We start from the raw sequence: 119,896 nt of genomic DNA, 5'->3' as shown, positions 1-119,896 counted from the left end.
TTAATTTTATCCTGACTGTAGGTTATTTTCCTGACATCTGGAATAAAGGACTCATAACCCCAATCTTTAAGAACAGAGACATATTTTACCCTAACAATTACAGACGCATTTGTGTGAACAATAATTTGAGGGAGGTTTTCTGTAGTATTACAAATGCAAGAGTTCTAAACTTCCTTAATAAGCACAATGTCAAGTAAAAGCCAAATTCGATTTCTACCAAAATATTACATGACCAATCATATTTACACCCGACACACCCTGATAGATAAACATGTCCACCAAAATAGCACCAAAATGTACGCTTGCTTTATCGACTTTCAAAATGCATTTAATTCTATTTTGCCTACAGGACTGTTTTAAAAGGTGGTGTAGGGGGTAAAACATGACATTATCAAAACTGGCCATATGCGCAGCATCTTAACTGGTAAGAAAAAACATAAGAATTATTTAACCAGAGACGGGGCCTTCGCCAGGTTTTCAATCTGAGCCCCACGCTCTTCAATATTTACATCAACAGTGGTATTCTAGAAAAAGCAGATGACCTGTGCCTGCTGTCACCCACAACACATGGCCTACAGCTGAGCCTGGACCTGCTAGAGCAGTACTGCCAGACTTGGGCCCTGGCAGTACACCCCAAAAATACAAAAATTATTCATTTTCCAGAGAAGATGCAGATCTCAGGGAATTAGACCAAAGTTCATAATTGGTACAAAATATAGAGTAGGGCACACACTACAATTACTTAGGTTTAAAAATCATATTTACAGGACACCTTCATGAGGCGGTGAATGAACAGAGAGAAAGCACACAGGGCATTCTAAAAAACTAAATCAAATCGAAATACCTCAAATTTGGCGAAAACAAATTGATTGTGTCATTGAACCAATTGCACTATATGGCAGCGAGGTGCGGGGTCCACTTGCAAAACAAGATTCCACCCAATGGGACAAACACCCCATTGAGACCCTGCATACAGAGTTTTGTAAGATTGTCCAGAGGAAAATTACAAACAATACATGCAAGGCAGAATTAGGCCAACATCCACTAATAATTAAAAATAATTTAAAAAGCAATTCTGTTTTGGAAACATCTAAAATACAGTGACCCCCTCTCATATCATTACCATGCCCTGCAATGCCAAGAGCTGAGCATAGAGTCCCCTCATTTAGCTGGTCCAGGTTCACAAACCTGTTTTACTAACACACTGAAGCCTCAGGACCAAACATCCAATGAATCAGAATAAACCAAATTACAACAGTCAAAACAATTATCCTATTGGGAAACACAAGCACAAAGCAGTGCTATCTGGCACCATGGCAAACTATTTGACCATGGTGACTAATCAAAACCTTAGAAAAACCTTGACAAAGAACATGCTCAATGAGCACAGCCTTGTCATTGAGAAGGGTAGACACAGGAAACCTGCTCCATTTAGAGGAAAGGCTGTGCAACCACTACACCACAGCATAACCTGAGACAGAGCTGCATTTCCTGACAAAATGTCCAAAATATAAAACAAATAGTGTAATTTCCTTATTCAAGGTTTCAAAGACCTCTCTGATGAGAATAGGCTACCCGTCCTGTTGGGGGAGGACGCAGAGCGCTGTGGGTTGGCAGAGCACTACATCGCTGCCATAAAATGAGGGACAGTGTCTTACAGACCAACCAACCTGCACATGCCCTTTATGTTATTGTCCATTGTATGGTTATTTTTACCCTTGATTATTGTTGTTACTTATTGTCTCATTGACAATGTTGATTATTATTATTTTAATTATGTTAATATTGTAAATGTATCACTTAATCACCAAAGTATGCTTTGGCAATAAATAAATTGTTACAGCATGCCAATAAAGCAAATTGAATTGAGAGAGGAGAGAGAGAGAGAGAGACTTCCCACAAAATGAGGTGGAAACTGAGCTGCACTTCCTAACCTCCTGCCAAATGTATGACCCTATTAGAGACACATTTCCCTCAGATTACACAGACCCACAAAGAATTCGAAAACAAATCCAATTTTGATAAACTCCCACTCCGCCAGGAAAATAACCTCTCCCTCAACAAAACGAAGGAGCTGATCATGGACTTCAGGAGACAGCAGAAGGAGCACACCCCTATCCATATCGACAGGATGTGCTGAAGAGGAGATCCCTTGCCATGTGTTCTCCAAACTCATTACACATTATAAGAGAAGACAGAGCTGTTATCTTGGCAAAGGGAGCTTGCGCAAAGTATTGAATGAAGGGTGCCAATAACTGTGGCACACATATATTTGAGAAAAATATGTGTTTTATGATAAAAACATATTTTTTCTTTCAATTATTTTAATTTAATAAAATGTTTGATTTTTGTGAATATTTTGAATGAAAGACCAAAAGGATATATTTACCAAGGGTGCCATTATTAGCAGAGGGCGCTGTACTACTGCACTGTTGGAGCTAGGAACAGAAGCATTTCGCTACACCCACAATAACATCTGCTAAATATGTATATGTGACCAATAACATTTTATTTTATTTGATGTATTGGGTGAAATACCAGTGTGTCATCACAGCAGCAAAATGTGACCTATTGCCACAAGAAAAGGGCAACCGGTGAAGAACAAACACCATTGTAAACACAACCCATATTTATGTTCATTCATTTTCTTTTTTCTACTTTAACTATTTGCACATCGTTACGACACTGTGTATAGACAGGCGTTGTCATGTGTGACCAGGTCCTCAACCTCTAGTATTGTATGGATAGAGGGCAGAAGAGACAACATCCGATCCTCGTTTGCTAAGTCAAACGGCACCGCTGGTTCTGCTCACACTGCCCTACCCTGTGCTCTGACCTCTTTCTCCCCTCTCTCTCCAGATGAAATCTTGCGTCTTGTAACGGCCGGCCGCCCAACAACCTGCCCGCTTGACCCTATCCCCTCCTCTCTTCTCCAGACCATTTCCGGAGACCTTCTCCCCTACCTCACCTCGCTCATCAACTCATCCCTGACCGCTGGCTACGTCCCTTCCGTCCTCAAGAGAGCGAGAGTTGCACCCCTTCTGAAAAAACCTACACTCAATCCCTCCGATGTCAACAACTACAGACCAGTATCCCTTCTTTCTTTTCTCTCCAAAACTCTTGAATGTGCCGTCCTTGGCCAGCTCTCCCGCTATCTCTCTCAGAATGACCTTCTTGATCCAAATCAGTCAGGTTTCAAGACTAGTCATTCAACTGAGACTGCTCTTCTCTGTATCACGGAGGCGCTCCGCACCGCTAAAGCTAACTCTCTCTCCTCTGCTCTCATCCTTCTAGACCTATCGGCTGCCTTCGATACTGTGAACCATCAGATCCTCCTCTCCACCCTCTCCGAGTTGGGCATCTCCGGCGCGGCCCACGCTTGGATTGCGTCCTACCTGACAGGTCGCTCCTACCAGGTGGCGTGGCGAGAATCTGTCTCCTCACCACGCGTTCTCACCACTGGTGTCCCCCAGGGCTCTGTTCTAGGCCCTCTCCTATTCTCGCTATACACCAAGTCACTTGGCTCTGTCATAACCTCACATGGTCTCTCCTATCATTGCTATGCAGACGACACACAATTAATCTTCTCCTTTCCCCCTTCTGATGACCAGGTGGCGAATCGCATCTCTGCATGTCTGGCAGACATATCAGTGTGGATGACGGATCACCACCTCAAGCTGAACCTCGGCAAGACGGAGCTGCTCTTCCTCCCGGGGAAGGACGGCCCGTTCCATGATCTCGTCATCACGGTTGACAACTCCATTGTGTCCTCCTCCCAGAGCGCTAAGAACCTTGGCGTGATCCTGGACAACACCCTGTCGTTCTCAACTAACATCAAGGCGGTGGCCCGTTCCTGTAGGTTCATGCTCTACAACATCCGCAGAGTACGACCCTGCCTCACACAGGAAGCGGCGCAGGTCCTAATCCAGGCACTTGTCATCTCCCGTCTGGACTACTGCAACTCGCTGTTGGCTGGGCTCCCTGCCTGTGCCATTAAACCCCTACAACTCATCCAGAACGCCGCAGCCCGTCTGGTGTTCAACCTTCCCAAGTTCTCTCACGTCACCCCGCTCCTCCGCTCTCTCCACTGGCTTCCAGTTGAAGCTCGCATCTGCTACAAGACCATGGTGCTTGCCTACGGAGCTGTGAGGGGAACGGCACCTCAGTACCTCCAGGCTCTGATCAGGCCCTACACCCAAACAAGGGCACTGCGTTCATCCACCTCTGGCCTGCTCGCCTCCCTACCACTGAGGAAGTACAGTTCCCGCTCAGCCCAGTCAAAACTGTTCGCTGCTCTGGCCCCCCAATGGTGGAACAAACTCCCTCACGACGCCAGGACAGCAGAGTCAATCACCACCTTCCGGAGACACCTGAAACCCCACCTCTTTAAGGAATACCTAGGATAGGATAAGTAATCCTTCTCACCCCCCCTTTAAGATTTAGATGCACTATTGTAAAGTGACTATTCTACTGGATGTCATAAGGTGAATGCACCAATTTGTAAGTCGCTCTGGATAAGAGCGTCTGCTAAATGACTTAAATGTAAATGTAAATGTAAGGTATAGATAATGGGAGGGGAAGAGAGAGAGCTTTATAAAAGGACAGAGGGATGGAGAAAGTGATAAATACCCTGAGTAGGTCCTCAGGCAGGTCACCTCCATCGTTGATTCCTCTATTCATGGCGCTGAATCTCTGGTGGGAGGGTTTGTCCTTCACATTGGGGTTATGGAGACTGGTGTTCAGCATGATCACAGCAAACGACAACACATAACACGTATCTGGAGCACAGAGAGGGACAGGAAGGTTTGTGTGTGTGTGTGTGTGTGTGTGTGTGTGTGTGTGTGTGTGTGTGTGTGTGTGTGTGTGTGTGTGTGTGTGTGTGTGTGTGTGTGTGTGTGTGTGTGTGTGTGTGTGTGTGTGTGTGTGTGTGTGTGTGTGTCTGAATGGTGGCCTTTCTATACCGCTGTGTTGGAAGACCCCAGGGTTACAGTGACAGTATCTCTGGGCAAACGCCTCCATCATCCTGTCGATCTTCTGAGCTTCGCCTGGCAACCGAAAACTCCAAAGGAACTGCCTGGGTGAGAGAACATGCAATCATAAGGGTGTGTGTGTGCGTGTGCGTGTGCGTGTGCGTGTGTGTGTGTGTGTGTGTGTTACCTGAGGGCCTGGACCAGGTTGAGGTCTGTGAATTCATGCAGCTCCACGAAGGCATGTAGAACCTCAAGATTGAAGTCATTTCTACAGAAAACACATACCAACAGACAGTATTCAAGTCTATGGCCATAAAACTGAATAGGGTCATGTTCAGTAGGGAATACTGTAATTATACGTTTTAAAAACAAAACTATGCATTTCCTCTTCATTCTGTTTCTCCTTTTTTCAAAATGTTGCTGTGAGATTTCTCAGAGAACAGCTCTGCAACCAGAAACATGAAAACTCAAATATAATCTATAATCTCCTAATACTGACCTCCTTCTGTGGCCAATGTGTGTGTGTGTGTCTGTCTGTCTAGGGAGGATAGGCCAAATCAATATCACTGAGTTGAGAATGCATTAACCCACTTAAGAGGTCACTTAAGAGGTCACTCAATACTGCTCACCCACCCACCCGTTTCTCACCTCTCCCCCAGATAGTCTCCGATGGCGGTCTTGTTAAGCCCCTCCCCTTTATAGAGAAACTGGGCGATGTCATTGCTGGTGTTCTTCAGCAGACCGCTGTCAATCAAAAACCGGATCCCCTGATTGATGGTACACAGCCAATCAAAACACAGAATCCCAACCACAGCACAGAGTGGAGGTTAGGGGCTGGTTTGCCATTGGGTTTCTCCCTCACCTTCTTGGGGTCCATGTTGAACTTCTTACGGCCCATGGACACCTGCTTGTTTCTCTGCATGCTTTTTCTACAGACAAAACACAGTTATGAAGTCTGTATAACACATTCATAGAGCCTACCTAAACACTACATAGGACCTTCAAAACACAATTCCAATTACCCTCATAACAGACAGAAATCTTTGTAAACCATTTAAACACACACGTCATACATGTTATTAACACCATCCCTCAATTAACAGCCCCATTAACTCATTTAGATGTCTGTAGCTTCGGGGCAACAACTGGCCCAGACCAATCACTCTTAAAGGAGACACACACAGACACCCGATCACTGAAATCATTACCAATCATTAAGGATGATTCTTCTCCCTCTCCCAACATTTTTTACATTTGAATAATTTAGCAGACACTCTTATCCAGAGCGACTTACAGTTAGTGCATTCATCTGAAGATAGCTAGGTAAGGCAGCCACACATATCACAGTAGTAGTAAGTAACTTTTTCCTCAATAAAAAGTTATCAGCAAAGTGCTAGTAGGAAAAGACAAGTGCAACTATTATTTATTTTTCAGGGGGCGGGCTTGGATGGCCCTAGAGACCACAGGTGGCAGAACAGAGTGCTAGGGTTGGGGTGAAGGGTTTGAGCATAGCCTGAAGGCAGGGAGGGGCAGAGCCATCACCACACAAAGGGTAGAACGCACACAGTACATACAGTACGCACAGGACAATCCTCAGTAGAGTGATACACAATCACAATAACAGACATAGAAACACACACAGATCATACCTCTCTTTGGTAATGCCCAGGTTGTCAATTTCATTCGTCACCTCTTCTATCTCATCCTTCAGCCTCTAGAGAGAGAGAGATAAGTGTATGGTACAGTGAGATCACATTACTCTGTCTGTCTCGTGATGTCTGACCATCCCTCAACCCCACAGAGCAGCTTTGATGCAGCCTCAGTTAATACTCATACCCATGGCACTAAAAGAGAGGGAGGGAGGAAGAGAGAGGAATGAAGGCGGGAGAAAGAAGAGTGAGAGAAGTTTGTTGTATATATGTAATTGGTGTATGGATGGAGTATGTTTACAAGACGTAAACCAGCTGAAATATCTGACTTTGAAAAAGGGGTTTCTGACAGGAGACATACTTTATATACTGTTTGGGAGGAGTTAAGTGGAGACAATCCTATGGGTTGTGTATGAGGAGGTAAGTGGAGACAGTTCTATGGGTTGTGTAGGATGTAAGTGGGTGAATCTTCTACAGATGATCCCACTGGGAACTGATGCACCTGCTGCTAGCTAGGGTCAAACCAGACAACCCTCCCCCCAACGGTCACTCATTTTGTGGCACGGAGTCAATGTGGATTACTCTACACACAGCCAGAGACAGTAGCCGCAGCGTCGCCCTTGCAAAAGAAACCTGCGACAGATTGGCTAGTGAAACGCACACTCGACCCTGTGATTGGACCAGAAAATTGTCAATCAACACAGGTCGGTGAGCTAGCGAACAGATTACGGATTTGCTGTAGCATTCAGCTATAGAATTGGGTGCAGTGCAAAGGTCAAATTGTAGGATGAGAGGATTGACATAATAAATAAATATGCAGCTCTAAACATTGTTTGGCTTATGAAGCCCCCTCCATCTGTGCAGAGAAGATAACCTCCTCCGAATCCCCAAAACACAACAGCCACAGGAGAACTTTGTTTGGACATCGTAAAGGACCATTCATCAACACTGAAAAGATATAGCTAGCTAACAACCTCCTTTTCTACGTAGAAAAGACGGTCAGAGACTTACCAGCTACGTTAGCCTCTCGAAAAAAAGCTTCTCCCAAGTACTCCGATTGCCTGCTGCACTGCTACTTGGATTCCACCTGGCGATCGGTACACCGTCTGCCCTGGCCTGTCTCCCCCTGTCTGGTATAGGCACCCCTGCCACACCCCCCCTCCCCCGAGCTTTCGCTAGTCTCCAGCACACATGCACTGTTGAGGCGAGTGACTCTGAACTTACAATGGCTAGCCCCAAGTTGTTATATTTTTCTCTTGTGCTTTATGCTATTTGTCTCATGACTCCTGCATGTTTAGTTGACTATGAACTTGCTTGTTTAGACCAACCGTGGGACAGACTGTTTGTTCCCACACTCGGGACTCTGACTCTCTATTGGTTACACGGACTCTTGGCCTCTCATCCTATTCTAACCACATCTCGCCGGCGTTGTATACAAGTTACCTGATGAAATTGCTGTACAATATGATCTTGTTGCCATCTAATGCACATTCCAATGTTATAAAATCAACACTGCAGAGCTCTCCCTGTCCTTTGCCTTGCCCTGATTGTATGAACTGATTGCATGAACACCCTGGCCATCTGCTGTTGCTAGCCCCAATTCTGATTTGTGCTCTGATATCTGCTTCAATTATTTCTGGTCTTGTAAAAGCCTGGGTTTTCTGCACGTTAACACTAGAATCTTATTACCTAAAATGGATCAATTGAAAGTGTGGGTTCACAGCTCCAATCCAGATGTGTTGGTCATTACAGAGACATGGTTAAGAAAGAGAGTTTTGAGCAATGTTAACCTTTCTCGTTATAATCTTTTTCGGCAAGACAGATCTTCCAAAGGTGATGGAGTGGCAATCTTTAACAAGGATCACCTTCAGTGCTCGGTTGTCTCCACCAAGTCTGTCCCCAAACAATTTGATTTGCTGATTTTACACATTAAACTTTGTTGACTGATACTGGGTGTTATCGGCCACCATCAGCACCGGCATGTGCCCTAAATGCCCTAACCTCTCTCCTGGCCCTTTACACCAAGTCTGAATTTGTCCTATTAGGTGACCTAAACAGGGACATGCTTAAACCACTAGACCAAGTCCTAAAGCAATGGGACTCAAATCAAATTGTATTACTTACGAGCCCCTAACCAACAATGCAGTTTTAAAAAATACAGATAAGAATAAGAAACAAAAGCAACAAGTCATTAAAGAGCAGCAGTAAAATAACAATAGCAAGACTAAATACAGGGGGGTACCAGTACGGGGTAATATGTACATGTAGGTAGAGTTATTAAAGTGACTATGCATAGATGATAACAGATAGTAGCAGCGGTGTAAAATAATGGGGGGGTGGGGGTGGGGGCAATGCAAAGTGTCTGGGTAGCCATTTGATTAGATGTTCATGAGTCTTATGACTTGGGAGTAGAAGCGGTTTAAAAGCCTTTTGGACCTAGACTTGGCATTCCAGTACTGTTTCCGTGCGGTAGCAGAGAAACCAGTCTATGACTAGAGTGGCTGGAGTCAACGACAATATTTAGGGCCTTCCTCTGACACCGCCTGGTATAGAGGTCCTGGATGGCCGGAAGCTTCGCACTACCCTCTGTAGTGCCTTGCGGTCAGAGGCCGAGCAGTTGCCATACCAGGCAGTGATGCAACCTGTCAGGATGCTGTCGATGATGCAGCTATAGAACCTTTTGAGGATCTGAGGACCCATGCCAAATATTTTCAGTCTCCGGAGGGGGAATAGGTGTTGTAGTGCCCTTTAAACGGTCTTCAATGATTGTGTTGGAGTTGTGCCTGGCCGTGCAGTCATGGGTGAACAGAGGGGACTGAGCACGCACCCCTGAGGGGCCCCTGTGTTGAGGATCAACCTGCCGTCTGCTGATTTCATGCTCGTATGACTGCTACAAGGTTCCTATTTTATACCATGTTGTGCTGCAACCATGTTGCGTTGCTATCATGTTGTCATGTTGTGTTGCTACCATGCTGTGTTTTCATGTGTTGCTGCCATGCTAATGTTGTTGTCTTAGGTCTCTCTTTATGTAGTGTTGTCTCTCATCGTGATGTGTTTTGCCCTATATTTGTATTTATTTTTAATTTTCAATCCCTTTTGCCTTCTGGTAGGCAGTCATTGTAAATAAGAATTTGTTCTTAACTGACTTGCCTAGCTAAATAAAATCAAGAATATTAACTGTTTACTTTGCTAGCTCACCAGCAACAATTACGAACATAGGCCGACTGATCTTTTGGTATGTAAAAATTGCTTGAAATGTATCATTTAGTTATGAAGCTTGTATTTGGAATTTGCTGTTAAAATGAATTATTACTGTGGCGAAAACACATCATATGCGAAGCTCTTCACTTGCGCTCTACAAACTCCTGCCTATGGAGGGCTTTTTTTCCTTGTTGAAATGTTTGCTGTTGCTTTCACACATGTAAATACATAGACCTATGTGGTAAATCTATATGACATCCAATACAACAATAATAATAGCTAGCGTTTCATCATTCCATCCCTATACTGTTCATTTCAACAGTCATTTCTGTTTCATAGGCCTATAATACATTTTCATTTAGCCAACCATTTCGTACACTGCTCTGAGTGGGCCCAATGTTTATAGTGCACATGAACGTTCGCAAGACTAATGAGGGAGAAGTTCTGTTTATTTCATTCATATTTCCTGTGTTATGTCGGAGTTCTGTGTGTCTGTGTCCTATTTTTTAAGATATGATTAGGCAAATCAGTTAATAACAATTCTTATTTACAATGACGGCCTACACCGGCCAAACCCAGACGATGCTGGGCCAATTGTGCGCCACCCTATGGGACTCCCAATCACGGCTGGTTGTGATACAGCCCTATGTCTCTGCCATTATGGTTGTGGGTAATAGGAGTGAACATGGTGCTCAGTGTAACAGAAATATGCTACATGGCCTGCGCTCCACGCTTTGGGGTCAAAACGTTCAATAAGAGAAAATGATTGTTCCATATATGCATGGTGTTTAAATATTAACAATCATTAAGTCTGATTAAGACAAATGTACCAATGTAACAATGGATGTGCAAAATGCTTTTTACATTGTAGAACCAGTTTATTGTCAATTGGGTAATTGTATGGTCCTGGGGGCCAAGTGCTTATAGGTCTCTACCTGTTTGAGCTCCTTTTAGACCGTTTCCATTTGGTTTCTCAAGTGGAGGCTGTACAGTCTTGCCCTCTACCTGTGTCCATTCAGATATGATAGGTTAAGCCTGGTACAGAGGCTATTTATTTTGGGCTATTGCATGTGTATATTTGGTAAATTTACTTGAACATTTTGTATGATATGGTGCTTTCACCATTGAACACCAAGAACTGTAAAAAAAATCTACACTGAGCACGTCAACCTGCCTTCTGCTGATTTCATGCTCTTATGACTGCTACAAGGTTCCTATTTTATAATTACATAGTCTAATCAAACTGTGTTGTAGACAAATGAGTAGACAAATGAATGAAAAGGGCTGCCTCAATATATACACAAAGAGTTGTAGTTGCATGTATAGATTCTATTTTTTTACTTGACTTGAGACTTGAAAACTTGTGACTTGAAAACTTGTGACTTGAAAACTTGTGACTCGACTTGCTCCTAAAATACCTTGGACTTAACTTGAGTCTTGACCTGTATTACTTGAGACTCGGATAATTGGTCCCACCACTCACACACAAACACAGTCCCTTTCAGGGTCAGGTTAAGGGGCAGGTCAAGATCTAAGCCCCTGGCTGGCTAATCAGAGCCACTGAGATCAAATACACAAAAACAGAGAGATGAAACAAAGAGAAAGGGGGGGGGGGGATATTGAAAACATTGTTTTGTGAATGTGGAGAGAGAGGGGGATAGAGACATTTGAGAGAGATAAATAAGATGGAGAGAGCAACAGAGAGGGAGGATGAAGGAATAAGAGAGTGAGATGAGACACATAGCGCTTTGAGAATCAAAAAATATATTTAACCTTTATTTAACCAGGAAGGGCTCATTGAGATTTGAAATATATTTTCAAGAGCATCCTGGCCAAGATAGGCCGTACCAAGTCATTACACAATTAAAGACAGACAACATGAAAAACTATAGGTAATCTAGTAAAAAAAATGAGAATTCAAAAAAATGAGTATAACAAAATCATATAACAGCAAATTAAAAACATTGACAGGTCAGGGAATCAAACTCAAAATCCTTCATCAATGATTTAAAAACACCAATCGGGACAAGTTCTTCCAGTTTAAAAGTATTTTGTAAGGTGTTCCAAGACGATGGCGCAGAGTATATAAAAGCCCTTGTACCAAATACAGTTCAGACCTTTGGAACAGTTAGCAGGATAAAGTCCTGCGAACGAAGAGAGTACCCACCACACTTCTGAACAATACAAATGCACAAATAAAAAAATGGTAGTAAACCCATAATGGCTTTGTAAATAAAAGTATACCAGTGACTGAGCCTACGAGTGACTAGAGAAGGCCAGCTAACCCTGGTATACAAAGTGCAGTGGTGCGTAAGGTTTTTGCAGTTTAAAATAAATCTCAAAGCTGCGTGGTAAAAGGTATCAATTGATCTCAAAAACTGAGAAGAAGCATTCATATATAAAATATCCCCATAGTCTAGTAAGGGCATAAATGTAGCTGATACTAGCCTCCTGGCTTCAAAAGAAAAACAGGCCATATTCCTAAAATAATAATCATTTATTATTATAGGGTGAGATGAAGAGACAGACGTTGCGTCCAAATGGCTTCCTACTCCCTACATAGTCAATTACTTTTGACCACTACCAGTGGACTTCATAGGGAATAGGGTGCCATTTGGACGCACACAGAGAGGGGGTTACAGACCGGTTTCTAACAGATTAGAGGGATAATCATCGGAGGACAATATGCATGAGAGAGTCTGCTGACTCTGATGTATCCTGCATCTGTGTTTGGGTTACCAGTTTGACACGTCGCCAGTCTCGGTAACAGGGACATTACACACTCTATTACCACTCCATCAGCCCCCCTGGGGTCCTACCATCCTTTACCAATAGACAACTTTAGCACAATACTAATATTAATGTTTGCACACACCCACAGGATAAGAGCGCCTGCTAAATTACTTTTTGTTTTTGGCTTTGGCTTTTAAAAATAAAAATGAGTAATTTAGCAGACACTCTTATCTAGAGCGATTTACAGGAGCAATTACGGTTAAGTACCTTGCTCAAGGGCACGTCAGCAGATTTTTCACCTAGTCGGCTTAGGGATTCAAACCAGTAACCTTTTGATTACTGGCGCAAAGCTCTAACCGCTCTGCTACCTGCGACTTCTGTGCTGCCAGTAATTTACAGTAACCTACTGGCTACCGTTCCAACTGCTCCAGTTTCAACTGTTCTGCCTTATTATTATTCGATCATGCTGGTCATTTATGAACATTTGAACATCTTGGCCATGTTCTGTTATAATCTCCACCCGGCACAGCCAGAAGAGGACTGGCCACCCCTCATATGCTCTCTCTAATTCTCTCTTTCTTTCTCTCTCTCGGAGGACCTGAGCCCTAGGAGCATGCCCCAGGACTACCTGACATGATGACTCCTTGCTGTCCCCAGTCCACCTGACCGTGCTGCTGCTCCAGTTTCAACTGTTCTGCCTTATTATTATTTCGACCATGCTGGTCATTTATGAACATTTGAACATCTTGGCCATGTTCTGTTATAATCTCCACCCGGCACAGCCAGAAGAGGACTGGCCACCCCACATAGCCTGGTTCCTCTCTAGGTTTCTTCCTAGGTTTTGGCCTTTCTAGGGAGTTTTTCCTAGCCACCGTGCTTCTACACCTGCATTGCTTGCTGTTTGGGGTTTTAGGCTGGGTTTCTGTACAGCACTTTGAGATATCAGCTGATGTACGAAGGGCTATATAAATACATTTGATTTGATCATTATCACATCAAATCTACTGAAACACCAATGCACAGCATATTACTGGAACACCTGTCTACAGCAACATGCTGCATTTCTAGAATCTACAGTGCATTACTGGAAACAGTGGTAAGTAAAACTGTTGCAGATTTACAGTGCAGGGAGCTAGTATCAACGACAGGCAGTATTTCTGCTCCATGTATTTGATATACAGTACAGTACAGTAGGTATTTCAATACCTATTTTGTCATTTGTATTTCACTGGCCTAAGCTACAATTCATGTAGCCCATTTTGTAACAGTTTAATAATGCATGCATGAATTTCCTAATACAAAAAAAGCCCGCTTAACTATAACAACATTGTCGGTAACGGTAACATAACCTTTATACTTGCCATGACTGTGCTATGTTCTTGCACTGACAGTGTCGCTGTGGATAAGTGTGTCTGCTAAATTACCAAAATTTAAAAATGAACACTTGCAAAGAACATGCTTGGGTATCAGCCCCTGAACTAGGCCTTAATTTGATCAAAATACAAGTAGTTTAAGGGTTGAACTCAGAATAATACCCAGCTGTGTGCTTTGCAAGTTAATTTTTACATTTCGGTCATTTAGCAAGTGCTCTTGTCCAGAGCGACTTAGTCAGTGCATTATACTAAGGTTGATAAGAAAACACATCATAGCAAGTACAACCTTTACTGAGAATTTTGTTGAAATTAAGGATACATTATCCTTCAAGGTATTTTGTATTTGTAACAAGTTACTTTGAAGGATCTTTGCCCATCTCTGGCTAGTGGAAAGTACGTTACTGTAAGTTAGACCAGTAGACCAGTTGAGAACAAGTTCTCATTTACAACTGCGACCTGGCCAAGATAAAGCAAAGCACTGCAACACAAACAACAACACAGAGTTACACATGGAATAAACAAACGTTCAGTCAATAACAATAGAAAAAGTCTATATACAGTGTGTGCAAATGGCATGAGGAGGTAAGGCAATAAATAGACCATAGTAGCGAAGTAAATTACAATTTAGCAAATTAACACTGGAGTGATAGATTAACACTGGAGTGCAGATGATGATGTGCAAGTAGAAATACTGGTGTGCAAAAAAGTCAAATAAAACAATATTGGGATGAGGTAGGTAGATTGGATGGGCCATTTATAGATGGGCTGTGCACAGCTGCAGCGATCGGTTAGCTGCTCAGATAGCTGATGCTTAAAGTTAGTGAGGGAGATATAAGTCTCCAACTTCAGCGATTTTTGCAATTAGTTCCAGTCATTGGCAGCAGAGAACTGGAAGGAAAGGCAGCCAAAGAGGTGTTGGCATTGGGGATGACCTGTGAGATATACCTGCTGGAGCGCATGACCAGTGAGCTGAGATAAGGCTGACCTTTACCTAGCAAAGACTTATAGATGACTTGGAACCAGTTGTCAGGCGACGAATATGTAGTGAGGGCCAGCCGACAAGAGCATACAGGTCGCAGTGGTGGAGTGCATCCAGTTTGCTGAGTAGAGTATTGGAAGCTATTTTGTAAATGACATCGCCGAAGTCGAAGATTGGTAGGATAGTCAGTTTTACGAGGGTATGTTCGGCAGCGTGAGTGAAGGAGGCTTTGTTGAGAAATAGGAAGCCGATTCTAGATTTAATTTTGAATTGGAGATGTTTAATATGAGTCTGGAAGGAGAGTTTACAGTCTAGCCAGACACCTAGGTATTTGTAGTTGTCCACATATTCTAAGTCAGAACCGTCCAGAGTAGTGATGCTAGTCGGGCGGGTAGCGATCGGTTGAAAAGCATGCGTTTAGTTTTACTAGCGTTTAAGAGCAGTTGGAGGCCACGGAGGAGTGTTGTATGGCATTGAAGCTCGTTTGGAGGTTTGTTAACAGTGTCCAAAGAAGGACCAGATGTGGTGTTGTCTGCGTAGAGGTGGATCAGGGAATCACCCACAGCAAGAGCGACATCATTGATATATGCAGAGAGAAAAGTCGGCCCGAGAATTAAACCCTGTGGTACCCAATAGAGACTGCCACAGGTTCGGACAACAGGCCCTCCAATTTGACATACTGAACTTTGTCTGAGAAGTAGTTGGTGAACCAGGCGAGGCGGTCATTTGAGAAACCAAGGCTGTTGAGTCTGCCGATAAGAATACGGTGATTGACAGAGTCGAAAGCCTTGGCCAGGTCGATGAAGACGGCTGGAGTACTGTCTTTTATCGATGGCGGTTATGATATCGTTTAGTACCTTGAGCGTGGCTGAGGTGCACCCGTGACCAGCTCGGAAACCAGATTGCACATCGGAGAAGGTACGGTGGGATTCGAAATGGTCAGTGATCTGTTTGTTAACTTGGCTATCGAAGACTTTAGAAAAGGCAGGGCAGGATGGATACAGGTCTATAACAGTTTGGGTCTAGAGAGTGTGTCCCTTTGAAGAGGGGGATGACCGTGGCAGCTTTCCAATCTTTAGGGATCTCGGACGATACGAAAGAGGTTGAACAGACTGGTAATAGCGGTTGCAACAATGGTGACGGATAATTTTAGAAAGAGAGGGTCCAGATTGTCTAGCCCAGCTGATTTGTACAGGTCCAGGAATAGAGCAAAGCACAGGCAAAGCCCTAGAGGAAAACCTGGTTCAAATTTGTTTTCCAACAGACAAATTCACCTGTCAGCAAGATAATAACCTAAAATGCGAGGCCAAATATACACTGAGTGTACAAAACATTAGGATCCTCTTACTTATATTGAGTTGCACCCCCTTTTGCCCTCAGAACAACCTCAATTCATTGGGGCATAGACTCAACAAGGTGTCGAAAGCGTCCACAGGGATGCTGGCCCATGTTGACTTCAATTCTTCCCACAGTTGTGTCAAGTTGGATGGATTTCCTTTGGGTGGTGGACCATTCTTGATACACACTGGAAACTGTTGAGCGTGAAAAACCCAGCAGTGTTGCAGTTCTTAGCACCCTGAAACCAGTGTGCCAGGCACCTACCACCATACCCCGTTCAAGGGCACTTAAATCTTTTGTCTTGCCCATTCACCCTCTGAATGGCACACACAATCCATGTCTCAAGGATAAAAAATTCCTTATTTAAATCTCTCTCCTCCACGTCATCTACATTGATTGAAGTGGATTTAACAGATGACATCAATAAGGGATCATAGCTTTCACCTGGATACACCTGGTCAGTCTGTCAGGGTATTCAACGCTCACCCTACGAGGTCCGGCACCTGCTGGTTTTCTGTTCTAGCTGATATTTAAATTGCACCCACCTGGTGTCCCACGTCTAAATCAGTCTGTGATTAGAGGGGAACAATTTAAAAAAGCAGTGGAACTGGCTTCAAGGTCCAGAATTGAATTGGAAGGATTTATGTAATGGAAAGAGCAGGTGTTCCTAATGTTTTGTACACTTCGTGTACACTGGAGTTGCTTACCAAGACGATATAAATTTTACAGAGTGGCCTAGTCACAGTTTTGACTTAAAATCAGGTCAGAAAAAATCTATGGCAAGACTTGAAAATGGCTGTCTAGCAATGATCAACAACCAACTTGACAGAGCTTAAAGAGTTTTTAAAAAAAATGTGCAAATACTGTACAATACAGGTGTGCAAAGCTCAGAGACTTACAGAAAGAACAGAAAGACTCACAGCTGTAATCGCTGCCAAAGATGATTCTAACATGTATTGACTCAGGGTTGTGAATACCTATGTGAATGTGTTATTTCTGTATTTCATTTTCAAAAATTAGCAAACATTTCTAAAAACATGTTTTCACTTTGTCATTATGGGGTATTGTGTTTTTTGTTATTATGGGATAATGTATGAGAAAATAGATGTAATCCATTTTGAATTCAGGCTGTAACACAAAATGTGGAAGTCAAGGGGTATGAATACTTCCTGAAGGCACTGTAGGTATTCAGATGTATACCCTGTTTTTTTTTTATTAAATTGAGGGTTCATATAAATTATCATAATAAAATATATTTGGTCATGGAATAACATTTGGGGAAATCGGTTCTAGACTTTATTTTCCTTATCCATTATTAAATAGCCTGCCTAAAAGATATCATGAGTCTTGTAAAACCAGGTAGAATTGCAGAAAATTATCTTAAGAAAAAAAAGCATCAGTCCCTCAAATTAAATTAAATAAAGCTGGTGTTGTATTTAATATAGACTCTCTCAATAAACAATACTACAAAAGTGAATAAGGGGGCTCTGGGGGAAATAGCTAGGAACCCCTGATCTAGAATGTAATGCTCTAGTGGACAAATGTGTTCCCTTTCCTTCTCCCTTCCCCTCTCCTTCTCTACCACTTTCATAATTGGCCAGTGAAGAGGGCATACCGTGCGAGTAGAAATCAAGCCCAGGATTGAGGAGGAGGTCCTAATTCTTAGGACATGCTCTTTCAGGTTTAACCAATTAAAACCACAAAGAGAGAAAATTGCCATTCAATAACAGAATCAGCTGCTTTGCATTTGGCAATAAAGGTTTGAAGGCTCCAGCAGTCCGCTACTGAAGTGTCTGTTACCTGTATGTCCCGCAGTAGTTCTTGTTTCCTGCGCCGTATGCTCTCCAACTCCTGTTTCTCCTTGGGACTCAGATCATGAGGCACTGAGAGAGGGAGAGAGAGAGCGAGTGTGTGAAGTAGAAAGTGAGGATAACAGTGCTCTGGGTCACCATGGCAACACAGAGCCTACATCCATCAAATTACACCCCAAACTCCAACCCTCTTCTAGCCAACTGCTGAGGTGACATACCCCCACATACACCTTACAAACCAGCCCCCCGCCACCCCCATGCCAATTAAGCACTCAAGCGCCACACCAAGTACTCAACTCACAAGACCAAACTAACCCTCCCAGACACACACCTGAACAATATCTGCACTACAAAAATAAGAGAAAGACAGAACACCACGTGTCCATCCGAGAGAGAAAGCTGGAAAAGGACACACATCACACCGTAGACCAACTAAACAGAGAAGCTGAAGCTGTAGACCAAAATATCAGTTCCCATTTTGAAACATGGAGATGAGAATAACATCTCCCTGGTGCGTGCACACCCACTACATGAGCCCCAAATTTCATCAGGGGAGGAGAACAGAATGGATTTACATATCAGCTTATGAAGTAATCAGGCCAGTGGTATAGTTTAGAGGTCAGTGTGTGTGACAGAACACACTGTCATAGCTCTACTGCCACTGGATGTGTGGTGGCTGCACCTTCAACAACAAAACACACACACTGTTGGCCTCTGCCTGTTTACTGTCCTTACACACACACAAGACAAATCCACAAAGTCATTTAGGCTACTAAACAACAGTTTAGATCTTCTACAAAATAAAGTTCTCAATTTTATCCATTGAAGACTGTTGTGATGTGTCTTTTGTACACGTAGGCCTAGTACTCAACTAAGACGTGTGTATACAGTGCATTCAGAAGAGACCCCTTCACTTTTTCCACATTTTATTACATTACAGCCTTATTCTAAGATCAATCTAAATGTAACGGATGTGAAACGGCTAGCTAGTCAGCGGTGGTGCGCGCTAAATAGCGTTTCAATCGGTGACGTCACTTGTTCCCCTTGCTCTGCAAGGGCCGTTGCTTTTGTGGAGCGATGGGTAACGATGCTTCGAGGGTGACTGTTGTTGATGTGTGCAGACGGTCCCTGGTTCGCGCCTGGGTATGGGCGAGGGGACGGTCTAAAATTATACTGTTACATACACACAATACCTCATAAAGTATTGTGAACATCACCGGGACCAAGCTTCCTGCCATCCAGGACCTCTATACCAGACGTGTCAGAGGAAGGCCCTAAAAATTGTCAAAAGACTCCAGCCACCCGAGTCTTAGACTGTTCTCTCTGCTGCCGCAAGGCAAGCGGTACCGGCGCGCTAAGTCTAGGTCCAAAAGACTTAACAGCTTCTACCCCCAAAACCATAAGACTCCAGAACAGCAAATCAAATGGCTACCCAGACTATTTGCATTGCACCCCACCCTCTTTCACACTGCTACTACTCTGCTTATTATCTATGCATAGTCATTTTAACTCTACCTGCATGTACATATTACCTCAATTACCTCGACTAACCAGTGTCGCCGTACAGGTACCCCCTGTATATAGCCTCGCTATTGTTATTTTACTGCTGCTCTTTAATTATTTGTTACTTTAATTTTTTTACTTTCTTAAAACTGCATTGTTGATTAAGGAGTTGTAAGTAAGCATTTCACTGTAAGGTGGTATTTGGCGCATGTGACAAATACAATTTGATAATGACAAAGCGAAAACAGTTTAACATTTTTGCAAATGTATAACATTAAAACATGTAATACCTTATTTACATAAGTATTCAGACCCTTTGCTATGAGACTCGAAATTGACGTCAGCTGCATCCTGTTTCCATTGATTATCCTTGAGATGTTTCTACAACTAGGTTAGAGTCCACCTGTGGTAAATTAAATTGATAGGTGTGTGTGTGCCTTTAAAAATCTTGTCCTGTCTATAGAAGGTCCCTCAGTTGACAGTATATGTCAAATCAAACACCAAGCAATGAGGTTGAAGGAATTGTCCGTAGAGAGCCAAGACAAGATTGTGTCGAGGCACAGATCTAAGGAAGGGTACCAAACAATTTCTGCAGCATTGAAGGCCCCCAAGAACACAGTGGCCTCCATCATCCTTAAATGGAAAACATTTGGAACCACCAAGACTCTTCCTAGAGCTGGCTGCCGGACCAAACTGAGCAATCAGGGGGAGAAGTGCCTTGGTCAGGGAGGTGACCAAGAACCCGATGGTCACTGACAGAGCTCCAGAGTTCCTCTGTGGAGAACCTTCCAGAAGGACAACCATCTCTGCAGCACTCCATCAATCAGGCTGTTATGGTAGAGTGGCCAGACGGAAGCCACTCCTCAGTCAAAAGAACGACAGCCCACTTGGAGTTGCCAAAAGGCACCTAAAAGACTCTCAGACCACGATCATCTGATCTGATGCAATCTAAATTGAAGTCTTTGGCCTGAATGCCAAGTGTCACGTCTGGAGGAAACCTGGCACCATCCCTATGTTGATGGCAGCATCATGCTGTGGTGATGTTTTTCAGAAGCAGGGACTGGGAGACTACTCAGGATCGAGGGGAGGATGAATGGAGCAAGGTACAGAGAGATCATTGATGAAAACCTGCTCCAGAGTGACCAGGACCTCCGACTGGGGTGAAGGATCACCTTCCAACAGGACAACGACCCTAAGCACACAGCCAATACAACGCATGAATGGCTTTGGGACAAGTCTCAATGTCCTTGAGTAGCCGAACCAGAGCTCGGACTTGAAACCGATCGAACATCTCTGGAGACCTGAAAATAGCTGTGCAGCGATGCTCCCCATCGAGCCTGAGGATCTGTGGAGAAGAATGGGAGAAACTCCCCAAATACAGGTCTGCCAAGCCTGTAGCGTCATACCAAAGACTCGAGTCTGTAATCGCCAAAAAAGGTGATTCAACAAAGTACTGAGTAAAGGGTCTGAATACTTATGTAAACGTGTTTTATTTATTAGCAAAAAATTCTAAAAACCTGTTTTTGCATTGTCATTATGTGGTATTGTGTGTAGATGGATGAGGATTTTTTTTTAAATCAATTTTAGAATAAGGTTGTAACCTAACAAATGTGGAAAAAGTCAAGGTGTCTGAATACTTTAACTAGGCAAGTCAGTTATGAACAAATTCTTATTTTCAATGACTGCCTAGGAACAGTGTTCACTGGCAGCACGACAGATTTGTACCTCATTAGGTCAGGGATTTGAACTTGCAACCTTTCGGTTACTAGTTCAACGCTCTAACCACTAGGCTACCCTGCCGTATCAATCAATAATTTATTTGTTCATGTCATCACACAGCATAGGAGTCATTCATGATTTGAAATGCAATCAAGCACTTTAGTTTTAAAATACCTAAGCGACCATTGAATAATTTGCATAAACAATAAATAGGCCTAAACCATTACATTTCGGAAATTGCATTCACAAATGAATGTGACTGTTTTTAGTGTTTGCTGTAATAAAGGCTTCAACAGACTATCTGGTACCTAGCCGAGCCGGAGCCCGGCTATTTAGTGTTGTTTACATTGCTCCAAATGGTCAGAAAACATATTGTAAACAAACAGTACCTGTTTGGCAGACATAATATGCATGCAGCGCTTGCTCCTTACCTTCTTTATCTTGATCTCCAGTATTTTCCACAACTAGTCAAATGTATTCCACATATCAGACTTCCCCTTTACTGCCTGAGCAACCAGTAAACATTCCATTTTCGAGTTTGTCACGTGCTCTGCATCCATTTTGCTGTCACGTGTTACGGTGTTCAGAGTTTGTTATAACCAATTTATTGGCGTGATTAGGATATGCTATATGCTATCGGTCAGGCCCTATTGCGATGCATACATGTGTCACGTAAAGAGAGCAAGGGTTGAAGGAACAAATTAGGGATTTCGGAAACAAAACTTCTCAGTCAGAAATGGCTGTAATTATGTTGCAGCTTCAGCAACACTGACAGAGCGATACACACTGTTGATGTCCTGTGGTGGTCGCTGCAGCGTGGAGGAGAGTTTTTTTTAACAGTGCAGCAAGTCTAAGCCAGATCCAGCTCGAGACGAAACGGTATGAAAATTTCATATCACGATTATAATGAACAAAATTAATCACCGTATTATCTCGGTATTGTTAACAATGTTATGTGCTGTAAATGTTCAAGTACTGATACACACAATTAAATAATTTCACAACGTTTTATGTTGAAAACCAACAAACAAATCAAATTAGCAGCACTATGCACTTTGTGTGCATAAACATTAAAATAATAACATTAAAGATGTGGCCATGAGAGGTAAAAGTTTCCCTAGTGCAGGTTTTAATGAATACTACCTTAAGTAAGCAAATTAAATGTGCATATAAAAGCAACACAAGTAAACAATGTGCATGTAAGAACAATACAACCATATATAAACAAATCCAATGTGCAGGTGTTGACATTAAAATAACACAAAATATGTAAACAAATCAAATGAACAGCACTGTCTGTCTGTTCTCTCCTTCATAAAGACATAAGGTGCTGCTGGCCTAACATCCTGTATGTATGTATCTTTGTTCACTTGAGATTGAAATGTAAAAATGTCAGGATATTTTCTTTGTCTGGTTTAAGTAGTGATCTGCGAGGGGAGACAATGTGCCCGCTGGCACTGAACACTCTCTCTGATGGCATGCTGGTTGCCGGGATGCACAAAAGCTTCCTGGCAACCCTGGCAAGGTGAGGCAGCTCTGATGCATGGCCCCTCCACCACACCAGTGGATCCTCTTCTGCTGGAATGGGTGGCAGAGACAGGTAGACCTTGATCTCTTCTTTCACTCTGTCTTCTGGGGTGGTTGGAATCTGACCCTCTTCACCTCTCTGCTGCCTTGTTGAGGTAATTTTTCTCAGCAACCCAGCCAGGCCTTTCCCCTCCGATGCCGCTGTGGGGGTGTTGGAGGTGCTGCTGGGGATTGTGGTTCTTCCCAAACTTGTGCAGCTGTCAGCTTCAAGACCTCCTGGACAACCTCTGTGTCAACTTTTGCAGCCTCGGGCTCATCTAAAAAGCTCATTTTGAAGCATGGGTCAATGAAACAAGCCATATGTGCATGACTCTCTTTGCCTTCTCTGTGGATCTGTTGTTAAGGTCTTCTCTCATTACCCTTTTCATCTCCTTGGTCAGGGATGGCTCCGTATCCTTTTCCACCAGAACATCACGGGTGATGTGGTCCAATCAGGCTTGATGGCTTGATCTGAGGCAAGTGCATCTGTAAACTTGCTCAGAGGTTCAAGGAGCTGGCACAGTTTCTCCATGACACTTATGTTGGCATCCTTGGGCATCACATGCCATGTTCCTCTTTCTCCAGCCAGTGTCACTGGCTGCTGTTGGCTGAGGAAACACTCAAGCATCTTGTGTGTAGTTCCCCATCGGGTCACCACATCATGGATCAGAGCTTTCTGTGGCATGTTGAGGGTAGCTTGCTTTTCACTCAGTTATCTCCTTCTCTCCCAGCTCTGAGAAGCCTTGGACCAGATGACAGCAGGCCTTGACTGCTATGTCAACTCTCTGAATTTTCAGAGCCTTTGAGATGGCCAGGTTCAAATTATGGCCAAAGCACCCAAGCCACAGATCTGGAAACTCTTCAAAAGCCTTGATCATGTTTGTTGCGTTGTCTGTGGTTATGCAGACCAGGTCTTTCTTGTTGATCCCCCACTCTTCCAGCATATTCTCAAAAAACTCTGATGTTGTGAGCCAAGTGATCTTCTGAGAAGAACTGTATTTCCAGGCAGTTTGATTCCAGTTACCAGTCTGGGGTGAGGTAATGGATAGTGAAGCTGATGTAGGGTTAACCACCCCTGCATTCATTGGTCCAGAGGTCAGTAGTTGCAGCAAACCATGTGCCTTGAGAAACTTTTTCCAACATCAGCTTTAGCCTGGTTGTACAGGTTTGAGATTTCAGTCTTGGAAAATAATGTTTGTGATGGAACTTTGTAGTGAGGCACGGCAACCTTCATCAGCCTCAGAAAGCCAGGCCTCAACAATTTGAAATGGCATCATGTCCTTTGCAATGTAAAATGAAAGGGCTGCAGTGAGGTCGAGCATTTTTTGATGTGTGTGCATAAGCAGCCTGCCTGTTAAATGCTTGAGTGCCTGTGTCACAACTGTAGATGAGGGACCAGTAGCACCACTGGGTTTGCCTGCTGCACGCCCACTCTGTGAACAAAGGAATAGCAAATGTATTATTATTATTGGTGTTGTTACATTATTAACACATCTATATTCTGTGTTGCATTTGAGTATATTCAATGACCCCATGCACAATTTACATAAATACAAATGAGTCTTAAGAAGACAGTGACAGTAATTGCAATGAGCCCAACAATTGACATAAATACAGGAGTCTTGTATAGGACTCTATAGTGTTTCTCCTGTTGGAACAGTTTTACAACCAAGTCGATGACTGCCGGATTTTAAATGAACAAAATATGTTGGTTGTGTGACTAAACTACATGATGTGTTACGATGTGCAGTGGGAGAATAGAGTCTGCAGACAATGCATACAGCAGCAGAACAACATGTAGTGTTTTTACAAGAGTAGGTAACACTAAAAGCTTCAAGTTAGACAGACAAACCATGACATTTTCCCCCATTCCGAAGTCCCCACATCATGCATTGAGCTAAAAGTGAACTGACCTTGCATTCGCTATAATGTAGTGGGTGGTGGTCACGAAGATGACTCAAGAGATGTGAAGTGTTGCCCCCTTTCGCAGCAATTTTTTTGTTGCATGTTCTGCAGACAGGGTGACCATCTTCAATTAAGTTTTCCTCAGTACTCTTGTAAAACCCTAAATACAACCACACTTCAGATTTGGTCCTCTTAGGAGGCTGAAAAATCTCCAGAGCACTGTCACTGCCTTCCGCCATGTTCTCACACAAAACAAACCCTAAGTTGCATGCTGCACCTGCGTCAGACTGTTGCTAACTTTGGTTGATGCTGAATGCTAAATGCTAATGATAATTAAAATTTTAAACTAATACTCACCTTCAGAAATGTTACCATGGTTCATCTTGAAACCAGTAACCGTTTCATCCCTATGTCCAGCACCATCAAATCAATTGCGGTCAGACTCCCCTTTAGTCAATTGTGTATTAATTATTTCATCAAAAAGTTTGCTTAAAGCATCAGACAAGCTCAGTGCATATAATTGATTTGATTAAAGCACATAGGATGCGTCTATATATGGAAAAACACACATTTAAATAATGTCGACCAATCGATTGGTCGAAAGAACAGACAGCTCTTGGTTGACCAATACTTTTTTGTTGTTGTTGTTGGGGACAGACCTAGTACACACATTTGACATTTAGCAGACGCTCTTATCCAGAGTGACTTACAGTAGTGAGTGCATACATTTCATACTTCTTTTTTTCCCCCCTCTCCATACCGTCCCCTAGTGGGAATTGAAACCAACAGCCCTGACGTTGCAAGCACCATTCTCTACCAACTGAGCCACACACACACACACTTTCTCCTCAGCTTATACTATAGTTTTCCTACCTGATTGAGTTTGTCTCTCCCAGTCCTCCCACTGTTCCCAGTATAACACCGGTCCAGAAGCAGCTGTCTCCTAGTAACCCTTTATTCTGTCTACCAGTATCCAGACCCCACTCTCTAGCCTGGTCTACTGTTCCAGTAGACGTGCAGTTCCAGTAGCAGAGCGTTGTGCCAGTCCAGCCCAGCTCAGTAAAGCTCACCAGTATTAGCGAGTCTCGCAGTTAAAGAGTTATGCCTGAGTCCAGTCCAGTCTAAATCCAGTCTAACCTAGTCCAGTTTAAATATAGTCCAGTCTTAGTCCTTGTCTAATCCAGTCACACACTCTATCAATAATATAGTCCAGACTTCTCTCCCAGTACAGCAGACGAGTATTATTAGTTCTTTCCCAGTATAACCCAATTGTGTCCCAGTCCAGTCCAGTAAAAGCTGTATAGCCGACTGTCCCAGTCACTCTGAGCCCTCCTGCACCCGTCTGGCCTTCCAATTCTGTGGTGCGATACTAAAATAACCAACACGACCCCCCTCTCTCCTCAGCAGCCGGGCAGATTGTCTTTAACTCTTAACCTGCCAGGCTCACCGACTGTCTGTCACACCACCACACTACAGGCTATCCAACACAAAGAGAAAGGAGGATGACAACGAACAAGGCACGAGGTTGGCTGCTCCACCACACCAGAGAGAGGGAGAGAGAGCAAGAGGAGTGTTCAGCTCAATCAATCACTTACCTTTTGTTGAAAGATCACTGACAGTACAGGGGGTGAAACCCTCCCTCCCGCCCTCTCAACTCCTCCCTCTTTCCCTCCAAATATCAGGCCTATACACAGTCTCCACCCTGTGGACACACACACACCCACACACAGGCCTAGATGAGATATATGTGTGTGTGTGGGTGTGTCTGATTCTTCTCTCCGCTCATGACTGTCAGATTGTACACCAATATCCTCCAGCTCTGAACATAATCTCTGACTTAAAAACAGAACCATCATGTAACAAGGGGTCCTCTATTCCACAAAATTGCATGAAAATGTATTTAAACCAAATTGAACATGTTTCATTATTTATTTGAGGCAAAATTTATTTTATTGATGTATTATATTAAGTTAAAATAAGTGTTCATTCAGTATTGTTGTAATTGTCATTATTACAAATAAATGTTAATTATTATTACTTGTTTTTTTTTAATCGGCCGATTAATCGGTATCGGCTTTTTTTGTACCTCCGATAAATCGGAATCAGTATTGGGGTTGAAAAATCATAAATCGGTCGACCTCTAGTAATCATTAGTCCAACAGTCGCAAATGAGCTTCTATTGGAGAAATTCAGGTATGTTTATCCCCATTTTGTTCCATTTAAGAAAAGTTTTTCAACAGAATCGGTGGAATGAATACACCCCTGATCACACACAAATCACTCCCATAGCAGTCACATAAAAACAGTATGATCACTTTGCTTGTTGTATATAACTCATGCAAGACATTTTATAGATAAAAGGATAAGTATGGTATCATTATTAAATGTGTGCATGCTTTTCTCCTTCGAGAAAACAACAGCCGATTCAAAGGGGGTGTGGAGGATTTAAAACACTTCTGCGGTAGTTGCTGGGAGGATACTCTTGTGCATCCTCTGCTGAAGTAGGCAGGGATTTTTCTGCCAAAGAAATCTTTGAGCAGTCCGCCTAAGCGTTTAAAAAAATAAAATGGTTAATACATTTTCGGGATAGAAAAACACTTTCAGTGTAAACTTAAAAGTGACTAAAAGCAGATATAAATGTATGCAGAAAAGATAAATTGACCTATTTATTTGTATAATATAATCTTTGAGAACTAACAATCACCAAAATAAAAGCTAGACAGTCAGGGCAATTGAAAATACCAAAAACAATTAATTTAACAGTATTGGTCTTGTTATTAAGATCGAGCAAAATAACACACCATTAGCATTGGCAATTGAAGGAAATTGTCTTTAAAACAGCATAATTTAAAATGTTCTCAGCCTCCCGGGTGGTGCAGTGGTCTGTGCCACTAGAGATCCTGGTTCGAGTCCAGGCTCTGTCGCAGCTGGCCATGGCTGGGAGACCCATGTGGTAGTGGGTAGCCTCTTGGTTAGTGCGTTGGACTAGTAACCGAAAGGTTTCAAGACCGAATCCCCGAGCTGACAAGGTAAAAATCTGTCGTTCTGCCCCTGAACAAGGCAGTTAACCCACTGTTCCTAAGCCGTCATTGAAAATAAGGATTTGTTCTTAAATAGTTATATAAAGGTAAAATAATAAATAAAATAGTGGCCCAGCGTCGTCTGGGTTAGGAGAGAGTTTGGCCGGCAAGGATGTTCTTGTCCCATTGCGCTCTAGCGACTCCTGTGGCAGGCTGGGCGCAATGCACGCTGACACCGTGTTTCCTCTGACACATTGGTGCAGCTGGCTTCCGGGTTAAGCAGGCATTGTGTCAAGAAGCAGTGCATCTCATCTGGGTTGTGTTTCAGAGGACACAAGGCTCTCGACCTCCGCATCTCCCGAGTCCGTACGGGAGTTGCAGCAATGGGATAAGCCTGTCCAATTGGATACTACAAAATTGGGGAGGAAAATAATAATCTTCTCTGAAATTCTTTCGACAACCATGTGCATTGCCACACCCATCACCCTTTTCGATCTAGAAAAAAAACACTGAGAAGGGAAGCATACACCTCGGTTCATCTACTATAGAATGACACTCTTCACCACTTATCGGTTTCCGGGGTCACGGAGGAGCAGAGGACAGACTTTTGCCCAATTAAGAATCTCCCAGAGTCATGAGAGGAGTGCAGAGTGTGAGATATCAGCATCCCTTTGATTCACCCATCATCTCTCCTTTCCCTCTCTTCTCTGTGACTATGACCCGGGGTCAGGGTTTAGAGGTCAGACTGGAGGGAGACCCAGAGAGACACGGGCCCAATCCCAAATTGAGCCCTAAACCCTATGCACTTGCAGAGGTCTGAGAGGATTTGACAGATGTAAGCAATATGGTAATAGCTCCATCTTGTCCTCTGATAGGTTAAGTGGAAGTTTCACCATATTGTTTATACCAATCAAATCCTCTCAGATCAAATCAAATGTTATTAGACACATGTGCCGTGACTATGTGCTGTGACCCGTTGCTCTGCAAGGGCCGCGGCTTTTGTGGAGAGATGGGTAACGATGCTTCGTGGGTGACTGTTGTTGATGTGTGCAGAGGGTCCCTGGTTCGCGCCCGAGTATGGGCGAGGGGACGGTCTAAAGTTATACTGTTACACCGAACACAACAGCATTTCACCTTACAGTGAAATGCTCACTTATGAGTCCCTAACCAACAATGCAGTTACATTTTTATAAATAAGAATAATTACCTGTTACTTTTATTTCTTAAAGAGCAGCAGTAAAATAACAATAGCGAGAATATATACAGGGGGGTACCGGTAGAGTCAATGTGCGGGGGCACCGGTTAGTTGTGGTAATATGTAAATGTAGGTAGAGTTATTAAAGTGTCTATGCATAGATAATAACAACAGAGAGTAGCAGCAGTGTAAAAAAGGAGAGGGGGGGGGCAATGCAAATAGTCTGGGTAGCCATTTGATTAGATGTTCAGGAGTCTTATGTCTTGGGGGTAGAAGCTGTTTAGAAGCCTCTTGGACCGCTTGCTGTGCGGTAGCAGAGAGAACAGTCTATGACTAGGGTGGTTGGAGTCTCTGACACCAGGCATAGGATGTAGAGCTACGGGTGGGGGCATTTTGGATTGGGACACTCACTGGGCAAAACAAATGTCAGGAGTTCTCAAATTCTGTCTGTCATTTGGGAAAATACATATTGAACCAGGCACACATACAGGACAAAGCAAACCACTCACCAGTGGCAATGTTGGGCACAACTCACACACACGTTGACAACTGTTTACCTACACAAATAAACAATTGATTGATTAAATTGACTTCTACCACCCCACACAACCTTTAACAGAAGAGCATCCCAACAACGCATGTGCGCGCACGCACACGCAGCCGTTAAATGTAGCCTCTTTATATCATATCCTTTTAACTGAATCAATGGACCCTTTCATCATATTTATAGACAGACTCATTATGAATTCAGTGTTACACAACGCACACATAGCTGCATGGCCTCAATTCAGTCAGCTAAATGAACCTATTGTTCTAAAGTCGTCTGGAAATTTGCATAAGAAGGAAACTATATTATAGACCTGTTGCGCTGCAGACTGGGTAAATTAAATTAATTTAGCCAGTCAACTTGAAAACGTACAGCTAAAACATTTGACTAAAGAATTTAGATGAAAGAGAAATAGCCTACAAGTATTAACTGTTTATAAAGCTAGGGCCTACATCAAATGGCCTCAGCTAGACAACGTTAGGCTAATTAGGTCGGTCGCTACTTACCCACTCCGTCTTCCGACTTCAGAACCATCGTGTAGCCTTTCTGTAAACTACGAATGATTTTAAAACAAATGACAGATTGCTACTTACTTAGCACCACTTTATTTAAGAGCTCAGATTATAAATATTTTTTTGATGATAACTTTTTGTATCTTCAAATGTCACAACTGTGAATTGACTCTGAACTGGGGCGTCCCATGCGGTAGAAATGAGGCGTGGTTTAGGAACACTTGCTACTGGGTAGCCAATCAGATGCTTTGCTAAAACCGAGAAATGGGAAGAGAGAGAGGTGAGAGTATACAAGGACAGAGAAAATGAGACGAGAGAGAGGAAGAAAGAGAGGAAGAAGGAGAAAATGGGATAATGGAGGGAGAGGGTTTTAAAGAGCATCTGTGTGCTTGAATCAGAGCTTCATTCACTAAGTTTGGCCACAAAGAGAGGAAAACAGGATATGCTGAGATAGGGAGAGAACCGGGGAGGAATATAGTCATAGGGAGCATTACATGATATGCCACTGATATCTGCAGAACCAAGGAGAAAAAGTTACTTAAAATAAGGTACACATCGGAATATATGAGTGACTTGCACTGAATTTCTTCACATTTTATTGTGTTATAAAGTGGGATTAAAATTGATTTAATTGTCATTTTTTTAGATAAACAAAAAAATGCATAACTAAAATATAGTCGTTGCATAAGTTTTCAGCCCCTTTGTTTAGGCAAGCCTAAATTAGTTCAGGAGTAAATTTTTGCTTAACAAATCACATAATAAATTACATGGACTCACTCTGTGAAATAATACGGGTTGACATAATTTTTTTTATGACTAACCCTTCCTCTGTCCGCCATACATCAAACAGTATTGAATTTGAATTCCAAGCACAGATTCAACTACAAAGACCAGGGAGGTTTTGAATGCCACATAAAGAAGGGCAGTGATTGGTAGATGGGTAACAATAACAAATCAGACATTGAATATCTCTTTAAGCATGGTCAAGTTAATAATTATGTTGTGGATTATATATTAAACCACACAGACACATAAAATATACCGTTGTCCTTCCGCACGGTGCTGCAAGACAGGAATGAAACTCCTCAGGGATGTTACCATGAGGCCATTAGTGATTTTAAAACCGCTACAATGTCTGTGAGGGTAGAAAACTGGTGATGGATTAACAACATTGTATGGACTCATCAATAATCACCTGAAGGACAGAGTGAGAATAATACAAATATACAAAATAATTTATATGAATCTTTAAAAAATATATATCATTTTTTCTTCCTCTTTGACCTCACCGAATATTTTGTGTAGATTGTTGACAAAAAAATGCCAATTAAATACATTTTTATCCCACTTTGTAACACAATCAATGTGAAGAAATTGGTTTGTAAGGCACTATATATATTATTGGAAGGAATATTTTTCAATAGCAAATCTGACCTTTCTGCTTAAGGAGTTTATCAGTAAAATTATTTAAACCATGGTGAATGGGGATTTTACCACAGTGGCAGGAGAGGGCAAGCGCTAAGAAAGAGAGAGGACTAAAAACACATTCAATGGACATTTTTATTGAGCAAGGTTTTAAGTACAGGAATAGGCACTAGATAGGCTTACTGTTCTTCAATCTCACTGTTAAGTTATATTTGGTGAGTTTGTTTTAAAACTGCTACATTTGTCTATGCATAAATGAGGCACACAGTGGAGAATGTCAGGTTCTATGGCTCTGGGTGGAGCAGGCAGAGTCAAGAATAAGCAAATTGGCATATGATGTACACACCAAAAACTGATGGTTCTAAATAGTACCAGATATGAGTTATTTGGCTTGTAACCAAATCAGAACCCTTTTTTTGTGCTACTGAATATAGAACCCTATTTTTAAAGTTACATAATGAACCATTCTCATGAGATTCTAAATGGAACCATTTCCCAAGGTTCTATAAATAACCATTAAAAAAGGTTCTATATAGCACCAAAAAAGGGTTCTGTTATTGTCACAACCCAATTTGGGGCTATATAGGGAAAAATGTATCAGAAGTTCTTTGTAGATCCTTTTGAAGAACCATACAGGGTTTTTTATTCTGGTCAGCCAATATTATATTGTTAATATTCCATCCATGTTACTTTTATGTTAATTGACAAGTTGAATCAGGTGAGCTACCTCTGGAACAGCTGGGGGTCCCTGAGAAGAGAATTGAAAACCACTGTCTGATTTAGTCAACCATTCTCATTTGACACAAGGCCATACCTAAGTCTTCCAAAAGACAGCTTAATTGTCTATAATCATATATAATGTGTAAAAGCATAACACAACACATTAGATAAGCTGGAATGACACAATCATGCACGGTTGTTCAAAAAGTGCTGTGAACAAACCACACCCCCAAATAATTGAATGAGCTGCCTCCCCTTATATTTAATTAGCATTAAAAGAGCAAAGAACCCTTTTGTGAACTGTTGTATTTGTCATATGCACCAAATACAAATACAGTGAAATGCTTACTTACAAGTCCTTAACCAACTATACAATTTTAAGAAAATAGAGTTAAGAAAATATTTACTCAAAAAACTCAAGTAAAAATAATTTTAAAAAATATATACAGTACCAGTCAAAAGTTTGGATACACCAAGAGTGTGCTAAGCTCTCATCAAGGCAAAGGGGGCTACTTTGAAGAATCTCAAATATAAAATAAATTTAGATTTGTTTAACTCTTTTTGGTTACTACATGATTCCATATGTGTTATTTCAAAGTTTTGATGTCTTCACTATTATTATACAATTTAGAAAATAGTACAAATAAAGAAAAATCCTTGAAAGAGTAGGTGTGTCCAAACGTTTTACTGGTACTGCATATCATTTAGTATAAAACACTTTAAAAAACTAAAAATATATAACGAAATGAAGATAAAAAAGAAAAAAAGAAAATAACACCATAAAAGAATAATAACGAGACTATATACCGGGGTACCGAGTCAATGTGCGGGGGTACAGGTTAGTCGAGGTAATTTGTACATGTAGGTAGTGGTAAGGTGACTAGGCATAGCTAATAAACAGTGAGTAGCAACAGTGTAAAAACAAGGGCAGAGGGGTCAATGCAAATAGTCTGGGTGACCATTTGATTAATTGTTCAGCAGTCTTATGGCTTGGGGGTTGAAGATGTTAAAAAGCCTTTTGGACCTAGACTTGGCACTCCGGTACCGCTTGCCATTCGGTAGCAGAGAGAACAGTCTATGACTTGGATGACTGGAGTCTTTGACAATTTTTGGGGCCTTCCTCTGACACCGCCTAGTGTATAGGTCCTTGATGGCAGGAAGCTTGGCCCCAGTGATGTACTGCACCGTATGCACTACCCTCTGTAGCGCCTTACAGTCGGTTGCCGAGCAGTTGCCAGACCAGGCGGTGATGCAACCAGGTTGCTCTCGATGGTGCAGCTGTAGAACTTTTTGAGGATCTGGGGACCCATGCCAAATCTTTTCAGTCTCCTAAGGGGGAAAAGGTATTGTTGTGCCCTCTTCACAACTTTCTTGGTGTGTTTGGACCATGATAGTTTGTTGGTGATGTGGACACCAAGGAACTTGATACTCCCGACCCGCTCCACAACAGCCGTGTCGATGTTAATGGGGGTGTGGTTCACCTTCCTTTTCCTGTAGTCCATGATCAGCTCCTTTATCCTTTTCACTTTGAGGGAGAGTTGTTGTCCTGGCACCACACTGCCAGGTCACTGACCTCCTCCCTATAGGACGTCTCATGGTCGTCGTTGATCAGGCCTGCCACCGTTGTGTCAACAGCAAACTTAATGATGGTGTTTGAGCCGTGATTGGCCATGCAGTCGTGGGTGAACAAGGAGTACAGGAGGAGACTAAGCACGCACCCCTGAGGGGCCCCCGTGTTGAGGATTAACGTGGCAGATTTGTTGTTGCCTACCCTTACCACCCGGGGGCAGCCTGTCAGGAAGTCCAGGATCCAGTTACCGAGGGAGGTCTTTAGATTAGTGATGAACTTTGTTGGCAATATGGTGTTGAATACTGAGCTGTAGTCAATGAACAGTATTCTCACATACAGTTAAAGTTGGAAGTTTACATACACCTTAGCCAAATACATTTAAACTCAGTTTTTCACAATTCCTGACATTTAATCCAAGTAAAAATTCCCTGTTTTAGGTCAGTTAGGATCACCACTTTATTTTAAGAATGTGAAATGTCAAAATAATAGTAGAGAGAATTATTTATTTCAGCTTTTATTTCTTTCATCACATTCCCAGTGGGTCAGAGGTTTACATACACTCAATTAGTATTTTGTAGCATTGCCTTTAAATTGTTTAACGTGGGTCAAACATTTCGGGTAGCCTTCCACAAGCTTCACACAATAAGTTGGGTGAATTTTGGCAGAGCTGGTGTAACTGTATCAGTTTTGTAGGCCTCCCTGTTTGCACACACTTTTTCAGTTCTGTCCACAAATTTCAATAGGATTGAGGTCAGGACATGATGATGGCCACTCCAATACCTTGACTTTGTTGTCCTTAAGCCATTTTGCCACAACTTTGGAAGTATGCTTGGGGTCATTGTCCATTTGGAAGACACATTTGCGACCAAGCTTTAACTTCCTGACTGATGTATTGAGATTCTGCTTCAATATATCCACACAATTTTCTTTCCTCATGGTGCCATATCTTTTGTGAAGTGCACCAGTCCCTCCTGCAACAAACCCCCGTGCTTCACGGTTGGGATGGTGTTCTTCGGCTTGCAAGCCTCCCCCTTTTTCCTCCAAACATAACGATGGTCATTATGGCCAAACAGTTCTATTTTTGTTTAATCAGACCAGAGGACATTTCTCTAAAAAGTACAATCTTTGTCCCCATGTGCAGTTGCAAATCGTAGTCTGGCTTTTTATGGTGGTTTTGGAGCTCCTTGCTAAGCGGCCTTTCAGGTTATGTGGATATAGGACTCATTTTACTGTGGATATAGTTATTTTGTACCTGTTTCCTCCAGCATCTTCACAAGGTCCTTTGCTGTTGTTCTGGGATTGATTTGTACTTTTCGCACCAAAGTACGTTCATCTCCAGAAGACAGAACGCGTCTCCTTCCTGAGGGGTATGATGGCTGCATGTTCCCCATGGTGTTTATACTTGTGCACTATTGTTTGTACAGATGAACGTGGTACCTTCAGGCATTTGGAAATTGCTCCCAAGGATGAACCAGACTTGTGGAGGTCTACTTTTTTTTCTGAGGTCTTGGCTGATTTCCTTTGATTTTCCCACGATATCAAGCAAAGAGGCACTGAGTTTGAAGGTAGGCTTTGAAATATATCCACAGGTACACCTCCAATTGACTCAAATGATATCAATTAGCGTATCAGAAGCTTCGAAAGTGAAATAATCTGTCTGTAAACAATTGTTGGGAATATTACTTGTGTCGTGCACAAAGTAGATGTCCTAACCGACTTGCCAAAACAATAGCTTGCTAACAAGAAATTTGTGGAGTGGTTGAAAAATAATTTTTATGACTCCAACCTAAGTGTATGTAAACTTCTGACTTCAACTATAGTTCTTCCTTTTGTCCAGGTAGGAAAGGACAGTGTGGAGTACGATTGAGATTTTGTCATCTGTGGATCTGTTGTATGTGAATTTGAGTGGGTCTAGGGTTTCTGGGATGATGGTGTTGATGTGAGCCATGACCAGCATTTCAAAGCTCATCATCGCTACCGACGTGTGTGCAATGCGGCGGTAGTCATTTAGGCAGGTTACCGTTGCTTTCTTGGGCGCACGGACCATGGTGGTCTGCTCGAAACATGTAGGTATTACAGACTTAGGGAGAGGTTGAAAATGTCAGTGAAGATACTTGCCAATTGGTCCGCGCATGCTCTGAGTACACGTACTGGTAATTCGTCTGTTCAACAGCCTTGTGAATGTTGACCTGTTTGAAGGTCTTGCTCACATCGGCTACGGAAAGTGTGATCACACAGTCGTCCAGAACAGCTGGCACTCTTATGCATGCTTCAGTGTTGCTTGCCTCGAAGCGAGCATAAAAGGCATATAGCTCGTCTGGTAGCCTCGCATCACTGGACAGCTCGCGGCTGGGTTTCCCTTGGTAGTCCGTAATACTTTGCAAGCCCTGCCACATTTGACGAGCGTCAGAGCCGGTGTAGTAGGATTCAATTATAGTCCTTTATTGACTCTTTGCCTGTTTGATGGTTTGTCTAAGGACATAGTGGGATTTCTTATAGGCGTCCGGATTAGTGTCTCGCTCCTTGAAAGCAGCAGCTCTAGCCTTTAGCTCAGTGCGGATGTTGCCTGTAATCCTTCTACACCTGCATTGTTTGCTGTTTGGGATTTTAGGCTGGGTTTCTGTACAGCGCTTTGAGATATCAGCTGATGTAAGAAGGCCTATATAAATACATTTGATTTTATTTGATCCATAGCTTCTGGTTGGGATGTGTGCTTACAGTCACTGTGGGGACGGTGTTGTCGATGCACTTATTGATGAAGCCGGTGACTGAGGTGTTATACTTCTCAATGCCATTGGATGAATATGGGGAACATATTCCTGTCAGTGCTAGCAAAACTGTCCTGTAGCTTAGCATCCACTTCCATATTGAGCGAGTCACCAGTACTTCCTGCTTTTGCTTGTAAGCAGGAATCAGAAGGATGTAATTATGGTCGGATTTGCCAAATGGAGGGCGAGGTAAAGCTTTGTACGTGTCTCTGTGTGTGGAGTAAAGGTAGTCTAGAGATTTTTTTCCTCTGGTTGCAGATGACACGCTGGTAGAAATTAGGTAAAACGCATTATAGTCCCCGGCCACTAGGAGCGCCGCTTCTGGATGAGCATTTTCTTGTTTGCTTAGGGCTTTTTACAGTTCGTTGAGTGTGGTCTTAGTGCCAGCATCGGTTTGTGGTGGTAAATAGACGGCTACAAAAAATATAGATGGTAGATTGTGTGGTCTACAGCTTATCATTAGGTAAGACTTCCTTAATATTAGACATCGCGCACCACCCCTCATTTTACCGGACGTAGAGATTCTGTCCTGCCAAAAGGCATTGAAAACCCAGCCAGGTGTATATTATCCGAATCGTCGTTCAGTCACCACTCAGTGAAACATAAGATTTTACAGTGTTTAAATGTCCCATTGGTAGGATGGTCTCGAACGGAGGTCACCAGTTTATTCTCCAGTGATTGCACATTGACCAATAGAACGCATGGTAGAGGCAGGTTACTCATTCGCCAAAGAATTCTCACAAGGTACTCGGATTTGCACCCCCTGTATCTCCATCTTTTCTTCATGCCAATAGTGGGGATTTGGGCCTGCAAAAGTATATCCTTCGCATCAGACTCATTAAAGAAAAAATCTTTGTCCAGTTAGTGGTGAGTAATCGCTGATATCCAGAAGCTCTTTTCGGTCATATTTGTTTTGTATTTTGTATTTATTTTATTTAACCTTTATTCAACTAGGCAAGTTAAGAACAAATTCTTATTTACAATGACGGCCTACCCCCCGGCCAAATCCGGATGACGCTGGGCCAATTGTGCGCTGCCCTATGGGACTCCCAATCACAGCCGGATGTGATACAGCCTGGATACAACCAGGGTCTGTAGTGACACCTCTTGCATTGAGATGCAGTGCCTTAGACTGCTGCGCCACATAAGAGACAGTATCAGCAACATTATATACAAAATAAGTTACAAACAATACAAAAAACCATACAAAATAGCACAATTGGTTAAGAGCCCTTAAAAGGGCAGCCAACCCCTCCGGCGCCATTATCTTTTTGAAGACCATTGAAGACCTTTGAGTCATTATGATTCCACATACTCTGAGTGTTCAAAACAATAAGAATGTCTTCCTATTATTGAGTTGTATCCCCCCTTTTGTCCTCAGAACAGCCCCAATAATCAGGGAAAGGACTCTACAAGGTGTCAAAAGCATTCCACAAAGATGTTGGCACCGTTTTGACTCCAATGCCCCCACAGTTATGTCAAATTGGCTGGATGTCCTTTCGGTGGTGGAACATTTTTGATACACACGGAAAACGTTGAGCGTGAAAAAACCAACAGCTTTGCAGTTCTTGACACAAACCGATACACCTGGAACCTACTACCATACCCCGTTCAAAGGCACTTAAATCCTTTGACTTGCCCATTTACCCTCTGAATGGCATACATACACAATCCATGTCTCAATTGTCTCAAGGCTTAAAAATCTTTCTTTAACCTGTCTCCTCACCTTCATCTACATTGATTGAAGCAGATTTAACAAGTGACATCAATAAGGGATCATAGCTTTCACCTGGGAGGTCAATTTCATGAAAAGAGCAGGTATTCTTAATGTTTTGTGAATTCAGTGTACACAACACATTAGATAACCTGGAAAGACACTCTCACGGTTGCACAAAAAGAATAGTGCACAAATCACGCACCAAAATAGTCTAATGAGCCACCTCCTCTACATTTAATTATCACTCAGAGAGAAAATAACCCTTTTGTGGAATGTACAGAACCATTTAAGAGCTCAAAGTTTTATTTGATTCATTATGGATTCACATAGAACCCTTGAAGAACCTTCATTTTTTGGTGTGTATATGACATTGTTTTGTTCAGTTTGGTTGAAAACACATATCACTGTACAGAACAAACAGAAGCCCCTGTTCCTATAAGCAGGAATATAGACCTGAAAGTATTATTATATATACACTGAACAAAAATATAAACACAACATGCAACGATTTTGAAGATTTTACTGAGATACAATTCATGTAAGGAAATCAGTCAATTTAAATAAATTCATTAGGCCCTAATCTATGGATTTCACATGACTGGGAATACAGATATACATCTGTTGGTCACAGATACCTTTAAAAAAAAGTAGGGGCGTGGATCAGAAAACCAGTCAGTATCTGGTGTGACCATCATTTGCCTCATGCAGCGTGACAGGCTGTTGATTGCATGGAGTTGATCAGGCTGTTGGTTGTGGCCAGTGGAACGTTGTCCCACTCCTCTCCAATGGCTGTGCGAAGTTGCTGGATATTGTTCGGAATTGGAACACACAGTCGTACATGTTGATCCAGACCATCCCAAACATGCTCAATGGGTGACATTTCTGGTGAGAATGCAGGCCATGGAAGAACTGAGAATTTTCAGCTTCCAGAAATTGTGTATAGATCCTTGAGACCTAACTCCGTGCATTATCATGCTGAGACATGGGCGGATTGCAGAGGGTGAATGGCACCACAATGGCCCTCAGGATCTCGTCATGGTATCTCTCAAATAATTTTGCACGCCCAATTTTTCAGTTTTTGATTTGTTAAAAAAGTTTGAAATATCCAATAAATGCCGTTCCACTTCATGATTGTGTCCCACTTGTTGTTGATTCTTCACAAAAAAATACTGTTTTATATCTTTATGTTTGAAGACTGAAATGTGGCAAAAGGTCACAAAGTTCAAGGGGGCCGAATACTTTCGCAAGGCACTGTAAGCACAGCAGGCATGCACAGGCTTTAAACTGTGGTCCTGTCTCCTCTTCAGTCATTCTCATATCAACTTAATATGTAGAAAGAAAAATACAGGATGTAAAATTAAAATAGCAGTGATAAAAGTGTTACACTAGTTTAGAATTACACATTGGTGTTTGGGTGTGACCCTTAAAGTAGTGAATCAATTATGGCGTGCTAGCCCCCTGTATATACTGTCCGCTACTGCTAGCCGATGGACTAGCTTAGCATGCTAGCCCATTGTATATACTGGTCTATTGTGTGCTACTATCCACAGCCTGCGGCCTGCTAGCCTATCGTGCTAGCTCACCACTGTCGCCTATGCTAGCCACCCAGTACCCTAGCCAATGGCTCTAAAGTGTGACCGAATTTTTGCCCCCATGACCAGTACTTTTGTTTTGGGAGCAACGTGCGGCTAAAGAAAATTGTCCAATAAAAAACATAACATAAGTCAAAAGCACATAAAGTGCGGGGACAAGTGCATTGGGGCAGGGGCTGGAGTACCTCTCCAAAACTCTAGGTTGCATTCTGCCTTTCCCTACAGTTTTCAGTGGTTAGTTTCTCCCACGACTCGCTCATGTGAACTACAATCCCGACACTGTGGTTTAACATTTAGAAAGGTCATCGCTTGCAATACGGCTTTCGAAACATATGGCCCTTAACTTTCATCAGGGATAAATAATTATTCAAATAAAAAAGACACACTTGCTGTAGCAGTTGTGCACAGATCCATACAGCTATGCGTGCCTCCAACCAATGAAACTTCACTTCCGATACACTTATACTTACACAGAATTGTTCGCAGCACGCTAGATAGCTAATTAGCACAGAAGGTTGCCTCTGACTTCCGTCTGTTTCCCGTAAAAAAAGTGCTGTAACATGGAGATATGTCTGTGGGGAACACTAACCTTAACCCTATAAAAGGTGTGTATTAATTTAACCTTTTTTTAACGTGTTAATATTCAACAACAAAACTCCATCACACAGAAGACGTCTTCTTCCAATGACTCTTATGTGTAATATAATAGCAATGAGAGGCATGATCAGTAGCCAAGGCTGGAGCAACATCAATATGTCTACTACCAGGTAGCCGTATTTGACAGGCAACAGGTGGCAGCCCAAGTCGGTCAACAGGCGGAGCTAACTGAGCTGGAGATTAAATTTAACACCGTTTATTGCATTGCCAAAGAGGCTGTAACCAAATTCAGACCCAAGTTACTCACCCAGAAACATAATGGATTATAAATCAACCCGACATACGGAAATTAGGTGTCCTTCGCAAACATTATTGGCACAATTGAGGACACTATCTGGGAAGAGGATTAGTGCCATCCGGGATCCTTGGGACATTCCTAACCCTAACCCTAAAAGCAAGTTGATTTATTAGCTAAATTCTAGATCAAAGAAATTGATTAGTTATTGTGAGAGGAGACTAAACATTTATTACATTATCCAAGTGTCAGTTAATAGTCAGCATGTTGCCTTGTTACAACATTAACACTATTAGTTACATGGTTTTTTATTATTATTTTTTTTTGTCGCCTAAACTTTATAAATATATTTGCTGTTGCACGTTTGAATACAATTAACGTTCAGTTTTGTATGTTACATTCTACATTAAGAAAGAATGATAGAACAGTCATTTGCAGTAAAAAAATATATAAATTATTGTGCTCCTAAATTTTGTCTGGTGCTCCTTACTTTTCAACGTTAGAAGCACCAGTGCTACCAAATAAAAAAGTTTATTTAGAGCCTTGACTCGAGCCAACTGTTAATTGATATACTGTATACTGTGCCAACACTGTTGGCCCAGCACTACTAATGCTACTTGTTGCCTATATTGTTTATATTGAGTGCTACGTTTAGTCTGCGAAACCTGTGATGCCATTATCCACAATGTAGGCCCTATGCCATACCTGTCTTTGTACTGCTTCCATTGCACTGCTAGCCTACATAGTATCTTGTTAGCATACATTGCTGTTGCCCTGATATTACACATTTAATACATGCTGTCTGGTGCTGTCGGGCACCAGATTTCTATATAATATGGTTAGCTTATAGATGTTATTAGAAATACCTATGCAGGCTTTGTAAGGCTTGGCAAGCATCTGCAATGTTATCGGGCAGGAACGCGGCCATTATGTAGAACAAACATGTTAAATACATATTTGTATTATTTTAATCTCTTTACTAGTACTTTAAAACAATGCTAGCCTTTTTCACTTTTGATGTGATCATTATTTTGGTTCCAGGCACCCTTTCATTTCTAAGAGTGTAAGAGTCGAGTGTGTTCTCTCCCTTTATTACCGTGCTATGATACAGTACATACAAAAGAAAGAGAGAAAATAGTTCCCAGTTGTTTTAAGTAACATATCACATTAAGTATATTTATATAGAGTAATGCTTACCTGCCATACTCGGTTGAAAATCTGAAAATATCTTGTGTAAGATCCTAGTCAGCGAAAGATTTACTGTAGAAAAAAATCCTTTCATTTTTACAGTAAATTACTGGCAGCACAGTAGGCAGTAGGTTACTGTACATTTAAAGTAAATTACTGGCAGCACAGAAGCCAGTAAATTACTGTAGATTTACAGGACCTTTACTGTAACACAAATTGCCAGCATATTCCTGGAACACCTGATTGCAGTAACATGCTGTATTTCTAGAATTTACAGTGCATTACTGGATGCACAGTGGTAAGTAAACTGTTGCAGATTTACAGTGCAGGTAGCTAGTGTCAACGACAGGCAATACAGTACATTAGGTATTTCAATACTTTCAATACCTATTTTGTAGTTTGTATTTCACTAGCCTGAACTACAATTCATGTAGCCTATTTTCTAACAGTTTAATTACAGTAGAATACATGTTTTTGGTCTTTTCTAATACAAATATATACCTGCAAGTAGCCTGCTTAACTACAACATTCACGGTAACAGTAACACAATCTTTTTACTTGCTATATTCTTGTTTACCTTAGTTTAATACACTGACTGTAAATCGCTCTGGATAACAGAGTCTGCTAAATGATCAAAATGTAAATGTAATAAAAATGTAATTACATATTCACTGTTAGCAATTGCTCACAGTAAATATGTAATGATATATTCTGTGTTTTAAATCACTTGCACTTGAGAAGAGAAACCGATAAACAGGATGGAAGTAGCGAGAGAGGGACTTGGCAGCTTTGTGCTTGAATTAGAACTTTATTTACAGTTTGGCTTTGAAGAAAGAAATGACAGAGCGGGAAAGAGAGAGAGGTAGTGGGAGAGAGAGGGGGGAAGAGCGAAACAAAAATAAAGATAAAGACTCATTTCACACTCAGACACACTTTCTCTCTCTCTCTTGAAATGTGTTGATTTATTTGACGATTTAAAAACACAATTCAACTACACATCTGAAAACAATGTATTTAAAATCATTGCGAATAACAGACGAAAGTTGATCAACTTATTTCCATTGTGGTCCTCTTGTTTTGGCTGGCAGGAAATAAGTTGTTCAGCTTTTCTGTGTTTTCCTTGATCATCAGAGGTGAGGGATGACTTACCTTGAGTTGCTGCAGGTCTTGCTGTTGGACAAAGAAAAGTCTGGAAGCTGGAGGCACACAGCTCACTAACCGTCCCCATCATAGCACTGTGTGTGTGTTTGTGTGGCCTGTGTGCGTTAAACTAGGTGTTGAAGCTCAGAGCCCCAATGTTCTTAGCGTCTCTCCTCTTTTTGCTGTCCTCTCTCTTCTTCTGTCTGTCCGTCCCTCCAGGCAGCCCCCCCTCCACGCATAAGTTTATGAATCACAAAAGTGAAGCATCCTCTCTAGGTTCAGGTTTCCAGACTCCAGTGCTCTCTCCCCTCCTCTGCCACACACTAACTGACTACAATTAGTACGTTCTCTTTTTCTCTCACTCCCCTCTCTCTCTCTTCTCTTCAATCTCATTCATTCACTTGACCTCTATATTTTTCAAGGTGCTGCTTACACACACTCTCTCCAGCACCCTCTCTCTCTAGCAGTTGCTGAGATATTCTTGGAGCTGATGACATATTAGACACACGCACACACACACACACACACACACACACACACACACACACACACACACACACACACACACACACACACACACACACACACACACACACACACACACACACACACACACACACACACACACACACACACACAGGCTATATACAGCACTTACAATCATACATGTACCAGTGCCGTTTAAGACGAGGGAGGACAACAAAAAAATCCCATGAGCATGGCCTTATTTCTATTACAGCATGTTGAATGACTCTCATTCATATTCCATGTGCTCAGTTCAATGTAACAGCAATAGGTTTAGGCTACTACATGATACTCAAATTTCCCAAATACTCATCACGAGGTTGCTACAACCTAGCCTATGAATGAAAGTTTACAATGTAGGTGCGCACAGGTCGAGAGACAAATTCGAGGTGACAGACAGTGATGGTTGTTAAGACACTAACAGCTTACAGAATGTAGGCAATTATGTTATGAAAACTTAGGACACTAAAGAGGCCTTTCTACTGGCTGAAAAACAGAAAATGAAAGATGCCCAGGGTCCCTGCTCATCTGCGTGAACGTGCCTTAGGCATGCTGCAAGGAGGCATGAGGACCGCAGATGTGGCCAGGGCAATAAATTGCAATGTCCGTACTGTGAAACGCCTAAGACAGAGCTTCAGGGAGACAGGACGGACAGCTGATCGTTCTCACAGTGGCAGACCACATGTAACAACACCTGCACAGGATCGGTACATTCGAACATCACACCTGCGGGACAGGTAAAGGAGAGCAATGACAACTGCCCGAGTTACACCAGGAATGCACAATCCCTCCATCAGTGCTCAGACTGTCCACAATAGGCTGAGAGAGGCTGGACTGAGGGCTTGTAGGCCTGTTTTAAAGCAGATCCTCACCAGACATCACCGGCAACAACGTCACCTATGGGCACAAACCCACCATCGCTGGACCAGACAGGACAGGCAAAAAGTGCTCTTCACTGACGAGTCATGGTTTTGTCTCACCAGGGGTGATGTTCGGATTTGTGTTTATCATAGAAGGAATTAACATTAACACAGAGGCCTGTACTCTGGAGAAGGATTGATTTGAAGGTGGAGGGTCCGTCATGGTCTGGGGCTGTGCGTTACAGGGAAGCCATCCTCCTCCCTCATGTGGTACCCTTCCTGCAGGCTCATCCTGACATGACCCTCCAGCATGACAATGCCACCAGCCATACTGCTTGTTCTGTGCGTGATTTCCTGCAAGACAGGAATGTTAGTGTTCTGCCATGGCCAGCGAAGAGCCCGGATCTCAATCCCATTGAGCACGTCTGGGACCTGTTGGATCGGAGGGTGAGGGCTAGGGCCATTCCCCCCAGAAATGTTCAGGAACTTGCAGGTACCTTGGTGGAAGAGTGGGGTAACATCTCACAGCAAGAACTGGCATATCTGGTGCAGTCCATGAGGAGGAGATGCACTGCAGTACTTAATGCAGCTGGTGGCCACACCAGATACTGACTGTTATTTTTGATTTTGACCCCCGCTTTGTTCAGGGACTCATTATTCCATTTCTGTTAGTCACGTGTCTGTGGAACTCGATCAGTTTATGTCTCAGTTGTTGAATCTTGTTATGTTCCTACAAATATTTACACATGTTAAGTTGGGGAAAATAAACGCAGTTGAAAGTGAAAGGACGTTTCTTCTTTTGCTCTGTTTAGTAATATCAAAAGCTTACCTTGACTTGAAAGAGTTCCAGTGTTGTGTTGGAAAGTCATAGCCAGCTAGCTAACTTAGCATCCCTCTGTTTGAGCAGGGTGTTTCAGTAAGCTAAAGTAGCGAGCTGCATTTGCTAGCAAAGTAAGAGAAACTGAAAGTGAAAAAACATTATGTAATAACTCTCTCTATTTCTGTCTTGCTTCTCTTTCATTTTGGAATAAATTAATTTGTTCAAAACTATTCAACTATTGTCTTTTTCTCTCTTTGAGTCAACTACATACCACATTTTATACACTGCAGTGCTAGCTTGCTGTAGCTTATGCCTTCAGTACTAGATTATCTGATCCTTTGATTGGGTGGACAAAATGTCAGTTCATGCTGAAAGAGCTCTGATAGGCTGGAGCATGTCCTCCAGAAGTTGTCATAATTACTGTGTAAGTGTCACGTTCTGACCTTTATTTCCTGTGTTTTGTATTTAGTTAGTATGGTCAGGGCGTGAGTTGGGTGGGCAGTCTGTTTGTTTTTCTATGTTTTGGTTATTTCTATGTTTCGGCCTAGTATGGTTCTCAATCAGAGGCAGGTGTCATTAGTTGTATCTGATTGAGAATCATACTTAGGTGGCCTGGGTTTCACTGTGTGTTTGTGGGTGATTGTTCCTGTCTCTGTGTGTGCACCAGATAGGACTGTTTTTGAGTTTTCACATTTCTTGTTTTTTGTTAGTTTGTTCATGTGTACCTTAATGTATTAAAAAGTACCATGGACAATTACCACGCCGCGTATTGGTCCTCTGATCCGTTTCGCCTCTCCTCTTCGGAAGAAGAGGAGGAAATTCATTACAGAATCACCCACCAAAATCGGACCAAGCGGCGTGGTAAAGGACAGCGACGACAGCAGCAGCAGCAGCAACAACAGCGGCCAGCATCACAGGAGGAATGGACATGGGGGGGATGTATTGGACGGCAAGGGTTGCTACACCTGGGAGGAGATCCTGGCGGGAAAGGATCGCCTTCCATGGGAACAGGTGGAGGCAGCTAGGAGAGCAGAGGCAGCCGGAGAGAGGAGCTGGCAATGTGAGGAGGCAGCACGGCAGCGTGACAGGTACGAGGGGCAGCCCCAAATTTTTTTTTGGGGGGGGCACACGAGGTGTGGTACTAAGCCAGGTAGCAGACCTGAGCTCACGCCTCGTGCTTATGATAAGCAGCACATTACTGGTCAGGCACCGTGTTATGCGGTTAAGCGCACGGTGTCGCCTGTGCGTGCCCATAGCCCGGTGCGCGATAGGGCAGCCCCCCGAAAGTGCCATGCGAGTGTGGGCATTGAGCCAGGGCGTATGGTGCCTGCTCAGCGGGTCTGGTCGCCAGTACGCAGTTTTGGTCCAGGTTATCCTGCGCCGGCTCTGCGTGCTGTGTCTCCGGGGCGCTGGGAGGGTGCAGTGCGTCCTCTGCCTGCGCTCCGCTCGAACCGGGCAACTGTGGGAGTGGAGCCTAGGGGAGAGGTGCGTGTAGTAAGCACTAGATCTCCCGTGCTTACCCACAGCCCGGTTCAACCTGTGCCTGCACTCTGGAGGGTCCGGGCTAGAGTAGTTGTCCAGCCTGGGGAAGTGGTGCCAAGGTTGCGCACCAGAGCTCCAGTGCTCCCCCACAGCCCGGTCTTTCAGGCTCCTCCTAACACCAAGCCTCCTGAAGGTCTCCCCAGCCTGGTGGTTCCTGTGGCAGCTCCACGCACCAGGCTGTCTCTCAGTCTCCTCCCTGCAGGTGCTCCCGCCTGTCCGGCGCCGCTGCCGGAGCGTCCCACCTGTCCGGCGCCGCTGCCGGAGCCTCCCGCCTGTCCGGCGCCGCTGCCGGAGCGTCCCGCCTGTCCGGCGCCACTGCCGGAGCCTCCCGCCTGTCCGGCGCCACTGCCGGAGCCTCCCGCCTGTCCGGCGCCGCTGCCGGAGCGTCCCGCCTGTCCGGCGCCACTGCCGGAGCCTCCCGCCTGTCCGGCGCCGCTGCCGGAGCCTCCCGCCTGTCCGGCGCCGCTGCCTCCTGTGGCAGCTCCACGCACCAGGCTGTCTCTCTGTCTCCTCCCTGCAGGTGCTCCCGACTGTCCGGCGCCGCTGCCGGAGCGTCCCGCCTGCCCGGCGCCGCTGCCGGAGCGTCCCGCCTGCCCGGCGCCGTTGCCGGAGCGTCCCGCCTGTCCTGCGCAGCTGCCGGAGCGTCCCGCCTGTCCGGCGCCGCTGCCGGAGCGTCCCGCCTGTCCGGCGCCGCTGCCGGAGCCCCTCAGCCCAGAGGCGCCAGAGCCCCTCAGCCCAGAGGCGCCAGAGCCCCTCAGCCCAGAGGCGCCAGAGCCCCTGCCCCTCTGTCCAGAGCTTCTGCCCCTCTGTCCCGAGCTGCCCCTCTGTCCAGTGGGGTCATTGAGAGGGGTTGCCATGGTGAGAAAGCCACGGAGGCGGACAATAAAGCGGACTAAGACAATGGTGAAGTGGGGTCCGCGTCCCGCGCCAGAACCGCCACCGCGGACAGACGCCCACCCAGACCCTCCCCTATAGGTCAAGGTTTTGCGGCCGGAGTCCGCACCTTTGGGGGGGGGTACTGTCACGTTCTGACCTTTATTTCCTGTGTTTTGTATTTAGTTAGTATGGTCAGGGCGTGAGTTGGGTGGGCAGTCTGTTTGTTTTTCTATGTTTTGGTTATTTCTATGTTTCGGCCTAGTATGGTTCTCAATCAGAGGCAGGTGTCATTAGTTGTCTCTGATTGAGAATCATACTTAGGTGGCCTGGGTTTCACTGTGTGTTTGTGGGTGATTGTTCCTGTCTCTGTGTGTGCACCAGATAGGACTGTTTTTGAGTTTTCACATTTCTTGTTTTTTGTTAGTTTGTTCATGTGTACCTTAATGTATTAAAAAGTACCATGGACAATTACCACGCCGCGTATTGGTCCTCTGATCCGTTTCGCCTCTCCTCTTCGGAAGAAGAGGAGGAAATTCATTACAGTACGTCTATGGAATGGGGTGAAAACCATGAGCCTCCTAGGTTTTGTATTGAAGTCAATGTACACAGAGGAGGATGGAAGATAGCTGTCCTCTGGCTACACCATGGTGCTACCCTACAGACTGCTGTTAAGGTTACTGTAGACCTTCTTTACAATATAGTGTTTTAATCAGTTATTTAGTGATATGGCTATATTTAGTATAGTTTTATCTAAAAAGGATAACCATTTTAATGAAATTCATTGAGGAGGATGGTCCTCCCCTTCTTCACCTGAAGAGCCTCCACTGACATGTATCATCAAGGATATGAGGCCAGAACAAACACACACTCACAATTCTCTCCTTCTCTCTGTCTGTATGCCCAACACCCTTCTTTCCTTCCTTTCTTTCCTTTTATCGCTCTCTTGCTATCTCCTAGTAGCATTCCCACCAACAACACCCTTTATAATGGGTTCACTTTTTATTGGTGTACTGTCTTCTGCCTCCCCTCCTCTTTTTTGTATCATTCACTCTTTCTTTTCCCTTTGCTCAATCTTCTTTTACATATTCTCTTCTCTCCTCCTCTTCTCTCTCTCCTCTCTGTTCTTCTTCTCTCCTTTCCCATTCAAATTATTTCTGAAATATCCAGTGTAGTTCCTCTGTGGCCGCCTTCAACCTGTCTCAACCACCTCCCTCCTCTACCCCAACCTTGACTGCCCCTGACCTCAAACAACTAGCACTCTCCTTGGCCCCTACAGGCCTAAGGCTCTAGGTTTCATCTCTAGAGTGCCAACTTCTGAAAATGAGTAGTTTGAGATAGAGGGAGAAAAGAAAGAGAAAGACACACACATACACACTTATGTATGGAGGACCTACTTGGAAAGGCCTCGATCTAATTTTCAAAGTAAATGTATTTTCTATCGCCAATCAAAAGCCTGAATTATTTTACTTTCAAGGACAAAGTGATGCTTCAACTAAGAACCAGTCATAATGTCTGAAGAATAGAGTCTGTAACTTTGTCTCCTTCCCAAGCCACACATACTGTATATACCACGCGCACACACGCAAAAACAAACAACCATAGAGTCAGGCCGGTATTCAATCCGATCATACTTTGTTGGCTATGCACCTTTAAAAGGCAATGCTCCCACATTTTCGGAGAACACTTTCACGGTGCTGCATATGTCGTCTCAATCAGAAATGTTCCTTTAAAGAAGTATTCCAGCAATGTTTCTTACTTTTACTGTTGAAAAGCGGAATCCCAAGTATAAATACAGGTAAGTACACACCAGAGGAGCCTGGTTGGAGGAGCTATAGGAGGACAGGCTCATTGTAATAACTGGAATAGAATCAATGGAAAGGAGTCCCACACACTTTTTCCATCTGTTAGGTGTGATTGGTACCATTCCTTTAATTCTATTCCAGCTATTACAATGAGCCGGTCCTCCTACAGCTCGGCCCACCAGCCTCCTCTAGAACACACACTAAAAGCTTAAAAAAATACATTTTGAGAAAAAAACTATTCCTCATTATGATTTTGAGCAAAATGCTCTTCCTCGCTGTGTGGTCACGTGGTTCGCGTAAGCCAGGCTAGATCTAAAGAGCCCTGGTGGGAAATTGAACAGAACATTTTTAACTGTGTCAAAAGAACAAAGCACAGTTACGACTGGCCTGGTCCTGGTCACCTGTTTCAATTAGGTATCTCATTATCAAAAATGAGATAGAGATGTTTCTACTATAAAATGCAGTATGTGGTCCAGGGAGTGAACACAACCTCTCTCTCTTCCTCCCTCTCTCTAGCTCACCATCCATCCACCCCAAACACTTCTCACAAATTAATCAAATATGGTTGTCATGCCAACCAACACAGCCAAAAGGGAGAGGTGAGAGGAAGACAAAATATAGAAAAGGCCAGGCACAATGTGTTGCGTTTTTCTGTTCTTTGTCTAAAACGAGAGAAAGGTCAAATGTTATCTCCTGCTAAAAGCAGTTGCACGCAGATGGTTGGGATTTGTGTACGTGTGTCAGGGCCGGCATTATGGGCGGGCATAGGGAGTCTGGCCCACCCTACCCGTACCTCTATGCCCCTCTAAATAAAAACAGCATCAGATGCATGGCCTAGATATAGTCAGACAGAGAGGCGCTGTTTCGCTCGCTAGTTCCAGCAGAGAGGAGGCGAAACGAGATGAGTCACTCTCGCCAAAATGTGTACTGAATAAGCCCAATGTGTTTCTATGGGCATAATATGCCTGCATTCCCACCTTTGGGACAACGACACACATTGTTAGGGCGGAGACATGAGCATCTCGTCATTATATACACTGTTCAGATTCTGTCTTCCCATAAAGTAAATTGATGTTTTGCCAAAATTATATTTACTATTGTAAAATACTATACCAGAGAGCATGACTTAGACACAGAGGATCATTAGCTTTTAAATATTTTTTTAAATAGCAGTGGATTGTTTCAAATCACAAGTGCATAGTCCTACGGTTCACGAGTGGCGCAGCAGTCTAAGGCACTGCTAGAGGCGGCACTACCTGCTGTGATTGGGAGCCCCATAGGGCGGCGCAAATTGGCCCAGGTTCGTCCTAGTTAGGGTTTGGCCGGGGTAGGCCATCATTGTAAATAATATTTTTTTTCTTAACTGACTTGCCTAATTAAATAAAGGTACAATAAAAATGCCTATTTGGGCAGCGTGCGTGGCAATAGGCCTAGATGGTTACTGAGTTGCGGCTGTCAGTGAAAAGCATCTATGTGTGAAGATAATGTGTCTTGAGTATATTTTAAAATGTTGAGACAAGAAGAAGGGGAGGGGTGTGTGGCAAATCTCCAGAATGTGCTCCGCTGTCTCCTGCCAACCCTTGTACACTCATTGTTTCATTGTGTGAATTGTTTGCCCTTTGACTGTTTTTTAAATTTTTATAAATTCCCCATATCAAAAATAACCAGTAGGCCTACTAAATATACCGTTAATTCCCATCATTTGGTTACATTCATTTCTGTTCATTCTTGTATTACAGTCCTTAACCATTGTCATTCTCGGAGTGGAAACGTTTTTTTGCAGAGTTCACAACCTGCTACACGTGTGAGAAACAACTTTGGTTTATTTCATAACCATCATTTGGGAGTTTTGTCAATGTTTTAATTGTCTTTTGTTTGGAGTGCTCCATGTGAACAGTGATCATGTGTGTGGTTTTTCTGTCCTGATAACTTTGATGGAGCATGCCGTCCAAACACACCAACCTGCTGAATTGATACAATGTTGTACTGTTTTTATTTGTCGGCTTTAGGTCTATGTGTTTTACTTAGTTAGTTGCATACACTGCATTGGCATTGCAAAAGTATTAATCCGCCTTGGCATTTTTCCTATTTTATTGCATTACAACCTGTAATTTAAATTCATTTTTATTTGGATTTCATGTAATGGACATCCACAAAATAGTCCAAATTGGTGAAGTGAAATTTAAAAAATAACTTGTTTAAAAAAATTCTTAAAACGTAAAAGTTGCGTGTGCATATGTATTCACCCCCTTTGCTATGAAGCCCCTAAATAAGATCTGGTGCAACCAATTACTTTCAGAAGTCACATAATTAGTTAGATTGCACACAGGTGGACTTTATTTAAGTGTCACAAGATTTGTCACATGATCTCAGTACATATACACCTGTTCTGAAAGGCCCCAGAGTCTGCAACACAAAATAAGCAAACACATTTTGTGTTTGCCAAAAGGCATGTGGGAGACTCCCAAAATATATTTAGGAAAGTACTCTGGTCAGATGAGACAAAAATGTATCTTTTTGGCCATCAAGGAAAACACTATGTCTGGCGCAAACCCAACACCTCTCATCACCCCGAGATTACCGAGATTACCAACATGATGCTGCCACCACCATGCTGTGGGGATCAGCAGGGACTAGGAAACTGATCAGAATTTAAGGAATGATGGATGTCACTAAATACTGGGAAATTCTTGAGGGAAACCTGTTTCAGTCTTCAAGAGATTCGAGACTGGGATAGAGGTTCACCTTCCAGCAGGACATTGACCCTAAGCATACTGCTAAAGCAACACTCAAGTGGTTTAAGGGGACATACTTAAATGTCTTGGAATGGCCTAGTCAAAGCCCAGACCTCAATCCCAGTTGAGAATCTTTGGTATGACTTAAAGATTGCTGTACACCAGCGGAACCCATCCAACTTGAAGGAGCTGGAGCAGTTTGGCCTTGAAGAATGGGCAAAAATCCCAGTGGCTAGATGTGCCAAGCTTATAAAGACATATCCCAATAGACTTGCAGCTGTAATTGCTGCAAAAGGTGGCTCTACAAAGTATTGGCTTTGGGGGGTGAATAGTTAATCATAACAGACACGCAGATAGGTGGAAATTGTAGGATAAATTGTAAGCTTCCCCAAATTTGAAACTCACAGGTCTTTATTATAATACCCATTAACAAAATGTGTGCATGTGCAAGCGTGTGCACACAGGAGGTCCCGTGAAAAAAACGGGTCCTCCTATAGAAATCAAATTCCCCACCAACTGAGAGGTGCCATCCTTTGTGTGTGTGCGTGTGTGTGTGTCTGTGATTACCTGTGCATGTTTAACCTGTGTGCATTGCAGATGTGTTGCTGTTCAAATCATACTATGGCTATACAGTTGGAAGTTGGAAGTTTACATACACTTAGGTTGGAGTCATTAAAACTAGTTTATTTTTTTCTCTTTTTTTTGTTGTTGAATTTTACCCCTTTTTCTCCCCAATTTTGTGGTATCCAATTGTTTAGTAGCTACTATCTTGTCTCATCGCTACAACTCCCATATGGGCTCAGGAGAGACGAAGGTTGAAAGTCATGCATCCTCCGATACACAACCCAACCAAGCCGCACTGCTTCTTAACACAGCGCCATCCAACCCGGAAGCCAGCCGCACCAATGTGTCGGAGGAAACACCGTGCACCTGGCAACCTTGGTTAGCGCACACTGCGCCTGGCCCGCCACAGGAGTCGCTGGTGCGCGATGAGACAAGGATTTCCCTACCGGACAAACCCTCTCTAACTCGGACGACGCTAGGCCAATTGTGCGTCCCCCCACGGACCTCCGGGTCGCGGCCGGTTACGACAGAGCCTGGGCGCGAACCCAGAGTCTCTGGTGGCACAGCTGGCGCTGCAGCACAGCACCCTTAACCACTGCACCACCCGGGAGGCTAAAACTCATTTTTCAACCACTCCGCAAATTTCTTGTTAACAAACCATAGTTTTGGCAAGTTGGTTAGGACATCAACTTTGTGCATGACACAAGTCATTTTTTCAATAATTTTTGCAGACAGATTTTTTCACTTATAATTCACTGTATCACATTTCCAGTGGGTCAGAATTTTACATACACTAAGTTGGCTGTGCCTTTAAACAGCTTGGAGAATTCCAGAAAATGTAATGGCTTTAGAAGCTTCTGATAGGCTAATTGACATAATTTGAGTTAATTGGAGGTGTACCTGTGGATGTATTTCAAGGCCTACCTTCAAACTCAGTGCCTCTTTGCTTGACGTCATGGGAAAATCAAAATAAATCAGCCAAGAATTGTAGACCTCCACCTGGTTCATCCTTGGGAGCAATTTCCAAACGCCTGAAGGTACCACGTTCATCTGTACAAACAATAGTACGCAAGTATAAACACCATGGGACCACGCAGACATCATACCGCTCAGGAAGGAGAAGATGTTCTGTCTCCTAGAGATGAACGTACTTTGGTGCGAAAAGTGCCAATCAATTCCAAAACAACAGCAAAGGACCTTGTGAAGTTGCTGGAGGAAACATACAAAATCCACAGTACAACGAGTCCTATATCGACATAACCTGAAAGGCCGCTCAGCAAGGAAGAAGCCACTGCTCCAAAACCGCAATAAAAAATCCAAACTAAGGTTTGCAATTGAACATGGGGAAAAATATTGTACTTTTTGGAGAAATGTCCTCTGGTCTGATTAAACAAAAATGAAACTGTTTGACCATAATGACCATCGTTATGTTCAGAGGGAAAAGGGGGAGGCTTGCAAGCCGAAGAACACCATCCCAACCGTGAAGCACGGGGGTGGCAGCATCATGTTGTGGGGGTGCTTTGCTGCAGGAGAGACTGGTGCACTTCACAAAAGAGATGGCATCATGAAAATGACGTGGATATATTGAAGCAACATCTCAAGACATCAGTCAGGAAGTTAAAGCTTGGTCGCAAATGGGTCTTCCAAATGGACAATGACCCCAAGCATACTTCCAAAGTTGTGGCAAAATGGTTTAAGGACAACAAAGTCAAGGTATTTGAGTGGCCATCACAAAGCCTTGACCTCAATCGTATAGAAAATTAGTGGGCAAAACTGAAAAAGTGTGTGCGAGCAAAGAGGCCTACAAACCTGACTCAGTTACACCAGCTCTGTCAGGAGGAATGGGCCAAAATTCACCCAACTTATTGTGGGAAGCTTGTGGTAGGCCACCCGAATTGTTTGACCTAAGTTAAACAATGTAGAGACAATGCTACCAAATACTAATTGATTGCATGTAAACTTCTGACCCACTGGGAATGTGATGAAAGAAATGAAAGCTGAAATAAATCATTTTCTCTACTATTATTCTAACATTTCGCATAATTAAAATAAAGTGGTGATCCTAACTGATCTCATACAGGGAATTTTTACTAGGTTTAAATGTCAGGAATACTGTTAAATGTTGTGAACAACTGAGTTTAAATTTATTTGGCTAAGGTGTATGTAAACTTCCAACTTCAACAGTCATAACCTTATTTCTCGAAGTCTTCATCTCTCTGGTGGATAACACGACTCTAAACCCAGAGGGTTTTATACACTGGCCTGAGGGGTATATTACAAAGTAGGATCAAGGACTTAACCAGCTAACAATCTAAATATTCAAATATAACTACTTTTCGTGATATCCAATTACTATCTTGTCTCGTCGCTGCAACTCCCCAATGGGCTCGGGAGAGGCGAAGGTGACCCACCTAAACGCACTTCTTAACAGCTTAACCCGGAAGCCAGCTGCAACATTGTATTGGAGGAAACAACATTCAACTGACTACTGAGGTCAGCCTGCAGGCACCCAGCATGACACAAGGAGTTGCTAGAGCCCAATAAGCCAAGTAAAGCCTCCCCCGGCCAAACCCTCCCCTAACCCAGATGATGCTGGGGCAATTGTGCGCCACCCTATGGGACTCCCGGTCACCCGGGTCTGCAGTGACGACTCAGTGCCTTATGCAGTGCCTTAGACTGCTATGCCACTCGAGAGGCTACAAATCAATAGTTATTTCTGGTTACTTTTTAAAGTCAGCTGTGTAACTCATTGAAATGGCTTTCTAGCCCTCTGGTTGCCAGGTCTTTTTTAGCCAAATTTTTTGCTCTCCGTCTTGTCTGCCACATGGTGGTGCTATTGCTTCAAGTGACAAAAGCTTTGTCCTCAACATTCATAAAGCAACCTTATTTACATTTACAATTCATACATTTCGGTAACTAAAGTGGTTGTAAAATCTCACCATGGACTGAGCAAAACAGCAATGGGAGGTTGCGTCTGTGTGTGATTACCTGTGTGTGTTTGAGAAGCTGTGTACGTGAGCAAATGCATGTGTATGTGTGTACCAGCTAAGCTGTAACTTTCACAATTGTCGTGCCCTGGTATTGCTACACATCTCTTCTGGGCACAGCTTCTGTATATTATCTGCATTTCCTCACCCCCTAACATCCTATCATCAGAAAGCAGAAGAGTTAGAAGTAGTGTTGCAGCCTCACGTGATGATGAGCCTTGCTTGAGACATGGAACATCCACTTTTGCTGTCAGACCGGAATCTAGCTTTGATTCACTCACTCGCATGCACACACACACACACATCTTATTATCATGACGGTTAATTGCCTGTGCTGATAGAGTTGGTGCTTACAAATGAACTATGATCACTGACTACTGAGCAGACATCTTGTTTTGGGGTCATTTCATAGTGAGATGAGAGCAGAAAGATGACTAAACCACCAGTTCTGGGCACACACTGCACATTCTCTGCATAGTTTCCCAGTTGAGTCGATTACCACAGCCATTAAAGTACATTTGTCCTCCCTGCTCTCTCTCTCTTTCTCACAAACACACACGCACAAACAAAGACATACATACACACACCCTGCACATCAGCGACACCAACAGAGGCATCCAGATAGTCAAGCCACTATATTGCATTGTTATACAGCAGCACTTTTTTAAATGTGTGTGTATGTGATTGTGTGCGTTTTTAAAAGGGGGAAAGATAAATAACCTTTTAACCCTGCAGAACTTGTCTGGATTGGGTTGACTCAGCCCTGTTGGGGTTTCCATGGTGACAGTGACACATATTTGTACTTCTGAACTGTCTGTCATACTATGTCTTGTGTGTCACTTCCAGAGGTGTCCCCATACATTCAACTGTTGTCATAGATGTACGTCAACATATTCTGTTTTAAACTGTCGGTCGTTAAATCCTAACTCTGGTGACCAACAGCCGCAGTGTCGAAAGCCTGATGTAAATCCTGACCTCTTGACCTCTATCTCTATCAGGTCAGGGGTCAGGGACAGCGCAGAGTGGGGTCAAAAGAAAACCCCTACTGTTCTGACCTTTCAGAGGGTCTCTCTCTCTCGTTCAATTCAAATTTGCCTTATTGGCATGGGAAACATACTGTATGTATACATTGCCAAAGCAAATAAACAATAAACAAAAACAACATCAACAAAAAACTATTAGAAATTAACAGTAAACAAGGTTTCAAAAAGATAAAAACATTTCAAGTGTTTTATACTGAAAAATAGAAACTCGACACGTAAAGTGTTGGTCCCATGTTTCACGAGCTGAAATAAAAGAACACAGAAATGTTCCATGCACGCAAAAGGCTTATTTCTCTCAAATTTAGTGCACAAATTGGTTTACATCCCAGTTAGTGAGCATTTCTCATTGGTGGGGTTATGGTATGGGCAGGCAAAAGCTATGGACAATGAAACAATTTTATCGATGGAAATTTGAATGCAGAGATACCCTGACGAGATCCTGGAGCCCATTGTCGTGCCATTCATCCACCACCATCACCTCATGTTTCAGCATGATAATGTATGGCCCCATTTCACAATGATCTGTACATAATTCCTGTAAGCTGAAGACGTCCCAGTTCTTCCATGGCCTGTATACTTCACCAGACATGTCACCCATTGAGCATGTTTGGGATGCTCTTGATCAATGTGTACGACAGCGTGTTCCAGTTTCCACCAATATCCAGGAACTTCGCAAAGCCATTGAAGAGGAGTGGGAGAACATTCCACAGGCCACAATCAACAGCCTGATCAGCTCTATGCGAAGGAGATGTGTCACAACACATTAGGCAAATGGTGGTCACACTAGATACTGACTGGTTTTCTGATCAACAACCCTACCTTTTTCTTAAGGTATCTGTGACCAACAGATGCATATCTGTATTCCATAGATTAGAGCCTAATGAATTTATTTCAATTGAGAAATGTCCTTATATGAACTGTAACTCATAAAATCTTTGAAATTGTTGCATGTTGTGTTTATATTTTTTTTCAGTGTATTATCAGCTATGTACAGTGTTTTACCAATGTACAAATAGTTATAGTACGAATAGTGGGGGAAGATACATTGCCTTTAGAAAGTATACACGCCCCTTGTTACAGCCGGAAAAATAATAATAATTAAAAACATCAAGCGCTATGATGAAACTGGATCTCATGAGGACCACCACAGGAAAGGAAGACCCTCTGCTGCAGAGGATAAGTTCATTAAAGCTACCAGCCTCAGAAATTGCAGCCCAAATAAATGCTTCACAGAGTTTAAGTAACAGACACATCTCAACATCAACTGTTCAGAGGAGACTGCGTGAATCAGGCCTTATGATTAACTTGAGATGGTGTGTCACTGGTCTACCTACACACAATACACCATAATGTCAGAGTGGAATTTGTTTTTAGAAATGTTTACAAATTAATAAAAAATGAAAAGCTTAAAAGTTTTGAGTCAATAAGTATTCTACCCCTTTGTTATGACAAGCCTAAATAAGTTAAGGAGTAAAACTTTGCTTAACAAGTCAAATAATAAGATGCATGGACTCACTCTGTGTGCAACATACAATTATCTGTAAGGTCCCTCAGTCGAGCAGTGAATTTCAAACACAGATTCAACAACAAAGACCAGGGAGGTTTTCCAATGCCTCACAATGACAGGCACCTATTTATAGACGGATAAAAATAAAAAACAGACATTGAATATCCCTTTGAGCATGGTGAAGTTATTAATTACACTTTGGATGGTGTATCAATACATCCAGTCACTACAAAGATACAGGCCTCTTTCCGAACTGAGTTGCTGGAGAGGAAGGGAACCGCTCGGGATTTTACCATGAGGCTAATGGTAACTTTTAAACAGTTACAGAGTTTAATGGCTGTGTTAGGAGAAAACTGAGGATGGATAAACAACATTGCAGTTGATCCACAATACTAACCTAAATTACAGAATGAAAAGAAGGAAGCCTGTACAGAATACAAATATTCCAAAACATGCATCCCGGTAGGCAATAAGGCACTAAAAAACTGCAAAATATGTGGCAAGGAAATTAACTTTATGTCCTGAAAACAAAGTGTTATGTTTGGGGCAAAATCAACAACACATCACTGAGTACCGCTCTTCATATTTTCAAGCATGGTGGTGGCTGCATCATGTTATGGGTATGCTTGTCATCGGCAAGGACTAGGGAGTTTTTTAGGTTAAAAAGAAATGGAATAGAGCTAAGCACACTCCCAGAGGAAATCCTGGTTCAGTCTGCTTTCCAACAGTAACTGGGAGACAAATTCACCTTTCAGCAGGACACTAACCTAAAGCACAAGGCCAAATATACACTGGAGTTGCTTACCAAGATGACATTGAATGTTCCTGAGTGGCCTAGTTACAGTTTGGACTAAAATTGGCTTGAAAATATATGGCAATACTTGAAAATGGCTGCCTAGCAATGAGCAACAACCAACTCGACAGAGTTTGAAGAATTGTAAAAAGAATAATGTGCAAATATTGTACAATCCAGGTGTCTAAAGCTCTTAGATGTACCCAGAAAGACTCAGCTGTAATCACTAGCAAAAATGATTCTGACATGTATTGACTCAGGGGTGAGAATACTTCTGTAAATTATAAATTAGATATTTATGTATTTCATTTTCAATAAATTTGCTAAAATGTAAAAAAAAAAGAAGACTTTGTGAGAGAGTATATATATCTCTGTGCTCCGTTTTGTCTGCCTTTTTAATTAGATTTTAATAATAGGGTGTTGTGGGTTGATGAGTGAGATAACAAAAATGTAATCAAAATGTGGAATAAGTCAAGGGGTCTGAATATGCTGATAACGTCAGCAGCAGCTACAGACGGAGAAGAGGGATGTGATTCAGAAGAGAGAATATGAGAAGAGGAAAACTTTGAACGTAGGGCTTCAGCGCCTACCACAGGACGAATCGTTACCGAGGGGGGAGGAGTCCAACATGCAGCAGCCTTTAAAAGTCATCTGATCCCGAAAGGAAGAGCAACAGACTCCAGTGAACAGTCGCACTGTTCGACAGTGCATCAGCGGTTCCTTCACGACGTTCTGAAGGTGGATTTTCGTTTCCTCCTGCGCAGAACTGCTAAACTGCGTGTGGGGACCCAGGACCTGCGGTCTTCTTCCGTTATTCTTGTCATTGGTCTCGGAGCAACACACTCATTGTAGTTGTACTCACACACAGATCGCCTACGCACACAGACAGCGCTCAACGGATTTCACTCTCAATAGGGACACTTTACCCCCCCCCCCGCATTTCAAAGGAAGGTAAACAACGCGGGAGAAAATGGCGTTGTCAATTAACGGCGTCCTCTGTACGCTGACCGTACTGATTTTGTGGCGGGCAGAGGAGCTAGTGGAAGCTTGCAGCTGTGCACCCGTGCATCCGCAACAGGCTTTCTGTAACGCGGACGTTGGTAAGTGATTGACAGGCTACGCCCTCACGTGTACCTTCTGTTGTTGCGTCATTACTATAGCCTCTGTCAAGAAGTCTGGTCCTTTAAAGGTGTGCTTGCCAGTTCTGTCTGTTTTCCCAAAGTCACTACACTGGTGGCAGAGTTGGTCACTTCTTCAGGGTCTTACTCATTATTAGAAAAAGTTTGTTCCAAATCGGATGTCAGGTACTATATTTATTGAATATGTTAAATCATTTAAATTAAAATTGCCAATTTGTGTCCAATCAATTAGCTTGATGTCTCATCAAATGATATTAAAACAAGCATAAGGAAACATTTTTGTGTTTAAAAAAAAAAAAAAAAAAAAAACTAATTTCATAACAATCTGAGATGGTTGGTGTCATGGTTTGCTGAAATGACATGGAACCACCCTTTTCCACACTGGCTGTTGACTGATGAGAATTGATTGACCAATTTCCAACCTCAAATGTAAGCAGGAGATGATTAGTAAACTTTGCTTGAGAGATTTGAAGGCTTGCATGGCAATTTTTCTACCTGAATTCTGCAGACATATTGGACAGGGTCTGATAGTAATGCAGAGGTGACACCGGCATGCCATTGTTTCCCCTAGATTGTATTATTATTATTATTATTATTATTATTTGTAGAACTGTGAGAAGCTAATTTCCTGAGTTTTTTTTTAATTTTTTTTTTTTTTTTTTTTTTTTTTTTTACTCCAGTGAATGAAAATGAATGATGCCAACACCAACTATCTATAATCCCGGCCCAAAAAATGAGCCCAATATTGGCAAAAAAAAAATGATTAAGGCTCTTAGCCTGTACATGGCACCATACAATATTATCAGGTATTATCAGGTAGGTGTGTTATTATATGTATGTATAATGTATATGAAATAAGCAAGGTTTTTTTTCTGGATCAAAGGGGCTACTTTCCTGCAATTCTACACATTTTGCCATGGCTAATTCTGGGTTCTTATGCTCAAACAAAATCAATTGGTTTCATTGCTTGAGCTTTTTCTGGGGTGATTTCAAGTTATCGAAGATTGAATGATTGACCTTATTTTTTTAATCATTTCTACAAACTTTGTCTGGTCTCTTAAGTGTACACTGAAAGTGTTTTTACATCCCAAAAAGTTATATTAAACAAATTATTTTTTTATTTATATATTAGTACCAGTCAAGTTTGGCCTCACCTACTCCATTCAATGATTTTTCTTTTATTTTTACTATCATTCTACAATGTGGAAAATAGTGAGTACATCAAAACTAGTAAATAACACATATGGAATCATGTAATAACCAAAAAAGTGTTAAACAAATCAAAATATATTTGAGACTCTTAAAAGTAGCCACACTTTGGCTTGATGACAGCTTTGCACCTGAGGCATTCTCTCAACCCGCTTCATGAGGTAGTCACCTGGAATGCATTTGAATTAACAGGTGCCTTGTTTAATTTGTGTAATTTCTTTCCTTAATGCATTTCATCCAATCAGTTTTTTTTGTTGTGACAAGGTAGGTGTGGTATACAGAAGATGGCCCTATTTGGTAGAAGACCGTCCATTATTATGGAACAGTTCAAATAAGCAAAGAGAAATTACAGTCCATCATTGCTTTGAGACATGAAGGTCAGTCTGGAGAAACTTTGAACATTTCTTCAAGGGCAGTTGCTAAAACCATCAAGCCCTATGATGAAACCGGCTCTCATGAGGACCGCGACAGGCAAGGATAACCCAGAGTTACTTCTGCTGCAGAGGAGAAGTTCATTAGTTACCAGCCTCAAGTTGCAGCCCAAATAAATGCTTCACAGAGTTCAAGGAACAGACACATGTCAACATTAACATTTCAGAAGAGACTGTGTGAATCAGGCCTTCATGGTCAATTTGCTGCAATAAAACCCCTGCTAAAGGACACAAATAAGAATACTTGCTTGTGCCAAGAAATATGAGCAATGGACATTAGACCGATGGAACTCTGTCCTTTGGTCTGATGAGGCCAAATTGATTTTTAATTTATTTTTTGGTTCCAACTGCCCTGTCTTTGAGACGCTAAGTAGGTGAACGGATGATCTCCCCATGTGTGGTTCCCACCATGACGCATGAAGGAGGTGTGATGGTTTGCGGTTTGCGCTTAGTGGGACTATCATTTGTTTTTCAACAGGCAATGACCCAACACACCTCCAGGTTGTGTAAGGGCTATTTCACCAAGGAGAGTGATGGAGTGCTGCATCAGATGACCTGGCCTCCACAATTACCTGACCTAAACCCAATTGAGATGGTTTGGGATGAGTTGGACTGCAGAGTGAAGGAAAAGCAGCCAACAAGTGCTCTGCATATGTGGGAACTCCTTCAAGACTGTTGGAAAAGCATTCCAGGTTGAGAGAATGCCAAGAGTGCAAAGCTGTCAAGGCAAAAGGTGGCTACTTTGAAGAAAAGCAAATAAAAATATATTTTGTTTGAACCGTTTTTATTTTTTTGGTTACTACATGATTCCATATGTGTTAGTTTTGATGTAGAAAATAGTCAAATTTAAAAACTCCTTGAAAGATTAGGTGTGTCAACTTTGACTCTGTGCGCACACATACATTCACACACTCATCTCAAGCTCTGCTAGAGCTTCCACTGTCAACTAAGTGCTGTTATTGTGAAGTGGAAACGTCTTACACAAGCTCACAGAACGAGACTGCCGAGTGCTGAAGCGCGTAAAAGTGTCTGTCCTCGGTTGTCACACTCACTACCGAGTTCCAAACTGCCTCTGGAAGCAATGTCAGCACAAGAACTGTTCATCGGGATCTTCATGAAATTTGCTCGCCGCCATTGGACTGGATCATTGACGGAACACTTAATGCAACAGCATACAATGACATTCTAGACTATTCTGTGCTTCCAACTTTGTGGCAACAGTTTGGGGAAGGCCTTTTCCTGTTTCAGCATGACAATGCACCCGTGCTCAAACCGAGGTCCATACAAATGGTTTGTCGAGATCGGTGTGGAAGAACTTGACTTGCCTGCACAGAAGCCATGACCTCAACCCCATTGAACACCTTTGGGATGAATTGGAACACCATATCGCCCAACATCAGTGCCTGACTTCACTAATGCTCTTGTGGCTGACTGGAAGCCAGTCCCTGCAGCAATGTTCCAACATCTAGTGGAAAACCTTCCTAGATGAGTGGAGGTTGTAATGGCAGCAAAAGGGGGGACAAATATCATATTAATGCCCATGATTTTTGGAATAAGATGTTTTTGCAGGTGTCCACATACTTTCTTTTTTTTTTTTTTTTGTGTGTGTGGCAGCAACAATTTAGCAGTGGTGGTGAGCTGCTGCTAAAATAATACAGGGGAAACACTGCACAGAGTCCCCTGTGAGTTTACAGTGCTTCAGCGTCTGCTGTGGGGCTTGGAGTATTGCCTGGTTTGTGGACGTGGCACAGCAGGATGAGAGGAAGACATAAAGAGCGAGCAAGGGAGGATAAGATGGATAAGTAGGTTAGTATAAATTCTGCTTTAGAGTCCCTCTAAGAACTACAGTCTCACACAAGTCCTCTCTCTCTCTTTCTATCCTCCTTTCTTCTTTCCCTCCTTCCTCTGAGGGGTGTAGCTGCGAGGAATGACAGGAATGTTCCTGGGGTTTTCCCGCTCCGCACCAGACTAATGCAGTGGGACAGCAACAGACCACTTCAAAGAGATTCTGCTGGGGAAAAACTGGTTGTCAACGTTGTTTCCACGTCACTTCAGCAACAAAAATAAATACAACGTTGAATCAACGTGAAAAAGATTGGAGTTTCAAGAAGTCATCAACATAAGGGAATTGCTTTTTTTTTTTTTTTGACATGGTGACATTTGTTGAATTCAAGTTAGTTGACAACTTAACCAAATGTACACTGATCAAAAATATGAAGTCAACATGCAACAATGCCAGAGATTTTTTTACGGAGTTACAGTTCATATAAATCAGTCAATTTTAAATGAGTTCATTAGGCCCTAATCTATGGATGTCACATGACTGGGAATAGATACCTTAAGGTAGAGGTGTGGATAAGAAAACAAGTCGGTATCTGGTGTGACCACAATTTGCCTCATGCAGCATGACACATCTCCTTCTTGATCAAGCTGTTGATTTTAGGCTGTGGAATGTTGTAGAACTCTTCAATGGCTGTGCGAAGTTGATGGATATTGGCGGGAACTGGAACACACTTGTACACGTTGATCCAAAGCATCCCAAACCTGCTCAATGAGTGATGTGTCTGGTAATTATGCAGGCCATGGAAGAACTGGGACATTTTTAGCTTCCAGGAATTGTCTATAGATCCTTGCGAAATGGGGCTGTGCATTATCATGCTGGAACTTGAGGTGACGGCAGCGGATGAATGGCAAACCAATGGGCCTCAGGATCTCGTCATGATATCTCTGCGCGTTCAAATTGCCATTGACTAAAATGCTATTGTGTTCATTGTCCGTCGCTTATACCTGCCCCTTACATAACCCCAGCGCCACCATGGTGCATTCTGTCCACCAATGTTGACATCGGCTAACCGCTAGCCCATATAATGCCATACATGTTGTCTTCCATATACCTGATGCAGGTAGTCTAGCGGTTAAGAGCGTTGGGCCAGTAACCGAAAGGTCGCTGTTTCCATGAGCCAACTAGGTCAAAAATCTGCACTTAATCATAATTGCTCTGGATAAGAGTGTCTGCTAAATGACTAAAATGTACATTTTTGAACTGTGATTCATCCATGAGGAGCATGCGTCGCCAGTGTGCCAATGGCCATCGAAGGTGAGCATTTGCCAAATGAAGCGACAGTCACTTACGACACCAAATTGCATTCAGGTCAAGACCCTGGTTAGGACAACAAGCAAGCAGATGCGCTTACCTGAGACAATTTCTGACAGTGCAGAAATTCTTCAGTTGTGCAAACCCACGGTTTCATCAGCCGTCTGGGTGACTGGGCTCCGACAATCCCGCAGGTGAAGAAGCTGGATGTGGAGGTCCTGGGCTGGCGTGGTTACAAGTGGTCTGCGGTTGTGAGGCCAGTTGGACGTACTGCTAAATTCTCTAAAACGACGTTGGAGGGGGCTTATGGAAGATTCAATTCTCTAGCAAACACTCTGGCGGACATTCCTGCAGTCAGCATGTCAATTACACAATCTCTCAACTTGTGGCATTGTGTTGTGGCAACTGCACATTTTTATAGTGACCCTTTCTTGTCCCCAGCACAAGGTGCACCTGTGTAAACATGCGGTTTAATCAACTTCTTGATATGCCACACCTGTCAGGTGGATGACTTATCTTGGTAAAGGAGAAATTCTAACTAACACGGATGTCATTTTATTGGTCACGTGTTAAGCAGATGATATTGCGGCGAAATGCTTGTTTTCTAGCTCCAACAGTGCAGTAATATCTAACAATTCCTTTACTTTGTGTGTATTAAGAATGTATAAATATTTGGCCAAGTAATGTCAGAGCTGCATAGACTAAGATACAGTATATACATATGAGATGAGTAATGCAAAATATATAAACATTATTAAAGTGGCCAGTAATTTCAAGTCTAGGCAGCAGCCTCTAATATGCTTGTGATGGCTATTTAACAGTCTGATGGCCTTGAGCTAGAAGCTGTTTTTCAGTCTCTCGGTCCCAGCTTTGATGCACCTGTACTGACCTCGCCTTCTGGATGATAGCGGGGGGGAACAGGCAGTGGCTCAGGTTGTTGTCCTTGAACTTTTTGGTCTTCTTGTGACATTGGTTGCTATAGGGCAGGTAGTTTGTCCCCAGTGACGCGTTGGGCAGACTGCACCATCCTCTGGAGAGCCCTGCGGTTGGGGGCGGTGCAGTTGCCTTACCAGGCGGTGATACAGCCCAAGAGGATGCTCTCAATTGTGTATCTGTAAAAGTTTTAGGTGCCAAGCCAAATTTCTTCAGCCTCCTGATTGTAATCAAATTTGTGGATAAAATCTCAGCGAAATAATCTTTTTATGCGTATGTAACCAACCCTTTACGTTGCGTTTAAAAAATATATATTTTTCAGTGTAAATCAAAACTAGTCATTGAAATTACGTCTCTGCCCAGTGAGATGGGTGCTGTGCACACACTACTGTACAGACATACAGTACACACACATTTCTTTGTAGTGTATGCATCTCTTTCTCTCTCTAATGCATTGATCTGGCAGATTATAACATCTGGCTGTCAGTTTTGGGTACACAAAAGAAAAAAACAAAGTTAAGGACTTCTCACATGCATGGTATCCATGGAAATGGCACAAACTTCCTCCCATCCTTCTGACCATTCCCTCTATGATCATCTTTCTCAGTGGTGCAGCGGTCTAAGGCACTGCATCTCAGTGCTAGAGGTGTCACTACAGACCTTTGTTCGATTCCAGGCTGTATCACAACCGGCTGTGATTGGAGCTACCATATGGCGGCGCACAATTGGCCCAGCGTTGTCCGGTTTGGCCGGGGTAGGCCGTCATTGTAAATAAGAATTTGTTCTTAACTGACTTGCCTCGTTGAATTTAAATAAAAACACACACTATTGACTTACAGGGTGGGATCCTCTGACTCTTCTTCAGAATCCCAGTGTCCTGGTCATTTTGAGCATACGTACATACCTCTTAGTGTAGCAGTCCCACCAAGCTCATCAAAATGAGTTAAACTGCAGTGGGAGGCCAAGAATATGCTTAAGCTATGCTCCCGTCCATATTCAGAGGAAATAAGAAAAGGGAGAGGATGGTATGATAGGATGTGTACTACGCCAGTTGACAGAACACTGAGTCTGTATCCTCTGCAGCCCACACACATTCAGAGTAGTGGCACTAACAGCTAAGTGATTAACATCTGTTCCTGGTGTCACACCTCCCTGCTTCCATGTCGAACTTTTAGGCAGATTTGATTTATTATGTTTATTTGGACCGGGACAATGTACAACAAAAGCATCACTCCGAAGTGAGAACTCACTGGACACATGCCTATTCTACCTTGGTTCAGTGTAATTGAATTGAAATTACACGGAAACAATGTTGAATCAACCAGGGGGAAGTGACTCATTGCACCAGATTTATTTTACATCTTTATTCCCTGGGAAAGACAGGGGACTTCCCAGCCTGCTCCAGCAGGGGCTGGGAAGGGAGAGGCCATGTCACCCCGTAGAACCACTGCTCTGATGGGGAGAGAGATGGGGTGTGGTGGAGGGAGGGTTGGGTGAACTCAGGATGGTTTTCATGGAAAGACATTGCTTAGTGCTGGGATGTATAAGTAATTCTGCATAGCTATGATTGTGTTTTTTTTTTTTTTTTTTAACCTCTTAGCTTTCTCTGCTACCCTAGAGTTTCTGCTGCACTCAACACGGTGCGCCTATGACCTAGTTAAGAAATCGCAAACGGGGGAAATGGTGCCTATTTAGGAAAACAACATATTTCCTGCAAAAGTCGTTAAACAGGCAGCAGTCCTGAATCACTTTTACATTTTAGCAGACGCTCTTATCCAGCGTGACTTACAGGAGGGTTGAGTGCCTTGCTCAAGGGCACATCGGCAGATTCTTCACCTAGTCAGCTCTGGGATTTGAACCTGCGTCCTTTCGGTTACTAGTCCAATGCTCTTAACTGCTATGCTACCTGCCGCCCCTACACTTTTACCCTGAGCTGAGCGTTCTCTCTAGGGCTGGGAATTGATAGGGACCTCATGATACGATATCACAATACTTAGGTGCCGATACAATATGTATTGCTATTCTCACGATTCTATATGTATTGCTACTCAATACTGTGACTGTATTGTGATTCCATAGTCCAAACAAATTGCTCACTGTATGTCTGCTGCAGAGGGACAAGAGCCACAAATGAGTTTGGATCAGTGATGGAAATGCATAAATACTGCAGCCAACTAGCGCAAAAATAATATTGCCACATTGTCAAAACGATATATCTTGTCAAATAATATCCCGATATGTGATTGTTTCCCCCAAAAATGTAGCACTAGTTCTCTCTACACAGTTGTATACCCAGGGTCCTTAATGCTCATTAGCCTCTGGACCTGAATGAGGTCAGGAAAACTCCCTGGAATGCAGGAGAGGGAGCCAGCCAGGTACACCACTGGCGTGTGTTTTGCATCAGCCTCAGTCAGCGCCATGTGTATGAACTTGAAGTGGTTACATGTGCAGAAAAGCATGCGAAAGAGAGCGGGGGGAGCAGTGAACCCCTCTGTATTTGTCTGTTCCATGCCATAAAGAGAACCCAAGGGTGTAGAGCAATGGCAGTCACCCCTGTGGAGTCTCTCTGGTGATTTTATGTTATTGCTCATATTTTCCATTCCCTTCCCATAGCTGAAGCATGATGTAGTCTGAGAGTTCTTTAACACACACACAGGAACTACAGCTCGTTCACACTTTCTGTCCTCTATCCTTCAGTGTCCCTATATTGTGTCCTCTGATTTCTTTCTCTTGCTGTCCCTGTCTCTCTTGCGTGCTCTCTCTCCTTGATAATGTGCCTCAATCACTCCCTTGTTTCAGTGAAGCACACATCCCTCCCTGCCAATATGTGCTAACAAATCGTGATGTGGAATGCTACTGGCAGCTAGTTCACAACCTGAAACAGTCAAAACAAAGTTGTTTTGACTCACTGTTGGGGTTTATTGATGTAGGAACTACAAGCTGCTGTTTAGGCTGCCTGGGCTCCATCTGCAGGTGGTTAATGAGCTGTACTGTTGAGGGAAGTATTCAAACAGAAGCTTTGTTTTGTGTGTATTCTTGATGTCCTCTGACCCCATATCTCTGTCTCCCTGCAGTGATCCGAGCGAAGGTGGTGGGGGAGAAGGAGGTGGATACTGGGAATGATATCTATGGGAACCCCATCAAGAGGATCCAGTATGAGGTCAAGCAGATCAAGGTGAGAATACATCCATGAACTTTAACCCCCCCCTGACCTGGGGTTGTTAGATCTAAGACCTGTGTTCATCTAACCCCTTACCTGTTATATTGTGTTGTAGATGTTTAAGGGTCCTGACCAGGACATTGAGGCGATCTTCACTTCACCGGTCTCTGCTGTGTGTGGTGTTACCTTGGATACTAGCGGCAAGAAGGAGTACCTAATATCCGGTAAGGCTAGTCATCTGACCTGACCAGACACTGATGACATGGCGTAATCTCCCTCCGCTGTGTGCTAGAAGTAGTCTGATCCCAGAGCTGTTTGTTTTCTTGTCTCTACTCCTAAGGTTATTGGTATTACAATGACCATAGGAATTGGCAAGACGGCACAAACAGATCTGGGATGAGGCTATGCTAGATGGTGCTGAGTGAGCACAACTGGAGTAGACATACAGAGGGGCATTAGATCATGCACGCTCTGGTTTCCCTACACACACACTCAGCTTAATTACAGGGAACACCAGAACAGGAACTGCTGAGGCTAGCGTTTTCCTCCTTCTGGATTCTTTAGGACTCCGGACGGACCTCAGTATGGTGAAAACCATTTTCTGTCCGACAAGCATTCCAACAACTCACCCCTCTTGTCCCTCACCACCTCTTCTCCATTTTCTTATCGCTGTCTGCCCCGATCTATGGGGGGGGGGGGCTTGTAAAAGAGAAGCTGCTGTCTGATTTCAGTGACTCAGTTATCACGTTTCAGAACCACATCTGTTGTTGCTGTTCTCCTTACCCCGTCCCCCCCACCCCCCCACCTCGCTCTCAACCTCCTTCTCTTTCTCCCTCTGTTGCTCCCTGTAGGCAAGGTGGAGGCAGGTGGGAAGATGCATGTGACCCTGTGTGACTACATAACGCCCTGGGAGTCCATGAGCCCCACTCAGAAGAAGAGTCTGACTCAGCGCTATCAGATGGGCTGTGACTGCAAGGTAGGGAGGTGGTGGGAAGCAAGGAGTAATGTGGAAGGGGTAGATGGCTAGGAAAACCAATCTTAAAGGCCTAGTGCAGTCAATTATGTTTCCCTGTGTTTTCTATCCTAGTTTCATCAGCTGTTGTACAACTTCTTTTTTTTATCAGTTATTTCCTGATTTTTGTATTTTCAACCAGCAACTATCTAGAGGTCATAAAATTTGATCTGATCTTCATCAAGGTCACAACAATAGACAGACTGCTTAAGCTAATAACACAAACAATTACACGTGTTCATGTCTTTATTGAACACAGTGTAAACATTCACAGTGCAGGATGGAAAAAGTATGTGAACCCTTGGATTTAATAACTGGTTGACCCTCCTTTGGCAGCAATAACCTCAACCAAATGTTTTCTGTAGTTGCGGATCAGACCTGCACAACAGTCAGGAGGAATTTGGGACCATTTCTCTTTACGAAACTGTTTCAGTTCAGAAATATTCTTATGATGTCTTGTGTGAACTGCTCTCTCGAGGTCATGCCACAGCATCTCAATCGGGTTGAGGTCAGCACTCTGACTGGGCCACCCCAGAGGGCGTATTTTCTTCTGTGGAAGCCATTCTGTTGTTGATCTACTTCTGTGTTTTGGGTTGTTGTCCTATTGCATCACCCAATTTCTGTTGAGCTTCAATTGGTGGACAGATGGCCTAACGTTCTCCTGCCAAATGTCTTGATAAACTTGGGAATAAATGTCTGTCTGATAGAAATCTGTTCTGAGGCAGAAAGCAGCCCCAAACCATGATGCTCCCATCCACCATACTTTACATTTGGGATGAGGTTTTGATGTTTGTGTGCTGTGCCTTTTTTCTCCACACATGGTGTTGTGTGTTCCTTCCAAACAACTCAACTTTTTCATCTGTCCACAGAATATTTTGCCAGTTGCGCTGTGGAACATCCAGGGGCACTTTTGCAAACTTCAGACTTGCAGCAATGTTTTTTTTGGACAGCAGTGGCTTCTTTTCCGTGGTGTCTTCCCATAAACACCATTCTTGTTTTACGTATCGTAGACTCGTCAGATGTTAGCATGTTCCAGAGATTTCTGTAAATCTTTAGCTGACACTCTAGGATTCTTCTCAACCTCATTAAGCATTCTGCGCTGTGCTCTTGCAGTTCTTTGCAGGATGGCCACTCCTAGGGAGAGTAGCAACAATGCTGAACTTACTCCATTTATAGACTATTTGTCTTTCTGTGGACTGATGAACAGCAAGGCTTTTAGAGATAATTTTGTAACCCTTTCCAGCTTTATGCAAGTCAACAGTTCTTAATCTTAGGTCTTCTGAGATCTCTTTTGTGCAAGACATGGTTCACATTAGCTATTCACAAGAAGCATTGTCTAACTTAAATTGTTTTTTTTTTTTATATGGCAAGGAAGCTCTAACCAACATCTTCAATCTTGTCTCATTGATTGAACTCCAGGTTAGCTGACTCCAATTAGCTTTTGGAGAAGTCATTAGCCTAGAGGTTCACATACTTTTTCCAACCTACACTGTGAATGTATTTTTCTTGTCTATATTGAATACACAATTTAAACAATTTTGTTTTTAGTTTAAGCACACTGTTTGTCTATTGTTGTGACTAAGATGAAGATCAGATCAAATGGACTAATTTATGCATAAATCCAGGTAATTCCAAAGGGTTTACATACTTTTTCTTTCCACTGTATTTTTGCCCATTTTAAATGGAGATCTATTACAGTAAGGTACTTGGTCCTTTTAACCTGTGTGTCTGTCTCGCTCTCTGTGTAGATTGTGCGCTGCCCCTCCCTGCCCTGTGCCATTTCTGCTCCAGAGGAGTGTCTGTGGACAGACCTGATGATAGAGAAGCAGGTGCACGGTCGCCAAGCTAACCACTACACCTGCGTCAAGAGGGCCGATGGCTCCTGTTCCTGGTATCGCGGTGTGACTCCACCCAAGAAGGAGTTCCTGGATATCGAGGACCCCTAGTCACTTTCTGCCCCTACCCCCTTCCAGCTGCCCACTGCACAACCTGATTAAAGAATAATGTTTCTAAACATTTCATGAAATATTAGGGGAGAAAATAAGTTCTGTGTGAGAGGACAACATTAATTTGATACACATATAAAATATAACGAGGAGAAGCTGAATGATTTAAGAGAGCTTGGTTAATAATGTACTGGTCCAAAAACAACTCCCAGCTACTACCCCTTGTGTTTGCAGATCTAAAGGGACTGGATATGTTGATAGTATGGTGATGACTCCACCTAGCCCCCTAAATGGTATTTGTCAAATTGCTTACACCCTTCCGGTTCCTTCAGGACTGCAAAACACAGAAGTTTTAGAGGCTAGGGGAAGGAGCTAGACAGGGGCTCAGGATGTTTGTGTAGCTATTTACTGCCACAAGACCTGTCTATACTGGTCGTGTGGTGGTGATGTCACATCCCCCTGAGGCTGGCGTCAGGAAGACAGATAATTTCTTGGTTATGGCAACAGAGCCCAGGTCAAAAGTAGTGCGCTCTCTACCCCTGTCAAACTACCCAGGTTAGAACGACTCCATATCTATTCAATGATGGCTCAACATTACTTATGTTTCCTCATTCTGTTTGATTTCAAAGCCATATTCCAAGATGCCTTTTTTCTTTTTAACTAGTCAAATGCTATTTGTTGCTTCTCATAACCATGCTGTTAGGACCAATCAGATTGATGGTGAGGCGGGACTTCCCAGCTTGTTCTAATAGACATTTGGTAAGAAAGGTGTTTAGTTTTTATAAATAGTTGCATTTCATTTTGTCTGAATAACCAAAGCAGACCAGTCAGACAAATATGGGAACAACAACATTTTAAAAGAACCTTCTAGAATGCATGTCTCTCCGGACCAGTCTATGGCATGTGATAGAGATGGATGCCTATGGTATCACATATTTACCCCCCTCTCTAGATTGCTGTACAGAACCTATGCATGTACTTTTTTCTGTTATTTGCATCATTAGATCTAGAACTAGATTTGCACTTTGAAGAGGAATTCCAGTAAAGACCAAACCATGTGATTCTCTAGTGTTTTTAATATCGTACTGCAGTCAGGCAGACTGTGTATTCCAAATGGCACCCTATTCCCATATAGTGCACTATATGGGCCCTGGTCAAAAGTAGCACTACAAGCCTCACGGGTGGCACAGTGGTCTAAGGCACTGCATCGCTGTGCCACCAGAGATCCTGGGTTCGAGCCCAGGCTCTGTCGTGACCGGAAGGTCTATGGGTCGGTGCACAATTGGCCCAGCGTTGTCCAGGTTAGGGAGGGTTTGGCCGGCAGGGATCTCCTTGTCTCCTCACGCACCAGTGACCCCTGTGGCGGGCCGGGCGCAGTGCACACTGACCAGGTGTACAGTGTTTCCTTCGACACATCGGTGCTTCTGGATTGGATGTGCATTGTGTCAAGAAGCAGTGCAGCTTGGTTTGGTTGTGTTTCTGAGGACCTTCGCCTCTCCCTAGTCCATACGAGAGTTGCAGAGATGAGACAAGACTGTAATTACTAATTGGAGAGAAAAGGGGGGGGGGATTAATAAGTAGCACTACAAAGGAAATGGGATGTCTTATGGGACTCAACCAGACAGCCAGGTCGTCTTAACTGCAGTCAGTTGCATTGCGCAGGTGATCACATCTCACAATGCCTGGAGAAGTGTAACTTCTCAGGAAACCACATCGACATGAAATGGCATCTTCTGAGGTCTGAGATGTATATACATCTGAGGTCTGAGGCACATACTCCTCAGATCTCAGTAGATTGCTATATTATATTAATTTGGTCATAAATTATGATAGAATAACAGAAGCGCAAATTAAAAGTGGAGTTTCCAATTTCAGTACATTTTTGTTTTCCAGTGTTAAATCTATAATTTTTTTTTGTTCCCATCAAGTCTGTCGTTCTCTTTAAAGTGGTGAAAGTCTTCTTGCGCTGGGAGCATGTGAGAGAAAGAATCTCACCAGTGGAGGCTACTGAGGACAGCTCATAACAATGGCTGGAACTGAGTCAATGGAATGACATCAAACACATGGAAACTGTTTGATGTATTTGATCTCATTCTGCCCCAGCCATTACCAAGAGCCCATCCTCTCCAGTTAAGGTGCCACCAACCTCCTGTGAATCTCACCCTTGTATAGATCTAAAGCAGATTGGATGTAATAAGCATGGTGCTCATTCTCTTTCAGAAGGCAATCCCTTGGTAATACCATATTTCTTCTACCTTATCCAATGCTTTGATGTACATGTGCTAAGTCTGTAGGGAAGAGTTGATGGGGTTTTGTGGGTGTAGAGGTGGAGTGTGAAGACAACCAGACTATGCATGTGTTTTGTGTGCTTTGTGTAAGTCCCTTGTGGACGTTCAGCCAATGTACAAAAATATACAACAGTATTATCAAATAAAACCAAACCTTTGAAATAATAACTTTCTTTGTGTGTTTCTGTGCTGTTGGTAGTTATCAGCCCTTGATTTAGTGTTTCCCATGTTGCACCACTAAAGGGTGCTGACTAAATGATTATCGCTGTTTTGGGTCTGAAAATAGAGCCTGCATCCCAAATTGCACGGAGTACTTAAATCACTTTTTCTGGTGAAAGAACTTGGGTGCTGTTTGTTATTCTTGCAGTGGTCAATAATGTGGCCTTATGTTGGAAATGCCATTCTAAATGTATCAGAAGGATTAAAAATGCTAACATAGATTAATACATTTCAATAAATGTTCTTTTTTCTGCTCAGGGAATTGACATTTTGGTGTGAATAAGTTATGTAAATGGTGACTAATCTTGTTGAAAGTGTATGGTGGCTAACATGGAGCTGTCGTCTCACTGGCCAGATTCTAGCCTGGTTCAAATACTACCTCACATTTTATTTTTGTGCATAAAACTCTCCGTTGTACCACAACCGCCAAATGCATCGGACTCAATCATTGCTATTCTCCCTTCTGGGTTGGCTACAAGGCCCTCCTCCACCGCCCTCCCTTTGACAAATCAGATCATGCCTCCATTCTGCTCCTCCCCACTTATAGGCAGAAACTTGGTCTGACAAATCAGAATCTATCCTTCAAGATTGTTTTGATCACATGGACTGGGAAATGTTCAGGGTCACCTCCTGAGAATAGTATCGACATGTACACTGACTTAGTGACTGGTTTAATCAGGAAGTGCTTAGCGAATGTTGTTCCCACTGTGGCAATTAGAACTTAACCAAACCAAAATTCATGGATAGATCAAGGGGCCAGGGTTCCGGTGTTCCGGTCTAGAACAGTTTTGACTGCTCCTACAGTTTTGCTTCGGTACTACAGTTTTAACTGAAAGACAATTTCAATAGACTGTCATATAGAGATGTCAGATTTGACATTTGTGCACTAAACATCGATTGAATTATTCAATTAGTTGTCACAGACAGAATATTTTTCTAGCACTTATAGCCTAAGATATTAGCATTTTATATTCATCCACATGTCTGCCATGTTTTTGGATAACGTGATGTCGTCGCTGATCCCTGTGCACACCAAATGTACATTTGATGTTAGTCCGTATAAACCGGATGCAACCCGGATATAGACAGTCCATGGATTGGTGTATGTGAAAATGAGTAGGTTACCTTGAAAACAACAGGCAGACAGTCTCCAGTATTTATTACACCTCAGTGGGATAGATGGCAGCATGGAGCTGCTAATCAGTCTCACTGTCCAGGTTATAGCCTGGTTCAAATATTACCAAGTTATTTTTGGCAAAAAACTCCTCACAACTGTCAAATGCGTTAAGTGTGAAAAACGTACGTGTGAACAGAGTTTGGCACCCTATATAGGGCTATCGTCAAAAGAAGTGCACTATATAGGTTCTGGAGAGCAGGCTGTTTTAGGGCTCTACTCAATCAGATCCACTTTAGCCGACATCCGCATTGCGGTTGTCCTGGCAGTGTCAGAGGTGGGACTGCATTAGATCTGTTAAAGCCACAAACACCTCCTGGCATTATACCTGAAGCGGACATAGCCTTTGGCAATGAGTCACATTAAGAGAAATCGCATGCAGCGAAGTTCAAACACTGGAATGTAAGATGAAATCTACAGCTCGATTAGGCTTTATTTATTATAAAAAAATGTACTTTACCCCCTTTTCTCCCCAATTTCGATCTTCTATCATCGCTGCAACTCCCCAACGGGCTTGGGAGGCGAAGGTCGAGTCATGCTTCCCCCGAAATATGACCCGCCAAACCACGCTTCTTAACACCCACCTGCTTAACCAGGACTAATGTGTTGGAGTAAACATTGTTCACCTCCTTTTGACAAATCAGATCATGCCTCCATTCTGCTCCTACCCACCTTTAGGCAGAAACTTGGTCTGACCAATCGGAATCTATGCTTTAAGATTGTTTTGATCACGCAGACTGGGACATGTTCTAGGTAACCCTGTGAGAATAGTATCAATACACTGACTCTGTAACTGGGTTAATCAGGAAGTGCATAGTGGATGTTGTTTCCACTGTGACGATTAGATCCAAACCAAAAACTGTGGATAGATGACAGCATTCGAGCAAAACTGAAAGCCGCATTTAACCATGGCAAGGTGACTGGGAACATAAACGTGTACAAACAGAACCAGCTATGACCTCCTTAATTAAGGCAATTGAAGATGAAAACTGACAGTACAGGGACAAAGTGGAGTCAATTCAACGGCTTAGACACGAGACCCAGAAAATCACAGACGCGGGCCCCCATCACTCATGAGAACTGTGTGCTCGGGTTCTCCATGGCTGGCGTGAGTAAGCCACTTTCTTTCATCATCCCATCCTATTCATGCTGCCAGCCCAGACGGCATCCCAAGCTGAGTCCTCAGAGCATGTGCAGAACAGCTGGTTGGAGTGTTTGTGGACATATTCTGTCTCTCCATATCCCAGTTTGTTGTCCCCACTTGCTTCAAGGTGTCCAGCATTGTTCCTGTACCCAAGAAAGTGAAGGTAACTGAATTAAATGACTAGCACTCACTTCTGTCATAATGAAGTGCTTTGCAAGGTTAGTTAAGGACCATATCCCTTCACCAACACTCTAGACCCACTACAATTCGTCCCCACAGATCCACGGACGACACAATCGCCATTGAACTGCACACTGCCCTATCCCACCTGGACAAGAGAAATACTGTACCTATGTAAGAATGCTGTTCATCCACTACAGCTCAGCCTTCAACACCATGGTTCCCTCCAAGCTCATCACTAAGCACAGAACCCTGGGTCTGAACCCCTCCCTGTGAATCTTGTCCTGGACTTCCTGACGGGCCGACCCAAAGTGGTGAAGGTAGGCAACAACACCTCCCCCTCGTTGATCCTCAACATGGGGGACCCCACAGGGGTGTCATGCTCAGCCCCCTCCTGTACTCCCTGTTCACCCATGACTGTGTGGCCACGCACATTTCCAACTCAACCATCAAGCTTGCTGATGACACAACAGTAGTAGGCCTGATTATCAACAACGACGGATCAGCCTACCGGGAGGAGATGCAATAGCCTATCCGTGACACAGATCCGACGAGTTGTGCGTTCCGAGATGCCGTTCTACACACCACTGTTGTACCATTATTTGTCTGTTTATGGTCAGCCAGTTGGTTTGCACAATTCTTGCCATTCTCCTTCAACCCCTCTCATCAACGAGCTGTTTCGTCCACAGGACTGCCGCTGACTATATGTTTTTTTTGTTTGTCGCACCATTCTCGGGAAACCCTACACCCTGTTTGTTGTGCGTTAAAAAAGCCCAGGTAGGCAGCTGTTTATGAGATACTGGATCATACCATGCTCAAAGTCGCTAAGGTCACTCTTTTTGCCCATTCTAACTTTCAATTGAATAGTAACTGAATCCTTTGACGCCTGTCTGCCTGTTTTATATAGCAAGCCATGTGACTCACTGTCTGTAGGAGCGCTCTATTTTTATAAACTGGGTGCTGTACCTAATAAACTGACCAGTGAATGTATGTGTACATTGTACTATCAGTTGGTGAGAGCCTCAAATACCACATTAATTTATACATATCCACTGTAATCCACCTACTGTAATCCACCTAATAAACTGACCAGTGAATGTATGTGTACATTGTACTATCAGTTGGTGAGAGCCTCAAATACCACATTAATTTATACATATCCACATTAATTTATAAATAGTTCCTGTTTTTGTCATGTCTTTGGTCACGTTCACGTGGGTCAAACAAAAACACCATAATGTGCTGCAGCGATGATGTCGTCCCCACAGTGACTGTATGTACATATTCCAACCAGAAGTCATGGATAACAAGCAACATCCGCACTGAGCTAAAGGGTAGAGCTGCTGCTTTCAAGGAGCGGGACTCTAACCCGGAAGCTTATAAGAAATCCCGCTATGCCCTCCGACGAACCATCAAAACAGGCAAAGTGTCAAAACAGGACTAAGATCGAATCGTACTTCACCGGCTCCGATGCTCGTCGGATGTGGCAGGGCTTGCGAACTATTACAGACTACAAAGGGAAGCACAGCCGAGCGCTGCCCAGTGACACGAGCCTACCAGACGAGCTGTATTACTTCTATGCTCACTTCAAGGCAAGTAACACTGAAACATGCATGACAGCATCAGCTGTTCTGGACGACTGTGTGATCACGCTCTCCACAGCCGATGTGAGTAAGACCTTTCAACAGGTCAACATTCACAAGGCCAGACAGATTACCAGGATGTGTACTCCGAGCATGAGCTGACCAACTGGCAAGTGTCTTCACTGACATGTTTTACCTCTCCCTTTCAGAGTCTGTAATACCAACATGTTTCAAGCAGACCACCATAGTCCCTGTGCCCAAGAACACTAAGGTAATCTGCCTAAATGACTACCGACCCATAACACTCACGTCTGGAGCCATAAAGTGCTTTGAAAGGTTGGTCATGGCTCACATCAACACCATTATCCCAGAAACTGTAGACCCACTCCAATTTGCATACAGCCCCAACATATCCACAGATGATGCAATCTCTATTGCACTCCACACTGCCCTTTCACACCTGGACAAAAGGAACACCTATGTGAGAATGCTATTCATTGACTACAGCTCAGTGTTCAACACCATAGTGCCCTCAAAGCTCATCACTAAGCTAAGGACCCTGGGACTAAACACCTCCATCTGCAACTGGATCTTGGACTTCCTGACGGGCCGCCCCCAGCTGGTAAGGTTAGGTAACAACACATCTGCCACAATGATCCTCAATACAGGGGCCTCTCAGGGATAAGTGCTCAGTCCCCTCCTATACTCCCTGTTCACTCATGACTGCATTGCCAGGCACGACTCCAACACCATCATTAAGTTTGCCAATGACACAACAGTGGTAGGCCTGATCACCAACAACAACAACGAGACAGCATATAGGGAGGTCAGAGACCTGGCCGTGTGGTGCCAGGACAACAACCTCTCCCTCAACGTGATCAAGACTAAGGAGATGGTTGTGACTATAGGAAAAGGAGGACCGAGCACGCCCCCATTCTCATCGACAGGGCTGTAGTGGAGCAGGTTGAGAGCTTCAAGTTCCTTGGTGTCCACATCACCAACAAACTAACATGGTCCAAACACACGAAGAAAGTCGTGACAAAACCTATTCCCTCTCAGGAGACTGAACTGATTTGGCATGGGGCCTCAGATCCTCGTAAGGCTCTACAGCTGCACCATCGAGAGCATCCTGACTGGTTGCATCACTGCCTTTTATGACAACTGCTTGGCACTACAGAGGGTAGTGCGTACGGTCCAGTACATCACTGGGGCCAAGCTTCTTGCCATCAAGGACCTCTATACCTGACGGTGTCAGAGGAAGGCCCTAAAAATGGTCAAAGACTACAGTCAACCTCATCATAGACTTTTCTCTCTGCTTCCGCACAGCAAACGGTACTGGGGTGCCAAGTCTAGGTTCAAGAGGCTTCTAAACAGCATCTACCCCCAAGCCATAAGACCACAGCTTTAACCCCCCTCTCACTCTTTTACACTGCTGCTACTCTCTGTTATTATCTATGCACAAGTCAATTTAATAACTGTACCTACATGTATATATTACCTCAACTAACCGGTGCCCCGCACATTCACTCTGTACCGGTACCCCCTTTATATAACCTCGCTATTGTTATTTTACTGCTGCTCTTTTTATTTATTATTTTTCTTTAGGTATTTTTCTTAAAACTGCATTGTTGGTTAAGGGCTTGTAATTAAGCATTTCACTGTAAAGTCTACACCTGCTGTAGATTTCACCTGCTGGATAAATCTGAAGCATCAGGTTGGAATTTCCCCTCCCCGCCAAATATGATGAGAATAGTAAACCCAGTAGCCGACCGTGGGAGTATGGAGCTGAGCCGAAATTATTTTATTCTAATTGAAGAAAAACCCGATCAATACAGTTATGTTCCAAAAACTAAAATCTGTTACGAAGAGAGTGCGCTAGGTTTTGTAAATGTGACCCTTTACCAAGGTTTCTCAAAATTACATCGTTTACAATGAGTGCAAGGGCAATTTGAATTAATACCCACGAGCATTTCAGACGGAAGGCGTTCCCTACCGAAAATATGCAAATAAATGTTAGAACGCGCCAATAGGATATCGCTAGCTTATGCTTGTTCTCCCCACCATTTTTAATATGCTCCCGTTGAAAACTGGGTTAGTTATAAAAATATTTGCTGCTGTGTAGCTGATCTGTCCATAAGGAAACATTGCCCCCTGGTGGTTCTTTTGTATCACCACAACATACCTCAGTATGTCGTGACTGTAGTAGAGAGGGAGGAACTAGACTCCTGTCACAGCACACACACCAAGGCAGCTTAGTCAATGAGAATCAATTCTACTTGTCAATAACAATCGGTTATCATTATTGACTTCTTCACAACTCAATTGCTTCACTTCTGAGCATGTGAACACATTTACATTTAAGTCATTTAGCAGACGCTCTTATCCAGAGCGACTTACAAATTGGTGCATTCACCTTATGACATCCAGTGGAACAGCCACTTTACAATAGTGCATCTAAATCTTTTAGGGGGGGGGGGTGAGAAGGATTACTTATCCTATCCTAGGTATTCCTTCTAGGCAAACCTTCTAGAACACTAAAAACTGTGGAACCATAGACTCAGAACACTGATGACCGAGGGCAAAGAGCCGAGGGCAAAACCTAAGAACATTCTATAGAACACCTGCATGAAGGCTTAAGTAATGATCTATTCCTGATATGGCATTACATTGTTTGAGTAATACACTACTCTTTATTTGCACCCAACACTGAGATGTGTACACACACACAGTTGGTCATATTTGAATCCATGGTCAAGAGTCACTAACACAGGTTGATTCGCTATATCGTGCTGTAATTCTGGTCAATAATAGTGGACTATATAGGAAATAGGGTGCCATTTGGAATGCATGCAAAATGTCCAAAAAGTCATTGTCCTTCCAGCCAGTTATGGAATGTGTGATTGGAGATACTCAGACAGTACAAACAGTGCATGATGAATAGCATCACTTGAATTATACACTGTGGCACATTAACATTGAGATAGTAGCTAGGTTTCCATTCAATTGGCGAGATTTTCAAGCGAATATTCTAAAAATTGCTTAAAAAAAAAGCTTATTTCCCACTAGAGATATGTTTTCATCAAATTGACTTGTTGCGGATAAAAGTCTATGCGTGATGACAGTGCACATAAAGTAACTTTTGCAGTTAAATTCCAATGGACTGAATAAAAAAATACAAGTTAAATGGGTTTCCATTGCATTTTTCAACTCAACTGCTGTTTTTGCCATGCCAAATTTCTTTTTTTGTATTTCTGTCTGTAATAAAGCACTTTTGTGGGGGAAAACTCATTCTGATTGTCTGTGCTTGGATCCCCAGTGGATGGGCCTGGCTCCCAAGTGGGTGGTCCTATGCCCTCCCTGGCCTACCCGTGACTGCGCCCCGCCCAGTCATGTGAAACCCATAGATTAGGCACCAATTTATTTAAATTGACTGATTTCCTTATATGAACTGTAACTCAGTAAAATCATTGAAATTGTTGCATTTATATTTTTTGTTCAGTATATTTATCAAACGGCAGCCAAGCGTCGATCATGTCACCAGAATAAGAGTCTCGATATTTAGTGGAAAGGTGCATCAAGCGCCTCACCATGCACTTTCATCAGTTACTCACAACTTATTTCCTCTGTAACCTAATAAACTGTATGCTTTTCTGAGTCATAGTTGGAGGACCACACAACATATCAAGTTTACTTCAATATGATGGTTATTATAAATGTGTTTCCACCACCATTCCTCGCAGAATTAATTTTACAGACACAAAAAGATCCCACTTTGTCAAGTGCATTTTGTTTTGTCAACATTTCTAAAGTTTACAGACAAATCTGCTGTTTCCATCAGGCCTCGTGACATTTTTTTTTATCCAACATGTACTTTACTCGCATAAAAAGGTGGTTTGTGGTACAAAAAGAGAATTCAAACACATTTGAACATCTCCCTTAGAATTACAAAGATTCTTTGAAAATAAAGACAAACAAGGAGAAAGCTATTTATCCTATGAACCGAAGATGCTGATTGGCTCATCTATAAAAACTTTCAGATGCTCTCCCTGATTGGACAATTATTAAGAAGGCAGATGTGCGTGTGTTCATAGGCCCTTGTTGAAGTAGACGTATTGTACACTGTCCCCGTAATGACACAGGATGGACTCCCTTAGCTCTGGCTCCAGCTTAGACACAGCCATGGAGCTGAAAGAAAGGAAGAGTGAGAGAGACCTAAACCAAGGGAGAGCCTAATACTAAAACAGCTACTAACATCATGAAGGTGCAAAACTGAATGCTGCCCAGTCGACAGGCTACTTACCATTGCTGAGGGAACAGGGAGCAGGCTGCAGGCACCATGAAGACCAGGCTGCAAAACAGACAGTTAGGTGACTGTGCCTACTGAGACATGTACGTTACATCCCAAATGGTACCCTATTCCCTACATAGTACACTACTTTTGACCAGCCCCCCCCCTCCCAAAAAAAAACAACCCTGTACCAAACAAATCTTCCTGGTGCAGTCCTACTTACAACGCTCCCACCATTATGACTTGTAAAGGTCCGTGGAAGAAGGTGATCCTCTGTTAACCGAAAGATAGAGCTTATTAGCAATAAACTGCAATGCAACGCAAGACAGACTCTGCACTGTCAGCATGTTTAGTCAAGAACAACGTAACTGTGGATATTTAGTCAATAGCACTGTAACTAGGAATGCTTATTCAATAACTTTGTAGCTAGCTAGCATATGCATGTCTAGTAGCAGTATTTGAATAAAAGACCCACCTGCATAAACTTGAATTTCTCAAGTCTCTGCATGATGACGGGGAGAATGACTAGGAGAAGAGAGGGGGAAAGGGAGAAAAAAATGTGATAAAGGAGAGGGTGGCAGGTGGAAACAAGAGGAGAGGAATGAGTCATTGAAGGGAGCAACAGGGTCACACCAACACAGCTCCACTTTCCATTGTCTATGGAGCGAGGACTGAGCTCAAACTCTACAGCTCCCCTCCTCCTTAAACCTCTGAAACGTACTCATGCCCGGTGCTGCCATGGTAATTCGGGAAATGACCACCTGGGTGATGCCCTTCACAGCTGCTTTCTGGAAAGAAAGAAATTGTGGGAACGGAGGTGTAGGTACAATGTAATTGCGCTGCTCTTGTGTAACAGTCAGAAATTGGATAATTAAATATCCAGAAATTCCCAGTGCTGTTACCTTGGAATGGCCAAGTTTGTTTCCATTCTCATCTGTTACAGCTATGCCATTCAGGAGCTCCCTGAGAAAATAGAAGGTCAACAACTCACAGTTGTCTTCATGGGGGACGCTAATACACTATCAGAATAGATGCTAATACTCAAGTGACTTCAATTGAGCATGTACTCACTGTTGCCTCATCATTGGAATATTGACACAGTTAGCGGACGCCACGGCTGCAAACGGAACCCAGCGCGCCACCAGCGGAGGGGCCCTCTACGCAGGGGGGCGGAGACAAGACGACAAGGGGAAGTTGAACATGTAATCAAATCAAACCAGTCTGTGTTGTGTTCTTTGAACTGTACCTTTGTGTAGAAGTTAAGTCCCACAGCAGTGGCTAGAGCAGTGCTAGTTGCTGTTAAATAGGCTACTCCGATTTGACTGAAGGGGTAGAGAAAAGAGATTGAGTATAAGACATTTAAATAGCTCTTAATATTCTCCATGTACATTGCAATACATTCAGCACAACAGTGTGTGGGTGTGTGTGGTCTGCAGGGTCTTACTTGGGTGTGATGGGGGAAGCAGCATTTCTGTTGGTGTAGTTGACCAGAGCATTAAACGACTGATTCACCCACTGCCAGAACACTACAGCAGGGACTGTCCTAGAGAGAAAGAGAAAATGATAGAAAGAGGAAGAGTGGGGAAAGAGGAATATAAATGTAGGATTAGAAGTCACCGCTCCAAACTCACCTATGGTCGGCTAACGTAAAGATATGTTGTCAAATCTGTGTGTGTGTGTGTACCTGTAGAACTGTAGCATACCGCCCGTTATGGCCATCCCTCCGGGCACCTGGAAGGACATTCGACCAATCAGATTCATGCGATCGCCAGTGTCAGGGTGAAAGGCAGAGTCATAGAGCTTCTTGGCGTAGTGCAGCTGTTCCTCTGTGGTGCCGGGGGGAACGGACCCTGCTCTAGAACAGGAGAACCACACAGAACCCAAATTCTCATCACAGGGAACAAAAACTGTAGACATAATGGAATTACAACTTCAGTGGTATAATAATATAATTTGGTGGTGCTTAATTATATTTGTCCTATTAGACAAATGTACAAGTGTGTATTGGAAATGTGTTTCCATATTATCCTAACTCCCCCTGAGACACCAGCAGAGAGTTGTGGTCAGAGCCAGGGTCCAGCATTTTACCAGTGTTTCTCGAGCAAATAGTGTTAAGTGCCTTGCTCAAGGGCACAACAGATGTTTCTACTTGTCGGCTCTGGGATTCGAACCAGCAACCTTTGGGTTACTGGCCAAATGCTCTAACCTCATGGTGTCTGTGTGTGCGTTACCTGCAGCTCTCCACCAGTGCTTTAGCCTCATCCAGTCGTGAGTCCGGCAGTAGTGCTGTCCTCCAGTCTGTGATGTTGGCAAAGTGCTTCAATCTTCCCATAAACGTGGACTGATCCCACCGTGGCACGTCAATGTCAAACCCGCTCACTGCCATCGTGACCCTCCGCCTCACAACCTAGGTCTAAAGTCAGAAATATGGTATCCAATCCACCTCACCTGTCCAAAACAGAGTCGAGCCTGCAGTCAATGTTTGGCTTCTTGGTCCTGTACCAACCTGGTCCACTCAGCGCTTCCAGTCTGACTCTGTAAAGACAGAAACACATGAGTCTTCCTGTTTTCAGTTGTTAGAATAGCCTTGACTTTAGTATAAGCTTTAAAAGAAAAAAAGTGTAGAACTAATCTTGGGACCACATACAGCATGTTATTACAGTATCATATCATTTGCATCCTCAGTATCCTGTGTAAAAAATAAAATAACAAAATCTCTCCTCCCAAGGTTCTCTGGGTAACCTACTTTCTAACCAATCAGACCTGCTCAGAGCAGAGAGCTATAACTTTTGAACACAGCCTTAGGGCAGCCCTCCCTGTGGTTCCTGCAGTGTCTCTCTGTCCCTCACTCAGCAAACAACTAATCAGAGTTGATTCTCTCACAGGAGACTGAGTAACAGAATCAGTTTAATTAATAAACCACCCTTCCAGAGTTCCCTCAAAGTTCATCTGGGGTCACAGTGTGGCATTGTCTGCATCAGAGCATTTCCTTCCTACCCATTTCAAACAGCCAGAGAGAATGCGTAGAATCTGAAGCAGCAAAAAAAAAAAAACAGTATGTTGACCAGGGTTAAATCTCAATAGACTGAAAGTGGCTTCCTCTACTTGTCTCCTTTCTTTCATCTGTATTGATGTTAAAAAAATGGATAAGTTCAAACAGATCTCCAGATTAAAGTATTATCTAAGGTTTTTAGATCAGAGCAGTGCATGCAAAAAGACTAGGGGAGGAGGGATTGGAGGCCATTCTAGAGTATTGAAATGCACCCAGGACAGCCAGGCTAGAAGCAGGCTGGATCCAGAGCTGGTCAGAGCTGTTTGTTTGAACAGCAGGGTCATGCACTCTCTGCTGTAGCTGCACAATGAGCAGGAATGAACCCAGACCAAGCCCAGCATCTCAGTACAGCGACATATCACTATATCACTGACCAAGTCAATGGATGAATAAACATGAATTAATGAACAAACGTTTTGTAGGAATGTTGTGAAGAGAGATAGAGTAAGGGCCGAGGGAGAGAGAGGACAATGTGAATTAATAACAAGGGGGTCAGAGTTGAAGACAAGCCTGAAAGTGTGTGATGTGATGAGGTTGAGAATAAAGTAAGGATATTATCAACCACAGGTATTTATTTCCCCCAGGGCGGGCTAGTTAGACTGGACTTCAATCATCAACAGCTGCATCTCAATACTCTAGAGTGGCCCCTCTCCTCTCCATCTGCACTGATCTGAAAACACAGGGTGTGAAACCTTTGCTTGACGACTCAAACTGAATTCTTCCTCTGCTATATGATCGCAGAAAATACATGTTTGTGTGTGTGGCTGGGCAGTTGGTCCCAGTGTCCGGTCTGGAGGGTGAAGTCACAAGCTCTACTGGTCGGCTACTGCATAGCAACATAGAGGTCCAAAAGCCCTGATCTGCCCTATGTAATTTACGATTGTCAGAACTTTTTGGGGCTCTAGAATCTGTTTATTGTGATCATGTTCGATCCCACTGTGAATTCTTGGAAAGTCATCTACAAATTGAGATATTTCATTAACTAGTGATCAATTCTGACTACTACATTTGTCGCCACACAGGACTACGTGCTGACAGACAAACCATGGGCTGCAGTCTAGAGGCTCTGGTTGACTCTCAAGCAGGATGAAAACGACTATGTCGACCATAATCATTTTCTGGTGCCATTCAGCCAGAGTTAATTTGGAGGAGATGGGAAACTCCATTAGAATCTTATTAATCCCCATTTTGTACGCTGTCCACGCGTCGTTAATATGCCCCGCTTTGCATTCTGGGAGATTATGGGACAAGGAGAGCGCTCCTTCAGGGAGTGCATGGGAGTGAATTGAGCTCTAGGTCAAAAAAAAAACAGTATGAATTTCGTGAAACAAGAAGTACAACATTACACATCTTTTCCGAGATAGTTCAATTGTTCTAGTAATATCGTATAGCTTTGGAATCGTGACATGACTTAGGCTGGTTTCTCTACTCAAATGCCGCATTCAAAACAACTGGAAACTCGAAAATCTCAGTCGGAGCTCGTTTTTTTCCCCCGAGTTCCCAGATGTCTTGAACGCCCGGAAGTCGGAGATTTTTGAAGGCGGCATGCTTCAATTTCAAATACTTCCGGCTTCATGCGCCATCGGGAGATGTTTTTAAGATTGTGTATGACGTAAGCGCTAACACTAGCTACTGGTTTTAAGGTCTATGGGAGCAATGTGGTTGGGTTGACATGCAAGTGAAACCTGTTCTTCAGAACCGGTGCAAATAAAGGAAAGGAAATGAGGAGGAGAAGCAAAGAAATTAGATTTGCCGAGTCTGTGTAGTTAAAACATGAGAACTAGTAACCTAAAAAGGCTTTAGTAAAGACATGTCGATGTGCAATTATCTGCAGCAGTAAACAAGTAGCTAGCTAGATTCAAAGCAATTGTGCAAGACTGTCGAGAAGCTAGATTAATTGTTGACATCCATCCTGTGCCTCCAAGTCTAGAACAGCTGCACTCATCCTTATGCATTATTGGACCATCATATTGACTAGCCTAGTTAAATTAAATAAAAGAAGCTATCATTCAGACTGATGCAACTTGCCTGTCACGTTACCCGCATTTTGCGAAGCATGCTATAGCAGCCTTGTCCAGAAATGAGGGAAGAGATAGCTGGCAACAAAAACACTAACTATATCAATATCTGCAACAAAGTAGCAGAAGAAACATACGTTACCTTTCAGCGCTGGACTGCAAGATGACACAATGTCACTTGCTAAATGTTTCAAGTCGAGATCTCAGCAGTTAGTGTAGTAGGGGAGGGTGCACGTGGCACCGCTTCCTCCAATCACAGCCTGGGGCAGCTCCCTTTCCGAACTTCGGTCTCCATAAATAAATACTTTTTAATCAAATAAAAAAAATACTCATATGTACTTTCAGTCATCTCATCTTTTAAACTCTGCATGCAGTAGATCTTTACCTTTGTATTTCTAAAGCAAAGGCAAAATACATAATTATGGCTAAAGCGACCTCACAATGATAAATAGACAATATAGATAAATACACAGTGATGCTATTTATACCTCAGATTGTATTTCTGAAGTGAGGAATGTTTTGTTCACCGAGATTTTAATATTAGCGAAAGTGGCTAATTGTAACGATAAATTCATTTGCTTTACGTGTGAGTTTGTGTAAAACGTCATCAGGCCCTAGTAACCTCGACAGGGTCTTGGGAAGATAGATCGCTAGCTAAAGCAACAATATGGTGAGGTAAATTTACTGTGATACGTTGCTATTATAACGTATTATAATGTTTCCTCTTCAAATTACTGCCACTGTACCCTTCATAAATTGGTGAAAAATTAAGATGTTGGAAAAGCTGACTGCAGGGCCAGCGGTCTTGTTGCTATATTGGTTTAGCTAGTATCATTATGAGATGTGCAGCCTAGTAGTATAGCTAACTAGCGAGGTAAACTCAATTGAAACTGTTGCAAGTTACATAATTAGTTAGATAGTTCAGTCGCTTCAGAACACTTTCCCTCTTTGAAACCACCGTATCATCCTGAAGAGAGCGTCATTATTTCGAGAATAGTTCTTCTATTTTCTGTATCCTCTTAGGGCTGGGCGACATGGCCAAAATATCATATCATGGTATTTTTCTAATTTTACGGTATTTTATGTTTTTGATTAATAGGGTGGCAACACATATATTCTCAATTATTTCAATGGGTCTTTCTCCATTCGGATTGTTTTATACTGTGAAATTCAACTTCAAACTAAAATCATTTCCTGCATTTCCATCAATTCTTGCATTTCCTGCACTCATTTAAGATTATTTCCACACTGCCACGATATGGGCCTTATTTTTAACCAAACGTTGCAATTGCGATTTAGATCAAAACACTTGGGTGAACTTTTGAAATCACGGAAATAGAACGTTTATTGTAATTTTATATTTAGAATATAAATAATAGTGAGCACTTTGAATACAGTGTTTTACATGACAACGAATGAAAATGCCATGGACGAGTAATTGAACAGGGTAGGATCCAAATGGATGTAACGTTTCCTAGGCGACCCTATAATCTTTGGTAGTGATGGGCATTCCGGCTCTTTTCAGTGAGCCGGCTCGTTCGGCTCAGCTCACCAAAATGAACCGGTTCTTTTGGCTCACAAACGGCTCTTTAAAATAAATGTTTTTGTATTTTTTCAAGTCAAACAGTTTGCGATAATTTGACTGATTGGTGTTAAAACAATTCTATTATTAAATTATTAAATGAAATCATACTATACCTTAACCACAATGTATTTAAAAATGCATTGGTTTGTTGTGAAAAATAATTATATTAAACATTTGCATTTAAAGTATAACTTTTTAATGTATATGAACAAAGTACATAAATCTAACCATTCAAAATGAATACAATCGGGACAGCATAATAGAATATTGCACCATATCAAAGAAAAATAAATAACAATTTGCAAAACGGCAACATCCCACAAATTGAAATAACACGTGCATTTAAAAGTAGAGGTCAACAGATTATGATTTTTCAACGCCGATACCGATTATTGGAGAACCCAAAAAAGCTGCTGCCGATTAATCGGCCGATTTTTGTGTGTGTGTGTATATATATATATATATATATTATTTTTTTAAATTTTATTTTGTAATAATGACAATTACAACAATACTGAATGAACACCCTTATTTTAACTTAATATAATACATAAATAAAAAATCAATTTGGTCTCAAATAAATAAGGAAACATGTTCAATTTGGTTTAAATAATGCAAAAACATTGCACTTTTACTTTCTACTCCAATACTATATGTGCCATGTAAAAAAAAGCTCATATTTAAGTTCCTTGCTCAGAACATGAGAACATATGAAAGCTGGTGGTTCCTTTTAACATGAGTCTTCAATATTCCCAGTTAAGAAGTTTTAGGTTGTAGTTACTATAGGACTATTTCTCTCTATACTGTTTGTATTTCATATACCTTTGACTATTGGATGTACTTATAGGCACTATAGTATTGCCAGCCTAATCTCGGGAGTTGATAGGCTTGAAGTCATAAATACCGCTGTGCTTCAAGCATTGCGAAGAGCTGCTGGCAAACGCGGGAAAGTGCTGTTTGAATGAATGCTTACGAGCCTGCTGCTGCCTACCACCGCTCAGACTGCTCTATCAAATCATAAACTTAATTATAAAGTAATAGACACAGGAATACGAGCCATAGGTCATTAATATGGTCAAATCCTTAAACTATAATTTTGAAAACAAAATGTTTATTCTTTCAATGAAATACCGAACCGTTATGTATTTTATCAAACGTGTGGCATCCCTAAGTCTAAATATTGCTCTTACATTGCGCAACCTTCAATGATATGTCATAATTATGTAAAATTCTGGCTAAGTAATTACGGCCTTTGTTAGGAAGAAATGGTCTTCACACAGTTCAACGAGCCAGGCGGCCCAAACTGCTGCATATACCCTGACTCTGCTTGCAACAGAATGCAAGAGAAGTGACACAATTTCCCTATTTAATATTGCCTGCAAACATGAATTTCTTTTAACTAAATTATCACCCGTTTGGCGAAGTAGGCTGTGATTCGATGATAAATTAACAGGCACCGCCTTGATTATTTGCAATGCAAGACATGCTAGTTAAACTAGTAATATCAACCATGTGTAGTTAACTAGTGATTATGTTAAGATTGATAGTTTTTTATAATATAGGTTTAATGCTAGCTAGCAACTTACCTTGGCTCCTTGCTGCACTCGCGTAACAGGTGGTCAGCCTGCCACGCAGTCTCCTCTTGGAGTGCAATGTAATCGGCCAAAATCGGTATCCAAAAATGCTGATTACCGATTGTTATGAAAACTTGAAATCGGCCCTAATTAATCGGCCATGCCCATTAAATCGGTCGACCTCTAAAGTATAACTTATAAAAATGTATATAAACAAAGTGCATATAAATGTAACAATTCAAAACTAATACAATCTGAACCAAATAATAGAATATTGTTCCATATCAAAGAAAAATAAATAGCAATGTGCAAAACTGCAGCTTCCCACATAAAACCTTAAACTGTTCCCTATTTTCTCTCCTTTATTGACATGTTTTTTTATTCTACCTTTATTTAACTAGGCAAGTCAGTTATGAACAAATTCTTATTTTCAATGACAGCCTAGGGGCAGAACGACAGATTTTTAACTTGTCAGCTCAGGGATTTGATCTTGCAACCTTTTGGTGACTAGTCCATTGCTCTAACCACTAGGCTACATGCTGCCTGTTATAACCAGCAGCACACAGCAATCCTGACCATAATTTGCTTTTATGCGAGATTTGCATTCAGAAATGCAAGCTGCCTCACTTTCGAGGTGCTGATGCGGTCTCAGTAATTATTTGTCCCGTTTTCGAGAAGACCCTCTCATAGGGAATGGATGTGGCCACTATGCTGAGTCTCCCTGTCATGACTTTGAAAAGCTGGGGGTAGACAGAGGCCTTGTTCTTCCACCAGCTCAGAGGATCTGAGCTGGAGGGGCTCCTCCAAATAGGATCGGACCTCCATTATGGCATCTGCTGAGGGATTCCTTTGTGCTGCCTCCCCAGTTGCTCTCTCGTCAAACAGCATCCAAACAGCAGACGTTTATGGCACTACTGCTGGTGCTTCTACTCCATCTGATCCCTCTTCTTCCTGTTGCCCTGGTGCCTGAGCCAGCTGACTGCTGGGGCTGTCCCTCCCTGCTGCGGACGTTATTCTTTGAAGAGCCTCATCAATCGCTCTGGCATCACTGAAGGCTAACTTCTTAAACCTGGGGTCAAGTGCAGCGGTTTCTGATAGCACGTGATTATATTCCATTCTGTGGAACTTTCTGTCCATTAATGAACATAGGGTGTCCATCAACTCTGTCACATGTCCTGTGGTTACATTTGCTTCTCTATCGCGGCAGGCTGTGATCCGCTGCATACCCTTACACAGGAGTATCATTTGAGGCTGTCACATAGCTGAAAAGAGAGAACAGTAACTTATTAGTTCAGGTTCATGTTTTATCTACTAAAACTACATTCTCACCTACTGCTCATATACATATATACAGTGGGGCAAAAATGTATTGAGTCAGCCACCAATTGTGCAAGTTCTCCCACTTAAAAAGATGAGAGGCCTGTCATTTTTATTAAATGAGAAAAAAAATCACATTGTAGGATTTTTAATGAATTTATTTGCAAATTATGGTGGAAAATAAGTATTTGGTCTAACAAAAGCTTATCCCAATACTTTGTTATATACCCTTTGTTGGCAATGACAGAGGTCAAATGTTTTCGATGGCAATTTGAATCCACAGAGATACAATGGTGAGATCCTAAGTTCCACTGCCGTGCCATACATCCGCCCCCATCACACCTCATGTTTCTGCATGATAATGCACGGCCATAATGTCGCAAGGATCTTTACACAATTCCTGGGCCCTGACAATGTCCAAGTTCTTCCATGGCCTGCATACTCTCCAGACATGTCACCCATTGAGCATATTCGGGATGCTCTGGATCGATGTGTACGACAGTGTGTTCCAGTTCCCACCAATATCCAGCAACTTCGGGTTAGCCATTGAAGAGGAGTGAGACAACATTCCACAGGCCACAATCAACAGCCTGATCCAATCTATGCGAAGGAAATGTGTCGTGCTGTATGACGCAAATGGTGGTCACATCAGATACTGACTGGTTTTCTGATTCACACCCCTACCTTTTTTTAGGTACTATATCTATGACCAACAGACCCATATTAGTATTCCCAGTCGTGAAATCCATATATTTAGGGCCTAATTAATTGATTTCATTTGACTGATTTCCGTATACGAATTGTTGCTCAGTCAAATCTTTCAAATTGTTACATGTTGCGTTTTATATTTTGGTTCAGTGTACATACTATGGCAAATACTAGATCTAGAAATAGGGACAAACAAACACAGCGAAACAATGTGACCATGGACCAAGTAGTTGACAAATCGACTAAAGTGAGTTGAGAGACACCACTAACAGCAATTTGCAATGATAATGAGAAACTGTCTAAGCAGATGAAGAAAATATCAGAAAATATAAAAGCTAATAGGACTGAACTGGACAAACGTTTGGAGAGGGCTGAAAATGGGTTAACTCTGTGTCACGTCCTGACCTTAGTTCATTTTTTAGGTCTCTGTTTTAGGTTGGTCAGGGCGTGAGTTGGGGTGGGCATTCTATGTTTTTTGTTCTATGTTTTGTATTTCTGCTTTTGGCCTGGTATGGTTCCCGATCAGAGGCAGCTGTCAATCGCTGTCTCTGATTGAGAACCGTACTTAGGCAGCCTGTTTTCCCACCATGATTTGTGGGTAGTTGTTTTCTGTTTAGTGTGTTGTTTCACCTGACAGGACTGTTCTGTTTCTTTCATTCACTTTGTTATTTTGTTTTGTGTGTTCAGTTCTAATAAATTAACATGGACACTTACCACACTGCATATTGGTCCGATCCTTCCTACTCCTCCTCAGACGAAGAGGAGAAGCGTTGGAGGAAATCACACAAGAAAAGCCTTACATCATCGAAAATTCTGAGATTTCCATACCCAACTATAACATTTTCCATCAATATAGAACTGCCAAAGGGGGAGGAGTTAGCCTGCAAAGTAATGTCATACTTTCCAGGTCCATACCCAAACAGTTCGAACTTCTAATTTTTAAAATTAATCTCTCCAGAAATAAGTCTCTCACTGTTGCCGCCTGCTACCGACCCCCCTCAGCTCCCAGCTGTGCCCTGGACATCATTTGTGAATTGATCGCCCCCATCTAGCTTCAGAGTTTGTTCTGTTAGGTGACCTAAACTGGGATATGCTTAACACCCTGGCAGTCCTACAATCTAAGTTAGATGCACAAATCATCAAGGAATCCACCAGGTACAACCCTAAATCTGTAAACAAGGGCACCCTCATAGACGTTATCCTGACCAACTGGCCCTCCAAATACACCTCCGCTGTCTTCAATCAGGATCTCAGCGATCACTGCCTCATTGTCTGTATCCGCTACGGGTCCGCAGTCAAACGACCACCCCTAATCACTGTCAAACGCTCCCTAAAACACCTCTGCAAGCAGGCCTTTCTAATCGACCTGGCCCGGGTATCCTGGAAGGATATTGACCTCATCCCGTCAGTTGAGGATGCCTGGTCATTCTTTAAAAGTAACTTCCTCACCATCTTAGATAAGCATGCTCCGTCAAAAAAATGCAGAACTAAGAACAGATATAGCCCTTGGTTCAATCCAAACCTGACTGCCCTCGACCAGCACAAAAACATCCTGTGGCGGACTGCAATAGCATCAAATAGTCCCCGCGATGTACAACTGTTCAGGGAAGTCAGGAACCAATACACTCAGTCAGTCAGGAAAGCAAAGGCCAGCTTTTTCAAGCAGAAATTTGTATCCTGTAGCTCTAACTCCAAAAAGTTCTGGGACACTGTAAAGTCCATGGAGAACAAGAGCACCTCCTCCCAGCTGCCCACTGCACTGAGGCTAGGTAACACGGTCACCACCGATAAATCCATGATAATCGAAAACTTCAACAAGCATTTCTCAACGGCTGGCCATGCCTTCCTCCTGGCTACTCCAACCTCGGCCAACAGCTCCCCCCGCAGCTACTCGCCCAAGCCTCACCAGCTTCTCCTTTACCCAAATCCAGATAGCAGATGTTCTGAAAGAGCTGCAAAACCTGGACCCGTACAAATCAGCTGGGCTTGACAATCTGGACCCTCTATTTCTGAAACTATCCGCCGCTATTGTCGCAACCCCTATTACCAGTCTGTTCAACATCTCTTTCATATCGTCTGAGATCCCCATGGACTGGAAAGCTGCCGCGGTCTTCCCCCTCTTCAAAGGGGGAGACACCCTGGACCCAAACTGTTACAGACCTATATCCATCCTGCCATGCCTATCTAAGGTCTTCGAAAGCCAAGTCACCAAACAGATCACTGACCATCTCGAATTCCACCGTACCTTCCTCCGCTGTGCAATCTGGTTTCCGAGCCGGTCACAGGTGCACCTCAGCCACGCTCAAGGTACTAAACGATATCATAACCGCCATCGATAAAAGACAGTACTGTGCAGCCATCTTCATCGACCTGGCCAAGGCTTTCGACTCCGTCAATCACCATATTCTTATCGGCAGACTCAGTAGCCTCGGTTTTTCTAATGACTGCCTTGCCTGGTTCACCAACTACTTTGCAGACAGAGTTCAGTGTGTCAAATCGGAGGGCATGTTGTCCGGTCCTCTAGCAGTCTCTATGGGGGTGCCACAGGGTTCAATTCTCGGGCCGACTCTTTTCTCTGTATATATATATATAAATGATGTTGCTCTTGCTGTGGGCGATTCCCTGATCCACCTCTACGCAGACGACACCATTCTGTATACTTCTGGCCCTTCCTTGGACACTGTGCTATCTAACCTCCAAACGAGCTTTAATGCCATACAACACTCCTTCCGTGGCCTCCAACTGCTCTTAAACGCTAGTAAAACCAAATGCATGCTTTTCAACCGTTCGCTGCCTGCACCCGCACGCCCGACTAGCGTCACCACCCTGGATGGTTCCGACCTAGAATATGTGGACATCTATAAGTACCTAGGTGTCTGGCTAGACTGTAAACTCTCCTTCCAGACTCATATCAAACATCTCCAATCCAAAGTCAAAATCAAAAGCCAACACCTCATTTGGCCGCCTTTCCTTCCAGTTCTCTGCTGCCTGTGACTGGAACGAATTGCAAAAATCGTTGAAGTTGAAGACTTATCTCCCTCACCAACTTTAAACATCTGCTATCTGAGCAGCTAACCGATCGCTGCAGCTGTACATAGTCCATCGGTAAATAGCCCACCCAATTTACCTACCTCATCCCCATACTGTTTTTATTTATTTACTTTTCTGCTCTTTTGCACACAAGTATCTGTACCTGCACATGACCATCTGATCATTTATCACTCCAGTATTAATCTGCTAAATTGGAATTATACGCCTACCTCCTCATGCCTTTTGCACACAATGTATATAGACTTAATTTTTTTTCTACTGTTTTATTGATTTGTTTATTGTTTACTCCATGTGTAACTCTGTGTTGTTGTCTGTTCACACTGCTATGCTTTATCTTGGCCAGGTCGCAGTTGTAAATGAGAACTTGTTCTCAACTAGCCTACCTGGTTAAATAAAGGTGAAAATAAAAAATAAATAAAACAATTATAGGGCTTATTGAAACATTTTATGGGATGGAGGACTTCAGTTGCCTGTCAAATCTTCTTTTCGTAGTTTTCCAAAACATTTCCCCGAAAGAAGAATTTCTGGAAAGGGTAATGCCACAACTACTGGGGCAGGATGACTTCACATAGGCTCCTGGTTCACCAAATACTTCTCAGATAGGGTTCAGTGTGTCAAATCGGAGGGCTTGTTGTCCGGACCTCTGGCAGTCTCTATGTGGGTGCCAGAGGGTTCAATTCTCAGGCCGACTCTCTTCTCTGTATACATCAATGATGTCGCTGTTGCTGTTGGTGATTCTCTGATCCACCTCTACGCAGACGACACCATTCTGTTTACTTCTGGCACTTCTTTGGACACTGTTAACTAACCTCCAGACAAACTGCAATGCCATACAACTCTCCTTCCGTGGCCTCCAACTGCTCTTAAATGCAAGTAAATCTAAATGCATGCTCTTCAACCGATCGCTGCCGACACCTGTCCACCCATCCAGCATCACTACTCTGGATGGTCCTGACTTAGAATATGTGGACAACTACAATACCTAGGTGTCTGGTTATACTGTAAACTCTCCTTCCAGACTCACATTAAGCATCTCCAATCCAAAATTAAATCTAGAAATCAGCTTCCTATTTTGCAACAAAGCATCCTTCACTCATGCTGCCAAACATACCCTCGTAAAACTGACTATCCTACCGATCCTTGACTTCGGTGATGTCATTTACAAAATAGCCCCCAACACTCTACTCAGCAAACTGAATGTAGTCTATCACAGTGCAATCCGTTTTATCACCAAAGCCCCATAACCTATCCACCACTGCGACCTGTATGCTCTCGTTGGCTGCCCTTCACTACATATCCGTCGCCAAACCCACTGGCTCCAGGTCATCTATAAGTCTTTGCTAGGTAAAGCCCCGTCTTATTTCAGCTCACTGGTCACCATAGCAACACCCACCCGTAGCACGCGCTCCAGCAGGTATATTGCACTGGTCATCCCCAAAGCCAACACTTCCTTTGGCCGCTTTTCCTTTCCTTTTCCTTCCTCTGCTGCCAATGACTGGATCGAATTGCAAAAATCTCTGAAGCCTCATATCTCCCTCCATAACTTTAAGCATCAGCTGTATGAGCTGCTTACCGATCACTGCACCTGTACACAGCCAAGCTGTAAATAGCACACCCGACTACCTCATCCCTATATTATTACTTACTCTCTTGCTCTTTTGCAACCCAGTATCTCTACTTGCACATTCATCATATGCACATCTATCACTCCAGTATTAATGCTAAATTGTAACTATTTTCACATCTATGGCCTATTTATTGCCTACCTCCCTACTCTTCTACATTTGCACACACTACATAGATTTGTCTATTTTTCGTTTATTTCTTTTGTGTTATTGACTGTATGTTTGTTGGTATAACTCTGTGCTGTTGGTTTTGTCGCACTGCTTTGCTTTATCTTGGCCAGGTCGCAGTTGTAAATGAGAACCTTTTCTCAACTGCTCTACCTGGTTAAATAGAGGTGAAATAAAAAATGTAAAAAGATAAACAGCACAGCTTTCAAGACCAGAGAACACCCCATTCAGAAGACGCTGAAACGTAGCAGGAGCGTTGCGTCGGCCAAAACTTATGACCGTAAAGGAGATCTGAATGAGTATTAAAAGCAGATATTTCACAAGCTCTTGATGACAAAAGGCACCTGCCAGTAACTTCAGCAAATCAAACCTGGCAGCATCAACCTGGTCAACACAATCTTCCATCCGTGGGAGTGGGTAACAGTCAGGTTGTCACACTATTAACCTTCCGGTGGTCAGTGCAAAATCTAAGAACCATCTGGCTTGCTCATCAAGAGACACAGGGAGGCCAAACTGGAAAATGAAGGTACAGCGATATCATTAACTAGCATGTACTTAATCGCTGAATCCAAGTGACGTAGCTTCTCCAATGAGACAATAAAAACATTTAATGGGGACAGCGTCCCCTATATCTCTTGACACAATGATGAAAATAATCATGGCCTCTAAACCTTCAAGCTGCATACTGGACCCTATTCCAACTAAACTACTGAAAGAGCTGCCTCCTGTGCTTGGCCCTCCTATGTTGAACATAATAAACGGCTCTCTATCCACCGGATGTGTACTAATCTCACTAAAAAGGTGCAGTAATAAAGCCTCTCTTGAAAAAGCCAAACCAAATCAGCATGGCAGATGTGTTGTTGCCTACCCTTACCACCAGGGGGCTGCCCTTCAGGAAGTCCAAGATCCAATTGCAGAGGGTCAGTGTTTAGTCCCAGGGTCCTTAGCTTAGTGATGAGCTTTGAGGGCACTATGGTGTTGAACGCTGAGCAAAAATCAATGAACTGCATTCTCACACAGGTGTTCCTTTTGTCCAGGTGGGAAAGGACAGTATGAAGTGCGATTTTAGATCGCCATCTGTGGATCTGTTGCGGCGGTATGTGAATTGGAATGGGTCTAGGGTTTCCAGCATGATGGTGTTGATGTGAGCCATGACTAGCACTTCATGGCTACCGACATGAGTGTTACGTTTGATAATAATTTAGGCAGGTTACCTTCGCTTTCTTGGGCACAGAGACAATGGAGGTCTGTTTGAAACATGTAGGTATTACAGACTCGGTCAAGGAGAGGATGAAAATGTCAGTGAAAACACTTGCCAGTTGATGTGAGCATGATTTGAGTACACGTCCTGGTAATCCGTCTGGCCCAGCGGTTTTGTGAAGGTTAACCTGTTTAAAGGTTTTTCTCACATCGGCTACGGAGAGCGTGATGAGTCGTCCGGAACAGCTGGTGCTCTCATGCATGCTTCAGTGTTGCTTGCGTCAAAGCGAGCATAAAAAGCATTTAGCTCGTCTGGTAGGCTCGCGTCACTGGGCATCTCGACGCTGGGTTTCCCTTTGTAGTCCGTAATAGTTTGCAAGCCCTGCCACATCCGAAGAGTGTCATAGCCAGTGAAGTAGGATTCAGTCTTAGTCTTGCATTGAAACATTACCTCTTTGATGGTTTGTCTGAGGACATAGCGGGGGTTCTTCTAAATGTCCCGATTATTGTCCTACTCCTTGAAAGCGGCAGCTCTAGCCTTTAGCTCGGTGCAGATGTTGCCAGTGTTCCATAGTTTCTGGTTCGGTTATGTACTTACGGTCACTATGGTGATGACGTTGTCGATGCACTTATTTTTTATTATTATTATTTATTTATTTTTACCCCTTTTTCTCTCCAATTTTGTGGTATCCAATTGTTTTTAGTAGCTACTATCTTGTCTCATCGCTACAACTCCCGTACGGGCTCGGGTGAGATGAAGGTTGAAAGTCATGTGTCCTCCGATACACAACCCAAACAAGCCGCACTGCTTCTTAACACAGGGTGCATCCAACCCGGAAGCCAGCCGCACCAATGTGTCAGAGGAAACACCGTTTTGGTCCGATATTTATTTCCTGGATTGAGCTATTGTACAAATCCCCCATTGTAAGTAAAAAATTGTTCTTAATTTACTTGCCTGGTTAAATGTTTTTTTTAAATCTATATGAACAAATGGACAGATCTCTGAATCATTCAAGTTATCAGGAGAGACTTGGATGCCCTCTGTCTAGCTATTTATTTTCTTTAGCCACAGAACCCCTAGCATCAATAATTGGAACCCATGGCTCAATCCAGGCATAGATATTGGTGGAGATGAACATGTGACATTTTATTTTACTTATCAGGACTCAAAGTGAATTGGGATTTTTTTTACAATGCCCTTTTTTAATTATGACTTTTCATGCTTAGAGTAAATTTAAGTGGAAATAGACACATGAAATACCTGAGTGTTCTGATACCATGCAATCTGGAGGAGGCGTATAAAATCAGTTACTTTCCTTTTAATAGATAATATTGAATCCGATGTTCAGAGATGGAGATCTCTCCCTATTTCTAGTTAGGTAGGCTCAACATAATCAAAATTAAAATCTTACCAAGGTTGATGTATTTATTCTTGGCCCTGCCAGTTGAAATTCCATCCAACTTTTAAAATAAAATACAGTGGGGCAAAAAAGTATTTAGTCAGCCACCAATTGTGCAAGTTCTCCCACTTAAAAAGATGAGAGGCCTGTAATTTTCATCATAGGTACACTTCAACTATGACAGACAAAATGAGAAAAAAATCCAGAAAATCACATTGTAGGATTTTTTATAATATTAATATATGCCATTCAGCAGACGCTTTTATCCAAAGCGACTTACAGTCATGTGTGCATACATTCTACGTATGGGTGGTCCCGGGAATCGAACCCACTACCCTGGCGTTACAAGCGCCATGCTCTACCAACTGAGCTACAGAAGGACCACTATGAATTTATTTGCAGATTATGGTGGAAAATAAGTATTTGGTCAATAACAAAAGTTGATCTCAATACTTTGTTATATACCCTTTGTTGGCAATGACAGAGGTCAAACGTTTTCTGTAAGTCTTCACAAGGTTTCCACACAGTTACTGGTATTTTGGCCCATTCCTCCATGCAGATCTCCTCTAGAGCAGTGATGTTTTGGGGCTGTTGCTGGACAAACTCCCTCCAAAGATTTTCTATGGGGTTGAAATCTGGAGACTGGCTAGGCCACTCCAGGACCTTGAAATGCTTCTTACGAAGCCACTCCTTCGTTGCCCGGGCGGTGTGTTTGGGATCATTGTCATGCTGAAAGACCCAGCCACGTTTCATCTTCAATGCCCTTGCTGATGGAAAGAGGTTTTCACTCAAAATCACACAATACATTGCCCCATTCATTCTTTCCTTTACACGGATCAGTCGTCCTGGTCCTTTGCAGAAAAACAGCCCCAAAGCATGATGTTTCCACCCCCATGCTTCACAGTAGGTATGGTGTTCTTTGGTTGCAACTCAGCATTCTTTGTCCTCCAAACACGACGAGTTGAGTTTTTACCAAAAAGTTATATTTTGGTTTCATCTGACCATATGACATTCTCTCAATCTTCTTCTGGATCATCCAAATGCTCTCTAGCAAACTTCAGACGGGCCTGGACATGTACTGGCTTAAGCAGGGGGACACGTCTGGCACTGCAGGATTTGAGTCCCTGGCGGCGTAGTGTGTTACTGATGGTAGGCTTTGTTACTTTGGTCTCAGCTCTCTGCAGGTCATTCACTAGGTCCCCCCGTGTGGTTCTGGGATTTTTGCTCACCGTTCTCGTGATCATTTTGACCACACAGGGTGAGATCTTGCGTGGAGCCCCAGATCCAGGGAGATTATCAGTGGTCTTGTATGTCTTCCATTTCCTAATAATTGCTCCCACAGTTGATTTCTTCAAACCAAGCTGCTTACCTATTGCAGATTCAGTCTTCCCAGCCTGGTGCAGGTCTACAATTTTGTTTCTGGTGTCCTTTGACAGCTGTTTGGTCTTGGCCATAGTGGAGTTTGGAGTGTGACTGTTTGAAGTTTGAAGCCTGAAATGTGGCAAAAGGTCGCAAAGTTCAAGGGGGCCGAATACTTTCGCAAGGCACTGTATGAAAGCTGGTGGTTCCTTTTAACATGAGTCTTCAATATTCCCAGGTAAGAAGTTTTAGGTTGTAGTTCATATAGGAATTATAGGACTTTTTCCCTCTATACCATTTGTATTTCATTAACCTTTGACTATTGGATGTTCTTATAGGCACTTTAGTATTGCCAGTGTAACAGTATAGCTTCCGTCCCTCTCCTCGCTCCTCCCTGGGCTCGAACCAGCAACACAACGACAAAAGCCACCATCGAAGCAGCGTTATCCATGCAGAGCAAGGGGAACAACTACAAGAAGGCTCAGAGCGAGTGACGTTTGAAACGCTATTAGCGTGCGCTAACTAGCTAGCCATTTCACTTCGGTTACACCAGCCTCATCTTGGGAGTTGATAGCGCAATGCTTGACACAACGAAATCGGCGCCCAAAAATACAGATTTCCGATTGTTTTGAGTACTTGAAATCGGCCCTAATTAATCGGTCGACCCCTACTTTGGTTATGTTAGCTGCATTGTCGCTAACACAACAGACCACTTTTCCATCTACCTGCCATTCTCTGGCCACTCTCAACAGTTCCTCTGCCAAGTTCTCTGAGGTGTATCTGTAGCTGAACTCGAAGCAGTACAGAAGACAGCTAGACATAAAAAAAATCTTCAATGAAGTGACATATAACCGAAATGTAAGAAGTGGTTACCCTTGATGTCCAGCAGTAAGTTGTAAGGCAAACTGCAGTAGCTTTTTTGGACTCTTTCCCGCACTGAAGCTTGTGTGCTCTCGTATAATTGTGGAATAAGTGATTTTGAAAGGGTGGAATTGTGTACATTGGATTTAGACTATTGCTATAATTTCTAAAACTGTCCTCCACGATCAGAAATGGCTGGAAAGCTGTGACGATCATTTTAGCCAATGCAATATCAATTTGGCCTTGTTTTTCTACAGACAGACTTTGTCATAAACTGGTCCGTAGAAGACTGCGTTGCTGTGGGTCACGGAGTAGGCCTACTTGACTGAGTGGATACATCTCCACGTGTGGAGGTGCTGGCTCCACCACTATCACTAGCAGGGCCGCTAGTTTCTTGAAGCGCCGCTACAGCTAGCTTCACAGTTGTGTGCACAGTTCGCATATGCCGTGTAGGTTGTGCATAGAACCGGCTTTATGAGATTTTGTTTTTGTTGTTTTGTTGTTTTTGTTTTTACACTGTGTTCTAACATTGTCTACATTATTAAATGCATCCAAATGCTACTGTGCTTCCGAGTTTCGGCTCTTCTGATATGCGAGCCGGCTCCCAACATTCACCTACAAAAGCCGTCTCTTAGAGCCGACTCGTTCGCGAACGACCCATCACTAATCTTTGGCTACATTAAATCTTTATTCATATAGCCAACATATTCATGCTTCGCCTGTTCCTCTTTGATTTAGAAGATACTGTTGCACAAACATGCTGATTTAAGGGCTCCACCAGCACTGGTAACAAGCTGTATTAGCTAGCTACGTTTGCTCAGACTTTTACTGAGCCAGCTAACTAGCATTAGTGGCTAACACGATTTAGCTTAACTTGCTAAGAAAATACAGACTAGCTGTTTGTAGATGTAAGAAACAAACTAATATTGTAATTATAGAATGCTTGTGGATTTATATTAAGATCAAATTGGAAACAGCATTGTTGTATGTGCTGCATTGACCATGCAGACTGAACGTGGTCTCGTGGTCAAGCAAAAAACCCAAACCGGTCCATGCATCAATACCGGTATGTAGTAAAATACGGTATACCGCCCAACCCTGTCCTCTGCGCATCCTCTTGAGTCGCAGGCATCTGTTCAGCCTGTTGTGGAGGGATGCAAGTAGCTAGCTAGGTACAATATCTGGCTAATTTTAATAGCTAGTTAACCTGCTGACGTGAACATCCATTATAGGTTAGGCACTGTTTTGCGTAGCACAGAGAATTTGACTAACCTTAACTTGGCAACGCTTCCTCAATTCCAGACATGGAAAACAGCCAATGTCTTCTAAACGTCTCGTTGCAGGGGTTTGTGTGAGTTTAGAGTTTGGTACCTGAAGTAATCCAACAATCTGTATGCCGCCATCTTGTCTATTTAAAATCTTATCTCATTGATCGAGACAGGTGAGTGTTAACATGAAGTGGCACTTTGGGGTGGACACCCATCTGTCTCAATCAATGAGTGATTTGAAATAGACAAGATGGCAGCAACATTTTTAATAGCAGGCTTACTAGAAGATTCCGCCCCTACCTTTACACTTGTTTACTCTGAGCTGCACTGGGGTGGGAACGCAATCATGGTTACATTAAGACACTGTGGAGCCGGCCCGAGATATGGTTTGAAAAACTTACCTCAAAGCAGGGATGGGATATGCCACTGTACTCCAAATTGTACATTTATCCACACTGATCAATCAAGAAGATTGAAATGCTGCTATTTCCTCTGGATAACGGCCCTTTTCAACCTCATGCTAGCTAGCAGTGGCCACCGCAGCCATTTTGAAATGGCACCTATCAGCTACTTTGTTGTTCAACACGACGTGCCATTCCAAAATGTCTGCAGTGGCTACTGCTAGCTAGCATAAACTAGCATAAACAAGTCTATATACAATGTACAAAGTAAATATATACAAAGTAAATACAATATAGCAAGTAAAACACTGGAATGGTAGTTTTGCAATGGAAGAATGTGCAAAGTAGAAATAAAAATATTGGGGTGCAAAGGATAACCTTGCATGCCATCTGTAAATACAAATAAAATTGTTAATTTACGAGCCCAGTTGGTTTAGGCACAGAAAAAGTCGGCAAACTTTCCGCTAGCCATAATTTGCTGAGATTATTTTTTTTTTTATATATATATATATTTTAAATTGAACCTTTTATTCAACTAGGAAAGTCAGTTAAGAGCAAGTTCTTATTTACAATGACGGGCTAGGAACAGTGGATTAGCTGCCTTGTTCAGGGGTAGAAGGACACATTTTTACCTTGTCAGCTCGGGGATTCGATCTGCCGACCTTTCGGTTACCTGCCAAACGCTCTAACCACTAGGCTACCTGCCACCCCGAGTGGGCTGGACATGCCGAGAGATGATTTGGGATTGGTCTGCCATATAGCACACTTCTGTCTCTCACTACTGTCTCTCACTACATTGGAAGTTAATAGGAATACTGGAAGTTAATAAGACTTTTAGATCGCAAAAATTATTTCAGTACTGGCCGATGTCTTCTCTCGAATGAGCCATTGATAATCTTTTTGCGATATTCCTACCGATATTCCAATCTTTTTTTTTATTTAACGGAGCGTCTAAAACATTTTTCTTATTTGTCTGCCTGTTTAGTTCAGGGTGCATAGCATGGTGCCGTTGCCAGAGATATTATAGAAAGGATATAGGAATCTAATTAACTAAGGAACATAACGCCCCACCCAGCAGACTGTCGACCAATCGCGTTGACATGCTTGCGTCAAGCGGTTGCTAAACTATTCGTCACGTAATGTTATGATTCCAAAGCTATAAGATATTACAGATAGCAGGGTAAATTATCTCACATCTCGGAAAATATTTGTAATGTTGTGCGTCTTGTTGACAAAATTGTTTTCCATGTTGGGTGTTTAAACTAACGCCCAAGACTCCCATTCACTCCTTGAAGGAGAGCGCTCCTTGTCATAGAATTGCCCAGAATGCACCGCACGGCCCATTGACATAGCGTGGGCAACGTTTCCCATTTCCTCAAAAGTATATCTGCGGTTGCGAATGTTAGCGGCACATCTATCTGCAGGTTGAATATGGTGAGATTGTAGACTCCTAAATTGACGGTGCAGTTTGTTTAGTCTATTTTTTTTTTTTTACAGCTAACTAGTTACTTTACATGCTAATATTGTTGTTGGTATTGTAATGACCTGACTAGATCATAAATGAACAATTGTCCAGACAGAGGCTTGAGTTTGCGAATTGACGGTTTATTAAACCAACTTTACACAGGCTACTGTTTGGGCCGTAGCACACGCCAAATAGATGACAGATAACCCACAAGCCAATCGTGACCTTCTCTTGTGAAGCCCAGACGTAAGAGAGAGAGAACAAAGGCTGAACCTGGTCTTAACTTCCAATGCTCCACCCCCCTGCCCAACCCCCCTCCACGCCACTCCGCCAACCACCAGGATGCCCGGCATCAGAACATTCCAGGCATTCCCGTGATTGGCAGATAGCAGGTTGATTGACATGTCGGACCCCGCGAACACCGGGTACTGGTCAGTACAACACAACCACCTCCTAGCCTAACACATAACACACAGCTGTCTGTGCGGGTCGCTACAGTATTGTTGTGTGTTTGCTAGCTAGCCCGCCCATAGAGCGAGCATTGCGTTGTGGAATATGTAGTCTATTTGAGCTGCAACAGATTTTCACCACGATTTTCCATGTTGCTACCAACCTTATTATAACGCCAAAATGAAACATTTGTTCTAAAAAAAATATTGTTTTCATATTGTTATTTATCACTTAGTACTGGTTTTGGGTGGATTTTCCTTTAATGTAACCATGATTGCGTTCTGAACCCTTGTAAACTAGTATAACGGTAGGGTCGGAATCCTCTAGCAAATAGCAGGTATGCTCCTGTTGCTCTTCCGTTGGTCATGTCACGACTCGGGATTACCCATAATGGATTGTGTTTTGATATATCGCAGGGTTTGCTGTCAATCCTTCGAAAGCTAAAGAGCACACCTGATCAGGAGGTTCGGATCTTGTTGTTGGGTTTGGACAACGGCGGAAAGACCACGCTACTGAAACAACTGGCCTCTGAGGACATCAGTCACATCACTCCCACACAGGTAATGAGGAACACACACCTTTAGGGGAGCCTAGCATTATTATTTTTTTTTTACGGTAGAAGTGCAGTAATATCAAACAGTGGATGTTTTTTTCTTTTTTTCTGTTGCTATCACTCATTACTGTAGCCTATGCTATTTAATACTGTAAACTGTACTATGATGAGAATATTCCGTGCCCCCGGTCGAATTGGTATTTATCAAGTCAAATATATTGGTCACATTACATATTTAGCAGATGTTATTGAGGGTGTAGCGAACTGCTTGTGTTCCTAGCTACAGTGCAGTAATATCTAACAATTCACAACAATACACACGCATCTAAAGTCAAAGAATGGAATAAAGAAATATATAAATATTAGGACGAGCAATGTCGGAGTGCCATTGACTAAAATACAGTAGAATACAGTATATACATATGAAATGAGTATAGCAGTATGTAAACATTAATAAAGTGACCAGTGAGTCCATGTCTTAAGGCAGCAGCCTCTGAGGTGCAGAATTACATAACCGGGTGGTAGCCAGTTAGGGATGGCTATTTAAGACTAATGGCCTTGGGATAGAAGCTGTTTTTCAGTCTCTCGGTCCCAGCTTTGATGCACCTATACTGACCTCGCCTTCTGGATGGTAGCGGGGTGAACAGGCAGTGGCTTGGGTGGTTTATGTCATTGATGATCTTTTTGGCCTTCCTGTGACATCGAGTGCTGTAGGTGTCCTGGAGGGCAGGCAGTGTGCCCCTGGTGATGCATTATGGGTACTGCACCACCCTCTGAAGAGCGGTTGCGGGCAGTGCAGTTGCCGTACAAGGTGGTTATGCAGCCCGACAGGATGCTCTCAATTGTGCATCTGTAAAAGTTTGAGGGTCTTGGGGCCAAAGCTACATTTCTTCGGCCTTCTGAGGTTGAAGAGATGCTGTTGCGCCTTCTTCACCACACTGTCTGTGTGGTTGGACCATTTCAGGTCGTCGGTGAAGCTTTTCACCTTCTCCACTGCAGTCTGGTCGATGTGGATACTGGGGTGCTCCATCTGCTGTTTCCTGAAGTTCACGATCAGCTCCTTCGTTTTGTTGAGGGAGAAGTTATTTTCCTGGCACCAGTCCGCCAGGGCCCTCACCTCCTTCCTGTAGGCTGTCTCATCGTTGTTGGTAATCAGGCCTATTAATCAAATAAAAGCTTTTTTTTGTCACGTGCGCTGAATTACAACCGGTGTAGACCTTACAGAGATGCTTATTTACAGACCCTAACCAACAGTGCAATTTTTAAGTTAAAAAAACAAGTATTAAGTAATGAAATAAAAACAACAGTAAAAAGACAGTGAATTATAACAGTATCAATCAATCAATCACATTTTATTTGTCACATACACATGGTTAGCAGATGTTAATGCGAGTGTAGCGAAATGCTTGTGCTTCTAGTTCTGACAATGCAGTAATAACCAACAAGTAATCTAACTAACAATTCCAAAACTACTGTCTTATACACAGTGTAAGGGGATAAAGAATATGTACATAAGGATATATGAATGCGTGATGGTACGGGGCAGCATACAGTAGATGGTATCGAGTACAGTATATACATATGAGATGAGTATGTAGACAAAGTAAACAAAGTGGCATAGTTAAAGTGGCTAGTGATACATGTATTACATAAGGATGCAGTCGATGATGTAGAGTACAGTATATGCGTATGCATATGAGATGAATAATGTAGGGTAAGTAACATTATATAAGGTAGCATTGTTTAAAGTGGCTAGTGATATATTTACATTTCCCATCAATTCCCATTATTAAAGTGGCTGGAGTTGGGTCAATGTCAGTGTGTTGGCAGCAGCCACTCAATGTTAGTGGTGGCTGTTTAACAGTCTGATGGCCTTGAGATAGAAGCTGTTTTTCAGTCTCTCAGTCCCAGCACCTGTACTGACCTCGCCTTCTGGATGATAGCGGGGTGAACAGGCAGTGGCTCGGGTGGTTGATGTCCTTGATGATCTTTATGGCCTTCCTGTAACATCGGGTGGTGTAGGTGTCCTGGAGGGCAGGTAGTTTGCCCCCGGTGATGTGTTGTGCAGACCTCACTACCCTCTGGAGAGCCTTACGGTTGAGGGCGGAGCAGTTGCCGTACCAGGCGGTGATACAGCCCGCCAGGATGCTCTCGATTGTGCATCTGTAGAAGTTTGAGTGTTTTTGGTGACAAGCCTAATTTCTTCAGCCTCCTGAGGTTGAAGAGGCGCTGCTGCGCCTTCTTCACGACGCTGTCAGTGTGAGTGGACCAATTCAGTTTGTCTGTGATGTGTAAGGCGAGGAACTTAACTTGCTACCCTCTCCATTAATGTTCCATCAATGTGGGTAGGGGGGTGTTCCCTCTGCTGTTTCCTGAAGTCCACAATCATCTCCTTAGTTTTGTTGACGTTGAGTGTGAGGTTATTTTCCTGACACCACACTCCGAGGGCCCTCACCTCCTCCCTGTAGGCCGTCTCGTCGTTGTTGGTAATCAAGCCTACCACTGTTGTGTCGTCCGCAAACTTGATGATTGAGTTGGAGGCGTGCGTGGCCACGCAGTCGTGGGTGAACAGGGAGTACAGGAGAGGGCTCAAAACGCACCCTTGTGGGGCCCCCGTGTTGAGGATCAGCGGGGAGGAGATGTTGTTGCCTACCCTCACCACCTGGGGGCGGCCCGTCAGGAAGTCCAGTACCCAGTTGCACAGGGTACTGGGCCTGCAGCTTTGCGAGGGTTAACGCGTTTAAATGTCTTACTCACCTCGGCTGCAGTGAAGGAGAGACCGCATGTTTTCGTTGCTGGCCGTGTCAGTGGCACTGTATTGTCCTCAAAGCGGGCAAAAAAGTTATTTAGTCTGCCTGGGAGCAAGACATCCTGGTCCGTGTTTGGGCTGGGTTTCTTCTTGTAGTCCGTGATTGACTGTAGACCCTGCCACATGCCTCTTGTGTCTGAGCCGTTGAATTGAGATTCTACTTTGTCTCTGTACTGACGCTTAGCTTGTTTGATAGCCTTGCGGAGGGAATAGCTGCACTGTTTGCATTCGGTCATGTTACCAGACACCTTGCCCTGACTAAAAGCAGTGGTTCACGCTTTCAGTTTCACTCGAATGCTGCCATCAGTCCACGGTTTCTGGTTAGGGAATGTTTTTATCGTTGCTATGGGAACGACATCTTCAACGCACGTTCTAATGAACTCGCACACCGAATCAGCGTGTTCGTCAATATTGTTATCTGACGCAATACGAAACATGTCCCAGTCCACGTGATGGAAGCAGTCTTGGAGTGTGGAGTCAGCTTTGGTCGGACCAGCGTTGGACAGACCTCAGTAGGCAGGGATCAACAAAATGGAGTCGTGGTCAGCTTTTCCGAAAGGGGGGCGGGGCAGGGCCTTATATGCGTCGCGGAAGTTAGAGTAACAATGATCCAAGGTTTTACCACCCCTGGTTGCGCAATCGATATGCTGATAAAATTTAGGGAGTCTTGTTTTCAGATTAGCTTTGTTAAAATCCCCAGCTACAATGAATGCAGCCTCCGGATAAATGGTTTCCAGTTTGCAAAGAGTTAAATAAAGTTTGTTCAGAGCCATCAATGTGTCTGCTTGGGGGGGGGATATATACGGCTGTGATTATAATCGAAGATAATTCTCTTGGTAGATAATGCGGTCTACATTTGATTGTGAGGAATTCTAAATCAAGTGAACAGAAGGATTTGAGTTCCTGTATGTTTCTTTCATCACACCATGTCTCGTTAGTCATGAGGCATACGCCCCCGCCACTCTTCTTACCAGAAAGATGTTTGTTTCTGTCGGCGCGATGCATGGAGAAACCCGTTGGCTGCACCGCCCCGGATAGCGTCTCTCCAGTGAGCCATGTTTCCGTGAAGCAGAGAACGTTACAGTCTCTGATTTCCCTCTGGAATGCTACCCTTGCTCGGATTTCATCAACCTTGTTGTCAAGAGACTGGACATTGGCAAGAAGAATGCTAGGGAGTGGTGCACGATGTGCCCGTGTCCGGAGTCTGACCAGAAGACCGCTAAGTTTCCCTCTTTTACGAAGTCGTTTTTTGGGGTCGCTGCATGGAATCAATTCCGTTGACCTGTTTGTAAGGCAGAACACAGGATCCGCGTCGCGGAAAACATATTCTTAGTCGTACTGATGGTGAGTTGACGCTGATCTTATATTCAGTAGTTCTTCTCGACTGTATGTAATGAAACCTAAGATGACCTGGGGTACTAATGTAAGAAATAACACGTAAGAAAACAAAAAACTGCATAGTTTCCTAGGAACGCGAAGCGAGGCGGCCATCTCTGTCGGCGCCGGAAGAGTAGTGAGGCTATATACAGGCACCGGTTAGTCGGGCTAATTGAGGTAGTATGTACATGTTGGTATGGTTAAAGTGACTATGCATATATGGTAAACAGAGTAATAGCAACAGTGTAAAAAGGGTTGGGGGTGGCGGGACACAATGCAGATAATCCAGGTAGCCAATGTGCAGGGACACCGGTTAGTCGGGCTAATTGAGGTAGTAGGTACATGAATGATTAGTTAAGGTATATATGGTAAACGGAGAGTAGCAGCAAGCTCTCAACCTGCTCCACTACAGCCCCATCGATGACAATGGGGGTGTGCTCGGTCCTCCTTTTCCTGTAGTCCACAATTATCTCCTTACTCTTGGTTACATTGAGGGATGGGTTGTTATTCTGTCACCACCCGGCCAGGTCTCTGACCTACCTATAGGCTGTCTCATCATTGTTGGTGATCAGGCCTACCACTGTTGTGTCATCGGCAATCTTAATGATGTTGTTTGAGTCATGCCTGGCCACGCAGTCGTGGGTGAAGAGGGAGTACAGGAGGGGACTGAGCACGCACCCCTGGGGGGCTCCAGTGTTGAGGATCAGCGTGGTAGATGTGTTGCTACCTACCCTCACCACCCGGGGGCAGCTCGTCAGGAAGTCCAGGATCCAGTTGCAGAGGGAGCCGTTTAGTCCCAGGATCCTTAGCTTAGTTTAGAGATTTGAGGGTACTATGGTATTGAACGCTGAGCTGTTTGGGCGGTATGCAAGTTGGAGTGGGTCTAGGGTTTCTGGGATAATGGTGTTAATGTGAGCCATTACCAGCCTTTCAAAGCACTTCATGGCTACGGACGTAAGTGCTACGGGTCTGTCATCATTTAGTCAGGTTGCCTTTAGTGTTCTTGGGCACAGGGACTATGGTGGTCAGCTTGAAACATGTTGGTATTACAGACTCAATCAGGGACATGTTGAAAATGTCAGTGAAGACACCTGCCAGTTGGTCAGCACACGCCTGGAGCACACTTCCTGGTAATCCATCTGAATGTTGACCTATTTAAAGGTCTTACTCACGTCAGCTACGGAGAGAGTGATCAGAGTCATCCAGAACAGCTGATGCTCTCATGCATGCCTCAGTGTTGCTTGCATCGAAGCGAGCATAGAAGTGATTTAGCTCGTCTGGTAGGCAAGTGTGACTGGGAAGCTCGTGGCTGTGCTTCCCTTTTGTAGTCTGTAATAAGACGAGTGTCTGAGCCGGTGAAGTACAATTCAATCTTAGCCCTGTTTTGGTGCTTTGCCTGTTTGATGGTTTGTCGGAGGGCATAGCAGGATTTCTTATAATCTTCCGGGTTAGAGTCCCCCACCTTGAAAGCGGCATCTCTACCTCTTAGCTCAGTGCGAATGTTGCCTGTAACCCCAACCAGAAGCCATGGATATGTGTGTACAGTCACTGTGGGGACATCATCGGTGCACTTATTGATGAAGCTAGTGACTGATGTGGTGTACTCCTCAATGCAATCGGAAGAATCAGGGAACATAATCCAGTCTGTGATAGCCATGCAGTCCTGTAGTTTAGCATCTGCTTCATCTGACCACTTTTTTTTTATAGACTGAGTCACTGGTGCTTCCAGCTTTAATATTAGCTTCTAAGCAGGAATCAGGTGGATAGAGTTGTTGTCAGATTTACCAAATGGAGGGTGGGGGAGAGCTTTGTACGCGTCTCTGTGTGTGGAGTACAGGTGATCTAGACTTTTTTTTTATCCCTCTGGTTGTGCATTTAACATGTTGATAGAAATTAGGTTAAATTGATTTAAGTTTCCCTGTATTCACTTATGGCTGCAATCCCGTTAAGGGGATAATTGTCATCAACAACCGCTGAATTGCATAGCGCCACATTCAATGAATAGTGCAATATAGGAAAACACAGCGTAGCCTTTTGTTAATCCACCTGTTGTGTCAGATTTTGAAAATATGATTTACAGCAGAAGCAATCCTAGCGTTTAAGTTTATCGATCGCTCGACAAAACATTATGTACACTTAGCATCAAGTAGCTTGGTCGCGAAAAGCAATCAAATTAATTGTTTACCTTTGATCTTCGGATGTTTTCACTCACGAGACTCCCAGTTACACAATAAATGTTCCTTTTGTTCCATTATTTTTATATCCAAAATACCTCTGTTTGGCGGGTTATGTTCAAAAATCCACAGGAAAGGGCGATCACGACAACGCTGACAAATTCCAAATAGTTTCCATAATCTCAACAGAAACATGTCAAACGTTTTTTTATAATCAATCCTCGGGTTGTTTTAAAATATATAATGGATAATATATCAACCGCAAATGTCTTTATCAGTAGGAGAGGGAAAGGCAATGGCAGCCCAAACTCTGTTGCGCGAGCAAAACTCATGCGACCACCGGACGCAATGTTATCTTTCTGGCTCATTTTTCAAAATAAAAGCCTGAAACTATGTCTGAAGACTGACACCTTGAGGAAGCAATAGGAAAAGGAGTCTGGTTGATATCCCTTTAAATGGAGCAAAGGGAGGCTATGGAACATGGAGTTCTCAAAATAGAAGCCACTTCCTGGTTTGATTTTCCTCAGGGTTTCACCTGCAATATCAGTTCTGTTATACTCACAGACAATATTTTGACAGTTTTGGAAACTTTAGTGTTTTCTATCCAATACTACTAATAATAATATGCATATATTAGCAACTGAGACTGAGGAGCTGGCCGTTTACAATGGGCACCTTTTCATCCAAGCTACTCAATATTGCCCCTGCAGCCATAAGAAGTTAAAGTCCCCGGCCTCTAGGAGCGCCACCTCTGGGTGAGCGGTTTGCTGTTTGCTTATTTCCTTATACTGCGGTCTTAGTGCCAGCGTCCGTCTGTGGTGATAAATAAACAGCCACAAAAAGTATAGATGAAAACTCTCTTGGAAAATAGTGTGGTCTATAGTGTATCTCCTTAGATTTCGTGCACCAGCAGTTGTTTACAAATATGTACAGACCCCCCCCCTCATCTTACCAGAGTGTGCTGTTCTATCTAGCCGGTGCAGTATATATATAATCTCCTGCTAGCTAAATATCCATGTCATCATTCATTCAGCCACGATTCTGTGAAACATAAGATGTTAGTTTTTTGATGCCTCGTTGGTAGGATATTCGTGATCGTACCTCGTATAATTTATTGTACGTTGGAGAGTAATATTGACGGTAACAGCAGCTTCCCCACTCGCCTTCTCCGGATCCTTACGAGGCACCCCGCTCTGTCCTCTGTACCTGCATCTCTTTCTCTTGCCAATAACGGGGATGTTGGCCATGTCGGGTGTTCGCAGTATATCCTGTGCTTCCTGCTTGAAGCCTGGATTCCAATTGGTCAGACCAGCGTTGAAAAGACCTTAGCACGGGTACTTCCTGTTTGAGTTTCTGCCTATAGGATGGGCATGGGATCGGATTTGCCTGGGGTGGGGGAGGGCCTTGTAGGCATTCCGGAAGTTGGCGTAGCAGTGGTCGAGTTTTTTTATTTTATTTTTTATTATTATTATTTATTATTGTTTTTTTAGCAGCCCGAGTACTACAGTGAAGTTGTTAATAGAACTTTGGTAGTGCTTTCCTCAAATTTGCTTTGTTAAAATCCCCAGCTACAATAAATGCAGCCTCAGGATATGTGGTTTCCAGTTTGAACAAAGTCCAGTGTAGTTCCTTGAGGGCCGTCGTGGTATCGGCTTGAGGGGGAATATACACGGCTGTGACTATAACCGAAGAGAATTCCCTTGGGAGGTAATACGGTCACCATTTTGATTGTGAGGTATTCTAGGTTGTGTAAACAAAAGGACTTGAGTTTCTGTACATTATCACAATCTCACCATGACCAATCATGAAACATTCACCCCCGCCTTTCTTCATCCCGGTGAGTTCTTTATTCCTGTGCGCGGTGCACTGAGAACCCAGCTGGCTGTATAGACGGTGACGGTATATCTGCAGAGAGCCATGATTCCGTGAAGGAGTATGTTAGTCATCAATAACCTACAGAACTTAAGAGAAACTCATCCAGTATTAAGCCATGGAACGCCTTGATTGGCCAGTGAGTGGCCAAGCCCTCGTCACACCTACAGCTTGTTTATTCAGCGAAAAACCCAGCCCTGCTGCCAGCACTTAGTTTTACCATTGCATTAGGTTTCTTAAAATGGAGCCCTAACACTTCTAAACCCAAGCCCCCCTCTCTCTCCAGGGCTTCAACATAAAGAGTGTTCAGTCTCAGGGTTTTAAGCTGAATGTGTGGGACATCGGGGGACAGAGGAAGATCAGACCCTACTGGAGAAATTACTTTGAGAACACTGATGTGCTGGTGAGTGGCTCAACCGTAGCTTCCTTTATGGGGGTCTTACTTTTATATTTGTTTATATATATGTGTGTGTATATATGCATACACACACACACCACCAGTAGTGTGTGAATAATCATTTTGAATGGAGATACTACCGTATTTCAGATTTACGTCATCGACAGTGCGGACAGAAAAAGATTTGAAGAGACGGGACAGGTGAGTTTTCTTTCTCTTCAGTGATGTTTGTGGGCTGTGTAATGTGCACATTTGACGTATACATATGTTTATATTGGGGATCCCATGCTGGTTTGTGTTCTAGGAGCTGGCTGAGCTGTTGGATGAGGAGAAGCTGAGTGGGGTTCCAGTGCTGATCTTTGCCAACAAGCAAGACCTGCTGACGGCTGCCCCAGCTTCTGAGATTGCTGAGGGACTCAACCTGCACACTATCCGGGACCGCGTCTGGCAGATCCAGTCCTGCTCTGCCCTCACTGGAGAGGGTGTACAGGTGAGACACCAGCCCTAACCATCAATCTACAACAGGGCTTGGGGTCAATTCATGTTTTCACTTCAGGAAGTGACATTTTTATTATTTCTGTTTCCTTTCAGGATGGAATGAACTGGGTCTGCAAGAGTGTCAATGCTAAGAAGAAGTAGCACAGCTGTCTGCTTTCTCATACACACACACCCTAAGCCTGTGGGAGGATGGGTTGTACTTGTGAATGTACACACTAAACATGGACTTGAAGAAAGTTTTTAACTGCCTTGCTGGTCAATAGACATTGTTTACGAAACTACATTTCTCGCGAGAACTACAACTTCCATTGTTGCTCTTCAAAATGGAGTATTTGTATTTGGGGGTACAAAGGGAAGGAAACCCATCCCAGGAGACCCACCAGCCTAACCATATCACCTCCACCCTGTTAAGAAATTCCGTCCCAGGACATTCCAGACCTTTCTACTGTCCTTCACCACAACACCAGCCTCTTCCCTCTCTTCTAGCCTCGGTACCAGTCCGTTTGTCTTATATTCCACTCCTTGTACTGTCCTACTGTATGCCAAAGCTTAACAGGAGTGGTAAGGTGTGGAATGATATCAAAACAGACTGTTACCCAGACTACCTCTCTCCCCCTCTCATTCGATCTTTCTTTCCTCTCTTTCCATATTTTTCTTATTTGTACAGTTTGCTCAGTTTTTTTATTCCATGCTCCAAGCTTTTCTCGCTGCAGTTCTGTTGGAAGTAGGGTATATTTTTGTAATTCTCTATTTATGGTGAAGTAGAGGGTAATTTGCTTACAAATAATAGATACGGTGTGTGGTTACTGGTTTACTAGGATGACAGGGCAACATTGTATACTGTGCTTTACTCCCCTGTGAAAAGGTTACGTGTGTTAATATGTAGATTTAAAAAACGCACACACAAACACTATAGGACAACTCTGAAATGACACTCTGTTCCCTAAATAATTAACTAGAGTAGACCACAGCCCATATGAGTAGAGCTCTATCTAGTGAATAATGTGCCATTTTGGACAGAATCTAATAAATAAAATAGAAAAAGACTACATTTTTGATGATCAATTGTATATAACTCGCCCCCATAATGTTTTATTTTACCTTTATTTAACTAGGCAAGTCGGTTAAGAACAAATGATTATTTTCAGTGATGGCCTAGGAACAGTGGTTTAACTGCCTTGTTCAGGGCCAGCACGAGAGATTTTTACCTTGTCAGCTCGGGGTTTTGATCTTGCAACCTTTCGGTTACATGTCTAACCACTAGGCTACCTGCCACCCCTATTCATGTTATGTGCATGCAGTAGAGTATATATTACACCTGTACTATGTAATCTATTGTATTTGCATATGTAGATCAGTGGAGGCTGGTGGAAGGAGCTATAGGAGGATAGAATGGAATAATTGGAACGGTATCAAACAGGGAAACCACATGTTTGACTCTGTTCTGGTCTTTCCATTCCAGTCATTACAATGAGCCTGTACTCTTATAACTCCTCCCACCAGCCTTCACCGTTGTTGATAGATTTTAACAGGGATAAATGACCAGTGTATTTCTCAAGTGTTTCATTGTCTTGGGTTTTAGAGGGCATTTAAACAACGCTCTTTCCTTTTAATATTCTTGAATGTGATCTGTCCAAGGATTGAAGGTCCGTGAATAAAATGTGATGGGAAAAAATTGCATTGTTTTCTGAGCTGGCTGTCGTGGTAGTAAAAAGAGGACCAGCCAACACACACACACACACACTTCTGTGTGATGAGCTATGGAGGACACCACTTTACCTATTTGCTGCCTATACCCTTGTATATTTGCCAGTCTTTGTAAAGGGCTCTGGTGCGGGGTCTCTCCATCTCCAAAACACTAGCGTCACACACACACAGGTGGGGTCACAGACCAACCTCGCCTCACACAGGTGGGGTCAGCTGGTTTTGACATTGAAAAGGCCCAGCTGGTTGAGCCCCTGAAGAAGGCAGCTCCCTCTCTCTGTGTGTGTGTGTGTGTGGCAGCCTTCCGCCACAGTCGACTCCTACAGGCCTATGTTTAACTACTAGTCAGACCACAGCTGTTCCGTGGTTGGTTCAGGCCTGCTGCACATAGTTGTGAGGGTGTTGCATATGTTACAGGGGAGAGAACACTGGCCATAAAACACTGACATCCAGCTGTGTGCATGTGAGAGAGCAATGCATTCTGAGGGCTTGTGGCTGTGGGACTATAAAAGGTCCCATTGTGAAACACTCTCTCTCGATTCCTACTTGGGCCAGGCACTATCTGAATATATATATATGCTGCTAACTGTATGTGACTTTGGCTCAAAGTGTCTGATAAACTAGGTATTTATGCTCAGACGTTAAGATCAAAGTGTAGATGTCTTTAAATCTCTGGGCACAGACCGAGAGGCTACTTCCCAAATGGCACCCTATTTCCTACACAGTGCCCTTACAGCCCTTTGGGCCCTGGTCAAAAGTGGTGCACTACATAGGTAATAGGGTGTAATTTGCTGCCCATGTCCGTTAATGTTGAGGATGTCGTTGTTACTGACAAGAAGCACATGGCTGAGCTCTTTAATCAACACTTCATTAAGTCAGGATTCCTATTTGACTCAGCCATGCCTCCTTGCCTGTCCAACATTTACTAATCTCTTCTAATGCGACTTTAAAGGGGGAGATCAAACTGTTACAGGCCTATTTCTATTTTGCCCTGTTTATCAAAAGTGTTGGGAAATCTTTCTTGTGGTCTATAGTATTCTCTCTGGTAGGCAATCTGGTTTATGCTCAGGTTATGTATGTCACTGCAACCTTAAAGTTCCTCAATGATGTCACCATTGCCCTTGATTCTAAGCAATGTTGTGCTGCTATTTTTATTGACTTGACCAAAGCTTTTGATACTACGGTATACCATGCCATTCTTGTGGGCCGGCTAAGAAGTATTGGTGTCTCTGAGGGCTCTTTGGCCTGGTTTGCTAACTACCTCAAAGAGTGCAGTGTATAAAGCCAGGACATCTGCTGTCTCAGCCACTGCCTGTCACCAAGGGAGTACCCCAAGGCTCAATCCTAGGCCCCGCTCTTCTCAATTTACATCAACAACATAGCTCAGGCAGTAAGAAGCCCTCTCATTCATTTACAGTGCCTTGCGAAAGTATTCGGCCCCCTTGAACTTTGCGACCTTTTGCCACATTTCAGGCTTCAAACAGAAAGATATAAAACTGTATTTTTTTTGTGAAGAATCAACAACAAGTGGGACACAATCATGAAGTGGAACGACATTTATTGGATATTTCAAACTTTTTTAACAAATCAAAAACGGAAAAATTGGGCGTGTTGCTGTGTTGCTGCCTTGCTATATTGTTGTCTTAGGTCTCTCTTTATGTAGTGTTGTGTTGCCTCTTGTCGTGATGTGTGTTGTCCTATATGTTTTAACATTTTATTTATTTTATTCATCGCAGGATGCATTTTGGTAGGCCGTCATTCTAAATAAGAATTTGTTCTTGCCTAGTTAAATAAACATTTTTTAAGACCTATTTGGTCACAGAGCAGCAGTTTTTATATCAAATAATTTCTGGGTAACAATTAAGTACACTACATGACCAAAACTATGTGGACACCTGCTCGTTGAACATCTCATTCCAAAATCATTGGCATTAATATAGAGTTGGTCCCCCATTTGCTGCTTTAACAGCCTCCACTCTTCTGGGAAGGCTTTCCACTAGATTTTGGAACATTGCTGTGGGGACTTGCTTCCATTCAGCCACGAGCATTAGTGAGGTCGGGCATAGATGTGGGACAATTAGGCCTGGCTCGCAGTCGGCGTTCCAATTCATCCCAAAGGTTTG

The 119,896-nt window shown here is 43.1% G+C and overlaps 4 protein-coding genes across 8 annotated transcripts in view; 2 read left to right on the top strand and 2 right to left on the bottom strand.

Moving 5' to 3' along the window:
- The window catches only part of LOC118398073 (cytohesin-1-like), a 52,820-nt gene extending 9,654 nt beyond the window's left edge, over positions 1-43,166 (bottom strand). Inside the window, exons 1-8 of one of the 3 annotated variants that reach the window (XM_052473718.1) lie at positions 43,043-43,166; positions 18,044-18,126; positions 6,620-6,684; positions 5,833-5,899; positions 5,619-5,737; positions 5,158-5,238; positions 4,962-5,074; positions 4,630-4,778 (exon numbers count right to left, since the gene is read on the bottom strand). In XM_052473718.1, coding sequence (XP_052329678.1) covers positions 4,630-4,778; positions 4,962-5,074; positions 5,158-5,238; positions 5,619-5,737; positions 5,833-5,899; positions 6,620-6,684; positions 18,044-18,126; positions 43,043-43,124 — 759 coding nt within the window. In that variant the 5' untranslated portion in view covers positions 43,125-43,166. Of the gene's footprint in view, positions 1-4,629; positions 4,779-4,961; positions 5,075-5,157; positions 5,239-5,618; positions 5,738-5,832; positions 5,900-6,619; positions 6,685-18,043; positions 18,127-25,620; positions 26,303-30,015; positions 30,226-43,042 lie in introns of those variants that run through there. The other 2 variants (XM_052473719.1, XM_052473721.1) reach the window with 2 other exon arrangements.
- Positions 43,167-59,734: 16,568 nt separating this feature from the next.
- Positions 59,735-74,467, top strand: timp2a (TIMP metallopeptidase inhibitor 2a). The gene is made up of 5 exons (XM_035793059.2): positions 59,735-60,187; positions 68,968-69,068; positions 69,169-69,277; positions 69,905-70,029; positions 71,814-74,467. The coding sequence occupies exons 1-5, from the start codon at positions 60,058-60,060 to the stop codon at positions 72,009-72,011; spliced, it is 663 nt and encodes a 220-aa protein (XP_035648952.1). The 5' UTR covers positions 59,735-60,057; the 3' UTR covers positions 72,012-74,467.
- Positions 74,468-81,121: 6,654 nt separating this feature from the next.
- sfxn2 (sideroflexin 2) lies at positions 81,122-88,239 on the bottom strand. 2 transcript variants are annotated; one of them, XM_035793035.2, is made up of 13 exons: positions 88,100-88,236; positions 85,394-85,422; positions 85,119-85,300; positions 84,572-84,742; positions 84,332-84,430; positions 84,134-84,209; positions 83,959-84,044; positions 83,790-83,850; positions 83,609-83,675; positions 83,363-83,412; positions 83,111-83,160; positions 82,900-82,947; positions 81,122-82,784 (listed from the first exon to the last, which is right to left on the bottom strand). In XM_035793035.2, the coding sequence occupies exons 3-13, from the start codon at positions 85,271-85,273 to the stop codon at positions 82,685-82,687; spliced, it is 963 nt and encodes a 320-aa protein (XP_035648928.1). In that variant the 5' UTR covers positions 85,274-85,300; positions 85,394-85,422; positions 88,100-88,236; the 3' UTR covers positions 81,122-82,684. The 2 variants fall into 2 exon arrangements, with proteins under 2 accessions (XP_035648928.1, XP_052329667.1); XM_052473707.1 differs by having other exon boundaries at positions 85,119-85,422; positions 88,100-88,239.
- Positions 88,240-88,493: 254 nt separating this feature from the next.
- On the top strand, positions 88,494-119,584 carry LOC118398060 (ADP-ribosylation factor-like protein 3). Of its 2 annotated transcripts, XR_008074422.1 has the most exons (7): positions 88,494-88,627; positions 106,806-106,949; positions 115,461-115,577; positions 115,722-115,772; positions 115,876-116,061; positions 116,163-117,947; positions 117,980-119,584. XR_008074422.1 is itself a non-coding variant. In XM_035793047.2 (6 exons), the coding sequence occupies exons 1-6, from the start codon at positions 88,625-88,627 to the stop codon at positions 116,208-116,210; spliced, it is 549 nt and encodes a 182-aa protein (XP_035648940.1). In that variant the 5' UTR covers positions 88,494-88,624; the 3' UTR covers positions 116,211-119,584. The 2 variants fall into 2 exon arrangements, 1 of the variants encoding a protein (XP_035648940.1); XM_035793047.2 differs by having other exon boundaries at positions 116,163-119,584.
- Positions 119,585-119,896: the final 312 nt, after the last annotated feature.

This window comes from Oncorhynchus keta, chromosome 2 (genome assembly GCF_023373465.1).
Source record: "Oncorhynchus keta strain PuntledgeMale-10-30-2019 chromosome 2, Oket_V2, whole genome shotgun sequence".
Lineage (NCBI taxonomy): Eukaryota > Metazoa > Chordata > Actinopteri > Salmoniformes > Salmonidae > Oncorhynchus > Oncorhynchus keta.
Note: the sequence above shows the minus strand (reverse complement) of the source record. Positions and strands in the feature narration are given on the sequence as shown.

Bases quoted from the DNA above. Each gene is read 5' to 3' on its own strand.
- timp2a (XM_035793059.2), top strand. From the start codon at position 60,058: ATGGCGTTGTCAATTAACGGCGTCCTCTGTACGCTGACCGTACTGATT. The intron at 69,069-69,168 runs GTGAGAATACAT...ATTGTGTTGTAG, and splicing joins ATGAGGTCAAGCAGATCAAG to ATGTTTAAGGGTCCTGACCA. The intron at 69,278-69,904 runs GTAAGGCTAGTC...TGCTCCCTGTAG, and splicing joins GAAGGAGTACCTAATATCCG to GCAAGGTGGAGGCAGGTGGG.
- sfxn2 (XM_052473707.1), bottom strand. From the start codon at position 85,273: ATGGCAGTGAGCGGGTTTGACATTGACGTGCCACGGTGGGATCAGTCC. The intron at 84,743-85,118 runs GTAACGCACACA...CTCCTGTTCTAG, and splicing joins GCACTGGTGGAGAGCTGCAG to AGCAGGGTCCGTTCCCCCCG. The intron at 83,676-83,789 runs GTAACAGCACTG...CTTTCTTTCCAG, and splicing joins ACAAACTTGGCCATTCCAAG to AAAGCAGCTGTGAAGGGCAT.
- LOC118398060 (XM_035793047.2), top strand. The intron at 106,950-115,460 runs GTAATGAGGAAC...CTCTCTCTCCAG, and splicing joins GTCACATCACTCCCACACAG to GGCTTCAACATAAAGAGTGT. The intron at 115,773-115,875 runs GTGAGTTTTCTT...TTTGTGTTCTAG, and splicing joins GATTTGAAGAGACGGGACAG to GAGCTGGCTGAGCTGTTGGA.